At 41.0% G+C, this 144,179-nt stretch overlaps 1 protein-coding gene and 1 long non-coding RNA gene across 2 annotated transcripts; one reads left to right on the top strand and one right to left on the bottom strand.

Moving 5' to 3' along the window:
• Window positions 1-14,685: 14,685 nt before the first annotated feature.
• LOC123480238 (uncharacterized) lies at window positions 14,686-21,447 on the top strand. Its single transcript, XR_006656156.2, has 3 exons — window positions 14,686-14,774; window positions 17,252-17,350; window positions 19,899-21,447. It is a non-coding gene; the product is annotated as an uncharacterized lncRNA (long non-coding RNA).
• A 15,632-nt stretch (window positions 21,448-37,079) lies between these two features.
• On the bottom strand, window positions 37,080-128,985 carry HS3ST3A1 (heparan sulfate-glucosamine 3-sulfotransferase 3A1). Its single transcript, XM_024565151.4, has 3 exons — window positions 128,877-128,985; window positions 127,179-128,633; window positions 37,080-39,762 (listed from the first exon to the last, which is right to left on the bottom strand). Exons 2-3 carry the CDS (start codon window positions 127,796-127,798, stop codon window positions 39,141-39,143), a joined length of 1,242 nt encoding a protein of 413 aa, XP_024420919.2. The 5' UTR covers window positions 127,799-128,633; window positions 128,877-128,985; the 3' UTR covers window positions 37,080-39,140.
• Window positions 128,986-144,179: the final 15,194 nt, after the last annotated feature.

Genomic DNA, 144,179 nt, shown 5'->3' with positions numbered 1-144,179 from the left:
AGGCCTGTGCAGCAGATTATAATTAGGTAAAATAAGTTGGCATGTGATTTCTGTGTTTCAAATTCTCTACAGTTGAACAATGAATGTGTGTCCCTGTTAGCTATTGCTGCCTAACAAGGCAAAACATGGCGGCCTAAAGTAAGAGCAATCATTTTATTACCTCTGGCAGTTTCTGTGGGCTGGGGATCTAGAGAGGCTTCAGCTCGGCAGTCCTGGCTCAAGGTCTCTCATTCCATTCAAACTGGGGCTGGTGGGCATATCCCCCTCTTCATTTGGTCTCAATTCTCTGTGCTTTTCCCACATGGGCTACCTTGAGCTTGCTCACAGCACAGTGTCCACAAGGTGGTGAGACTTTGTGTACAGACAGCCTAGGACTCCTGCCTGAGTGCTCCAGGGTACCTGGATGAAGCTGGACCTCCGATGACCAGCTTCCAAAGTCACACAGTATTACCTCCTCTATAACCTGTGGGTTGACCAATCACTAAGGATGGTCTGATTTGACAGAGGGGACAAAGATTCCACCTCTTCAGGACAGAAGAGTAAAAAATTCTCAGGCATGTTTTCAAACTGCCATGGTTCACTTGACTGATTATTTTAATGATATTTTATTTAATAGATTGGAGACTTTAATCCCTTGATACTGACACATAAGCTTTGTCTTGGCCCACAGAGCTCACAGCAAGGCAAGCCTGTTCATTCAGTGGCAAACCAAATGCCCAAGAGGGAATGATTAAATTCTCAAGTCCAGCACTTGCAACCTAAGTATAAAGTGAGGATTTTGCAAAATATCACTACTTCCAATACAGATATATAAAACCCATCTTCCAGGAAACAGTGTTCCATTTTTCTTTATGTGAAGTTTAAGAAAATATCGTGAAACCAAGGCCCCCACAGGACGTGTGGCTGACATTTATTTGCTATCTTCATTGCCCCAGTTTCACAGAGCACAGAACCAACAGCTGGTTAGCCCTTAAATGAACATGAGGTACAGGAACGATGTTCTGTGTGTGTGTGCTAGGGGAGGTCTTTCTGGATAAACAATGGGTTGCTCATTTATTTATGATGCAAAAATCCATTGTGCATTCAGCAGGGGGAATCATCAATTATTTACTCCAAACCCCCTGTGTCTAAGTTCAGCTTTTTGTGTGTATGAGGCATGTCCATTTTTATTACTTTAAAATGTGTAATTTTCTTTTTGAATGTGGTGAATGTTCCATCTCAAAGCATGTAGCATTGTGGTAACCTATACATTTGGTAAAGGATTTTAGTTTATTATTTCATTCTCATATGAACCCTCCATTGCCCTGTAGTCAAATGCCCAAGAATTATGACAGATGGATATCAGGGGATCATTCGCTGCACACTCACTCCTTTTCACACCCCCATCTCCAACTGGAAATTCTGTATCACTGAATCATTAATTATATTCTAGGTTCAAACATCTACTCAGGCATCACTGACTTGCCATGACCCTAGTGAAGGCATGATTAGGGTAAAACCATTTCTCTAGTGTACGTTATAGCTCTTAAACTCTGGTTTCAGCTATATTAACTCTGGATCCATCATGTCACGTGGCCAGACCAGACAATATGGTTTCTATGGTCTCTGTTTAGAGATGCCCATGGCCTACTGTGTAGGTTCTCCAGGGGGTTCATTTACCCCCACTATATGTGCAGCAGACTCTCTGTGGCAGCACTCAGTGAGGTGGTGACTAAAGGAAGACACAGGATATGCTCCAGGAATGACTGTCCTTCCAGCCATTTAAGGGTTGGCCAGCTGGCTGGCCAAGACCCTGATTCAACGCTGTGTCTTTGAGGTAATTGAGCAGTGCCAGTAGGAAAGGGCAAGCTCTTAGATCACTTACCCAGCATTCCAGCAGTCTACTCCGGCCCCTGTCCTGATTCGAGGTACTGCAGGTGTGTTATCCATCAGGTGCCTGGCTCAGATTACCTTGGGTGAGCCCACTGAGGGGGGAAGGGCTAACTCACAGCCTTCAGCTGCCACATCTTTGGACCCAATGTGGCATGCATGCTGAAGCCACACTCTTCCCAGGTTGTTTCCAGCCGATGACTGAGTATAGGGGAGGGGGAAGGGGGTGGCTAGAGCCAGGTCTTCTCTTCCCAATGTGGAATTCTCTAGTGGGCAGTTGCTGCTCGCGGTCTTCCCATCAGAGAGGCTTTCTCTGGACTGCATTGCAATTTGAGGTTCTTTCTACCCAATCTTCCTTCCATTTCTGTTTCTTTTCACGGATGTCAGACCTACATCATAACCTGAAGGATCTTCTCTCCTACTGTTGCTCCATCTCCCCTTCATTAAAACATAAACAGGCACTCCCCACAGCAAATCTCTCCTACTGCTAATTTCATTTCAGATGCTGCTTTCCAGAGAACCTGAACTACATACTTGTTTTCTGGGTTCATCTTTCTTCTTTTCCCAATTCCTCCATTCTCCTTTAGTTCCTGCCTACACATTTTGTACCTGTCCACCAAATAGGTCTGTTTTTATTCTTTTCTTTAATGGTGGGAGAGCAGAAAGAGATGAATATACTACTCTATCTAAGCCTAACCTAAATCCTGCACACCCACAAACACAAACACATGTGTGCACACGTATGCACACATGCACACGGGCACATGCACACAAACTGGCCTACTTTCTCCGTCTCCACTCTGCAGCGTAGGTCTGGACATTCCTCCTTCCACCCCCTCATAGAATAGATGAAGCCTTTTAATTAAGCAAAGAAGTTGAACTTCACAAAAAAACTATAGGTGAAACATTCATATGTGTTATATTTGAATTTTACTTGATCATGTTTTAGTCATCTTCATGTTACCAGTGCCAATTCCCTAGAGCAGTACTAACATAGTTGTAATAATTGTTGAATAAAGACCCCACATAATTTGTCTCTGCACTTTCTAAACCCTTTATATAACCCTCTGGCACTTCCTCAAATCCAGAGGCTTCAAGCTTCCTTCTGGCATTTCTTAAAGACCTTACCTATTATGACCAAATCAGAAATCTCACCACCCAAATTTGTTCTTGGTCCTCATCTAAAATCCATATTAAAATCCTTATTTCACTAATTACCATTATTCCAGCTGCCAGAAATCTGATTAAATTCATAAAGTGAGAAAAAAATTTGCTTTTAACTGATGTACACTTTGATTAAGTAATTCCATTTCCTTTGGCTTTAGTTTTTTCACCCATGCTACCTAATTTACAATGTCTATTATAGATTGAAAGTATTTTCTAAGAAATTAATTCATACAACAATATGAATGGTTGAATTTTACTTTCCATTTTCTGGGAGGTTTATATCTCTATTTCTAATATACTTATGAAATAAACCAATTGTATGCAGCCTTTGTGTTGATGGAAGTGAAGAATTAGTGTCGAGGACATACTAGAAGGATTGGAAAGGTTGATTTTCCTGGTATCAACATGTAATCACCCCTGCCTCACTACCCACACTCACACATATCTACTGCCCCAGCCAGCCACCCACTCACACATCTCCAGCTGTGTACACATGTGGGCAAGTTGGTAACTCCTGGGTCAGACAATAAGTCTTCTGGTTGCCCATGAAGGCACATAATTGGTGTTCTGATGATGAAAGACAGAGCACTTACAGATGACAGGCAAGGGGTTCTGAATATAGGACAAAACCTTGGTTATTTATGTGTAACTAATCCAAAGATCTGAGAGAAAGGAAAGGTGGTATAAACCCCACACTTCCTTTCCCACCCCTGGGAAGAGACCCTGAAATCCACACACCTTGGAAAAATGTAAGCTATCTCTTGAATCTAACTCCTGCCCCATCAGCTTTAAATATTACAATGAACTAAGGTGACAGCCCAGGGACACTGCAAAGAATCCTCAGCAAAACGGGCTATGGTGAGACCCTTGATTGAAGGAGAATTGAAGAGCCTGTTTCTTTACTCTTCAAGCTTTTAGGCAGTACTTTGGTTTTTCAGATTCTCTCAGAATATAGCCAGGATATGTCAGAACCCTCCCCCTAAATGTTCTTCAGGGACCCTTGGAGTCCAAGGAGTGTAAGCCTCGGGCCAGATGGGAGACTGAGGGGAACTTGCTTCAGCTATCTGATCAAAAGCAGCAGATAAAGTAGGATAATATTTTGAAGTATTAGTCAAAGATTTTCCCTCCCACTTCTTTAATTTGTGACACTTCCCCTAACCCAGAGAGATGGAACATTTCACTTTCATGTCTCAGGACAGAGATATTTCAGCAGCTACGCCAAGAGGAAGAAAAATGGACTCAGCTGTGGATCAAAATAGATTTTTGAAACTGCTGGTAGAAACAATGGTCCACAGAAAGATTTTTAAGTCACAAGGGCTTCAAAATTATGAGTTTCAAGAGCACACATGGCACAGCAAATGTTTTGGTTTGGTTTTAAACACTGAAATGAGAAGGCAGATGAAGAGCTGAGCATTGCAGCCTCTACACTAGATTTCATAGTCTGGGAGGAGAGAGAATTAGAGAGAGGGAAAGAAGTTCTCCCATGCGGCCCCACTACAGAGCCGCCTGGTCCTCTGGCAGGTCGGTGTGACAACAATCCCAGGTGGGTTGGGAGAAGTGAAGAAATGACGTGTCTCACTTCCTTGTGGAGCTTGGACAGACAAAAACACTGTTTCTGGTGCCAGCAGAGAAATGGCACTGAGGTGTAGAAATGGCTGTGATAGTGTTTCAAAGACTAGGAGTCATTGAGGGTAAGAATGGCACCAAGAATGACTGACTGTTTGCCCTGCATCCTCCAGAGAAACAAACACACGTGAAAAGAAGACCAGACTGGAAGAGGCCTTGTGCTTGGGACAAGAAAGACGAAGCAGCAGGTTAAATGGTCAAATAACTGGAGAAATGATGGGAGCAAAGGTGGCTCAATAAATACTAACACTGATGGACAACCTAAGGCCAGATGCCCTTCCCCTAATACACATTACACACACGCACACATCCAATCCCCAAAACACACATTCACACACACTCACAGATGTGCACACATGCCTGCCTTGTCACTTGGCAAGAAACTGAGGTTCAATGCTACAGAGATTTTGAGAATCCTAACATTCACACATTAAAAAACTGGCTTCTTGAGTTCTATATATTGTTCTAGGTTTCTGGCATACAGAGGTGTACAAAAAATTTAGTTTCTACCACCCAGCGATATACATCTTAAAAAGGAAAATAGAATTAGCTATTGAAAATGAAGTCACATTTCTTGCAAAGGTGTGTTTGTGGCCTGAATTAACTTCTGTTCACTGGGGATCTTAGAGATGTGTGAGGAGTCAGGAGGCTCAAAGAGAAAGACATTAATGTTTTGCTCTGTTTCCCCAACTTGACGACCTTAGTTTGCCAGTGTGATGTACAATATGTTTCACCTCTCATGGTTAGGCATCCATAGCCAACTTCTGGTAGTTTAATCTCAGAATAAGAAAGAAAGAGAACTGCCTTGATAGGTGACTCAGAATTGAGGCAGAAACTATGGGACTAAATTAGATATCTCTTAGTTCTAGATGCTTGACACTTTACCCTAAGCTCATGCTAGAGTAGTCCAAATATTAGCTCTTCCAGAAGGATTTGTATCCTGGCGTAGATGCTATTTTCCAAGTAACAAGCCTCTAGCTACTAAGCTTCGAGCTATCCTAGTTACTAAGTCCCTAGCTCCCTGAGGTTGATAAAATACCACCAACCTTGTTTTGATGGAAACCATATGTTTGTAACTTCATGTCAGTGTCAGATGGCAAGACCTGGAGTAGGAGCAATGGCTTCATATTCCACGGAGTGTTTGCTGTCCTTGGGTTCATAGATATGGGTCCTACAGGCTGCTGAGATAACCAGCATTTCGAAACTCCAGACAAGAAACCCTTTTTTGCTGGACTTACATTTGCCCTTGGTACTTCCAGGTAAGAAGTCAGAGTCATCTTCTCAAAGCCGAAGAAGTTCATGCATCATGCTGCCCACCCCGACACTGCTCCCCACAGGGAAATGGCTCACCTCGAAGGTAGTGAGGGTCAGTCTAGGCTCTGTTCATTTATGGTGATGGAAAATACTTGTCACAGAACTCCAAAGTCACCCCGAGTGCCTGTGGTTGATTGTAAACAAAGAGGAGGGCCTGAGATGGGCAGGGACTGGGGCCAGGACCACCATTTCAGGGCTGAGCATAGGAGGGGCATAAAGACGCCTATTGTTTATCTCGGGCCTCTCTGATGCCCAGTCAGGAAGCCCCCTTCACAAACAGAGTTGCCTCTGCCAGCCCTTGGGGACCTGGGGAATACATTTGCCTGGCCTTTGGTCTGTGTGTTTAGACTCACGCCACACCAAATTTCATCTGGGAAGAAAACTGTTTCAGATGACCATGAATAGCAGCTTTCATCAGCTGTCGCTTCCCATTAAGGCCAGCATAACATGGAAATGTACTAGAGGCTGCTAGAGGCCTGGAACGGCAGTAGTTCTTTCTATTCTAAACATTTATTAACTTCATTTATCCTTTTAAAAAGGTTAATCTGTCCACTTGGCTCCCCCCAGTACTGCTGCCCTTTGCTTAGGTTCACTGGACTCTTTGGGATGAAAAATTTGGTACCTTAGTCCAGCTCTGGGTGGAATTTAGATGACAATCTTTCTAGCTTATTTCTGGAGCTCCATTCTGTGTATTTCCTTTGGAACAATCAGTCAGCTGTGTGCCTCAGCTTCCTCATATGGACTGGGTCTCAAAAAAACAGGATGCATTCTCTGTACTAGGAGAAATGGGATAGTGCTACTGTGGACAAGTATTCTGTCTTATACTTGTTGTTAGAAGTAGCGATGGGCTTATTTCAGTGGCATTTGCTAAACCAGCTCTCTAAAAAAAAGAAGAGTAAAAGAAATTTTAAAAAAGATCATTTTGTAGTACTTGCCAATTTCTACAGTGTAAATACTCCCACCATGGTTGATTTCAAGCCACTGGCATGGCATCACTAAATGTGGAGTCCATGGAGTTGGGAATTGGCTCTGGTAAGCCAGCAGAACTCAGCTCCAACACACAGCGGGCTCATGGGCCTATTGGTTGGTTTTACAAAGCTGTGTGGTAAGTACAGGCATACACATTTACTGACCTATATTCTTCAAGCCAGCACACATAATAAAAGAGCTCTTGATCCAAGTGATGGAGGAAGCAGGAATAGGGAGGGCATTATTGGCTGTAGCCCAAGCTAGGTGATGTAATGTGCTTTAAGCTCCAGCCCAAGACCAAACAAGTAAGAAAAACCATTCACTGGCCATGGAAGATATAGAAACAGGCAATGGAGACCGGCCAAGCCCACCTGCTTGACCCCCAAAATCCTGCTTAAGTTTGGCTGTACTATGGATAAACACAGAATTGGGAACCAAGCCTTATTTATCCAGGCTTAATAGAAATCACCAGATTTTATTGTGCTGGGTAGGCAGGCAGGAGAAGGAATCTAAATACCTCTGAAGAAAAATGACCCTCACTAGTAATTTTCTATATAAACCGCTATGACTAAAGTAAAGTTACATGAAGTCAATTGGACTACCCTTGATAACCACTGATTAGTTTAAGGATTAGTGCTTGATTTACAGCAACTGTGCCTAGGGTGTGGTCAGTGGAGGTCAGTGGCCTCAGGGTTGATCTGGGACAAACACCGTCTAGTAGGGGGACTTGTACAGCATGGTGGCAAAATGGCCCAATCAGGTCCTCTTGGGGAAAACATATAAATGCAATGTAAACACAGAAGAGTTGTGTAATTTGTCCTCAGTCATTTCTCTGTGAAGTGTGAGAAACTGCTTTTCTGGTTTTCTGTGAAGTGTGAAGCATATCCAATCCTGTAACTGTGGAGTCCCTACTATTCTTCCCTGTGACTTTCATCACAGTACCCATGTCTGCCTCTGTTTCTAGCCCAGAGTTAAAGAAGTCCTGTGCTTAAGGAAACTGACATCTAGGGATGTAAGGCTTGTATATAAATAACCATATTTGTAGGGTGTCACTAAGGGGCTCCAATGAAGGGTTTTGAGGAGAGGAGAGATGGCTTAAGTTGCGGAGTTGTTGGAGAAGGGATTATGACACAGCCTTGCAACTGGGCGTGGAAGGACTCACATTTATGAAGACATGTGGAGAAGTTAGGAGGTAGGGAGAACAGGAGAACATTCCAGAAACCATGGGCCTCTGTATGAATCAGGCAGGCATGGACTGTGAAGGGAAGAAAAATATACCACACCAAAATATGCCTTTTTGATCTATTGATTTTTGGTTTTATTGCTTTTAAGAAAGAACAGACAGGAGAAGCTTTAAAAACTGAATGAAAGTTACCCATTTGTAAGAGACATTTACACTGACAAAGGAAATCTTCATTTGTGAGGGTACCTTCCACTTGAAGAGGGCTTGACTAAAATTTCATTACACTCTTATCAATGGAGAAGGCATGGATTTAAATATGCAGAACAACCTTGCCCTTTTTTATCATGCTTTGCCTGGCTTCTCACATAACTGGTCCCCCTCCCCTAACATCTTCTTCTGTCTTAGCTGGAGATGTTATTAGAGTGGTGACTTGGGCGATTCTTAAGGAGTTAGTCTTCTGGGTCTCTCCCATGTTCACAGGAGATATACATGTTATTAAACTTCTGTTTTTCTCCAGTCAATCTGTTTTTTTATTACAGGTCTCAGCCAAGAACCTAGAAGGGTAGAGAAAAAATTATTTTCCTTCCCTGCAACTGTAAGGTGGGGACAGGAAAGGAAGGAAGAAACCATAGGAAATAATATCAGAAAGAAATAATTCAGGCCATATTCTGAACAGATTTTAATGGTAGACTGAGAGACTGTACTTCAAATATAAATAATGAGCTAAGAAAAATTTTTGACCGGGAAGGAGACTCTCTAAGAATTTCTGGAAAATTACTGTGGTGATAGTGTGAAGCCAAGAACACAAAAGAAATACGATCTTATTTCATTGATCCATCCAAAAACAATCCAACATTGAAACTTTTTCTGATTGGGATGCCATTTGTATCAAAAGATGGCAACTGATATGATATCTGGCATCAGTGAAAAGAATATGAGACATGAATGCTAGTTCTGGAGGTAAATTAACTCTGTCTGGACAACCTGCAGGGCTTGGGCAAGTGCCAAGGGGGAAAGGTGGTTCTCACTTAGTCTAGTAGCATACAACAGTATGTTTGAGGTGTGAATAATCAGAGGAAGTGAAGCTAATAGGATTCACTCATTATATTTTTTCTTTTGATTTTTCTCTATAAAAATGCACTCTCTAGAGAAACAGATACCACTTCTATTACCAACTTACTCTCCCAAGAACATGGTTAGAAAGAAATGAATAGATTCATCACAGAATTGTTGCAAAGAATGATGTAAAACCACCTAGCACTGTGTGCCTATAAGAACTGCTTAGAAATGCTTTCCAAATATGACTCATTTGCCTTTGAAACTCTCAAGTACAAAGTCCTCTGAGATGATGTACCTGTCATACACACCAGAGGTGGTAGAGCAGTGAGTTGAAAGTGAAGGCTCTGGAGCCAGAATGTCTAGTTTGTAATCAGCCTCTGTAATTTGCCTCCTTTGGAAACATAAACAAGCACTTAGCTGCCCCATGACTCAGTTTCCTCTTCCATAAACTGGTGCTGAAGTTGCTGGGAACACTGAGTGAATTCACACGGAAATTTAGAATAGTACCTAACACATAATTAGCACTCAGTAAATATTAGTCAGGAATATCTACCAACTTCTCTTAACATCTACCTTTGTTTCGATCAGAGAAAAGTTTGTTAACATTCTCTTTCACACAGAACAGGGCTAGCACATTCTCATCTCTCTGGAATCTACCTTGGGCACTGTATTTCATGCTGCTTAGAGAAATTGTCTTAATTGAGCTCATTTCAGTTTGCAGACAATAAGGGGTTTTAATTACTCTCTGTCAAAGTCACCCTTGGGTGGCTTTCTGGAGGCTTTCCATTTCCATAGGGTCCTCTGGTTTGTTCTGGACTCCCAGCATGCTCTTTCCTCTCCTACCCCATGCCAGGCAAGACCCTGCCCTGTAGGATGGGAAGATGGAGCAGGACAACATTTTGCATTGCATTATGCAAGGGGAGCAGAAAGGATGTCCAAGCCCAGACCCTGATGTGGCTCAGTTGGTTAGGCATCATGCTGCAAATCAAAAGGTCGTGGGATCAATTCCCCGTCAGGGCACATGTCTGGGTTGTGCGTTTGGTCTCCAGTTGGGGCACATGCCAGAAGCAACTGATCGATGTTTCTCACATCAGTGTCTCTTTCCCCCTCTCTCTCTCCAGAACGAATAAGAGAAAACAAATTAAAAAAAAAAGAGAGAGAGAGAAAGAATGCCCGAGTCATCCCTTTTTCCTCCTAAACACATTTTATTCATTGTTTCACTGGGCCTTTTAAAGCATTCGGTTATCTTTTAAAACTACTTTTTAGATTACCACCAACATCTACAACATGTTTTAAACAAAACTTTAAAGAAGGCTTTATTTCATGCTGGTGTGTGTTACTGAGAGTGAGAACCGTGAGAAGATCTACTGAGCTCTCTGTATGCCCCGACACCACTGCTACTACTGGCCCTGCAACCCGACTTTTCTCGTTCCCAGTTCACAGCATTTTCTGTTCTGGAGCTGATTTTATTCCAAGATAATATATTTGTCTTCTTCCTCTTCTTTATTTTATTTTTTAACCTAATATACATCTGTGTCTCCTGAGACCTATTGTGAGTAAAATTGTGAGAAAAAAAATTATAATTTGCTATCCCTAACTTATTCTATAGACCTATTATGACAGTCCTGATTTCTTTAAAAATGTCATTCTCCTAATTTTAAGGTAAATAAATCTTGGGGGTGTAATATACAACATGATAACTATAGTTAACAATGTTGTATTGTATATTTGAAAGTTGTGCCCTGGCTGGTATAGCTCAGTGGAGTGAGCACAGGCCTGTGAACCAAAGGGTCACTGGTTTGATTCCCAGTCAGGTCACATGTCTGGGTTGTCGGCGAGGTCACCAATAGGGGGCACTTGAGAGGCAACCACATATTGATGTTTCTCTCTTGCTTTCTTCTTCCCTTCCCCTCTGTCTAAAAATAAATAAAATCTTAAAAAAAAAAAACCCACCTTTATTGTATATTTGAAAGTTGCTAAGTGAATAGATCTTAAAAGTTCTCATTACAAGAAAAAAAAGTTTGTAGCTGTGAGGTGATGAACATTGACTAAACTTATTGTGGTAATCATTTTGCAATATATACACATATCAAATGACTATGTTACACACCTTGAACAAATTGTATGTCAATTATTATCTCAATGAAACTGGAAAATAATTTTAAATGCCGTTCTCTAGGGAGAATAAGCATGAGAATATTTTCTCCTTGGAACTCACATTAGTTAGTTCAAAGTTAGTATTTTGAAGGAAACAATAATTAACCCCCTTTTCGCATGCAATCTTTTAAATGTATTTTAAAAGACCAAATCAATAAGTGTGCCACTGTTAGTAACAAGAAGGTGGGAGGCAGGCTTGTGTGTGTGGAATATAAAATAGGAAGGAAGAAAAACAAGGAGTTTTAGGGGTTTTTTATGCCCCTCCCCCTGCAGATAAGACTTCAGAAGAATTTGGGGCTACTTCCTCTGGTACCCTCTCTGACTTCATTTGCAATTCCTCCCAGCAGTTCATAGTGAGGTGGGCTCTTCCACATGGCAAGGGCTCAGCAGATTCAGGAAAACGCACCAGTCACTGCCCTCTGCGTGCTCCTGGAGGTGGAATGTCCCCTGATGTTTTGGGTGCATGGGTTGTAAGCCAAATAGCTTGATTGGGAGGTGGGGGGTTGGGGGGAGGAGAATAAAGAAAGATTTTTCCCAAATTAGATTGAGGTTTTCCTGGATTGAGAGAAAGATAGAAAGAAAGAAAAAAAAAAGAGTTACTAGACAAGGTTCCCAAGACCCCAAAGGGATAATTAAGAAGGAAGAGGCCTCCCTGCTCTGGCAGTTCATAGGACTCGACCCTGCAAAGGCCGGCCGGGGTGTTTCCCTCCAGCAACAGAGGTTGAGGGCGTTGGCTCCGAGTGGGGGATTCTCCCATCTTCACTGGTGAGTGAAGCCCCCTGGCACTGACTACAGGGTGGTTGCATTTTATACAAATTTAAACGGTGCTATGGAAACATTATTCATACAATATCACATTAAATGAAAAAAATTGATGTGAAAGGCCAATTTCCAAAAAATAGCAGGAAAAATTAAGTGAAGGACCACATCATTCCTGATGCACTGTCACCTCTGCCAGGAAGCAGCCCCGTTTCCTTTGTGTAAAGACCTGGGCACCTTCGGCCCATGTCCTTTGTGCTTATTGCTGTTTCTAGGTGTGGAAACTTCTGAAGCAGCTGTTTCAGTGTTGATTGTAATTATTATTTTTAAATCATTTTTAACTCAGAACAATTTCATCCAAATACTCATGAAATGGTAGTACTAATGTACCAAAATTGTACATAGAAGTCAGGAAGTTTAGTGTGGAAATAGAATGATATATATTGCTACCATAAAGGCCAAGGAGTTATGTTCTATCATGTGGTTATTTTGAAAGGCAATGTTGCAAAATATTAAAGATAATACTCAGAAAGAAAAATAGCACTAAAACAAAACTGTTCTCAGTGATGGTAGGTTTGTGGAGTCCAGAAATGTATCCCTCCTGCCTTACATCTATGTGCTCCAAGAATGCCTTCCAGAATGTTCTCCCATGATGCCTCCTTTGCTTCAAATGTGGCTTCCTGGAGTTGATGCTGAGACGTTTTATTTTCCCAACTGCTCAGCAAGAGGGGCGTTCAGTCTCTAAGCCCTTGCCTAGTCCCTGTCTCATTGTGTTTTTGCAATGTCCCAGAGCAAGCCCCAGCCCAGGCCAGAGGGCAAGACCAGGACACTGGAGAGGAGGGAGGCTCCGGTGGTGGGGAAGCCTCTCACACATGTCCTGTGGTGGGCAAGAGCACAGAAGTGAACCAACGCAGAATGCTCCAAGCTAGGTGATCATTAATAACACCCTTCACTTTACTGATGATATAAAGGAATTGGCTCAGTTTTTTTCCTTCAGAGACACTATGATTGGATAAATTGAAGTAAGAATTTATAGTTGAAAATTGAGAAAATCTTTAAGCTAAGAGAATAAATAGAATGTAGACAGATCATTATCACACTGGAGAAATATAAGTTTTGGGAAAGCAAATGCAGGGGATTAGATATTGGGTCATTTCCCCAAAGACTTGCTGGTGGTTGTTATTCAGCTTTTTGCTAAATGATAGCTTGGCATTAATGGTTTACAGAAGGCAATGTAGAAGGGATATGCAAGGAACATTTCCTGGGACTGGAGCAGAGCCTCCTGGGACCCTGTCTGAGTGATACCCCTCAGGGTAGGCATCCTCTAGGGTGGCATGGGCACAGGGTATATACTGGAGTCAGAAATAAACCACTGAAAACTCACAGAAGAAACCAGCACACATCTACCAGGGTCAAGACTTAAGAGTGTTAATGGTAACTACAGAGTTTCACAAAATGTTAAATAGCTGCTGTCTCCCATCTACCAAGGTTTATTACCACTATTTTCACTGTTTGTGTAGATAGATTGAAAAAAATTCATTTCATAATTTGCTGAGTTGGGCAGGATGTGCTCAGTCCTGCCCATGGACGGCATTATGCAGAGAGACCTTAAGCATTCTATCCACCAGGAACTTCTGTGATTGCTAAGGTGTTGTTGTCTGCTACAGAAGATCACCTTTGTGGCAGCCTCTATCAACAGGAGTTGAGGAGTAGAGTCTTACTGATTAAATCAGCTCCCATCTCACAACTTTGACCCTCTCATTCTTTCCAGGTCCCTTTGGGCAAATACTTTTTTCATAGTCTTATCTCCATTTGTTCTTTACTTTCTCTCACCTGATTCTCTCACCTGCCATCCTACCATCAGAATGAGTTTGGCATGTAGTAAATTCCTTCAATCTTTAATCCCTTTAACTGCTCTAACTAGGGCTTTCTTTGTACTAGACTCTAGCTCTATAAACTGGATCAAATCCCTCCCTATCTATATCACATGTGGTTTGCATTAATATCAGGAAGAATGTTCCATGCCAACCTTTAAGCTGAGCCCAGTATGCTACACAATGCAAAGGTACTCATTTCTTTTCCTCAGCTCTGAAGTTCCTGTTCTTACATGTGAATGTCCTGATTCTTTCTATACCGGTTTCTAAGGTAAGTCAGAATAAACCTAGAGCTGAGCAGACAGCTTGAGCAGCTTGTGGCTAGGAACACAGTGTGTCAGGAAATGAAGCAAGGAGGCAAAGGTGTGGTTAGTCACAAAGTCAGACCAAATGACATTACTTAGGCAGATTATAGGGTCCATGGAGACAAGTCTGGATTGACAACATCCAGAAGTCAAAGACAAGGGTGACTGAAGTATGGGATTGTCAGTGACATCTGGCAATTTCCTAGTGGATATACTGGGTTCTCCCCTCTCCACTCTTTTTAATCTCAATTTTTTTTGCCCATGTCTTACTGGATGGAGTTTGAACTTGTGGGAGCAGAATTAAAAGCTCCTATTTTTTCATCGTGGGTCCAGCTGGGATCGCTACTTCTAAATAGTAAATAGAATAAGAGCAGCTGAGGGATCTTCTCCTCTGTTCTCTTACAAGGTCAAAGAAATAAGGATGTGACCAATGGAGAAAAGAACTAAGGTGACCACTTGGGGCTTTGTCTAGGTCTTAAGAAGTTGGAACAGGTACTCCCAAAATTTTCTTTGAATTCCAAGATTAAATTAAATTGAAAATGAATTAAGATTTTCTGCACTGCATTTGACATTTCTTTGACAATCCTATACATTTGTTTATGCCCCTGGTGAATCATATTAAATTCTTGGATTTGTGTTCAGGGGGTGAAAAAAGAATCAAATTGCTTTACTATGTTTAAAATTCTATGTGTTAGAAAACTTTAAAAATTAATATCTTCTATTTTTCATAAAAAAGTATTATAGGTTGTGGAAATTACTGGTTGAAACAATATTGTTGAGTGGTAATAATTGGAGTCACTGGTTTCATTGCAGTATATATGTATATATATGCACACACACACACATATATATATATATTTATATTTATATATATATATTTTTTATTTCCTAATATTTTTTATTTGGACTACCAGCAAAAAGAAAAAAATACCTTGCTATTTGCTAAATTCTTTTATATCTCATCCCACCTTTTCTATTACAGCCCTTCAGAGCACTGCCACGTGTGGCCCAAAGCATAAGGCAATGAGTGATGTATCTGCCAGGTCTTCAGTGGAAGTTGAAATCTCAGGACACTCTGGGAAGGCTCCCTTATGCCTACTGGCAACCCCTTGGCCTCCGATCCCTGGGTCTGGTTCAACAGCACCTTTCCCCTCAGCATCTCAGTTATAAAGCATGACCTACTGTGGAACAAGGGGGTCTCTGAGCGTGAGCTAACTCCACTTTCATTTCTCTGTTGAAAGAAGGTCAATGTGTTATCCATTCTTTTTTTACTTTTTAGTGATCTTACTATCTTTCTTAGATGGTAAGATAGAAGCACAGATAGGCAAAAATGTTGTAACAACGAACACCATTAATTTCAACCTGAAAATGTGATAGAAGCCTATGACCCTCTTTTGCTTCTATGCTACTGCTTAACCCACTAAAACTGCATTTATTGCCAAGAGTGTAATGACAAAATCACTTCTCTTAATTGCTTTTGAATGTAATGAAGCAGAAGAGAGAAGGTAGGTCTTTGGATCGCTAGCCTCATCAGTAGCTAATGAATCTAGCATTCCATCCCTGGATACCAGTGGTTTTAACTAGCAGTAAGTACAGGATTTATTGGGGCTGATGGCTATGACATAGGAGGCTGGTGTGCAAAAGCTCCCTCGAAGTCGGAGCGCTGCATGCCCACTGGGGCAGCCCAGTACTGCAGAACAGATGCATTTCCTGCCCTGGTTATTTCACTTGGGTTCTGTAACCAAAGAGGTCCCCAATGACAAATTCCTCTAACACTTATAAAACCACATTTCCCAGGAAGGTCTTTCTGAGGTGAAGTAAAAGTTAACAGGAAGCACAGTGAGGGGCCGGAGTCGTGTTGTACTTGGGAGGTTTGTTATGATTCACACAATGCTGTGGACCCTGCAGACACATCCACTCTACCATGATGTGGTAAATGCAGAGGGAGGTGAGTTTGCCAGTTCCTGTGTATGGCTTCTTTTTGGAGCAGAGGCAAAATGCCACCCAGAAAGGCTGTGTTGGTGGTAAAAGGTATCTTGCAAGCCTCACCAGGAGGGTAACTGTTTGCAAGTCATAACTAACATTAATATCAATAATATTAGTTAATATCAATCATTTAATATCATAACTAATAATAATCAAGTACCTAACACATACCACTCACTACTCTAAGAATCCAACACACAGAACTTTATTGAACCTTCACAACAATTCTACAGATTTGATGCAATCATTACCCCTATTTTATGAATAAAAATAAAGCAAATCAAAATAGCTATAATCTGGTTCCATGATCTTAGTGAACCCAGGTATCTTCTGGGTACTGCATTTCCGTTTTAGGACTGAGAAACTAAAATGTGATGAAGTTAAATGTACTGTTAAAAAAGTAAGTTGTCATTTGAGATCCCAGTGACCCTCTCCAGTTTCCTCTCCAAGCCTCTTTTCCCACTTATTCCTTTATATTCCATAGGACATAGGAAATAGGTTTTGTCACCTGTACCACCTTCAATCAATTGGTAGTAGCTTCCCAAAACATGTGGTTGGGGAGGAGTCTCAGGAGAAACTGGGGTTCAATATGTCAGAGTACTACGATCAATTAATGATGTCTTCCGTGGGTACAGGAGGAAGCCTATAGGTAGGTGAGCCAAGTAATATCCACTCCATAGTGGTGTCATTGTACCTCTGTCGATACTTCAGTAGGGACCTGAAACCATAAATTAACTCATTAACATATATTCTGAGAAGCTCTTTTGTGGTAGCACTGTGCTGTCTCCTGCCCTTACCCCATCGATAATAATCCCATCCATTCTATGAAGCTATGGTCAAACACTACTGCACTGAGGAATGTGTTCACTGTTTTGAGGCTGGAGATTCTAAGAAGAGTTTCAATAGTTATTGGCTCCCAGTCAGAATTACTTTACTTAAATCTCAATGTAGAACTGATCTAACTCTATATCATTATATCCTAGGTTTGAGAACGTCTTTCTCTTACCACTGAGGCAAGAGGTGGGACTGAGGAGATGGCTGAGGGTACCAGCTGCCCAGGCTCTGTCAATTTGGCCCAGGAGGTAAAGAACTAGGAGAAGCGGAAGGAGGCTGTGTGGAAAGGCTGTACATGTGTATGATAGTGACCAGAGGGGCAGCTCAACAGGGGTTTGGGGTGTGTAAGTTCTGAGCTCTTCTCTCCCAGAGGGCATCCATTTAACCAGAGGTGATACAGTGAACAGCAGGGTGGGCCTATAGCTAGAGGCGTCAGTCCTGGAACAGGGTGAAAAAGGGGTGCACCAACAGGGTATGAGAAAAGGCGAAGAAAAGGCAACAGACTCTACAGTGTCTGGCCTGTGTGTTTTATTTTGCTGTTGGTTTTACTGGAATGTTCTAGTTGTAGCAAGGCTGGGATTGGTTATAGCCTGAGCTGGTTGGAGGGTTGGAGAAGAGGGAAGAAAAGAGGAAAAGGAGAGAAGGTGGTAGAGGAAGCCAAGAAAATCATGTGGAATGCGAGAGGAGAAGGTCTTCTAAGAAGAGAACATGAAGAGGGGATCTCATAAAAGGTGCACAGGAAAAAAAAACATGTGATGGGGACTTCCCTTAGCAATTAGTAAGTTACATCCAAAGCCCGTAGTTCTGTAATTCACCATTTTGGAAGCAGATTTGATGATAACTTCAGTTCAACAAAGAAAGTATTCTTCAAGAGACTATAAAGAAAACGTATCGAGGGAAAACAGGTCAAGAGTGTAGTAAATTCAAGTTATTCTACTCAGTCAGAGGAGAGTGAAGGCCTTGCCTTATTTAGGAATTAAAAGTCACCACATATTGATTAAAAAAGCCCTTCTATAAACGGCTACTGATCTCAGCAAAGGTAGTTGCTAGGTCTGTGAGGAAAGCACAGGTAAAGTTCTGAGTGGTTCTGTGCTTGCATGTCAGCAGTGAGACATGATGGCTGGGGGAGGTGCCAATGATACAAACTTGGAGGGGAGGCTGTCCCTAGACTTAGACGCTAGAGCTGAAGGGAACCTTAGTGCACACCTGCTGCAGTCTCCTCATTCATCAGGCTGGGAAAAAAGTGGTAGATGTTAAGGTGCCCCTGGTGACCCCCACCTCTACATGCCTCTGTGTAACCCGCCCCCCTTAAGTGTGGGCAGGACTTGCTTCTAGCCAACAGAATATGGCAGGGGTTATGAGGGTCACTCCTGTAATTTTATGTTACATCATAGAAGATTCCATCTTATTGGCAGGTTTGCCCTAGAGACTCTCCTTACCAGCTTGATGAAGTAACATCATCTCCATGTGGAGTTTTTGGGGAACTCCATATGGTAAGGGACTGTGCTGGCCTCCAGGAGCAGTGGGCAGCCTCTAGGTGCTGAATGTAGCCTCTGCGAGCTGAAAGTGGCCCCCTGCAGGAACAGAGTGCTCAGTCTTATAACCTCAAAAAAAAAAAAAAAAACAAACTTCAACCACCTGAGTGAGTTTGGAAGCAGATTCTTTGTCAGACAAGTGTCCAGATGAGAATGCAGCCTGGCGCTGCAACTTTCTGAGACTCAGATCAGAAGGCCCAGCCAAGTTCACTTGGACTTCGGATCTACAGAAACTGTGACGTGGGTTCATGGCAATTCATTCTGCAGCAACATGTAGCACACACACGAAACCCAGGAGGGAGAAATTATCTGTCCATGGTAAATTCAGTGTAGACCAGAAAATATTTGTTTTATGCCCCATGCATTTATGGGATTGCTTGGGATTGAACTGTGTCCCCCCAGAAAGATATGCTGAAGTCCCGACCCCAAGTACCTGGTAATGTGACCCATTTTAGTCTTTGAGGTTATATTATTTTAAAACACTAAAATTAAAAATAGAACTACCATATGATCCAGTAATTCCACTTCTGGGTATTTGTCCAAAGCAAACAAAAGTACTAACTAAAAAAGGTATATGCACCCCATGTTTATTGCAATGTTATGTACAATAGCCGAGGCATGGAAACAACCTAAGTGTCCATCAGTAGATGAATAAAGAAACTGTTCATATATATGAATATTATATAATATATATTATTCAGTCATAAAAAAGAAGGAAATCTTGCCATTTGTTACAATGTGGTTGGACCTTGAGGGCATTATCCTAAGTGAAATAAGATACACAGAGACAGACAAATACCCTATGATCTCACTTACTTGTAAATCTAAAAACAAACAAAAAAGTTTGTAGCTACAGAGAATGGACTGGTGGTTGTCAGATGTGGGATATTGTGAAGGGGATTCAAAATAGGTAAAGGGCGCCCAAAGGCACCAACTTCCACTTATAAAGTGAATAAGACATAAAGGTGTAAGGTACAGCATGGTGACTATAGTAAATAATACTGTATTGGTAATTTGAAAGTTGCTGAGAGAGTAAATCATAAAAGTTCTCATCTCAAGGGAAAAAATCTTGTAACTGTGTAGGGTGATGGACGTTAACTAGACTTATTGTGGTGATCATTTCAGAATGTATAAATATTATACATCTGAAACTAACATAATGTTACATGTCCATTATACTTCAATAATAATTTTTTCACAAAGGTAAGGCTAGACTAGATTAGTGTGAGCCTCAAATCTAATACTTTGTGTTTTTATAAAGACAGGAAAATTTAGAGTCAAAGGGGCACAGGCACATAGAGGGAAGATGACTATATGAAGACAGACACAGAAATTCCAGCTAAAAGCCAAGGAATGAGAAGACTTCTGAAAACCACTGGAAACAAGGAGAAAAGCAAGGAAAGGAGTCTCTTTCAAAGCATATAGAAGGAAATGATCCTGCCAACACCTTGATTTGAGACTTCTGGACACCTGAACTAGGAGAAAATACGTTTCTGTTGTTTTAAGCTGCTCTGTGGTAATTTGTTAGGGCAGCAGCAGGAAACTAAAATAGGTACCTTGGAAGGTAAGCTTAGAGGTCCCAGTTCTCAGAGTCCTATATCTGAGTTCCTTAAAGTGATAAGATATCAGGCCAGAGTTAGAGATGTACGGGATGAAATGAGACCTGTGGTGAGGAAAGGTGTGTGTGAATGTGTGTACACATGCTCATTTAAACCACAATAATAAGTAGGTGATGGGTACGGCAATGCTAGATAATACATGGTAGAGACATAGTCATTGATTTTATTTTGGAACTATTTGGGCCAAACATTTTGTCAATCCCACTTATGGGGACATATCTCACATAAGAACAAAATTTATTCTATGTTATAAACCTAGTTCTGTAAGCGAACAAAGAGATAAAATTGAATTGTGAAGAAGTCAATTAATCCAAAGGAAGGCAGAAATAGATAAAGAAATGAACAAAACCAGATCGGCCAAATAGAAAACAAATGATAGATTTAAACCTAACTATATCAATAATCACATTAAGTGTAAATGGTCTAAATACCTCAACTGAAAGGGAGATTGTCATAATGGATAAAAAAATACCAAGATCCAGCTACATGTTTCCTATAGGAAAAATATTTCAAATATAAAGACACAAATTGATTGTAAGTAAAAGAGCAGAGAAAAGCTTACCATACAAATACTAATCAAAATAAAGCCTAAATGACTATATTAATATTACAGTACATTTCCAAGAAAATAATGTTACCAGGAATAAAGAAGACTATTTCATAATGATAAAGATGCCAATTCATCAAGGAGACATAATAATCTTAAATATGTTTGTACCTAATAACAGAACCTCAAAATATATAAAGCTAAACTTTATAGAACTCTAAGAAGAAATAAGGAATTTTTGGGAGTATTCAATATATTTCTTATTTTGAATATGGTAGTAGTAGGTTCATTGGTTTTTACATATCTCAAAACTTATCAAATATATGATTTAAATATTTACAGTTATTATGTTTAACTGTGTGCCAATAGAACTGTTTAAAAAGTATATTGGGCCCTGGTTGGTGTGGCTCAGTGGAATGAGCACAGGCCTGAGAACCAAATGGTCACTGGTTTGATTCCCAGTCAGGGCACATGCCTGGGTTGTGGGCCAGGTCCCTGGTAGGGGGCACTTGAGAGGCAACTACACATTGATGTTTCGCTCCCTCTCTTTCTCCCTCCCTTTCCCTCTGTCTATAAATAAATAAAATCTTTTTTAAAATCTTTAAAAAAATAATAAGTGTATTGGAAATCCAAAAGAAGAAAATAAACTACTTAAATAATTAATAAACTAACATTAATTTTTTGCTTTATCAGAAAACCAACTCCCTCTTAATGTCTTGTTTTGGCACCAAAAAGAACTTTTAGACATAGCTGATTTTAAGGAAGAAAAATAATAAAGTTTAAAGTTTTAACAATTTTTATTTTAATTTAATGTTGAAATATTGTTTACCACATCGGTATTATTAAGGTCCTAAAGTAATATGCTTTATAAATAAGCATCAGTGATTGGCAACAACTGAGGCTGTATTGTATGAAATGGATGCCTTTAATTAAGTAATATAATACACAAAGAAAATTTATTTTTTTAAAGAGAACTAACACTGAAGGGAAAATGTCCAACAAGATATAACATGAAGACAGATGTTGCAAAGTCTTTAAACCTTGCTCTTAGAAAACATGTACATATTTTATGTTACATAGAAAGAGAAAAGAAAACCGGTAGTGATTCAATTTAATAAATACATTTGAGAGGGAACCAAGATGGCGGCGTAGGTAGACACACTGCGCCTCCTCGCACAACCAGAACTGACAGAGAATCGAACAACAAGGGGGACCAACACCAAGAAAATAGAAAATAACCATTCATCCAGACTGGTAGGAGGGGCGGAGATGGGCACCGGGGTGGAGAGGACTCGCGTGGCTGTGGTGGGACTGAGACTGGCGGAGTGTGGGACAAATGGCACAGGCAGTCCGAGCACTAGCAGACCCTGCGGCCCCACATCTGCGCAGATAAACCGAGAGGGCCGGACTCAGAGTGGCGGAGAGTGGGGCAGGCAGAGCAGCGGGTAGCACCCCGCGCAGCACCAAATTCGCCCACAGATAAACCTGACGAACGGCGGGCAACAAAGCAGACTGTGCAACCCAGGGCTCCAGCTCCGGGAAATAAAGCCTCAAACCTCTGATTGAAAGCGCCCCTGGGGGTTGGGGCGGCAGCAGGAGAGACTCCCAGCCTCACAGAAGAGGTTGTTGGAGAGACCCACAAGGGCCTAGAGTGTGCACAGGCCCACTTACTCGGGAATCAGCACCAGAGGGGCCCAGATTGATTGTGGGTATCGGAGTGAAGGATTGAAGTCCAGAGGACAGTGAGGCGGGCGCCATTGCTCCCACTCGGCCCCTCCCCCACGTACAGCGTCACAGCGCAGCGACCAGCATTACCCCGCCCTGGTGAACACCTAAGGCTCCGCCCCTTAAAGTAACAGACGCGCCAAGACAAAAAAAAAAAAAAATGGCCCAAATGACAGAACACTTCAAAGCTCCAGAAAAAATACAACTAAGCGACGAAGAGATAGCCAACCTATCGGATGCACAGTTCAAAGCACTGGTTATCAATATGCTCACAGACTTGGTTGAATCTATTCGAAAAACAGATGAAAAAATGAAGCCTATGCTAAGAGAAACGAAGGAAAATGTACAGGGAACCAATAGTGATGAGAAGGAAACTGGGACTCAAATCAATGGTGTGGACCAGAAGGAAGAAACAAACATCCAACCAGAAAAGAATGAAGAAACAAGAACTTGGAAAAATGAGGAGACGCTTAGGAACCTCCCGGACGCCTTGAAACGTTCCCACATCCAAATTATAGGGGTGCCAGAAGGAGAAGAGGAAGAACAAAAAATTGAAAACTTATTTGAACAAATAATGAAGGAGAACTTCCCTAATCTGGCAAAGGAAATAGACTTCCGGGAAGTCCAGGAAGCTCAGAGAGTCCCAAAGAAGCTGGACCCAAGGAGGAACACACCAAGGCACATCATAATTACATTACCCAAGATTAAACGCAAGGACCTACATCCAAGATTACTGTATCCAGCAAAGCTATCACTTAGAATGGAAGGGAAGATAAAGTGCTTCTCAGATAAGGTCAAGTTAAAGAAGTTCATCATCACCAAGCCCTTATTATATGAAATGTTAAAGGGAGTTACCTAAGAAAAAGAAGATCAAAAATTGGAACAGTAAAAATGACAGCAAACTCACAGTTATTAATGGCCACACATAAAACAAAAATGAGAGCAAACTAGGCAAACAACTAGAACATGAGGGTTGTCATTAAGGGAGTGGGAGGGGGAGAGAGGGGGAAAGGTACAGAGAATAAGTAGCATAGATGATAGGTGGAAAATAGACAGGGGGAGGGTAAAAATAGTGTAGGAAATGTAGAAGCCAAAGAACTTACAAGTATGACCTATGGACATGAACTATAGGGGGGGAATGTGGGAGGGACGGGGGTGGGCAGGATGGAGTGGAGTGGGGGGGGAAATGGGACAACTGTAATAGCATAATCAATAAATATATTAAAAAAAAAGACAAAAAAAAAAAAGAAAAAAAAATACATTTGAAATGAGATTTTTCAATTTGAGGTTTAATTTCAAATTTGTTATCACTGTTTATAATTTTCCTGATAGTTTTGTCACAGTCAATTTATGTTTAACATATTAAATGGTTCCCAGTTTCAACTACTAGAGTGGAAAAGTTACAGAATTTAGAAAATTCCCGAAGAAGCATTTTGGATAAAAGACCTTAGTGGCTTTTGTAAGAAATAATCAAGAATGATGGACACAAAACAGAGAAGAAGCTGTGTTTCCTCAGAGAAAAAAATTGATGGGTTACCTCAGAGGAGGAAAATTTGCAATACTAAAAATAAATTCAAAGATTTGAAGTACGTAAAACCTACCATTTTTTTGACTTAAGTCATAGAAGAATATTTTAAAGAAGCTTTGAATAGCTTTTTAAAAAAGTTAATGCTTATCAGACATGGCCAAAAAAACTTGGAACTTTAAAGACTACCTTCTTAATATAATATATATAAATATAAGTTCTACTTCAACAAACATGGAAAAACAAATTGCATGAAGTCAACAGTCACCACCACAAATGATCTCTTTTCAGTTCCCTTCCCCGAACAAGGTGAAGAAAATAAACAAAAATGTACAATTGGCTGAACTGAGCCTAGCCAGCAAGGCAAACTGTTCGTTTTCTTGTTATTTATGAATCTTAATATTTATTTGCAAAAATGCCCAGGAAGCCCAGATTTACCCTTGAAAAATTACAACTTTTAATTTTAAAAAAAGACAGGGAAGCTAAAACTGTTTAAACAGTTTGATAGATATACAAAATGCTAATAGTCCTAGTCCATAAAGCCAGGAGCCTTGTAAAGTTTTATTTCATAGCATAGAAGTCCTATTTCATGGTAAATATCTTCATGTCATGGGACTGCTGCTAGTGATCACTTTCACCATGTTGAGGTTTTGTAACTGCAAGCATGAATTAATGCCATGACCTCCAAGCATTCTGATAAACCGAGCATCCCAGTTCGATTAACCTAGTTTTCATAGCTGCTGAGTTTAGCAACACCCTTGCTGGTATATGAATCATCTCTCATTAAGCATTTCCCCCCTAAACCTTGTTTGAACAAACCAATGTATTTTAGCTTCCACATCATCATCTTTCCCCTCCTCCAATGAAAATATAAAATGTGAATTTAAGTTGTTTGTAGACCAGGTGATTGCAGGAGTGGGATACGGCATAGCCTACTGAATCTACCGGATCCCTGTGCCCGCAGTAATGACTTTTTAAATACAGAAGCATCTATCATGTTGTTACAAAGGTATTACTCAGAAAGTGTCATTGAACTTAGGTGCTATTAGGGGTGTTCACTGAAGAACATGGAAATATCCCACCTTTAGGGACATGAACTGTGAAAGAAAATAAATTCAGTCTGTGCCATCACGACTTCTGCAAAACCTGAGGTGGCTACCACCGAAATGTGTCACCACTATGTCTCACCAAGCAAACAGTTTGATGAAACTTGCATTTATATTTGCTTAGAGTTGGCAAGAATCTTTGAAAACGTTTAACCTACTCCCTGATGAGCACACTGAGACTCTTAAAGCCCCTAAGCATCTATGTAAAGTCACAAGATAGTGTCAGAGCAAAACTCTAGGTCCTGAGACTTTAAGGAGCTGCTCCTCACAGATTCTCACAGCCCTGCAATGGAGAGAACCATGGGTCACTCCACCAAGTAACCCATGTGTTTGCTTTCTGTTGGGTGACTTATAACGAGGAAGCCTGAGTGATATCCCTCCAACTAGAATGACACACGGTCTCCATCAGCGGGTTTAAATTACTCTCCTCTCCTTCCAATTTCTACTTAGCTGTTAGAGAGCTTTAGGATTTGAAAACATTCAGTGTGTATTTGAGGACTCTTCTAATTTCAAGATAAAATAATCTTAAAATGTATTACAATTATCCCAAATTACATGGTCTCTGTGCAAAGAGGCCTGGAAGTGCATAGGAAAATAGGGATGTGCGTGTATGTAAACATATTCACGCAAACTATAGTCATTTTCTAGAACCAAGAGAGTGAGTCTACATAGTTATTAAACAATAGCTAATGTAAGAGCTGAAACTTATTATATCCTATTTACTATGTGCCAGGCACTGATATGAGCACTTCTCATAAAAATTTAACCCTCACAATAACCCTATGCTCTGAGTGCTATTATTATCATCTCATCTTCACAGGTTAGAAAACTGGGGCATGGAGAGATTGTGTTTCCCAGAGTTACACAGCTAGAAATCGGCAAATCTAGAATTCAAATTGAATGCCCTTGCTCTTAATTGATAATCTACTCTGACTCTCAGTAGTGAAGATTTATGTTAAAAAATAAGCTTGAAAGGGCTTAAGAAGGGTGCCAGGTGATTTGTGAGTTGTAGTAACATAAGTAGTAACTAGATAGTGCCCGTGGTCACCAATGGTTTTGGCCTCTGCTGATTAGTTTCACCTGGCCTTACCAGTTAAAATTAAAGCACATCATTACTAGTCCTCTCTCAAATGGAGGTGAGAGAAGGGTCTTCCATTGCACTGGTTTGTCATGGCTATTTACATGGATCCTCAAGACTCTTTGTAAGTCAGCTATCAGCCAGGTGCAAGATAAGAATGAGGAAGCAGGCCTGGGCCAATGTGGCTCAGCTGGTTGGAGCATAGTCCCCAAAACAGAAAGGTTGCAGTTTCGACTCCTGGTTAGGGCACAAGCCTGGGTAGTGGGATCCATCCCCATTAGGCACACAAGCAGTAGGTAACCAATCAGTGTTTCTCTCTTGCATTGATGTTTCTTCTCTCTCTCTCTTTCCCTCCATCCCTCCTTCTTCCTCTCTTTCTCCCTCTATTTCTAAAAGCAATGGAAACAAAGAATGAGGAAGTAGAACTGGAAAATACAACTGAGGAGTAGGGAGGATGGAATTTGTAATGTACTAAATTGAGAAGGGGAAGAAATTGCATCCTGCCGATATGGCAAATTTGTTATCCCCAAGAGTCACTCAGGCAGAAGTGAATACAGGTATCATGAGGCCTGAGCTCAGACAACCTCAGGGGCTTCTTTAAGAAAAGAATACAAACTTGCAAACCTGAAACTGGGTAAAGGACCCTGGAAGGGACTGATGCCAGTGAAGGATCTGAAGCTTGGTTTCATTCCCTCTATAGTAACTACACCTGCTCAAGGTGAAGACAGGAGATGACAGCAAGAACTCTGCTGCTGTGTGCCCAGGTGGGCTGGAGACTTCTTCAGAAAAGCTACTCAGGAGAACCCCAGCCCCCTGGGGAATAGCAATGACATCGGGAGGAACCAAAGCTGCAAATCTGTAGTTCAAATTCCTACAAGGAATACATTCAAATTGAGAGAGAACCAACTTGTTTTAGAAAATGTATGAAGACATAATGAGCCACAACCTCATGTCCTTTGGAATTAGGCTTTCCCTGGCTGTCTCGTGGGTCAGCAAAGACACACGCAGGTGGTGACACAGACAGAGCCCCACAGGCACAGGTCAGGTGTATTGAGGGAGGTATGGCAGCAGGCATTGGGAATGGCATCACAGAGATGGGTTTGGACACACCCCCTGCTCCTGGAACAGTGCAGGGAAGAAAGCCTAGAACACAGCCCCAGAGGGAGCAGACAGCACGGTGACTGGGCAGAATTCAAGATTGGGAGTTTAGTGAAAGAAATGCGAGATGAGCCTCATTATCAGAATCGAGCCTAGTGTCCTGGTAGGTGAGGCCTCAGTGGGCGTGGCTGTCTAGTTAAAGGTTAGGCATCTATAGCCCATCTGAGGATGAGATTAATCTCTGAGCCTAGGGTTGTTTTGAATTTGCTCCTGGTAGCATTTTTCTGATACCCATTTTTCAAGATGATAGCAACAAGAATTCATGCAAATCCTTTTATTCTTGATGACACTTTGAAGTGAAAATGATGAATAATGACTCAGCTTGTTTTTATTAATGGTAATCTTAGTAAGTAGTCGCAAGGTAAATTTTGCTTATCTCTTCAGGATAAGAAAGAAATTGAGACTCAGGAAAGAGACCCTGGGCTGTTTTGACAGGTCTGGTGAGGTTGACAAGCCAGCCTGAAGTTTACATGGATGAAGAGGTTATGTGAACAGGAATGTGGTATGAAGGGAATGGTGTCTGCTCTTTGCAACTTGCTCTTTGTGGTTATGGTTGATGGTCAAAGACGTAGGTCCTAGGCCATTCACTGAAGGTCCGGAGTAGGTTGGATGGGTCACTTGACTGTTATGTACCATCAAAAAGGTGTCTCCAATGTGCAAAACAAGAGTCTGGCAATCCCTCAGGTGGTGGTGAGATTCAATGCAGTCTCTGGGGAAGGCTGTGTGTGAGCGTGGGTGTGGGCTCGTGATTGCGGGTGCCCTGGCCCCCTGCTTCCTGGGATGGGAAGAAAACAGGTGCAGGTCAGTCACCCTAACGATAACCACATGGATAGGTCGGACTACCTGGGTGAATCAGGACCCATCCGGGGAAGCCACCTTATGCTTTCAGGGCAGATGGTCAGGAATGTTTCTAGGACATGGGAAGTTAAGCAGGCAGAGGAAGCTGTTGAAGAAGGTAGAAGAATAGTCAGTTCCTGTTGTGGAAAGAAAAGGGGAAAGCTGATATCATCTGAGGGATGGGGAGGGGGAGGAAGAGAAGAGAAGGCAAGGAAATGAGAAACATGTCTGTGTATTTTTTTCAAATAATAAATAAAATTAAAACATAAAAAGCCTCCTGGAGTTATAAGCAGAAGAAGGACAAGGGTAGCCAGCAATAAAGACTTGGAGGTAAAGAATAAGAACAGAAAAAAAACATCCTTTTACGTCACATCTATTGGGGTGGCTATTATGCAAAAAAAAAATAAAATTAAGAAAGAGACCAGAAAATTAACAGGTGTTAGAGAGGATGTGGAGACATTGGAACCTTCATGCTTTGCTGGTGGGAATATAAAATGCTGCAGCCATTGTGGAAAAGTTTGGCAGTTCCTCAAAAAGGTAAGCCCAGAACTACCACAGGATCCAGATATTCTACTCTGAGGTATGGATCTAAAACAACTGGAAGCAGAGACTGTAGCAGGCATTTGTGTTCCCAAGTTCATGGCAGCATCATTCACAATATCCAAAAAGTGGAAGCAACCTAAGTTTCCACTATCAGATGAATGGAAAAACAAAACACACACACACATACACACAGTGAAACATTATTCAGCCTTAAAAATGAAGGAAATTTGAACACATACAATGTAGATGACCTGAAAAGAAATTATAAGTGAAATAACCTAGACACAAAAGGACAGCTATTATATAATCACACTTATACAAGGTACCTAGAGGAACCAAATTCATAGAAACAGAAAGTGGAAAAGAGATTACCTGGGGCTGAAGGAGGTGTCAGGGAGTGACTGTTTAATGGGTTTAATGGGTTTCCATTTGGGGTGATGAAGAAGTTCTGGAAATGGGTAGTGGTGGTGATTGCACAACATTGAGAATGTACTTAATGCCACCGAATTGTCAGCTTAATGGTTAACATGGTAAATTTTATGATATGTGTATTTTACCAAATACACATAAAAGGGAGTTCAAAAAGAACCTTGAAAGCTAAGTATATTCTCACAAACCAAAGAGGAATGGACTTAATTGCAAACACCATCGAAGTCACGCACATGAATACATATGAGCTTTTTGGTCACTTGATGACAATCTTTGGCAAACCTGAGACTCGGACGGCATTTGTACAACTGATAAAGAGGCAATGAGCACTGTCCCTGTCTCCAAAGGGTTATAGATGGTACATTCTCTCACTACTAGGATTCAAAAAGTAAGGTTCTACCTCCTTTTTAAGGCAGGGGATGGTACATAAGGTGGGGAAAAACGGAGTATAAAAGTTCACAGAAAATAGCACATGTTCAAGGAAAAACATGGTCTGTCTAAACCAGATCAAAGCAATGATGAGAGTAATGGTTAAAACAAGAACGAGTGAGGTTTTTTATAGCTATATTTTACTGTTCAAGGTGGGGGGGGTAGTTTATAAATTAAAGAGCCCAAAATGGATGGATTAAGATAGCCCCAATTTAGAAACTGTTATTAAGGACTTTTTTTTTAACTGAATTTTTTCAGAATCCAGAAAAGATACAGCCTCAGAATCTAGGAGGCTTGATAATGCTGGGCCTGCAGGGAGAGAAGGGAGAAACCCATGATTCTGGGGTAGACACCTCTCCTCTAGCTTGATGGAGGTGACAGAGTTACCGAGGAGGGAAGCCTTGGTGGCCAGCTAGCATCCATTTTTATCAACAAAAGCAAATTTTCGTTATAGCTTTCAGTGCCCTATGGGAAACAGAAAAAGTAATTGAATGATAATTATTTTAAGAGACAGAAAAAAATAATTATTGTGGCAGCTCCAACCATAAAACATTTCCAGACATTTCAGTTGGAATGAGCCTAACAGCGTAGTTTACCCTCTGTTTTTTTTTTTTTTTTAAATGAATGAGTAAATGGAGATTCAGTGGTACTGAATGATTTATACAAGACTTCATTACTCCCGGTCAAATCAGGGCTATTCACAAAATTATCCATGACACATGGGTTTTCATCATTAAAGCACAGAAAGAGCTGATGAAATGAACAAATGTCATTAAAAAATGGTAGGTAGAATCAAGAAAGTGGATGGATTGAACAAGTCATGGTTTCCTTTTAAGATATACATAAGTGTGAAGTGGTAAGTCTAATGAATATGTGATCATATCATCTATCAGTGTAGTTCTATCTCTGGCCTCAAACAGTGAGTGGAGAAAAGTTTTAAATAATTCAGTAAATGAAGAAGTGCTTCTTATGAAGATGACAGGGTGTCAGAGAAGGGTGGACGTTAGACAACAGCACAGTGGCAATGATAGAAATAAGGAAATAAGGGAGACGATAGTAAACAAAGATGAAGATCAGGCTAGAGAAATTGGAGCTGGAGTCAATTACACAATGAAGGCATAGTAGGACTGAATGGGCACGAAAAGGCAGAGAACTGGTGAGAACCTAGGCACAAGCATTGAAGGATTGATGAGGGAAACAGAATCTGGGCATTGTTACCATGTGGAGATTTGCAGCATAAGTTAGAAGACAGGGTGAGGCTGGTAAAGACAGATCTGCTTCCAATTTTTCCCTGTATTCATTATATATGGCTCAGACTAGCAGAGTTTATCATTTTGTTGATAGAGAACTTTTTATTAATGGCCTCATCAAACAGCAGGGGCCAAAGAGTCTGAAAAAGAGCTCATTATTTACGGCTGGATGAAGAAGCGCCAGACATGTTCAATACGGAATCATTTTACAGTTGGAAGCCAATGCCACTGAGGACTTGCATTTTAGTGGGTTAAAGGGGATAAGAAAGCTACATCTTCAAGAGAGTTTCAAATGCCACATGCTGGTAGGCTAGTGAGAGGGAAGGGAATTTTCTCTACAGAAAATTTTTGCTAAAATGTAAGGGCACAATCTAAGAAAAGGTAAAGGAGGAAAAGGAAGGTAGATTAAAGGTTAAGTTTTAAAATGAAAAGTTAAGATATAATTCTGGGGCCAGATGGTTACAAAGAGGGGAAAAAGTAACAAGAATCACATTGAAAAGGAGAAATACAAAAAAATAAAGCTGCAAGATGACCTTTTGGCCTGAGGATTTTGATGCAGGCAAATACTGAAGGGTAAAAATTCATTCAGAAGGGAAATGATGTGGAAGTAAGAAGGGTGGAAGAAAGAGGCTGAAGAGATGCTTGTAAACAATTCAATTGAGAGGAAATGTGGATTGTTGGGAGGTAGAAAGTCTGTAACAGACTGTAAAAACTTCTTTTATCAAGAAAGAAAGGAAAAAGGGAGAAAAAGCTATTCAAATCTAAGTAAGGTAGAAAAATGCTTTGTGTCATTTTACATAAATGTAAGTTATTATTATAGAATAGTTAGTTGGACTTCTCATAGCAAAGAACAACTGATCTGGCATTGAAAGAGTAAGATCAAGTAGTCTGAAATAAGAACTAGATTTGGCTCTAAAGGCATCAGTTGATGGTAGCTGATCGAGAACTCTGTTCCCTCTGAAAAATTGCAGTAAAATGACTATAAAATTTTCTTGCTTCCTACTGTTCTCTGGTTGACCAGCTGTTGCAGGCTTGAAATAAAGAAATCTGAGCCCCAGCTGATACTGAGGAACCAAGATGGCAGCATAGGTAGACACACTGCTCCTCCTCGCACAACCAGAACTGACAGACAATCGAACGGCAAGGGGGTCCGACACCAAGGAAATAAAAAATAAACATTCATCCAGACCAGTAGGAGGGCAGTAGGAGGGGCGGAGACCAGCACCGGGGTGGAGAGGACTCGTGTGGCTGTGGCCGGACCAAGACTGGCGGAGTGTGGGACAAACGGCGCAGGCAGTCCAAGCACTAGCAGACCCTGCGGCCCCACATGCGCGCACAGATAAACTGGAAGAACGGCAGGGAGTGAAGCAGACCACGCAACCCAGGGCTCCAGCTCGGGGAAATAAAGCCTCAAACCTCTGATTGAAAACACCCGTGGGGGTTGGGGCAGCAGCAGGGGAGACTCCCAGCCTCACGGGAGAGGTCATTGGAGAGACCCACAGGGGCCTAGAGTGTGCACAGACCCACCCACTCGGGAACCAGCACCAGAGGGTCCCAGTTTGATTGTGGGTAGTGGAGTAAAAGACTGAAATCCCCAGGAGAGTGAAGCGGGCACCATTGCTCCCTCTCGGCCCCTCCCCCACGTACAGCATCACAGCACAGCGGCCAGCGTTACCCCGCCCTGGGGAACACCCAAGGCTCCGCTCCTTAAAGTAACAGACGCACCAAGACAAAAAAAAAAAAAAAAAAAAAAAAATGGCCCAAATGACAGAACACTTCAAAGCTCCAGCAAAAAATGCAACTAAGCGAGGAAGAGATAGCCAACCTATCGGACGCACAATTCAAAACACTGGTTATCAAGATGCTCACAAAATTGGTTGACTCTGTTAGAAAACCAGATGAAAAAATGAAGCCTATGCTAAGAGAAACAAAGGAAAATGTACAGGGAACTAATAGTGATGCGAAGGAAACTGGGACTCAAGTCAACAATGTGGACCAGAAGGAAGAAAGAAACATCCAACCAGAAAAGAATGAAGAAACAAGAATATAAAAAAATGAGAAGAGGCTTAGGAACCTCCAGGACATCTTTAATGTTCCAACATCCTAATCATAGGGGTACCAGAAGGAGAAGAAGAAGAGCAACAAATTGAAACTTATTTGAACAAATAATGAAGGAGAACTTCCCCAATTTGGCAAAGGAAATAGACTTCCAGGAAGTCCAGGAAGCTCAGAGAGCCCCAAAGAAGCTGGACCCAAGGAGGAACACACCAAGGCACATCATAATTACATTACCCAAGATTAAACAGGAGAGAATCTTAGAAGCAGCAAGAGAAAAGGATACAGTTACCTACAAAGGACTTCCCATAAGACTGTCAGCTGATTTCTCCAAAGAGAACTTGCAGGCAAGAAGGGGCTGGCAAGAAGTATTCCAAGTTGTGAAAGGCAAGGACCTACATCCAAGATCACTGTATCCAGCAAAGCTATCTTTTAGAATGGAAGGGCAGATAAAGTGCTTCTCAGATAAGGTGAAGTTAAAGGAGTTCATCATCACCAAGCCCTTATTATATGAAATGTTAAAGGGAGTTACCTAAGAAAAAGAAGATCAAAAATAGGAACAGTAAAAATGACAGCAAACTCACAGTTATTAACGACCACACCTAAAACAAAAACAAGAGCAAACTAGGCAAACAACTAGAACAGGAACAGAACCATAGAGATAGAGATCACATGGAGGGTTGTCAATAGGGGAGTGGGAGGGGGAGAGGGGGGGAAAGGTACAGAGAATAAGTAGCATAGATGATAGGTAGAAAATAGACAGGGGGAGGGTAAGAATAGTGTAGGAAATGTAGAAGCCAAATAACTTATAAGTATGACCCATGGACATGAACTATAGGGGGGGAATGTGGGAGGGAGGGGGTGGGCAGGATGGAGTGGAGTGTGGGGGGGAATGGGACTACTGTAATAGCATAATCAATAAATATATTTAAAAAAAAAAGAAATCTGAGCTTGGATAAGCCTCTATGGTAAAACAGGTGGAAGAAAATGCCCAGACCAGATGGGGACAACCTATCAGAAGCGAAACATCAAGTTGCTGACCCTGGTTCTTCAGGTCAGTGGAGAGGCGTGGGGCACTGGAACCTGGTAAGGGTCCTTCCAACACCACCTCCATCTTCTGTCACCAATAAGCTCCTGCTTTCATACTCTGTTTCACCCATCTTTTGGACCCTATTTTCCTAATGTAAGTACTGTTGTGGAAAGCGAGGCCCATCTGACCTTCATCTGATGCCTGGATACGCACATCAACTAATTGGACAGCTTTCCCTAGAGCTGAAGCTGAGTGCAGAGGCCCAAGGTGGACTGCAAGGTTTCCCCCAGGAGCTTGAAGTAGGAAGTGGACACCACTGAGCATGGTGCATTTGAAGAGAGGGCAGAACTTAGGCTTGAACAGGCTTGAATTCCAGGCATCATCAGACACAGCAAGATGCAGGGAGAGAAAGCACTAAGAAGCATGGGAATGGGAGGTGTGAGGGAAAAGCACACATCCTTCCTCTTTGCAATGAAAATAAGATTCCAGGGACAGTAAACCCTCTAGATTTCTTATAGTGACTTTGGAAGAGACCTGAACCACAGGGACGATAAGTTTGCCAATGTGTGGACCAGACAGAAACTTGAAAGCTCTCTTAGGAGTTATCAGCTAACACCCAGCTAGAAATCTAGCTTGACCATGTACCAGCCAGGCAGAGCTAACTGAGGATGCCATTTCTCATACCCGATCTTTGAGTGCACTTAAAGTTTCAGACCCAAGAATTTGGGGATAGAAAATATGCTTCCAATTTATTGTTACCTTTTATTTGGACTGTCAAACTAGAGGAGAGTAGGTTGTTGAGTGCATAGCTATTAAAAGAACACCACCACCAGTTAGAAATTGAACTAGAAAATAGGCTTATAGCCTGAAACATATCAACTAAATATCTTAATTATCCCACAATAGATGCATATGTTAGAAGCAATTTCTACTTTCAGTTTTATTTCCTCCTGGCATAATTAAAATTCGTTATTTTATTACTCTGTGTATGAAGTTGCACTGCCTTGTAATTTTTCCAAGTTCACCTTTTTTCAAGAGGGAAGACCTCCCAACCTGAAACTCCATGATGTGACAAACAGGTTGAAATTTGCCCTATCCATGTTTTTCACCCATATATTGGGACTCTGATTGTAAATCTGTTTTCCTGCTGATAATTTAAGGACCACACATTCCATAGTAATGCTGAGGTTTCCCTAACAGGGCACGACATTTGGGTTATTTAAGTCCAGTTCTTCCTCAGTAAATGCAGGATACAATAGGAGGACAGGTAGGGTCTTTTAGTTCTGCACCAAGACTTTCACTGAATCTCAGCCACACATTTCTATGTTTGGGAACCATAGCTCTTCTCTTCCCTGATTCTGTGGGAATTGTATACAACATTCTTGGGTTTCTAGAAAATGTGTCAGTAAGAATTCTCCTTTCTTTGCTATTACTCAGCAACCCAGGCCCTTTTGAATAGCACAGCACATCCATCTGAATTTAGCTGCCTAGCAGAAGTGGAGCCTTTTACTTCTGTCTCTTGTAAGCAACAGGTTGTGTCAGGTGACAAGAAATACTGTCGCAGCACTGTCATGGAAATTACAAAGACTTGAACTTGAAAACACCTTTACAAATGTCTCATTGGAATGCTATTTTTCAGCCTGAAACTGACAGATTCCACTTCACAGAAATGTGACTATCGTTTGTTCCAAGCTGCTTCTACATCTCAGTTGTAAGAATTCAGTTCATTGATGTTTCTCGTTGGTACTCCTCTTGGCAAAGTACACTGTTAAGCATCGATCTGTTTATTATAATGGAGTCTCTTACAGAGTTAAAGAGAGAAAGAAAGATTTTCAAAAGAAAAACCTCAAGTGGTGAGTGAAAGAATTACCAGTCAAGCACTAATTAGAATCTGGTATTTTGACCCGGTTCAGACACACACACACACACACACACACAGAGGACCTGTGACTGGTTTACTTCCTTTGCCTCTGGGAATCTCAGGCTCACTGACTTTTTGGGTGGGGTAATTCTTTGTTATGGAAGTCCTCTGCATTACAAGATGTTTAACAGCATCCCTGATGTTCACCCATGAGAAGTACCCTACACTCCACCACCCTTGGGACAACCCAAATATCTGCAGACATGGTCCTGGGATGGAAAATCATCCTTTGTTGGGAATCACTATCTTAACAATGAGTTTCCTCAACTGTAAAGGGAACTAATGGGAGTGGAGAGCTCCTGGTGGTTGAAGGTGAAATGTTGCATTCGAAAGGTATATGACTATAAGGAATTATTATTTTATAGATGCATTTATTTATTCACACATTGAATTTGGGTATTTTCATAGGTAATTGATTTGGCAAGTTTCGGCTGACAGAGCAGGATGGACATGTTTGGAGGGAATTTATCCTATTAGCAACTGCAAAATCAAGAGTTAAGAATTTATAGACACATCAATGTTTTCAGTGCCCAGTTAAAGAAAGAATTCGAATGCCAAATGGGGATGTGATCCAAATTACCATTGAGGTTTATTCTAACTTTAAAGACCTTGAAAATAGGAAACTTAGAGTGGGGTTAATGCTCCTAGAATAATTAACATCAATTTTCTAGAAGCTTATTAATCCCAGGTTATTAAAATAAAATTAATTTTCCTTAAATGTTGCTAAGTTGTGTGGAGAGTTTACACAGAGTAGACATCGCTTCAAACGTAAACTGTGAAGAATGAAGTTGTGGACTCCGGTTGTTCTCTGGAGACAACTCTTCAGTCTTAAGAAGAGTTAAGGAGGCCAGCAGGCATGGCTGCGGAGCACACAGAGACAGGGAAGGATGGCTAAGATGTTCAAATCAGTAACAACATTTCTTACTTAGTGTAGCTACATGAACAAAGAAATCTGAGGTCAAGTCCATGCATGGCAGGAGTAAATACCACATCGAGGCAGAAATGGAAAATCCTGTTCTGGAGGAAACACTATACTGACTCTAGATCTTGATACATTTTTTTTTCTGGGATCTATAACTTTTAACACCTCTATGAAATCTTAGAAGGTTTTCCTGGAGTGCTGTTCAATCATCCATTTCAAAAAAAATATGAACAAACAATCTACATCCAAGAAGAGATTCTTTGCACTCAATTCTGTTTTTTTTATTATTTCTTAACACAAAAAAGATGAAGATTGCCGAACACAATTGTTTCCTTGTGCAAACTACTTTTGCATAATGTCAAGCAAATGCTTATAAAAGAATCGAAAGCATAAACAAAACGAGTTAAGTAAAAAGATGAAAAGAATTCAAAGTGGATATCTTGTTGCTGGTAGTGACAATTCTAGAACAAAAACAAGCTGTAGCATTGGCAAATTGAGGGCATGAAAGGGAAGGAAATCAACTGGAAAAAAGAACCTGGATTTGGGGTTTACTTAACTCCTGAAAGTGGGAATTAACAATAGAGTCAAAGAATTGGAGCAATAATGGAATATCTAGAAATTTAAATATTTTTCCTTCATTTAAATCCTGTGTTAATCTTCTCAAGAAATATTTACTTCACCTGATGCAGCTTCTGTGGCAAATGCACAGTTGTACTGCATATTTAAAACAACTTTAGTTTTGTATGATTGACAATATTGGAGTAGAAAAAGAATATTATTTTAGAATACTAGAGTGGTCCTTTAAATTTTGGCAGATATAGAAAAGTTCCTTGAGATAAGAGACAGTTTCCTCTTGGGTTTAAACCTGTAATAAAATGTTGCTGACAGACTAATTATACATGTTTTATGTATTTTGTGCATATGTGCTCCTCTCTAAACCAATTTAATTCCCATTAATGCTAATCTCGTTAATGCCCACTCAGAGAGGAATCTTTTTAATAAACAATTGATTAATTTGAGCTATTTAAATGGGGGATGGGCAGAAACAGATGGGTGAAGAGGAAAAACCACCTTTTCACCCCCATCTGCATTTCTGAGAATATTTTCCAAATATTAATGAATACTAGGTTATAATAGGAATGAAAAGGAGATGGGGAAAAATAAAGTGTCAAAGGTGACAGGCCTCCACCCATGAAAAATAAGGGCAGTGTAAAAGATGTATATTGATATATTTTTAGTACTAAATCCAAGGTTAGAAATGAGACATCACAAGGGGAAGCAGATTTTCTTTGTTAAAAAGAGATAAATAAAAATGAGATTCATACTTGTAAGCTGTTATAGGGAATGGGTTTTTCTTAATTAAAAGAAATAGGCAAAACAACAAATAGGTAAGTTGTGCTCCTACCACACCTAGTCCTGTTGCCAGTGTGCCTGTCTCCCTTGTTCTCCATACAAGAATCCAGTCATTTCTCTCTACTACAATCAAGCCGAGATTGGCTCTCAGAAGATGTTGTGCCCAGGTCCAAGTGGTTTCCAGGAGCACACTCTGTAGTGCGCTGAGTGCCAGAGGGCTAGCCAATAGGAAACCCCCTCTGTCCCACGCAGAGCATTTTTTCCAACCTCCCTAACCAGTTTTAAAGGCACAGAGGTCTTATTTCCCATTCTCCTAGAAAAAGTGGCATGAAATAAGTAACATGTGGAAGGTGGGATTTTGTCCAAGATTCACAATCTGGCCCTACAATAAGCTATTTAACCTCCCTGAGACTCAATTTCCTTATCTGTAAAATGGGGACTATAATCTCCACATACCATGTTCTTATACCACATAGTAGTATAAGAATTTAAAAACATGTTTTAATTGAAAGCGCTGTGATAACTCAAGTGGTGTACAACCACACAGCATTATTAATTGGGAAACAGTTTAAGAAAAAAATGGCACAAGAAAAAATTAAAGGGAGAAATGCAGAAGGCTAGATATCAACTTTATCTGGGCCTCATACGACAGAGGAAGAGATCGATCTACCCTCAGAATCCCCTTAAAAGTTTTAATGGCAACTGATGCTCTTACTTTTTAATTATGCACATAAAACATAAAATAAAAATTAAAAATTGGAAGTATTTAGATGAGTAAAGTTTTCCTTTTTTGTTTATCCAAATGTTTGGTGTAAGTTAAACAGAAACATGGGGACCGAGGTGAGAACAATCTCTTAACATTCATTGAAAAAACTACTCAAAGAAATATTTTCAGCACAAATATTAACCTGTCTCTTCTCTACTGATTGGTAAAAAAATATATTATATTTGATTTTTTTCTTTTTAAATTATATTGTTATCCATCCCAGCCAAAGTCATGCCCGGTCATCTGGTAGAACTTGAGATTGAAAGGCCGGTAGAAGTCGCGCAGTCTCTGCACCACCTCGCGGTCGATCTCGGGGTGGGTCCTGCCCTTGGTCTTGCCCAGGCAGTGGGGTTTGCTGCTGCCCTCCGCCTTCTTCAGGCAGGGGAAGCCCTTGGTCTTGTTGAAATAGAAGTGCTTGTCGGTGATGATCCTCTTGAGGCCCAGGAAGTCCTGCACGCGGCCCAGCTCCCCGGCCGGGTCGCTGATGAGCCGCTCCCCGCTCACGAAGAGCATCTGGCCGATGGGGAAGTGGCGCAGCCAGTGCTCCAGGTGCTTGGCATAGATGCCGATCTGGATGGCGCTCCACGACGTGTCGATGAGGCCCGTGGTTCTGTTTTTGAACGTCAAGCTCTCGAAGGTGGGGATGTCGGGCCGCTTGGAGAGCGTCTGTGTGTAGTCCGAGATGGCTCTGGTCACCGGGTCCCGCACCACCACGATGAGCTTGGTGTCCTTGGACATGGCCGAGATGCGCGCAGGGGCCTCCCGGGTGACAAAGTAACTGGGCGTCTTCTCCATGGTGATCTGCCCATCCAGGGTTCGGGGCATCAGGTCCCTGAGGAAAGAAAAAAGGCAAGTTAGAGCCTGAAGACTGAGCGACAACTCCAGGGTTGCACAGACAGCTCATTCCCAGAAGAGGGAGTGGATATGTATTCTGGAGCCAGACTGGCGGAGTTGCAATGCCATCTCTCCCACTTACTAGATATGCAGCTGCGGACAAGTTGCATAAACACTCTGCACTTCTGATGCCTCGTGTGGTTAATGGGAAATAATAATAATATCGATCTCATACGATTGTTGTGATGATTCAGTGAGTTAATATACCTCAATAGCTTAGAAAAGTGCCTGGCACAGAATCGAATAAGTGCTATGTAATTTTTATTTCTTATTATGAACCCACAATGCTATAAAAAACTAACCTTGATAATATCCTTTAGGTGAATTAGAATATTGTAATAAACACAATTATACCGCTATGAGATTGCATTAAAATATCTTGAACACTTTTTCTAGTTTTCTTACAAACAAAGCAATTATATTTAACATAATACCATAGCATATTATACAAAATATTTGTCTTTTTAATTCCAGAATTTTCCTATAACAAACAAGGCTTATTAAATAATCCATCTTTTATCTAATAATTTGAAATGCCATTATTACAATATTCTGAATATCTTGGTTCCTCTCTACATTGGCCCAATTACAATATTATTATGTTACAGTATATTATTATGTACGCCAAAGTAAATACTCTCTATTGTTCAAAACATTCTTGATGGGTCTTGTCTGTTTATTCTTCTTGATGAATGATAGAATTACTTTGTGTTGCTAAAAAAAAAATCCCATTGGAATCTTGATAGAGTAGATATTGTTACCCAGTTCAAATATGCTTTCTTACTGAGAACAGATGGGTGTGGGCCAGCCAAATGCATGAGCCAGACAGATAAAATCTATTTACCCTTTTAACTGAAGTGCACTGCCATTAAATCCACAATTTATTTTTTAATATTTTTAATGGTAAGTCACTGTTTTTCCAATTTCAAGTTTTACAAGAAATAGATGTTGCTCAAATCAATATTAAAATAAATGTACTTTGGGAATTTACAATGACTAAATGTGTTTTGTCTTTCGATCCACTGATAAGAAAAATCAAACTTATAAATATCACTATATAGGATTCACTTCTATTCCGGAAATAAGCTCTCTTTGATCACAGCATATTATTGTTTTAACATAGCCTGGATTTGATTCATCTTTATTTTGTTTGGGTTTTTAAAAAATCTATATTCATTAATGAGATGCTTCTGTAGTTTTTCTTATGATTAATAGCTTAATTAATTGTTAAAATATGAATTATTCTACAAACAAAATGAGCCAAGAAATGTTTCATATTATTCTATATCTTCATAAAGTTGGAGTAGCAAAGTAATTTTCAAATTATTTTTTTGAAGGTTGATGGGTGCCACCTGCAAAGCCATCGAATACTGGCACTTTCTAGAGGTGAGGGGCGCAAAGCAACTAGGATCTTCACATCCCTTGTCAGTTGCTTTTACAGTTACTGGTTGTAGTTGTTGTTGTTGTTTCGATACTCTGCTCATCTTGTATAAATTTTGACAATGAATATTTTTCTAAAAATTGCCCAGTTGTGGAGTTGAAGTTATTTTCAATCATTATTTTGTGTTTCCTGCCTCTCCTTCTGCTTTCTCGGTTAGATTATCTTTTTTAATTTGCTGATTTCCCTTTTAGCTCTTTAATGTCCTCTTTATTCTTTTTCTACTTATGCTTTTTTATTCTTCCAATTTACTTAAATGAGTGCTTTGTTCATTTATTTTGAATCTCTCTTCTCAGGTAATAAAAGTATTTTGAGGCTACTAATTTCCCCTAAAGTACAGACTTAGTCGAATTCCACAAGTTTTTACATGGACTGTTGCCATTTTCATAACTTCATGAATATTTAGGAATCGCATTTTGCATGTGTTATATCCTTTTTGGCCCAGGCATTTTCTATGATTGATCCTTTATTTTATTTTTGATTCTAATGGTTGATTAGCTGGGTTTTATTTTTGGAATTTTGTTATTAATTTCTATTTTGCCTTTGTAATAAAAACTTGTACTTTGTGTTATGTGAGTTTACCTTTGTTGACTTCCTATAATTTTGTCCTACCTCCATTATTTCTTAGCTGTATATTATAAAAATTTCAAACACTACACCAAAATACAAAGACCTGTAACATAAATCTCATGTGCCTTACATCCAGGTTCAAAAAATAATGACTAGTGGCCAGTTATGTTTTATGAATAACTTTTCCATTTCTATTTCCCCAACATCCCAAATGTATTCCTTTGAAGTTTGTCTCAGAGATCACAGGAATTGGTCTTAACATCTGCATTGTATCTGGCACAAATTCTCCAACCTTTGTGGCAAATGGTACAAGTTTTCTCCCATTTTTGCTTTATTTGATATTGCAATAAAGTTATCTTTACATTTTTTGGAAGGGGGAAATGATAATTAGATCTCTGATAGCTGTGGCTCTTTTTAAAAAAAAAAATCTGCAAGTCCATTTCAAAAGAACTTTAAATATGCCCTATTCTCCGTTTCTCATATACTTGTACACTTTAAGGCGTGGGTGACATTAAATAGAGAGTTCAGTGGTGACACAAGGGAGATACAGATTGCCACTGCTCTCTGAACTGCACGGGTGCCACTGTGGGACCTGCATTCCCAGGGTTGTCACTGTGTCCTTGAGAAATTGGCTGGGCCAACCTACTTTGGAAACTTAGGTTACAATTTTAAAAGATGAGCCAGTGATCTATCCAGAAATTGTTGGAATATCTCAGAGAAGGAAATTTGATCAAATGTGGGAAAAAGGTTTGGACTGTCAAGGTAAACATCAAATATCACTAAATTGATAAGAAGGACTCCTGTTGATTGTTTTTTTAAGTCAGCATTCTTGCCCCTTTACTTAGAATCTCTGACTTTCAACTCCTCAACCTCATATTTTGGCCAGTAAAATAGAGATAACACACTTCACTCCGGAACTCCTGGCTGGTGATCTCAGCTTCGCTTGCCTCTGTCTCTAGGGGAAGGCAGATCCCCAGCAGCCTTTCAGCAGAGATTAAAGCTGCAGATTACATTGGGCCAGAGGAAATACTACTAATATCTGTGAAAAAAGAAACTACATTTTAAATGATCTCAAAAGAGTAGGGAAAAGAGCTATCCAAAAGAGGGGGAGTTAGAGGAGGAAACAACTAAAACAGAATTTCACAAGAAAAATACATTAATTACTGTCACCTCCAGGATGAGAAAAACTGACTGGGTTAACATAGGGAGGGGCAGGGCGGGGAGTCGGGGTTAGCTACCAACTGACTGCAAGCTACTTTTTTCAAAAAGCATGAAGTGATAGTATAAATAAATCCTTAATTAAGCTTATATTGCAGAGAATGGTTGATTTGTAAAAGGACTCACAACAGTTTTCTTTTTTCTTCAGATTTTATTATTTTTTATTGTTTAAAATATATTTTATTGATTATGCTATTACAGTTGTCCCATTTTACACCCTTCACTCCCCTCTGCCCTGCACACCCCTTCCCTCCCACATTCCCTCCCTTTAGTTCATGTCCATGGGTCATGCATATAAGTTCTTTGCTTTCTACATTTCCTACACTATTCTTACCCTCCCCCTGTCTATTTTCTACCTATCATTTATGCTATATTTATTCTCTGTACCTTTCCCCCCTCACTCCCCCTCCCACTCCCTTATTGATAACCCTCCATGTGATCTCCATTTCTGTGATTCTGTTCCTGTTCTAGTTGTTTGCTTAGTTTGCTTTTGTTTTTGTTTTATGTGTGGTTGTTAATAACTGTGAGTTCGCTCTTATCTTACTGTTCATAATTTTTTATCTTCTTTTTCTTGGATAAATCCCTTTAACATAGTTTTCTTAAAATAGCAATCTCCCTTTTAATTTATTTATTCATTTTCTACCTGCAATTTGAATTTCAACGTTTAGAAAAGAGCTCATCGAGTACATAAAATCAAATGCACATGTAATTTGGAATACTGTATTTCAAAGTGCTAGGAAGACCTTAGAAATTATCTTTCCGTACCTGAGCGAAGTATGTACTGTGACTCTACTCTGGGTGAGGGCTTGGGCCTGAGGTGTGCGATGAATGAACTGTCCCAGTGTTATAAGAGCTTTGTGGAAACAGGAGACAGGCTATGGGAGCAGAAAGGTCTGTGCAATGAGAAGGTGTAGGAGGTTTGCCTAAAGACAGAAAAACTTAGGGTGGGTGAGGAGTGAGAAATTCAATTGGATGACGGGAAGGATAGCTCTTAGGAGGCTTTAATTTCCTGGCTAACAGTGTAGGATATTCCAATTTCACCACTAAATAGAAAAAAGAATTGGAAGACATTTATAATAAGCAGGGGGCTGGGTAAATGGGTAGAAACCAAAATTACAAGGAAAAATTAGAGGCACATTCATTTTCTTCTGGAGAAGACAAGGATCAGAAGGGATTTCACAAGCAAATCAAGGATTATTTCAAGGTGGGTTGCACACATTTGCTCTTTGTCCCTAAAAAACATGACAAGAATTCACAATAACCAAAAGGGATAAGCCACCTAAGTGTCCATATGAGGATCGATAGATAAATAAAATGTTTATATCCACACAGTGGGATATTATTTGGCATATGCTACAACACGGATGAGCCTTACAGACATATGCTAAGTGAAAAAAGCCAGTCACAGAAGGACAGATAGTGTATGATTTCACAGATATGCGGTACCTACACAAGTCAAATTCATACATGCAGAAAGTAGGGTGGTTGTTGCCAGGGGCTGGGGTAGGGGCAGGGGAGAATAAGGAGTGTTTATTGAGTATAGTTTTAGTTTTTCAAGTTTCAAAGGGTTCTGAAGAGTGACTGTTTAACAATGTAAATGTACTTAACACTTCTGAACTGTACACTTAATAATGGCTAAGATGGTGAATTTTATGTTTTGTCAATTGTACCATAATTTATTTTAAAAAAAGAACTCCCCAAGGAGATAAGGACTCCAATTGCATCCACAGAATTAAATTAAACAAAGGAATCTTTTTAGCTTTGAAGATAATTAAACACTAGCACAAGGTACTAGTGGAGGCTGTGGTTTTGCTTTCCTCTTGCTAAATTGAAGGGGAATGTAATAATTTGTAAGATTTTTGTGGAACTATATGAAATTAGAAGATAACATTTATGGTCTGTATTGGCCCACTCCCAGTGACCATGAGCTAGTCATTTAACCTCTTAAATCTCAGTTTACTCACCTCACCAGAAAAATCAAGCCAAGTATTGGGAAATCTGGATGGCAAACGGATCGTTGGTAGGACCATTACTAGAGGGATTACACCAAGCCCTGTCTTCAAGAAAGCAATGCCCAGTGTTCAGATTCCCAACATCCAAGAAAAGCCCATTCTCCTGGATGTTGTGTGGAAACCCTAGTGTGGATAACTAGGGCCAGAGGAGATAGGCCCTCCATGTTCCTGGGACATCCACACACCTGTCCTTTTGAGGTCTTCTATGTATGACATGCTGACTATACCTAATTTGAGAGCCATGAGCGGGCAAAGCCAAGTTCTTGGGAAGGACAGAGACTGGCTTTTTATGGTGTGAGAGAGATGAACTCAGTTTTCAAGGGGAATACATTATTTTCCAAGAAAGTATAGTACAGTTGTGCCAAGACAGCCACTGTTTGGTTATTCTTCCATCTGATTCAAGACACTATCCTTTTGGATTTTATTTTGGATCTGATCAGTCACACTGGGGTAAGTCTCCATGGGCCCACAGTTATTTAAACAGCCATTTCCAGTGTGAGAAATGTTATGGCTAAGTAGGAACCATGGCAGACCTGGTAGGTATTTCGTTTTTTTCTACTTGAGCCACACTGCTGATGGGACGGATCTGTCTCCAGGGCTGCGCCCATCCCCAGTCTGAGGAGTAAGGCCACCTCTGAGAGAGAACAGCCTACCACCTCAGCACCACCCCTGTGGTCAGAGGCACCCCCTGGAGGCAATGTTCAATGGCATCCAACAGCACACCGATTGCACATGTACCAAATAGGAACCCGCCTCACGTGCTGCATCCCCTTTACCCACTCGGGCCCTTTCTCTTGATGCCACTGCCCTCATTCTGTCTTCTTGCTCCCCCACCTACCCATCCACTGCAACAGCTGCTGGCTCTCTCTGGAGGTGCTTCTTCCTAAAACATCCTACACCATTGTACTTTTAATGAGTGGTGTCTGCTCAACTGGTTATTCACACAGAAAAATAAATCTTAGTCTCGCATGCAGATATGAATAGAAGTGGTAAAATTTTAAAAAAGAACATTTGAAAGGAAACCTAGGAGAATATCTTAATCATTTTTAGTAGGGTTAAAGATTTCTAAAATTTCTTGAACATATACTGGATACAAGAGACCAAATGGTCACTACACATATGGAAAGGTGCTGAACTTCAATAGCCACCAGGGAGACTCAGATGAAGCACAGTGAATGCCATCCCAGGACACGACGCACCCTCCGAGGGGCCAGCATGGAACCACAGAGGCTGCTCGGTGTGGGCCAGGGCGGGGGCCACTGGCTCTCTGCTGGCATGAGTGCAAGCCAGCAGGGTGACTGTCGAGAACTGTTTAGCACTATCTACCAACGTGGAACATGTGCATGGACTATGGCCCAGCAATTTCACTGCCGGGGCTTCATTCACTAGAAATCATATGTATGTTCACGAATGTGCCTAGTTAATCCTGATAGCCCCACAAACAAGCTACCCAAATATGTATATCCTTCTATTTTTATGATATATACATATGTTTAATATAAATGTATAATTTCATATATATATGAAATACTGTACAGAATTGGTATGAATGACTAAAATCTGTGAATAAATCCATACACGCAATATTAACAAACAAATCCAGTCACAAAAATGTATATGCTGTCTACTTTCCCTTATAAAAAGTTCAACAACAGGCAAAACCTCATCTAGAGTGTTAGATGTCAGGACAGTGGGCACTCTTGGGGGAATCAGTTCCTGGAAGGGACATAGAGAGCCTCTGGGGGACGGAAACATCCCAGCCCACAATTGGGGTATAGTTACACCAGTGTACCCACCTTGCGAAGAGTCACTGAGCTGTATCCCAGGATTTGTATTCTTTTCTGACTTTGATTATACTTCAACAAACGTTTATAACACTTGTAAAAAACAAATGGACTGATTTTTTATATTCTCCAAGAAAAACATGCATTTCAGAAAAAGGCATTTGCCAAACCAACTACAGCTCCAGTTTGTGGAAACTCAGACTGTGAGGGAAGAGGAGCTGAGCTTCCACGCCTGGGATCAGTGGACTTCTCAGGGGCCACTTCCCCCTGCCCCAGGTGAGCTATGAGATCAGGAGCTGTCTCACCCCATCCCACACATGGGCCGTGAACTCTTGTGGCACTGTAGGCACAGTGGTGTCCTCAGTATCACAGGGGATGTGTCTCTAGGGTGTGGACACAAGCACAGAGGTATCTGAAAGATGCATTATAGTTGCACAGCAGTTTAGCAATTACGTTCCCATTTAATCTTTATAACCATGAGAGACATAAGGTAGAAATGCTCCCCAATTTTTCTGATGAGAAAGGTAAGATTCAAAGAGGCCATTGGCATGGATGGGCAAGTTCCCAGTCAGTATTGGGAAGGCAATGGGTGGCCCTCCCAAAACCTAGGGCCAGGTGATTTCTATTGCACTGGATAAGAGAAAGTCAGCAAAGAGGATAGGAATGAATATATAGAAGTTGGCTTAGAGCAAATTGGACAGATTGTGAACATGAGAATATGAGAAAGGTATCCAGAGTGTAGTTGTGAAGGTACTGAAAGACCCCAGATCTGAGCTGAATGTAGATGAAGGACTTCGCTTGAATTGGAAAATCGTAGAAAGTTGGAATGAAAAGATGATGTGATGAACGTCAGTGATAAGTTAAATCTGAAATAATGTACAAGTAAGAATGAAGCAAGAACAGATGGCAGGTAGTGAAATACTTTAGGAAGCTCTTCTAATATCAGCCGAGCCTGAGAAGCTGGTGACCTGAGTTAGAGGGTGGACAGTGGGCAAGAAAGGGGTGGTGAGAACAGGAGGACTATCGAAGGGAGAACTGATGTGGCTGGAGAGGTGATTTGTGAAGGCAACAAAGTGAAACAGCCCAACATGTTAAAGGTGGAAAATGATGGAAATTGTATGAAAAACAACTCCAAGGCAACAAAACAGTTGTTTTGAAGAACAAAGAAGGTTCCCCTCTCCCTAAAAAAGGAGAGAAATATCAGTTTCTCTTTCGGTAGGGTTGAGGCTAATTTATAAAAGTTAAGATTTCTGCCCAAGAATTATAATTAAGATAAATCATTATTGGTTTTGCAAATATTTTCCAGTCTTTATTTCCATGAGTACCACACCATAGTTACACTGTTTACCATAATATTCTGCAGAATTCCACATGCATTTAAGGAGCTGAAATGTAAAGAACATCATGGCTAGGTAGCTGCTATCCAGGGTCTTTCCCGTGCTTGTTGGGGTGGGGGCTACATGCCATTCTAGTCGAATTTCCTAGGAATGCCAAAATGTCTCTATGCATGAGTGAGAAATCGACTCACTGAATCAGAACCACTGTGTTGATAACAACAATTCTCAAACATGGCACAGATGAATAACACCATGAAGATAACACAGTAGGAAGCTCGAAACTGGGAACAGGAATGTGGATTCAGTCTTAATTTTGCTGTGAAGCTGTGTGATCTTGAAAAAAATCGCTTTAGTTTTCTGGGCCTTGTTTTCTTCATAAGGCAAGTAAGACTATTGTCCTCTATGTCGCTATGTCGTTAACTTTCCTCCTCTAAGATTCCATGTATGGTGCAGGACTCCAATTAATTATGACTTGGTCAAGTTTAAAGCTCTGCACAGACTCACACTGCTCTGTTCTGAAGTGAGAGTCCACCAATCCAATAAATAATTTTGTGTAAATCATTAGACAAAACAATTCTGTATCAACAGAATTGACTTCAGAATCAATGAGGTTTAAAAGGATGCAGCTCCAATAGTGGATACCAAGAGAAAGTCCTGAGCTTAGTTCAAACGGAGGATTCTTGGTTGATAATTCTGGCATTTCCCCAGCACTTGGAGGCAGCAGAAAAACCAGGGAGTTCACAGGTTGAGTGATCTCACTGCATTTGATATGACAGTGACCAAGGAAACCATCTGTGTCCCATGCTCCCTCTGTGCCTGAAACATCAAAATAAGATGTCACAGCTAGAAGATGAACTTCATGGATAGGACTAAGTTAACAAAAACAGATATGGGGCAGCCAAGAATTCAAGTTCAGGTGCCTTAAGAACATGATGAAGACAGAAGCAAATGGATACTTACTAAGTAAGCATTTACTATAGCCCAGAATCTGATGTATTGTTCCCTGCAGCTCACAACAGTGAAATCTAGAATTATTTCACAATTTCACAGATGAAAAAATAAGCTCCTAGAGGTAGTATGACTTGCCCAAGAAACACAGTAATGAGTGAAAGGGACAGAAGGAAAATCCAGGTCCTTTCAGCTCTAAAGCACATACCTCCTCAGCTTCCCCAGCACCCAGGAAACATCAGTGGTTCTTTTGGATGATGGGATTCACCATCTTTGGCCTTTTGTCAAAACATGTGAGTGTTAAAAGCACTCCTTCACTGTTTATCTCAGCGTGCAAACCATCCTGCCTGGAAGGTTGCAAGGAGGTAAAATGCATGACATGGTTTTTTGGCTGCTTTCTTCTGCAAAAGTAGGACACGCTGCCAGGGGTGTCCCTGAGTTGTAACAAAGAAGTAATTTACCTTGACAAATAAATAAATCTGGGCCATAGACATGTACATTTTTTAGCCTATACAATCGAACAAAACCATGTGTCTGCTTCTGAAAGCTTTTTGGGAAGCCTTTGGCAGCAGAAAATTCTAGGGAAAACATGCTCTTTTTATGGCAATAGCATGAAGGTAGTTCCCAAGGGTCCCAAATGGCAGGAGCCTGGAGTAGAGGAAGCTGCTGCAACCCTCCCCTGCACCGCCCCCGCCCCACTGTCAGCCTGCCTCCCTTGGGCCAAGCCCTAACCACATCCATATTTCTCTTCCTGCGTTGTAATGTAGGACCCCACTCAAACGTGACTTGTAAAGCTAGAAAGAAAACTCCCTTTAGTTGTTTGATTTGGCTTCTGTGGAAGAAGAAGACTTATGCTTTTAAACCAGCTCTCATACTGACTGCATCTAGAAGTGCAATTCTAACAATCAAACCATTGTCGAGATAAGTCACACAGTAAACTTAAAGGCTGGGATACCTCCCAGAGCCAGTGATGAGGGACGCCTTCTATATCTCTGAACTATCAAGTACAGAGAAAGAGATAGTTCTTACTCTCACCAGGCTTTATGACAGAGGAAGGAAGTTTATTTCAAGAAAACAACACAATGCCCCTTGTTACTCCAGGGGGTGAGAGAAAGTCAAGGATTCTTGGTTGATAATTTTGGGGAACCTCATAAAAGAGTAGAAAATACAGCTGTATCCAGGTCAGAGAGAAGAGTGGTTCTGCAAGGGAAGAGGCTAGAGTTATCTTGGGTCATAAATTCAAGCAACAATGCTTTATGTTTGTGTGGGACTCTACTGTTTCCCAAGCAATCCCACAAGTTACCTCATTCGTGGACTCCCAGGAAATGCAAAACTAGACCAGTATCTTACAAAGCTCGTTGCTTCACCCTCTGAGTTTCCCCTTCTAAGTTTACTTTTTGGGTGAACTCATGCATTAATAAGATTTAAACAATCATTTCTAACCCTGTATACATTATCCCAAACTCTGGTTTAAAATGGTGTCTGGCTCTCAGGAACCAATGTGCTTCTCCCAGGGTCTTATCAAAATATCAAATATCCAGAAAAAAGAAATTAACAACATTAAAAACTAAAATTCACAGACAAACCTAATAATGTCAGAATATGTAATCCAATCAGAGTCTAAGAAACCACCCGGAAAAAGATAGGAACATGCCATACCTCTCTCCACAGTGGGTCTGTCTCTGGGTTTAAGACATTCTTTCTCTATCAAGGTAAATAGTGGCAATTATGCTTTTATATCTGCATGCAGAAGTCAGTGTGGCAGGGCCCTGGGAGTCAGAGGCCCCTCAAATCTTGTGTTGTTGGTGCCTCACCCTCATTCCTTACTCTACTGTGGTAGAGATCCACACTTTGAAAAATATCAGCAAATATTTTAGAGTTTCTGAATACAGAAAGTATTTCATAGGCATTCATGCAGAAAAACAAACAAAATAACCCAATAACTAGGCTATTGACAAATGGAGGAGGGGGAATTTGGCCTTAGACTTTAGAAAAAAGTGCTCAATGGTGGTAAAAGATTCAAGGGAGAAAAGATCTTTGCACGCAGCTAGGTTTTACTTCATTTGAAGTCGTTTCAAAAAATTACATTTTCAGCCCTGGCTGGTGGGGCTCAGTGGACTGAGTCCCAGCCTGCCAACGGAAAGGTCACCAGTTTGATTCCTGGTCAGGGCACATGGCTGGGTTTTGGGCCAGGTCCTCAGTTGGGGGTGTGCGAGAGGCAACCACATATCTCTCACACATTGCTGTTTCTCTTCCTCTCTTTGAACCTTTCTTCCCCTCTCTCTAAAAGTAAATAAATTTAAAAAAGACATTTTCAGATATGCAATGATTAAAAAATCTTAGCATTTAGTGATGTTTAACATCTACCTTGAGAAAAACAAACACTGAAGTTTCCATTGAATGACAGAGCTAAATTAAAAGCTCATCAGTGTATTAAAAAAACTGAGAAGATATCTACAATTAGTTGGAATAGAAATAAATCAAAGAATGAGTCCAAATCTAGTTATAGAAATTGATAGTAAATGAATAGCTGACATAAAATATAATTAAATTAGTCAGGAGCTAAAGCCTGATATTTATAACCCCCTTAGAAGCGGGGTGTGTGTGTGTGTGTGTGTGTGTGTGTGTGTGTGTGTGAGAGAGAGAGAGAGAGAGAGAGAGAGAGTGTTTGATTATGGGGAGACAGAAGAAGAGACCAAGAAGGTGGGAGAAAAAGAAGAGTATGTGCTGAAGAAAGGAAAAGTGGGAGGACTCCTAAGCAGCAGCCTTTCTAAACATTAAAACTGGGAGGCATCCCAGAAACCTCCTAATCCGGCCCCTTCTTTTCACAGGTGTGGAAAGATCTGAAAAGTCAGGCAACCAACTTTCTCGAAATAAAATACGTTCCGGGCTTGGCCACCATGGTATTTCAAATCCCTGAAAAATAAAGTTTATCTGTGGAGGGAAAATGCCCTAGTGGTGCTTCTGAAAGAGGCAAGTTCCATTGAACATGAGCCCAGACAAAGGGAGGAAAGTACCAGACAGGCACGTTTAACCGCATGGTAAGACCCACGATGTGGAAGAGGGACTCGGAAGTCCGTCAGAGGGTGCAGAGCACGGGCCCAGGACAGGCCCCTCTCCCAGCCCTGTGGTGATGCCACAGCAAAGTCCCCTCTCATGGCTCGTCTGGGCTCTTGACAGGGCTTTTATAAATGATTGGTTTGAGAGCTGTGCTATCAGCTTTTGTGTTATCGAGGACAGCTGCTTTGGAGTGGGGGGCTGGGCCATCAGCGGGAATTATCAGGTCTCTGCATGTGTGCCGCTGGAGATAAGGGGAGAAGCTGAGAGAGAAACATGTCCAGGCCATAATGAGGAAAACCCGCAAATTTTAGCAAGGTTCTTTGTTAAATTTTGGCAAGAGTGGGTTTTTTGTTTATTTTCTGTTTCCTTGATCGTTTGTTTATTAGCTTCTGGACACAGAGTTAAGTGCAAAATCAATACCTCTTTTGAGTTTCAGACAGGAAAAACCACCCAAAACCATGATTTTACATGGTCTGGGGCCATGGGCTGCCTGGATTTTTTTCTGAAATTTGCTACCAGTACCCTGACATCAGCTTCCCCAATTTTGAACAGTAGAAAATGATACACAATTTGTCCCGCTAACAGCCAACAGAACTTCCCAAGTAATCTCACTTTTGATATAAAACAAATTTCCAAAATAATGACATCATCCAGACCTGAGGCCTGCAGACAAATCAGACCCCAGGAAGGAAATCATCCAGTGTCCATCAGGCACAGCCCATCGGCGCAGCCGCATCACAGGCCACTCTGAGGGGGAAAATCATCACTCCCCGTGGGAACCCAGGTCAAACAGGTCAGGGGTACCAGAGGCAAGAAGAGCCCCAGCTCGAAGTCCCACAGTTTAGAAAGTCCCACATGACACACATTTATTAAAGAAAATGTCACTCAAGCGCTGGCATAGTACAGCCCCTAATTCTAAGCAGCCACTCTGGAGGCTGACACTGTTCCAACCCCAGGAAATGCTTCTCCAAACCTCTTGCCCTGTGTCTTCAAGGTGGAGAATGTAAATGGGTGTGTGGTGCTGCCAACATTGCAGATGGGCAACTCTCTGGCTTGAGGAAGATTCGATGTGGGAGTGGAGGTGGGTAGCACAAAGAAAAGACAAATTAAGTAACTTACCAAATGCTTCATATCAAAGAGCATAAATGGCTTCTTGTTAAAAGTTTCGTTTGCTAGTTATTACTGCCTGCTGCTATTCAAATTCATGGTTCTGGGGGCACTCACACGTTAGCGGGATACTCACAGCATTTGCACATGGAGGTGGAGGGACACGGTATTATTAAGCTGGAAGATCATGCTACTTGGAAACTTTTAAGTGTGCAGGTCTAGATGAAAGATGTGAGACATGATACTGAATTCTTTCCACTGGCAACTCAATGGGCCTTGCAGGTGAGAAATGAAAATAGCTTTAATTGTATGAAAATCCTTAATAAGGTTTAATTATGTTTAAAAAAACAAATAAAAAGTCAACTCAACTTCTGATTTCAAATATTGATATGTATTAATTATAATTTATATTTTGCCTTTAGATGTCGATTGATAGTTTGGAATACTTCATAAGAAAATGACTTTTAAAAACATAGACATAATTTAACTTTTATATTTACTTACATTTACAGATTGGATGAGGATACATCTAAATTTGTACACTGCACTTTAAAAGTCCTTTACATCAAGAGTGGCCAAACTATGGCCCACAAGTTGAGTCCAACTGTTTTTACCAATAAAGTTTTATGGAAACATAGCCCTGCCCACCTGCTTACGTACTGTCTGTGGCTGCCTTTGAGCATCAACAGCAGAGCTGCAGTTGTGACAGAGACCATATGGCCTATGAAGTCTAAAATATTTATTATCATGATCCTCTCAGAAAGTTTGTCAACTCCTGCTTAAGATCATTATCATCAATAGAAGAAAATTCATATAAAATCTTGACTGTAACATAATTAGTACTTTGCTGAAATTAAGCATGAAAAACAAATTGTACTGCATAAGTATATGAGCTCATCATTTGTGTAAGTTTTCCTTTATTACTCATCGAAACATTGCTGGCTCATCAACAGAATACCCAGCTGAACAATCATAATTAAATCTAGTCATCTTTGGTATGCTGCCAAATTTTTCAGACATATAAAAACAGGAGATTTAAACATATTTTTCTGTGTTGTTGTTATAAAGGAATATTTGTCCAACTAGGGGAAAAGAATATATTTCATTTAAAAGTTTATTAGCTTGATTTATCACTTTTTAAATGTTTAGACATGTGAAATGTGGGGCCTCTGTCTCCCTCTCCCCGAGACCTGACAATGTTAAGGGTGGGCCTGAGGAGAATGTGCCAGGGCTCAGAGAAGTCATTACAAAGGAAAAGAAGGCAGATGGACGAGGCTCCGCTTCCCAACCCGCCTGAGGGCTCTGGGGAGCTGGACTTTCCAAAGGAAGCCGTTCCCTTGGACTGGGCAGTCCTTCCCTAGCAGAGGTGCCACAGATGGGCTCTCCTTACATTTCTGTCATTAAACAAGTTTTTCCTTCTTCAGCACAGGGACACAAAACATCACAGGAGAAAATAGCTGCTTTCCAAATGGACTGTTTTACAATGAAATGTTTCAAAAACTAAAAGTCCGCAAGTGAAAAAGGTTCATTGTAGAAAAATTAGAAAGTTCAAAGATGCACAAAATTCTAAAAAGTGAAATCACCCACCTAGTACTCAGATGTAGCATTTTAAAATATATGCATCCAGACTATTCTATGCAGATCTTTGTAAATTATTTATAAAACAAATCATTTTGTACATGTTATTTGAAATGCTTTTTGCACTTAGGGATAAATTGGAAACACCATTCCTGATGTTAACTACATGTCAACTTCATTTTAAATGACCGTGCAGTTTCCCACTATATGGACTGCCAAAAAGGGTTTAGTGAATCCCTTATTGTGGGGTACTTAGGTTGTTTCCAAAATTAAACAATTTCATCCACATGTTTAACTGTTTCCATGAAGTGAAAATGAAAGCATGCATATGTTAAAGGCTTTTGAATCACATTACAAACTTGCCTTCTCTGAAGGTACTTAAATTTTATCTTTGAACTTTAATACATTATTTTTAATATTTTATTTCTAGTTCAGTATATTACAGTATATGTTTCCTCATGTACCCTTTAATACTGTGCATTATGACCCTGCACAATTACTGCCGGCAAACATAGGAAAATAATTTTTCAACATTTTAATGCTTGTTTTAAACTAGTGAGCACTATAACATATATTATTATAAATTTTAAAGACATTTCCTAGTTATGTATTATTTTTTTACTATTATTTTGTATTGGATATCTTTTTTCTTAGATTTGAAGCATTTCCTTTATATTAATTATAGTATCCCTTTTATGTAACAAATATTTCAGTTTATCATTTCTCATTTCCTTTTTGTTTATGGTTTTTAATTTTTTTATGCTTTTAAATCTTTCAGTCTTTTTCTTTATGACTTTTGCATTTCCTTTATGAAGTTTTCTAAATAAAGTCTTTCTTCCTTTAACATAATATAAACAAATATTTGTCTTTATTTTAACTTTATTTATCTTGAAATTCATTTTAGGTAATTGCTGAAGTAAAATTCTAAATGCTTTTCTTTTTAAAAGCTGATAGATAACTGTTTTTTAACCCAATATTGATATCCACCTATTTCGTATAGTAAAGACCTATGTAACCTTCATTTTGTATGTCAAGATTTTATATCATGTTTGTATATTATGTGTTTATATTGTGTTCTAGGTTTAATTTGATATTAGCAGAGCACTCTTGATTATTAGAATGTCCTAATATGTCTTAAATCTAACATGAAATTGCCAATTTGGTCTATTCTTGAATATTTTTATTAAGTGTGTTCTCCTCCAAATGGACTGAAGAATTATAAAACATGTGTATCAAGTCCCCTTCCTTCTTCCTTTGGAATTGGAATTTCATAATATGTACAGATGAACTTAGGAAGAAATGGCATTTTTCTACATTGGGTCTGTCAATCTGATATGACTTTCATTTACACAAATTTTCTTTAATGCTCCTCACTAAAGCTTTTATTTTATTTTATGTTTAAGTTAATGTGAAGAAAAATTGACTTTTTTGGATACAGGTTGGTGTGACTCAATATGTATGTAGACTTGTGTAACCCACCCACAATCTGAATATAAAAGAGCTCCACCACTCCAATCACGTGCCGTCACTTTACAGTCTTACCCTCCTTTGCCCCTCATCCCTGGCAAAGATCGATCTGCTCTCTGTCATTACAATTTTGTCTTTCTGAGAATGTCCTATACATGAAATATATAACCTTTTGAGACTCGTTTCTTTCACTCAAGATATTGTCTTTGAAATCCATTCAAGCTGTTTCATACATCGACAGTTTCTTACTTTCTATTACTGACCAGTGTTCCATTGTATGAATGTGCCACAGCTTGTTTATCCATTCACATGTTGGTGGACAGTTTGGGTTGGTTCCAGTTTTCAACAATTCTAAGTAGAACTCGTATAAACATTTGCTACAGGTTTTTGTGTTTCTTTAGGGTAAGTAGCAAGGACTGGGATTGCTGGGTAATTTCCTAAGTATATGTTTAACTTTATAAGAAATAGCCAAATTATTTTAAGGAGTGGCTGTACCATTTTACATTTCCCAAAGCAGTGTATGAGGGTTCCAGTTGCTCCACAGCCTTGTCAGCATCTGATATCATTTTTGGTTTGTTTTTTAGCCTTCCTATTATTTATACAGTGTTATCTCACAGGGCTTTTTTAAGGATTTTATTTATTTTATTTTTAGAGAGAAGGGTAAGGAGGGGGAAAGAGAGGGAGAGAAACATCGATTGGTTGAATCTTGCACATGACCTGACCAGGGACCAAACCCACAGCCCAGGCAAGCGTCCTCACCGAGAATCGAACTGGCAACCTTTTGCTTTGCTGGACAACACCCAACCCAGCCACATGGATCAGGGCATCAGGGCAAGGTACCTCATAGTGGTTTTAGCTTACATTTCCTGATGGCTAATGACTTTCAACATCTTTTCATTTGCTTAATTGCCTCTTCGTTGAAATGTTTGTTAAAGCCTTTTTGTCCATTTCTAAAATTGGGTTATGTTCTTGCTGCTGAGTTTTAAAGTTCTTTATATATTTTTACTAGAAGTCCTTTGTTGTATACAGGATTTGGAAATATTTTCCAAGCCTGTAGTCTTATTCTTTTTTTTTTTTTCATGAATCATAGACTGCACTTTAATGATTAAATTTTGGACTTGTTCTTTTCAGGGTTCTTTTTTCTTGTGAAGACTTTTAAGTTCTACTTTCTTAGTAAGTTTCAATTATAAAATACAGTATTATCAACTACAATAATCGTGTTGTACATGCGATCCTCAGACTTATTCACTTTATAAATGAGAGTTCGAACCCTTTTATCAACCTCCCAAACTCTCCCACCACTCAGACCCTGATAACCACTTTTCTACTCTGTTTCTATAAGTTTAGCTTTTTATCCTCTAAGATTCCACATACAAATGACCCCATGAAATATCTGCCTTTAAAATATTGCTTAGTCTATAACTGCTCAGTCTACACTGAGCAATATTCTTAAAGTTTTTATGAAGTCCAATTTATCCAGTTTTATGGACTGTGCCCTTGGTATTATGTCTAAGAACTCTTTGCCTAGCCCCAGGCCATGAAGCTTTAGTAAAACTTTTTGCAGGCAAGATGTACACACTTCCTGTTGATATTATTCTTAACTAGTGTCTATTTTTCTTATTATTTGAATGTGACCCTGATGTTACATTTAATCTGAATACACCTTAAAATGTTTTTTAAAATGCTGAAATCATATCTTCTATCTGGTGATATTTTTTCTCCTAGTAAATCAAAGATCTATGTATTTATACAGAATTGTGGTTAAGTCATGTCACATAAGTCATGAGACATATGTGTGGGAGATGTTAACATTTGCATATATGGCATTATCAGTAGCCTAAAATAATATGTGAGTCTCTAAAACTATTTCAGGGGTAGGCAAGATATCTAAAATGTAGATTAAGACATAGATATGAAAAATATATTCTGGCAATTGCATAATTGTCATGAGTAAAGAATAAAGAATGGGTGAAGAGGGGAGGGGATAAAGAAGCACAAGTAGGTAGTTACAGAATAGCCATGGGGATGTAAAGTACAGTATAGGAAGTGGAGTAGCCAAAGAACTTAAATGCATGACCCATAGACAGGAACAATGGTGTGGAGATTTCATGAGGGTGCTGGGGGTGCTGGGTGGAGTGGGGTAAAGGGGGAAAAATTAGGACAACTAATAGCATAATCAATAAAATATAATTAAAACAAGAAAAAAAAGAATGAAGACCTATGATGGGTGGTCATAATGAATGGCCTAAGCTCAAGGTCCCCAAATCTGTCTTTGGTACAGCTCAGTCTGACATAGGGCCATGTTCTTATCAACTGAAGGTAGGGGTTCTTAATCTGAGCCCAAAGAATGAGTATCAGGAAGTAGTGAAGTCACTGTAAGTGTATATAAAAATCTGAAAATGAGCATATATGAATTTTTCTCAGAAAAAAGCCTGAAATTTCATGTGATGTTCTAAAAAAGCCATCCCCTTTTAAGAAGGCACATTCACATTGGCCCTACCCTCTCATTTCAAGCATATCCAATTCACTGTACATATCAATCAATACATATTGAATGAACAAATAAGTATTTATTGAATTATTATTATATGCCTACCTTTAGGTTTTAACCTCAAGTATAAAATTTTTATTTGGCAAACATTTACTGAGTGCCAACTCTGTCCAAGCACCTTATTAGAAAATGGAATGACAAGGACAAAAGGATGATATTCCTGCTCACGAAGGCCATCTAGCAGGCAGATAGATGATAGCAAATGTATTCCAATGGGAGAATTATTATAATGTGAGTGTGTGTCATGTCCAGAAAATGAATACCTGACCTACTAAAAAAATTTAGGGGTGGCTTTACAAATACAGCGGTGCTTGAGTGAAGCCGAGAGTGATGATGAGGGTAGAGCTCTGAGTGGTCCTTCAAACAGTTCAATTGCATGGACTAGAAATGCAAGATGTCAGAGAGAGTCTGACGTGGAGGCTGGGGACCAATCACCAGCTATATTATATGTGGACTCACTTTATTGAGGGTTTCATGATAGTTTGTGAGGGTCAAGGGAGAGAGGGAGAGGCAGTTTAGGAGAAACTCTGTGAAAATATGGAGGCACAGGAGATCATGCGCGTCTGGGAACTGCAGGGGGTTCAGTTTTGCTAGGATCCCACAATCCTACCTGTACAGGTTCGGCTGACAGAAAGACAAGTTCAATGGACAGAAATACAGATATTTCTGTAAATGAGAGTCCACTGTAGTACTTTTACAAAAGCCTCCAAAACAAGAAACAACTTAAATATCAATCATTGGGGGACTAGATAAAAAACTTTTGGCACAGTATCTTCCATATAAGGGAACATTTTAGAACAAGTTACATCTGTTTCAAATTTTAGACCATTTTCACGATAGTAAATGCCATACAATGACAGGATATTGTCTCACATTTGTAAACACAGGCAATAAAAACAATGCATGTGGGTTGACAGGTGTTTCAGTGATTGATATATGCTGAGTGTGTTGATGGCTACAATTTTCATCCTTCTCTATTGCCAATCCATCCTTATCTAAAGCCTTAACCATGGCTTTTGCAGATTATTCATCATGAGCAAAATCTAATTTCCCATTCATTGATATTGAGTTCAGCCATGTGACTTGCTTTGGTCAGTGGATACTAGCAGTTGTGATACAAGAAGAGGCTTGAAAAGCTTCTTAATCCCACTCACACTCTTGTGCCTGGCCACTACTCAGAGGACATGTCTGGACAAGCCTTCTGAGGATGAAAAACAAATGGTTGAGTCACCCAAGTCATCCCAGTTCTGGTCATCCCAAAGACCACCCTAGTTCTGCCTTTAGCCAGCTGGTTCCCCAGTCATATGAGCATAACCAGCCAAGATCAGGAGAGGTGTCTGGCTGACAGAGCTGATCAGAGGCAATGAGCAAGGCCAGCTGAGATCTCAAACTAGCCTGGATCAGCTGAACTTTGTGGACTTGTAAAGTCAATGACTGTTATTGTATGTCTTTGAGGTTTTGTTGTAAAGTTAGGGAGCATTATTTTAGCCATAGATAATTAATATGCTGTATTTGTATATAATATAGGCTTGCCAAAAATCTGGACAGATGCACACCAAACTAGGGAATGGAATTATTGGTCAACATTGTATCCAAACACAGAGTATTTCTCTTTCCTCTAGGAAATAGAATTGCTACTTTTCATTTGATCCATATTCCTTTAATTTATTATTAAAATGCCAAAAATAGATTAGGCAAGAAAATAGGTAGCTGCCTATTTTCAGTAATAGTAATAGCTGTAATAGCTGCCTATTACTGCCTAATCCCAGTAGCTGCCTAGGGTTTTAAGATTAAGTCTAAATGGCTACAGTACTGACTTTGTCAAAACTTTTAGAATGATAAGTTTTTGTTCCTGTCTACAACACTAATAGTCTGAAATCAGTCAATAAGCCACTTAACCACTATTTTAGCCCATTTTTCTTTTACAAAAATGCAAGTGGCTCGTGCTGGGGGTGGAGTCATCAGGGCAATAATTGTTTCTACCATGAATAGGAAAGCCATGATAAGAAACTGTTAAAACTACCTGAAATGCTGTACAGATGAGCAAAGAAGCTGAAAGTACTTGGTGTGGCGATGATGATGATGATGATGATAAGTTTATTTTTATGCACAGTGACAGCCAACTGCCATATGATCTCTTAGACATCATGTAGTTGATCTAGTTTGGACTTTCAGATGACTAAAATACATGAGCTATTTTATTCTTTCATGCCAACTGTCTGGAAGAAGATATGATTATTATGTAACCTGTATCAAGTCTTGAAAAAAGAAAATAATTACAAACTATTATTGATTTGGTTGGATTATTCCCCCTACATCAAGCTTCAACAAATACTGTAAAATGCCTGTGAGGCATTTAAAATAGCTGTAGAAATCCAAAATATCAGAGGCTCATCGGCTGGTGTGAAGCACAGAACTTAGAGGGAATAGAATGAAAAACCAGTATAAAAATTAGTAAGGCTTAGGGACTGGAAGTTTCTTCCACTTCCTAATAATTATGTGACCCCTAAGTGTCTTAATTTTTCTGTTTCCCCATCCATTCAATGGAAATAACAAGGTACCTTTGTTATTAAAATCAAATTCAGTCATTTGCCACCATCTCCCTATTTCTACCTTCAGATTAGTAAGAAGCCTGGCAAAGAATCAATGAAGAACTGATAAGCTAATGCTATTGACACTCCCTGTATTCCTTATAATGAAAACATTTTGACTCATTAACTTCCTTTTCTCCAATATGCTTTAATTTTCTAACATCTGCTTGATTGGTGACGTAAAACAGGATCTTCTGTACTTCACTTAGGACAGTTCCATTATTAACCCATCCTCTTAAATTCATAGTATGTTCAAGGGGAAACAACAGCACATTTAAACATTATAAGAGACTGGCCAGGAGACAAAGTACTTTGCCGAACATTACACTAATTAAGAATTAAGCAGGAACAATAATCCAGGATCCTACATCCAGGTCCCAGTGACCTCTAAAATATTTTCCAACCAGTGTATGTCTATAGAATCAATCCATAGGGATTATAGCTAAGAATATTGAAGAATATGCAAAATATTTCTATTTAGATAAAAAAATGCATTGCTTATTTATAAGAAAACTGGAATATCATCCTTAATGTCAAGTTTGATGAGAGCTTGCTGTGACAACCTCAAACCTTCTAACCAAAAGCAACCTATGTGCTCCCTTCCAAGTTCTCTGTTATTCACATGGATTGTGCTGAGTGCTGCGAGTCCCACTAACTGCCCTTCCTTCCTGCACAGCGGCAGCTGCCTGTGGTGGCAAACCTCCCAAAGCCATGCTTCTCAGTTCCAGTCACAACCGGCTCTCGGCTGGGTTGGCCCAGAGACTACATTAGAAGTCCTTCCACTTTGTGTCCTGCTTTTAGATTCTTTGCTAATCGCCTATTTCTTTTGAGGGGCACAAAAACTGCCTTAACTCCCTGCCCCAGTAGGCAGGATGTTCTCTGCTTTCAGATGTCTCAGCCCTTCCAAAATATAGTCTTGATCTTGGGAAAGTAAGTAATTAGCCTGATGGAGAATAAATGGCCATTTCAGCAGTTTTCCCACTACTGGGTTTCAAAGTAATAGAAGTCCAAGCAGGTCAGAAAGAAGGTGAGTGCTGTTGGGTCCCAATGCCCCACTGAGCTCAAATACCAACTACTGGCACCCGAAGCTCATTAGTTCTACCCCAACACTGCTAATCGCCTTGAGTGCTGACTCAGCTTTCATGGACACCAAAGAGGCATTCATTAACGTTTTCACCTCGGACTGCCCTGGATGGCCTCAAGACCGAAGTCTCACAAGTTGACATTAACTTGAAGGAGAGTACACCAAGCACTTTAGTAAGGGAAAATGGTCCTCTTTGTAGAGTCACCATAAAGACAAATGTTCTTATCATTCCCTTTACAAGAATTTTGGCATATTATTGTAGATAATATTCTTTCCTTTTTGATAACTGTAGAATGGCAGTGTTTTGAGATCTGTGGGCAACAACCCTTTAGATCAGGGTCTCTCGACCTCAACACTATGGACATTTTGGAATGAATAATTCTTTGTCATGAGAACTGTCTGTGCATTGGAGAATCTGAGCAGCATCCCCGCCCACTACCCACTAAGACCCAGTAGCATCCTCCCTGGACCCCGAAGGGCATGAAAACAACCAAAAATGTCTCCAGACATTGTCAAAAGTCCCCAGGGAGGAAAACAACCCTGTTGAGAATTGCTGCTTTAGAAGATTGCGATCTGCATTAAAAATACAGAATAGAATAAAATAGGATAGGGCAGAAAATATCAAACAATGTCACATAAGGTATGAGAAAGTATTCTCTTGTGAACACATATTTCATACTTACTTGTTTGTATGCATATGCATATAAATAATGTGGATCGTGGTAAAAAAAAGTTTGAAAAATACTGAGAGGGTACCTTGACTCTTAAAAACCAATTATTTATCTGAGCTATTGCTGGGAGATGGGTATTATCTCCTACTTAGAAATCTCTATTTTTCCTCAATAATTTATTACATGCTTTTCTTTGGTTGTTTTTAATTTAATATGGTTTCATTTCCACAACCACTACCTTATTAAGGCAATTATGATTTATCTCTACCTCAGATAACACAAAATTATCAAAATAGAACAAAACGGGTTATTCAGCCAATTAGTGAGTCTTTACTATTTGCCATAGGAAATGTGTGAATTTGAGTCTTGTCATCTTGGTTCTTGTCATCGATTTCAGGAGATAGTCTATTAAACAACATCTATATAGGTCTCACTTTATAGACAAATCACACAGACCTAGCTGAATATCAAGTCATATGAAAAATGGTATCTTCTCAGCTAGGAATGTATAATGTGAACACATAAAGACTGGTAAAATAATGTTTAACAATACCAAAGCTTCAGTTTCAAGTCCAGCTTCATAGAACACATGCACACACAAACGAATACAGAAGATATGCTCTTAGTTTCCGCCATATTACCATGAAAAATGGAAGTGAAGTTTTGTATGCAGTGGTAGAGCAAGTTCTCAAGTTGAAAAAAAAAAAAAACCTTTGGAGTGAGGTAGAAATGCTGAGTGTTTGGAAATAAAACAGATATGGTCAAAATACGAACCAGAGGCAGGAGGCCTAGTCAAAAGTGAGAAGTCGTACAAGCAAGGAGGTTCACAAAGGTGAGAGGACGAACTAGATCTCAAGGGTCCAACATCTAAGATTACAATTGAGCCAAAGATCAAGTGAAATTTTGTCCATTTTTTCTCTCATGTATTTCCTTTCAAAAGTGATTTGAAGACCTGGCCATGTAGTTATGCATAAAGTGGGTGAAATGAGGAAAAAACAAAGAATGTGTCCTAATTAATTTTTTGAATAAGAAACAGGATCAGTTAATTAAGACAAAGGACAATGCAATTTGTAGGACAAAGCCTGGGCCTTTGGGGGAACACATGGGGTAAAATGAGGGAGAAAAGGCAGTGAAGGAGGGTGGTGTCAATGGAAAATGATACCAAGAGATACAGGACAATGTTTTAAAAAGTGGTCCTAATCAGCAGTGCTGAATGCCAAATGCTGCAAGGATATGAGTAAAGACAGTGGGGGCGGAGGGGCTGGGCAACCCAGTGCATTGCCCTTGCCCTCAGCCAGAGCAGTTTCCCAGAATGTGTGCTCTTCCTGGTGAGGCGGGCTTTCTAGGGCTTCAGGTAACAGATGAGGGCTCCTTTGACAAGGAGAAATCTCTAACGCTTTCTCTCAGTGAGTTTTTGTCTGCTTTTGTTTGATTGTTGTAAATTTAATTTGGATTGTCTTTCAACAACTGATGTCCCCTTTGTTTCCTACAGACACTTTTGGTCATTGGTGTCAGTGAGTAGATTATAAATTACTTTAAAAATACTTTAAATTCACTCTTCCAGAGTTATGTTTTCTAATTTATTTGATATTTTTGGCCATATTGGTTCTCATTGTTTTTTATTTCTTGTTCTTTTTCTGGTTTTCAGATTTCAGTGTCCACATTACTAATTTTCATTCTTTCTAGCTTGATATTAAAATACACAAGGACATGAATTCATTCTACTTATACTACTGACTTTACAGTTATCACAGGTATGCAGTGTTATCATTCAATTCTTATCTAACTGTAGATTTAATTGTCCTCTTAATTCAAGGGTTTTAAAGAAAATAGCTTTTAACCCTGTAGTAGTTTTATAAATTTTGTGTTCCCTTTATGAAATTTTCACTTGTAGTCAAAGTGTGAGTTTAATATTAATTAAGCTTTCAGGAAACTTAATATATATATTTTTTGTGGCCATATATACATCTTTATAAATGTTCCACAGATTTTTGAAGACTTCGTATTTTCTGTTTGTAGAATAGGTAGTGTTCTGGTACCAATTTCTTGAATTAAAATTAAGCATCTTTTTGAGAGTTCCATATTTTTATTTCTTCCAATTGCTATGGCAAGGATTCAAATGGGTATGTTAGAATGTTCTACCAGGTTTGTGATACTAAAAAAAAATCTCTGCTTGCTATGGGGATTACATCAATCAATGTCAGTCTCCTGGTTTTGACATTATACCATAGTTATTTATACAAGATGTTAAAACTGAGGAAAGCTGGGTCAGATCTTTTGCTTCATTTAAAGTTTCTCATGTTGAATTTTACATTGTCTGATGTAAATTTTGTCACTCTAGCCTGCTTAATTTTATTTCCTGTCTTTTGTCAGTTTGAGAGTGTGTCTGTGAGTGCCCATGTACCTGTCAGCTTTGACCATGCTTATATTTGTAAACATTTTATATGCTTCTTGTAAACACCAATTCCCATCACAGATTATTAATTCTATTTTGTACTATGTAATTTCAGTTCACTCAATTTTTGTGATATCTTAACTTTCTTTACCTTAGCCATTTGAGATTATTTGGATGGTTAAAAATACTTGTCACAAAATTTTTCCTCTTAAAACTCTGTAATAAGAGGCTAAAGTTTTCTGAAACATAGTATTTTGAGGAAGACATCTAATGCCAATTTCATTTTTCTTCTTTTGAGGAAACCTGTTTTTGTCATTTAGATGATCATAGAATGTTTCGTTTCTCCCTTTCCCCTTTTCATCCTTTGATCAAACTTGTTTCTTTGGAGTTGGGATACATTGAGGCCATTTTCATTATTTTTGCCTAGTAGTCAGTTAATCTGAAGGCTGAAATCTTGTTGAGAAAACAAATGAGAGAGTTTTCTGGTTTCCTCCTATTTCATGCTGAAACTGCATCAGGGAGAGACAGGAAGAGAAGGTGTTCTTCCTGACTCCTCTGATTGGGCATGTTCTTCTGAACCACCCACACTTAGGTTTGATCATGTTTCTGCCTGCTGACCTTACAGGACACGGGAGGTGAATCTGTATTTGTCCATAGTTAGGACTGAAATGACTTTTATTTCGCCAAGTCCCCACTGAAAGCTGTCAGGGCCAGAAGGGAGAAGAGAAATGTTAGGTATTTTCTGGGATTTCCTTTGTCAAATTAAAAGTGAAATAAATAGCCTATAAAGGGGCAGGAAGTAGGGAGTGAACACAGGAGCTGCTATGCCCAGGCTGGGACCTGAAATTAGCTGTGCTGAGCGCCCACCTGTCCCTGACACACAACACACTAGGGGTCCCTGGAGGGTGGGGAACCTCCAGGCCCCAACCTGCCATGTGCTGGTGTGAGTGTGGCTTGTTCAATCCTGGCACTTGCTGCTTCCCAGGGTTGACTCAAGATCTACACTCAGTCACTTCCCTCCAGCACACCCGGCCTCAGGGGTTCCCCATGGGCCTCTGCTTCCTTCCCAAGCCAAGCTTTTCTTCTCTGGCTCCTGGCCTGAGGACCCGCTCCTCAATCTGGATCTCCCTGCATTACCTCTTAGAGAAGTTTTTTGTTTGTATGTGGATGGAGACTTGCTCTTGTTCCATTACTCACACTACTTTCTTCTTACTGCTACTATTTCTTTGGCCATTTCACTGGGGATTTGGGAAAAGGGGAAGCTTACATGCAAAGGTTCATATTACCATATTGAACTAGAATACATCTTTAATTTTCATAATATCTGGTTAGCCTGTGATTGATTTTCATTCCCTCAAAGTAGAAAAAAAGGTGGATCCTCTTCTTCTGAGGACATGAGGTGTATCAGAGTGAAGTAAAAAGTCACTAGTGGCAATCGTTTCCTGGGGTGCTCTTTGGGGCCAGCACACACTGTGCTTCCGACCACATGGTTGACCATGCTGGGGTCAGAGGACCCGATTTCCAGAGACTTCCTATACAACTGCAGGTGGCAGCCTGAGACAGCCTATCCTGTTCCCCAGCCTCCAGCCCCAGGAGTGGAAAAGGACTGGGCAGCTAGGGTCTGCTCTTACCTTCCACTCTTCACCTTCTTTCCTTTCAAATGCTTTCCCCCTTTCCTGCCTGAGTTTTAAAAACACAGAACAGAGGCTTCCTATTGAATGTCCTATTACTATTCTATATCTACAAAATGACACTTCAGGGGAAGGAGAGAGAGGAAATAGACCATGAAAAAGAAACAGAGATGGAGTGCTCATGGGACATAGAGTTGATTCTGTCTAATTGTACGTTTTATATTCCCCTAATTGCTCTGTTTAATTATTGATGTGGAAAGTGTTTCCTTTTAGGGAGTTGAGTAATCAAGAGCCCTCAGGACCCAGAAGACAGACTTTGCTGATTTTGGATTTGGTAATTAAGGCATTATCAGTCACAGCTGGAGTGGAGCAGGCCCCTCTGGGCAGTGGAGCGCCACCACCCACCAGCACAATGCACCAAGAGCTGATGAGAGCAGAATCTTGGGAAGTGCGAGCACCTAAGACAGCCTTGGAGTCAAGCAGCTTCTGTGAACAGGGGTTGACAAACAGAAAAGAAGCCCAACAACCTGCCGCAGTTCCCCTTCTGCTCACTGATTGATTCTCTTCCTTCTACAAAGATATGTTCATAGACTCCCAACTATTGCTGCAGCTAATCTGGCTTTGTGGGTTTCAGCCCCCCTTCATTATATCTAATTCTTTGGAGACTTCAAGTCACAAAAGCCTAATATTCGAAGTGTCAATCCTGTTTTTGTTTAATGTGTAATTGAACTACTATGGCTTCAGCAGATAGCACTAATAATTTTCTCCTTTTTTTCTTAACCAACATCCTCCAACATTCATTTCCCTTAGCTCCAGGAAAAGGCAGTGCCTCCTGGGTGGCCAGAGAAACGGATACTTGAATGTCATTGGAATGAGGGAGTAGAAATGGGAATGGATGGACTAATGTGGTAGATTTTGACTGGGGATTCAATTCAGTATGGATCATACCATGAGGGAAATCATAATCCAGTGTAGCTGACGAACATTTCTGTTTCCTTGTCTATAAAATGAGGAGGCTCCACTGCATGATCTCCAAAGTCCCTTCTAATTCTATCACTCTGGGCATATGGATGAAGGAATGAAAACTCAGACAAGTGGCACAAAGCTGGAGGAAGACACACAGGTGAGTTACTCTGATCTCCCTTCACCAAAGGACTTGCGGCCCAGCTATGTGAAGTGTGGTCAGCTCATAGTTTCCAGCTGTTAGAATCCGAGGGTCATCTCAGCTACTGAGCAGACTTTGCTCCAGGTGGCTCTTAGTCAATAACAGAATGGTGGTGACAGAGGCACTTAGCCCAGTCTGCCCTTGTTGGGGATTCTCTGAGGAGCAGTTTTTGCTCCAGATCTCCCAGTGGTGCTGGCACTGACTATTGGGTCTGCCCAATCAGCTTCCTTTCCTTTCTCTTTACAGATGGCCTCCTCCAAAACACCTTTACTCTTCTCTGGATCTGCTTCCTGAAACACCCAAGGAATGACAGACAATACGCAGTACAACCAAGTGGCATACAACAGCGGTAAGTTCAACCACTGAAGGAGCCACTGGGAAAAGCAAAGTCATGAAGGAACTGGAATTTATCTTTGAAAGATGAGTGAGGTTTTAATGGGTAGAAAAGAAGGAAATCGGCATTTTGAGCAGAGGGGTGGACACATGCACAAAGGCAAAATGATACAAAGGTGAAGTATGTGGGACCAAGGGTACCAGTGGGAATAGCATGTGGGTGGATGCAGTGGGGGCAGGAGGGTGCATTGGGAAGATAAAGCTGGAAAATATGGGATCCAAGATATACAGCTGTCATACATGCCCGATGTATGTAGTCATATTGGTTTGTAGACTCTGATTAGGAGAATGGAAACACAGGGAGAATAATGAGATACCTAATGGAATAAAATGTGGAAAATTCCATAGCCTAGTACTTTTGACAGCCCTGAAAAAAGGTGTTTTATTCTATGTCGTAGGTGGTTTCCTTGAACAACCAGCACCTGCTATTTGTTAGGAAGAAAATGAATTGCTTGTCCCATGCTATGACAAAATCAATCATATTGTAACACCAATCTATCACGTAAAATTCAGTCTCTCAGACCATGTTTCCAGGAAACAAGTTGGCAGTTAATATTCCTAGTTCCATCTTCTTATTCAGGAGAAAATGACCTGCTCATGGGATCCTAAAATAATTTCCTTAAGGTCATTATCATATTTTAACAACGAAATTCATCCATTCTAACAAAGTTTTCATTTTATAAATCACAACTTGCTTTAATAAAGGAAAACAGCATTTTACAAACTGTATTCCAAGGAACACACAGTACTATGGGTTTTCATTACAAATACTTTCCATTGTGGAGAACATTGCACGTGACAAAACCCATTCGACTTACCACAGTGAATTTAGAAACACAACTGTTGAAGGTCCACTGTAAACAAAAATCCACTTATGTCTGTTGAATTCATTTCCCATTCATACTGACCACAAACTCCTCCTACTTTCATAACACCATGAAGTAACCTTACAATGAATGCATTTTGTAGGCCGACTTTAAGGAATTCATAAATATTATATAACAAAATGTGATAGTAGTAAACAAAAGAATTGTCATCTCATTTCATAAATGTTATCTGTTATTCATGAACTTGCTGCCCTTGAACTCAGAATAAAGTTAAAGGCTGGGATTTGTTTCCAGCCAGGTATGTGGTGGTCCTTCTAACTGGTCATGCTGTGGAGAGTCCCGTGTGTGCCCAGTGGGACTGGGGAATATTCAATGTATGTTTCTGTGGTGGAAGGATAACAGCTTACAGCTGGAAACAGTTTAAAAGTATAAATGACAAGTTCAGGGCCTATGGTTTGCTGGATTGCCTATTCTGCCAAATTCGGGAACATTTGTGTAAGGCCCTCTTAGCGTTGTGACCACAGTGCAATCGTCCTGTGTTCGCCCTAAGTTTCAGTGACATGATAAAAGTTGTGCATCACTAAAACACTGATGTAAACGTGCCCAACACAGCTAGACAAATTGCAAGCCGTTGAGCTATGCACTCAAACTAGCTTGAAGACAACCCTAGAGACTGCTTGAAAATGTTTTCAGGTGGCCCTATAAAGTGAGAGGGGGGGCTAAGCAGGTGCACTCTAGACACCCTCCCTCCCTCATTCAGTCAGCACAGATTCTCTAACGTGGTAAGAGTGGGCAACATGTTTTTTTTTAAAGAATGAGTCCCAGTGGTACAAACATTTGAAACCACAACTGCCAACTGTAATCTGTCTATCTACACACACACACACACTGGAAGGTAGGTCTGTCAGTAGGAAAAGTAGGATGACCGGGGGCTTGATCACTTGATCACAGGGAAAGAAAGCCCTTCTTTTAACTGCTCTGAATAGATGCAACACAGAGTTTCCAAGGGATTCTGCTCATACGTAAACACATCCAAAATATAGTTCTTGTTTTTACCTTTGAATGTGAAGAGAAAATAACAGAATCCAATGTTTCCAATCAGTTTGAGTGTAAAGGATATCCACTGTTGATGGATCCCCAAACAATGGCCTCATGAGGTCATGGGTCAAATGATCAAAATCACAACAACAGTAACAAGAGAGTTCACATGTACCATCTCACTCCAACAAAAGCCAAACAAGGCATAACTTATGGTATCTCCACCTTTCCAGATGGCAAGACCAAAGTGTGGATCAGTTAAGCAATTTGTCCAAAGTTACCCAGGGGATAAGGGGGCATGCTGGCACTTGAACCCAAGACAGGCAGATTTCAAAGGCAGTGAGTCACAGAAACTAACTTCAAAAAGCCCTATATACATTGTCTGCTCAGATATGGGACAAAATAGATTGTTTTCAAAGATTCCCAGGGTTTGTTTGCTTTGAGGAACTTGGGGGAATCTGCTATCACCCAAAATTTAAGTGATACAAGCTTCAAAAGCTTATATTACGGCCTTTTCTTTGTTTAGTCCTCCCAGTGGCCCCCGTTGATAAGATGCATAGTCACTGCAAGTGGAAACTCCTCAATCTCTCAGTTTGTAAATGTGACTTTTCATTTTGTTAGTGTGATAACCAAGTACAAGGTAGGCATTTTCTCTCTTCTGCCCAGTGGTTTTATAGCATTGACTCAAGTCTCTCCTCTCTGCCCTGAGACCTCTCCAAGGAGGGCCGGTGAGGGTCCTGTTCACCCGATCTGCCCAGGGAACAAACCACGGGCTCTCACATTGTGATAAACAGACCCAGGATGCTCATGTTTCCACGCGATCCGGTCAAGCAACCATTCCTGAGGCCACTTTAGTGTCATCTGGAATTCAGGAGGATCCATCTACTTCATGAGCCTGAATTTCTGGGTTAATTCAATCAAACATTTAGTGGATAAAGTATAAAAAGAAGGCTATGATTTCTAAACAAATTCAAAGTGGAGCATGGATTGACGTTGTTGAAGAACAGTCAACTCCTTAGATATGCTTGCTCATAAATAGTTCACTCTTCAAACCCCAGAACCCAGGGTTGTATTTTCAATGATTTTTGTTACAGGTGCAATTCCAGACTGACTATTTGCCCTCACCTGTGACATTTCCTTTCACCAGAAGAGCTATGTGTGTAGAGGTGCAGCGGGGGTGCCCATCCTAACCACATGCCACTGAGAGAGGAGAACTAAATAGGTTTTGTCCCCTTTAAAAGTGGTTCAGACCGGAAAGACCTCCTTTAATGTTATAAACTTGAATAGGAAAAAATGTCTATTCTCCCTCCCAACCCCCACTCTGTTCCCAGCATCTTTGTTTGAATTGAGTCTCAAAAAACATGTAAATCTTGGCCCAGACTAAGCAAATCACCTTAAAAAGGAAGGTTAGAGAACTGTTTATTATTTGAAATGTCTCTCCCTAGACCTTATTTTTGATAAATTGGCTTCAGCTTCATTACTTCATGATATATCTCCCTTGACATTTAATTATACTTACTCCAAACACATTAAGTGAATCAGTCTGAACAGCTTCTTATTAATATGTAAATTTCTCCTTTGAAAACCCATGAATCTGTGAAAAATCTCTTTAGGCTTCCATTAAACCCACTCAGGAAGTTGTATACCTCACACAGACACTTGCCTCATTCACTGACTCAATGATTCAGCATTTACTAATTGTCTCAGTTAACTATGCTGGCCACATCAAGGGGAGGTGGTAGGAGAGAGAGGGGGCCAGGGGTCCAAATGGGATTCAGAAGCTGAACACTTAAAAGATGAATGATCAGAAGGCCAGGCCTGAATTAGTGGCTGTAATTAAGAGTTGAAAATCCAGCCTCTTTGTAAGCACAGTCAGCCACATGAGTGGAAACAGCCCATTTGGAGGCTGAGGAGCCTCAGATACAGTGCACCAGTGACTTCTCTGGCAGTTGCTGTTAAGGCTGGAGTTGAGACTGCCGGACCAGGACTTAGGCAGTCCCCTGCACATGAAGAGCTCTCTTCTGCACTCACAAAGGCTCACTGCACACATGCTCATTGACAATGGCATTTGCAAAAGACCCAGTCATCATGTAATGTGGAGCTCCATAGACAGACTCTCCTGTTTAGCAGAGGAACAGGAGATGTCCAGGAGCAAACCACTGGCCAGTTCAAACTGCAAACTGGCAATGAATGGTTGGCCCTAAGGCCGTCAAGAGAAAGACATGCAGCCAACTTTCCAAAATTCTGGAAATAATGCTCAGCACTTGAGGAGCAAGTTGAAGAAGACTTAGCAATGAGGAGGGAAGCATATGGTGATGGAATGAGTTTTCCAAGAAAGTCCAAAGCCTGAGGAATCAAAACTAAGGGGAACAAAGTAGAGATAGCACAGGAAAGGGATCAGGATATTTGGAGTTTAAGGGGGAATTAAGAATATCTTTGGTATCTGCTGACAAGATACCCAAGATGGGCAAAGACAACCATTCTGCAGATGGCCTGAGACAAAGTGTGAAATAGAGATGTCTGGCCTTATAAATGGCCTTGACCGCTGACCAGAAATTACACGGCTTAATAAGGGGAATAGAAAATAAACTCATATTTAATGAGCCCCACTATATCCCAGGTACCACCTAAGGTGGTTTTATAAGTTATTTCACTGTGTCCTTACAGCAGCCTTGAAGAAACAGGAAAAAACATGTCATCGTCCTAAGTCCTGATTGGACAGGAATACAGACTCAGCTTTAAAAGTGTCCCTGGACCTTTAGAGGGAAGACAAGACAACAAAATAACATAGGAACTCTGATAATCTAAATAATTATTAAACCCACTTTTAAGGTAGGATTAAACAACTCCATACGTATCTGTCATTTGAGGGTGATTGCATCCATTGCAAAGGGTTTAAGTTAAAATAATACATATTGGAGGAATCGGATTGTATGGGGATTAAAAGATATTACTTTCATGGCAACAACTTCCTAAAACTTTGGATAGAGTCTATAAGTTGATCAAAGAGGACAATAATAACAAAATTTAAATAGTATTTATTGTAGTAAAAGATTACAGTCTCATGCATACAGTTCTTTTGTTGCTTAAAATTTCTGTTATATTTAATGCAACAAATCAGAAGAAAAAGGACTTATATGAAGAACTGTACATTTTACTAGAGTTTCTCTGAGAATATTTTTATACATATCTCAAAGCAAGCTAGAGGGAGAAATTAAGATGGGCTTGGTGTTTTGGAGAAAACGAGCCAGAAACATCTATATCGGTACCTTCCTTTTCTCATCCCAGTAGTGGCAGCATGTGTGTTCTCATCTCCTCGACTAGACGGACGGAAGAGCACGAGAGCAGGAATGTATGACTGGGGAGTCCACAAATCAGGACCAGTTCCTGGCTCTGCCACTTCACAGCTGTGCCAACTTAAGTCTTTGTTCCTCTGAATGGTTTAATGCCTGATTCACAATATTGTTAAGAGAATTAAAGAACCTACTGTGTAAGGTGCTTGGAATAAGTAGTAGTCAATGATGTCCCTACTGTCATTAAATGCACTCCTTGAAGATGGGATACACTCTTCTATTGAACTTTGCAGCTTCAGGACAGTTGAACAGAGTGGGTTCTCAACAGATACAACTGATTCTCATTATTCAATGTAGATATGTTTTATAAAGTCCCCATGAATACTGAATTGGCAAATACTGAACTGTTGTTCCTAGGGGAAACACAGGGTTAGGTTCCCAAGAGCCTCTGCTCATTAGACTTTGTCAAGCAATCAATATGTAACCTTGTTTTAACTGTGTTTCTGTTTAAAGAGACCTTATTTAATATACATTGTCGATTCAGATTCACTAACTTTGAACTCACAGTCAACTGCACTATAATTTATGCCTGAACAAAGTTTATCTAACACACATATTTTTCTCTGTAGGCCACACCACAACTTTTCTGAGCTTCGGGACATAGACAGCACTTGGGGGGCCACTTAAACAGTGAAATCACACAAAAAAAAGCAGCACAAAAATGAAAAAAAAAATCAGGCACTAAATAGCCAGTAAATAGGACAGTTGTTTGCAGTATGAGAGCTAAAACAAGAAGGCAGAGTGTCTCCTTGTTCAACCTCAGCAGGGAACACATGAGCCAGGTTACTCAAATTTTTTGTTGCTCTGTACATGCCCACAAATGACAGTGAAAGCATTGCAAGTATGAATTTGGGGGTTACAAATAAATTTTGGCAAGTAGATAAATTCACAGATACAAATCTCTGAATAACAATGGTCCACTGTATTTGTTAAACGGATGAATTTAAAAACCTGTAAAAGTAAGCCAAATGTATTGCAAGAATTCTGTTCTTCCAAATCAGGTTTTCCTCTTTTACCACAAAAAAAACCCAAACAAACAAACAAAAAAACATTAATAGGTCAGAGACACACCCATTCATACAAAATGGCAAGTTGATGTCATATTGCTTTCCTTACGCTAATGAATAGCTCTACTGTCCCACTGTCCACTCTATGGGTCACAAAAAGGGGAGAAAGAGCAGATTTGCAGAATTATATTAGTTTCTTTCATCAAGACCAGAAACTGAAATATCAGCGTGTTTTTCTGGCAACTCCAGAACCTCTCCTAAATGACCTGGAGAACCGCATGACTTGTTATGCAGCTGCCAGACAGAGTGATGTTTCTCAGAACTCACAACCCTAATCTCCATACTCAGGTTTAGTGATCCTTTCCTGGTTACAGCAAGAAAAACTATACCTCATCCCCTTCTCATCTGTCACCTCCCAGAAGTTCAACTTCAGAGCAGAAGCCTTACAGAAGTCACTTGGATCCAAGGTCTCTTTCCAAATGATAAACCTGCCAATGTTGCCTGAAGAGACAGTTCCAAAATAAATGAGCATATGCTATTTTTTAAATTTCTGTTTGGGACCAAAAAATAGGTTTAAGTTGTTTTAAAAGGCAAAGACTAATTTTTAATGCAACTGAATGGACTTGATTTTATTTTGTAGATATGAGAAAATATGCTCTTATTTTTTTTAAGTTCTCTTTTGCTTTGTGAGACAATGGCCACAAGCTTTCTACTACCCACCTCCTGGCTCCCCAAAAGAATCCACAAGACCTCTCTGCACAGGCACATGGTTGGAAGAACAGGATGAGGAGCGGTTTTGGGGAATTAAGCCTTGAATTCCATTAATAATGTTGCTAATGGACTCCACCAATGTTTCACCCCTATCCCCAAGTTTGAAGTTGCTAATCATGTCTAATCAGTTCATTTTAACACATGGAAATTGGCAACTCCCAATGAGAAATTTCTTGTTACAGAGTCATGGAGCCAGGAGGAGCTTGATGGGCAAGAAGCCTGTGCAGTCTCACAGGGTCCAGGCTTAGAAAGGCTCCTCCCTCTGTTCAATATTCTGATGCCACAGCCCCCAAATTCTCAGTACTTTGTTTTTAACACAGAGCCCTACATTTTTATTTTGCACTGTTCCCCACAAATTGTGAACCTGGTCTCACATGGAGCTAATCACTGAGGGAGGGGTCTGCAGATTCCTGGTCCAGTGGTTCTCCCATCTGCTCTAAGTGATCCGACAGGTCTGCAAGATAGGTCACACACACTTGTGTGTGGCACCGACTTTGTGCCTCCAGAACCCATCCGTCTGCTGAGGGTGGGCTGTGAGCCATTCTCTCCAGCACTACCGGACTCAAACACATTGGAATCATAGCCGAGGCTCAGCCCAGTTTATCTGTATTAAAAGAATGAGCTAACAGACAAGTGGGTTAGGAACACACTGTTTCCTGGATAAACAGTGTGGCCTTCAGTCACTTGGGCAGCATCAAGTGGCATACTTTATGAATATGTATTTTTGTAAAGTAGCTAGAGAAATACAGCAATCTTATATCATCTAAGAACAACAATCTTCCCATTTGGCAGGCTGCCCCCATCCTTCCCTCCACAGATCCTCCGTCTCTCCTTCAGGGTCCTGAAGCAGTCTCCCTCCCGTCCCTGTTACTTTGCACAAAGGTGAATAAATCAATGTGAAACTCTTATTATCTTATTTTCTCTCTCCTCCCTCTCATTCTGTCCTACCAATCTTGAATGGTTTGAGAAAAATTAATGCCAGTGTCTCTGGAAAATGTATTGCCCCCATAATTCAGTTTTAAAACAAGCATACCAGCAGTGGCCAAACCTTGTGTAGAAGGTTCATTTTTCACAAGAGTAATTGAATCTTTCCTCTCAATTTTCTTTCAAGTATTAAAGACAACTGATGCCTCATTGAAAACTCTTATAAAATTTCCACCAGACACTTGTCAACTGAGGGGAGCACTATCTCTTGTACAGGACAGGGGCTGGGGCAAGTGGGGAGATGGCAGTGGGAAAGCATTTCCCTGTAAGTTCACAGCCAGAAGGTTATTCCAAAGTAGTAGAAGTAATAAGAAGCCTTTATTTCATCAGCCTCTGCTTTATGCCATCAGTATTTCTGTGAGGTTAAAATCTGGCTTTCAGTGATTTCTTAAATGGCAACATTGCTGAATTTAACTGAGTTTTAAAGAATACAATATACATTCTTTAGCAGATGTCTTTGCCCTGCCAAGGTTTTAAAAGGTGTTTTCTATCGAGAAATATGTATTTGGTCTGTAAATGCTACATTCGTGTGTTTTAAGCCACAGGTCAATTTTATAATGTTTTCGTTCTAACAGAAGTGACATGTCTTCCTATTTACCGGTCAGACATCCAGCATCAGTGTTTCATGGAATGAAGCTCATGATGGTACTGCACATGTAGGTCACCTTCATTTTTACAGACGGGATTCCACTTTTTTCCCAAATTTCTTTTACGGTTAACTTAAATGGCTCAGTAAATTGAGTGACTTTTAGCCATTCAGATCTGCCACACAGCAGAATCCACCAGAGGAGGTGGATTCCTCATTTTGCAAGTCACTGAAGTTGTTTCTGGATATTTTCATGATAGCACTTTCTTTTCCTAGAATTCATTCACTGCCCTTACCCTACAATTGTGTAATTTGTCACTTTTGATCCTTATCACTGCCTCCTTCTCCCTAGGTTTTGAATCCTCTTGCAAGTAATTCTGTGCCAACTGTCACTATCTTCCTTTGCAATGAAAACTGAAAATCAAGTAGAGTAAAATATGGGAAAAAATAATATGAAATGTGTAAAATAAGGTGGAATGTGGAATTTATAAAACATGCATTAGTGACCACTCCCACAAAGCTGAGAGCCCCATCAAGACACTGGGGCCAGATCCTCCAGCCCAATCATCTATTTGCTGAAGATCGTGCAGAGTTCACCACTGAGGAGGTCCCTAGTGTTCCTCTTGTTTCACTTTCCTTCATCAAGTGTATGGACAGCTTTGGAGCACACAAAAGTATGAAGACTCTACTTGGAGGAAGGAAAAGTATCAGGGCAGTGTTATCTACTGTTTCCTACTGTTAATCCAGTATTGTCTAACAAAGCAACACAATTTAATGCGGACAGCAATACAAAGCATTTATTTGCTCATGACAATGTATTTTAGAAAGGGTTTAGCTAAGCAGTTTTTCTGTTCCATATGATGTCAGTTGGACTCATGAAGCTTTATTCATCTAGGAGCTCAGCTGGGCTACAACGACCAAGACAGCTTTACTTGCATGTCTGGGTCCTCAGCAGTGGTGGCTGAAGAGCTGGGGGCTGGCTGACCTCTCCCTCCAGCAGGGTGGATGGCCCAAGGGAGCAAAAATAGAAGCTGTCAGGCCTCTACATGGCTAAGCCTGGAATAATCACAGCATTACCTCATTCAACTGGCCACTGCAAGTTACAAGGCCAGCTCAGATCCAAAGCAAAGGAAATAATTAGATTCCACCTCTTGATGGAAGAAGTGGAATGCACAAATATGAATGGGAAGAATCACTGGTGGTCACTGTTGGGGACAATACCATACCAACTCCCAATGTTCTTCTAAAACCAGATTCTAGCTCAGAGGAGGGCACCATAGGTCAGTTGAGGGAGTTTACAGTCACCCTCCATAATGTCTCTTCACAGGTCAAAAACATTGCCAAAGAACACCTTTTCCCTTAAGCATCACTACACATTATTATATCCACATTTCAAATTTATTTGAGTTACACGTCAGTCCTATCACACCAGGCCGATAGGAAACTATTGTGGGTGAAGTAGGAAACTTGTATAGTGGAATCAGATCACGTGCAATTATTCAACATAGTCAACCAATCAAGCTCAAAAAGACCGAAAATAGACCATAGTTATGCTGCCATGCTCAGTTAAAAAATGACCTTGGCTTCCAACATCACAGGAAAAGTAATAACTCATACAAATCTCCAGAGGAAAATAGAGAATTGGTCTTTGAGCTTCTAAGAGCCCAAAGGATTCTCAAAGGTAATTTTGATTTTGTAGGGTCTTTATCTTTTACACTGATTTTGGAAGCTCACTACCAACCATGTAAGATGAGAGTCCATTCTGTATGTCCCAAACTTAGCAATGCAGAGCTATAAAGAGAGAGTGCCCTGTGCTCCTCAGTTTGGGCCTAGGTAAATAAGCCTAAATTCCTTCCATGAACATGTTTTAGACTTGTGGTCCAGGCTAATGGACTTATCCTTCATGTTCTTACAAAAAGTTGGGATCTACCTCAAGTATAGATGAAATAAATTTCTGCACAAGAGAAAGCAAATGGTTGATTTTGAATTTCTCATTGACCTCTGATTACTAGGCTTTCACAACTCATCAAAATGTCCTCATGCAACAATCTACAATGTTCTAGTGTTACCCACATCACGGACTGGCTGCTTGACACCGAGCACGCTATTCTTCCCTTTTCTGAGCTCCAGTTTAAAGGGTTGGCGGTTAAAGGACAAAGGGATATTACAGTTCCAGTTAAAGAAAGGGGGTAAACATAATCATCATTAATGCTTATCCTTGCAAAATGTTTTATAGCGACAAAGCACATTTATCTAATTATCTCATTGGATTTCAACTTCTTAGGGTGCCTTCCATTTTCACCAGTGTATGATTTGATGGATTAAGAAATGCATGCTCAATTGATAAAAATACACCAGTTTTCAGCAGTTAGCTTTAACTAGTCAAAGAATTGTAAATGTTACTGCTATGGGGAAAATCCACCTACCTTAATCTCTACTTTTATGTTGGAAGATCACCTATCATTTTTGAAATATTTTTCAAAACTAAAGGTGAAGTATGACTTACTACTTAATAATCAGCTTTTACTCACATATGTTCTATGGTTTACTGGAGAAATTCACATTAGAACAAGAATCTCCTAAAGAAAAAAAAACAATCTATCTTCTTGAAAGATCTTGGCATTCATTCCCACTCCAGTCCACTCAAAAGAGCAGAGTGGGGTGGAGGGAGGGGTGGTCCCTGAGACCACACATTCTTGTTTAAGCCGAACAACTCTTTTCTCAGTTTTGTTCCATTTTAGTTTAATGAAAAATTTCACTTGAACCAAGAATTCTAAGTTCACCAAGTGTTTGTAAACTACTGCTTAAGGGAGCACAGGTAGCTTTGTAAATCCTTGCTAACTCTACTTATATATTGTGGTATAATTCTCCCTACTGATACCGCAAAGTATTTTTCTTACTGAAAGCTATGATATAAATGATTCAGACTGACCCTGTATATCCCCCAAAGCCTCCTTTATAGCTCTACCCTGTGGTTTGAATGAGTTTTGAATGGATGCCAAACCTTTCCTATCTCACTAAAGAGACGAAGATGACGAAAGAAGTCGAGCCAGGGAAAAAAATAAAATCCCAGTCATAAAATTTTAAACAATTCTCAGATATTAATTCTGACCTAAGGGCCAGAGTGATTCACTAGTGCAGGATGCTGAGTAATCTTACTTTGGATTTCTTAATCCATGTCCTGTTAATGGATTTGAGCCATAGCTCCAAAGGTTAGGAATTAAAGACCCCATTTCCACCTCTTTTTATTAAATTATTCTAACCTCATCCTAGGTAATCCATCACTGTCTCATTCAGTCTTGGTATACACGTTGGGAATGAAAGGGCTAGTTTATATGATTACCCTCTCTACCTTCTCAAACATAGTATAAGAAAACAAAGCCTAAGCTGGTTTCTTTGAGATTTGAGAAGGTGGGTCTTCTCATTTTATACCTGTGCTGCCAAATATCCAGTCCCAAAGGACTTGTGCTCCTTGAGAATTCTCTTCCCTCAGTGAAATTGTATCTCTTCCTTAGGCTCGATCATTTCAATATTAGCTTAGGGTGAGTCTTTGAGTACCTGGCCAGATGACACAGCACATGCAGCAGACGTGCCTGCTGAAGGCTACTTGAAGAAAGAAGGTGAAGGTAAGGTCCTTCACATGCCTCCAGACACCTTCTTCACTTGTGAAAGGTACTGGCTTTCTTTGTTTCCTGTACCTGTAATAAGGCAAGCTAAAGAAATGGAGACCTTCCCTTAATTTTACCTGTTTTGAACTGAACTGTTCCCCTACCTCCTGTTATATTCACGTGGTGAAGGCTTAACCCCCCACTGTGACTGTATCTGGAGATCAGGCATTTAAAGAGGTAACTGAGGTTAAATGAGGTCATAAGGGTGAGCTTTAATCTAACAAGAGCAAAGTCACCAGGGATATGCAAGAAGGCCAAGGAAAGACGCCTCAGGAGGAGCCAACCCTGTTGACATTTTGATCTTGGATTTCCAGTCTCCAGAATTGTGAGAAAAAAAAATTTTCTATTGTTTAAACCTCCTAGTGTGTGGTATTTTGTTATGGAATCCCTAGAAGATGAAGGCAGAAGATGAACCACATGACCTTAACACTTGGCACTAACCTGAAGAAAAAAAGTTTCTAGAGGACATAGTGACTGTCTTTAACTATCTGAGAGGCTACTACATAGAGAATCAGATTTGTTCTCTGTACACCTAGGAGGAAATCTAGAATCAGCTGGAAATTATACAGATTTTGGGCTGATTAAAAAAAAGACTTTTTAAATTTTAAAGCTTTTAAAAAGAAGAATGAGCTAAATGCCAAAAGGGAGTGAGGTCCTCTCACACAAGTAGCCGAGTGTCAGGATTCTGAAGCATCACACAGAATGCTACACTGCTGTGACTCTAGGATGACTTAGAGGTGGTTAAACCAAGATTAAGGAGACTCCTCATAAAGGGTCACCACTAACCAGCTCGTGACCTTGGGAAAGCTGCATAAGGTCTAACCTCAGTTTCCAAAACCCTTTTTAAAAAAGCATTTTTTGGTGAAAATCAAAAAGGACTATATGTTAGTAAAGCATCATATGAATGGAAGCATCATCATCACCATCACCACCATCATCATCATCATCACCATCACCATGTTGTATGTAACATTTGGTGAAATGAAGCCATTCTAGGGCAAATATGTATATTTTCCCCTTTGGGATTGCTTAAAAACCAGTCATAAAAACCAAACTCTGAAATTTTGTATTATAGCAAAAGAAGGAAAGGAACAAAAAGTCTAGGTGAAATTAGACAACAAGTTCTCTTTTCCAAAATGGGTGAGATACAATCTAAACAAGCTGTGCATGTAGAGAAAAAAAATATATTAATCCTTCATAAAAGGGTCTGGGATGAATGACCCTTATAATCCAGCAAAACTGCCTTTCCCTTGAGTCACCCTTTGAAGGAAAGGGCTCTGCCAGCGAGCAGCTCTTCTCTGGCCCATTGCTTCCATTCATCACTGTTTGGGCCCTGCAACATCTGGCACGACCCCATCTCTTTATTTGTACGGTGTGGCTCATATTGCTCTGGAGACGTGATGTCAGGAGGCTCTGACTCAGGTGAGCAATAAGGAGCAGATGGTGCCTCCACAACCTGAGAGTCTCTTCTTGTGCCCTGATCCTTGGAACAACCATAATTGTTATAAATAGGCGGGTGATAGGATGAGCAAAGAAGCAGGTCATCCAAGGGGACCCGCAAAGCAGTGTCCTCTGAAAATAAATTCAGCCATTGCCACGGGCAACACAAAGGCACCCTGATTGGTTATTGTTCATGAAGGTGGTGCTCACTCGATGGGTGATTGTCCTAATCTGATTAATGAAATGAAGATGCAGACAGGGTGTTCAGCTCGCTGCATCTTGTAGCTGATCCACGTTGGGCAATTCCCCACAGAACATCAATTCTCAGTGCCCTTGTCAGATAATTGTTTATGAAAGATGAATGCGTGTGACAATCTCAGGTGAAGGAGGCTGATGTATGTCTTGCTAATGATTGAAATAATCAGTTTGGTAATAAGTGGCACGTGTGTGTGTCAAGTGAAAGCTGAGGGGCATTAGCATCCCTCAGGCACCTCTGTCTGACAACTCCCCAAGATCAGCAATGAATAAATACTGAGCCTTACCCAGACCTAATTAAATTGCCAATGCAACACACCTAAATAACACTGATATCTTAATGACACCAGACAGTGTTCGAGTAATGAACAACGTGTCGGGGGCGTGCACAGTGAAGGACAAGCCAGTGCTCTACTTGCCCCACAGGGAGCATGTCCACGCGTAACGCCTCCCAGGGTTTGTTCATCATCATAAAGGAGCTTTCATTTCTGGATTTTTCTCTCTGATAGTCTGCCTTCACCACCTGCGAAAGCTTTCCTTCCTTCTCCCAATCTAGACCTGGGAGTTAAGCCTCTCTCTGCCTGGGAAAGGTTTTACATTGTCTCACACTCCACTGCACCCCAGAACTTGTGGTCCTGTGGTTTCTGAAAGAACCCAACTGGGCTCAGGATGAGTTACAGTTAGTCTTGGACCAGAGGCTGCGCCCATCACCTCCTTGGTGAGTTTATGGAAGGGACATGCTCTTTCTCATGTCTGCATCACTCAGAACACCTAGCCCAAAACTCAGAAACATCAGATGAAACTTTATTGCCCAGCCTCTTGTCAGTCAGGGGGATTGCTTGAGCAGGGGACTATGTATGTGTATTTCCCTGCTTCATCCCCACCAGTCCTTCCCCTCCAATATCATAAAACTGACTGTAGGCGAGGTGGACCCTCTCCTCACCACAAAGATGTGTACACTTTCATCATGTCTTATCCCTTTATCTTCACATGTCACCCCCATAAAAAAATGTATCTGCCTCCCACACGTCATTCCAGCCATTCCTCCCGTACCACTCATCTCAATACCCCTGATCCTACAGGAGATTTTCCCCACTGACTTCCTAAAGGAAACTGCCCACCTCTTCAACCACTCTCTTTACCTCCTCTTTTTACTGAAACCTGACTATTCATAGGCTTAACTTCCTCACCTGACAGATACAGAGGTTGGACAAGCCCAGTATTTCTCAGCTGCATTCTCCAGAACACCAACCTTTCATAGCATGGTACCAAGCAGTGATGTTCAATGAGTATGTGTTGAATAAATAAAAATATATGTACCATGAAAAAATGGATTTCATAGACAAATAAGTTTGGAAAGAGTTGAGATAAGTGTTTTTAATCTTTAGGACTTTTCGAACCCTCTAATGTGTTAGTTAATAAGCACTATGAAACTCCAAGATCATATAGTTTGCAACATTTAGACAATATATTGAACTGGTGCATTCATGTTTGGTACAATCACCTAGGCAACCCTCACAGAACACACATTAGACTTAGTAATTACCAAATTTCCTATTCTATTAAATGTTCTATAACCTATTAAATTCTATGACCAAGTATCTTACATAGAGACCCATCTTTCACTCCCATGATCTCAGAGGAAGAAAATGAGTCTTCACCTCAGTCCCTCCCCTCCACATGTAGCACTATGTCTCCCCTCTGCAAGTCCCCATCATTTAATTACACTAACAAGTCCAGGTCTCATTTTCATACTCTAATGCTTCCCGGTGGCCGATTCCTTGGTCTTTAATGACTCAGTGGCTGTATTGCTTTTATATATTGTTTTAATCAGTTCAGGCTGCTAAACAAAATACCACAGACTGAGTTGCTTACACAATGAATAATTTCTTTTTTTTTTTCTCAGTTTTGGAGTCTGGAAGGTCTGAAATCAAGGTGTTGGCAGGTACAGTGCGTGGTGAGAGCTCTCTTCTTGGTTGGCAGACATCCACCTTCTTACTGTGTCCTCACAAGGCAGATGAGGACATTAATCCCATCATAGGGTTCCTCTATCAGGACTTCACCTAAATGTAATCACCTCCCAAAGACCCACCTCCAATTATCATCACACAGGAATTTGGGGGCAGCACAGATATTCCATCCATAGCATAAATCTACCATGTCTGGTAACATCCTAGGTAATATTAAGGTTAAGGATCCATCTATGACCTTGACCTTCCATCTGTCATGTCCCAAGACTTCACTGATAGCCTCACTCCACATGTGGCAGCCACGAACAAAGGCACACACTTAGCTGTTCCACAGAACCACTCAGTCTGCAAGCACTCAAACATGCCCTCCATTTTATGCAAACATTTTCTCTGGTTACGTCTCTTCTGCTCACCACTACTTAACAATTCTCTGACCTCAGGGAAATTTTTCTAACACTGAACCAAATCCATTTGTCTTCCTCTGACAGTAGTTGCACCTCACTGTGTTGACACCACAGTCGGACACATCAGCACTTCCTCATACATGTCCCTCCAACCGCCACAGGGACCTAGCGATTTGTTGTACCTATTGTCATACTTGGAATTCCTGAGCCATAGGCTTTTTCCCTTTTAGCCTTTAGGAAAAAGTCCCAAAAGTATCCTACCTTAGCTCACCCTAAATTCTTGCCAACTAATATAACTGAATTGTTAATGGTTAATGGACCTTTTATTCATGTCTTATCAGTTATCTCAAAACTTCCCTTTTTTCTGGACATGCCATTCTCCAAGATGATCATGGGAGATTGTTAGATATTCCATGAAAAGAAGATTCCATGGCCATATAACCAGGGTCTGGCACAAATAATGCTCCTTTTTTATTACAAAATCATAAGCATGTAATTCTGTAACATAACAATATCATACTCAAGCACACCATATGACATTTTAGGTGAAATGTTCAAATTAAAACTATAAATAGTACAACCATATTCTTACCCTACTGACCACACTCAAGCAGTTGTTACTTCTGCCGGACCATAAGGTTAAATTAAAGTTCATTTATTCTCAGAGCCTTGCAATTCTAACATTTATTATGAATCTGCTAGGAAGTGCAACAGCAAGCAACATTTACAAGTTTATTTGAAAACCGAGCTTTTTATCATTAGTTTAAATAAATGGACCAAACTTTCGAGCAGAAGTTTAAGTTTTCTTTTCAGGACTTGTGACAAAGGAGCCCTATTTCCTCTCCTTCCTGAGGACACAGCTACCTCTTACCTACCACCGCCCCCACCCCACACACTGTGGGGTGCTGGCATGTGCCTGTGCTCCAGACAACGGTGCGAGAGCAGAGAAGATGCGTGTGACTTTCCCTCCTGGCCTGTGAACTGTCCTCCGCAACCCTCGGAGTTCTCCCCTGTGCTGCTCACCTGGAGAGGGCCCTGGAGCCAGCTTGGCAGCACGTGTTATATGAGAAACCTTGGTCCCCAAACCACCATTTGCAGCAGTCACCTGACGGAAAACACCAGCATTCTTGGTTCTCTGAGTAACAAGTAAACTTTTGTTTATGTAGATACTCAAATTTGGGGATTTATTTAGGGCTAGGACTAGAGTGAGGTGAGTGAGGTATTTTCCTCAGGCACAACATTTAAAGGGGCACCAAAAATTCAGCCAACAGATAAACGAGATTTTAATGCAGTATTTTTAAAACATCAAAATTGATGTAAAATTCTCCACCACGAACTAATGATCAGCATTAGAAATAAAGACAGGATCACCATTTACACCATTTCCGTGCTGTGGCAGCCACGTGTCCCCACTGACAGAGGCTGCACTGCACACACAGCTGCAGACCACTGTCCTAACGGCCCACTCAGATCCCATCCTGGTCCGTTTAAAGGGTTCCCAGGTGACACCACACTGCTCAGCTAGAGCCCTTTACTTTCAGGCTCCAACATACCATCTCTGCTGACATGAATCTCATTTTATGAAAAAAATTTTTTTTAAATCTATCTTTTGAATAAGTTGTATTCACTTCTGTCTTCATGCTATGCATTGACCATTTCCCATTCTCAGATTTCCATCCTTTCCCTTCTGCATCACAGCACTCTTCACTGTTGAGGTTCAACTCTCTCCTTCATGCATGACTTTGTCTTAAGGATCTACTTGTCTCATGGCACTTCCTTTTCCCTTTTATGTTTTTCATATATTATTTAACTCAAGAATTGCGATTTAACATTTTAGGTCTGAATCTATTCAATCCAAATAAGCCGCATACTTTGTAAAGTTAGAAGCCCATGTTAATCCTTTTTCTGTTCCCACACACAGAGACATTCACTGACGGGCACTTACAGATTTGATTTAGACCCAAGTTTATGGCTGTCTGACTAGCAATTGCTATATTTGGTTCTTGAACACTTTAATTTTCCCTTGGCTGACCACGGTACTTATAACCTAAGTGCCAGGTATGTCAGGGGAAAATACGATTGCAGCATTGATCAATACAACTTACCCAAGAGAGCATTCTCAAGGGCAATGTTGAAAGTGGTTGTGCAGGTGGGGTGAGTGTGGGGCTCTTTTTGCCTCTTCTTAGGTAGCTGACTTTTGCTCTATCACCTTATTTGTAAGTTCATTTATTAAAAAAGACTTCCCATCTATGCTGAAATGTGTTTTCTCCAGAAACCTGCCTACAAGCTGAAGGGACAGTGCTCAAATCTACCTTCATGATTATTCAGCACTGGGGACTTTTTTCAAATGCAAATTAAGATGATAAAAGGTACAGCTAAAACTTCCTCCTCAGCAGCCCTGGACTTGAGAAGCAGAAAAGGAAGCAGCAGACTCAGGTGAGGGGTTTCCCAGGTGGCCTCTCTTCTCCCATCCCAAGCAAGTCATTTGACCCTTGACTAAAGCCAGATGAGTAGTTCTCCCTCCTTGGTTACTGACCAATACTGCTTCCCCTTTAGCTGGGAGGAGAATTGCATATGATGGCCTGGAGAAGTGGCCTTTGGCATCATTTGGACTTCTGGATCCCCAGGTTTAAGGCTTTCTGGTTTTTTCATGATCAATTAACTTAAATTCCTGTTGTTTCTTTTTCATGGTACAAAGTCTACACAAAGAGCAAGAATTGCTGTGGCCCAAAGCTGAGTATAAAATCCAGAATCCTATTAATAAGAGATTAGATTACATTTGAAGTATGTAGTTGGAGCCAGGTCCTCCCTTTAACTTCTTGTTGGCTCCAACAGTGTGGGCTGGGAAGAGGTAAGTGAGTACAGGGCACTGTACATTCACAGGACTGGAAACTGGGTGCTGCCTGGCCTGATAGGTACAACACAGAGGTGATCGAGGAGAACATCTCCACTGACCCTGTGTGGGAGAAGCTGCTAGAAGAAAGGAGGAGAGCGCTGTGGCTGCACTCACTAATGGGGAAGCCGGCATAAACCATACTTACAATGGCACTGATGAAGAGGTCTTTGATGATGACATTATGCTTTCTTTAGTTCTCCCTTCTAAGAAAACTAAGATCTTCTCTACCTGTGTTTCCTTCAGGGTTCCCAAGACTTGTATGTGTACCAAAATTCTAAAAAAACTTCAAATCTCCCTATGTCTCTGAGATTTTTACCTCATCAAGCAAGTCCCAATCCACAGCACTCCTTGTGTAACCGCGGGAAATTGTAATGGTGGGAAATCAGAACCCACCCCACCATTCTTCTGACATCGTTTCTGTAAGTGCTGATTCTGACTAATATGCAGCTTGTAGATGAACAGCATGTTTGTGTGAGAATCCTAGGAACTAACTGCTCATAAGATACAGACTGACCTTCAGGCATCCCAGCTCGGAGAGATTTCCATGGATCCAGGATGGCATGAAGCCAGGATGACAAAACTAGGACGATGCACACCAGACTGTCACTTGCCTTATTGGAATGGACTGTGCTGGTCTGCACATAAAGAACCTCAAACCCCCCACCCCCTTGATCTCTTTGTTCTGTTTCCCCTCCCTCCTTATAAAATTCACTGCCTCCACTGAGAGGTGGAGATGGGCTTTGAGATGTGAGTCCCCCATCTTCCATGTTGCCGGCACCTGAAAATAAAACTTTCATTTACGTCAGTACCTGCCTCTCAAGTACTGGCCTTCATAGTGGCAGGCAACCAGCCCTGCATTTGGTTACCTTTGCTTTCAAGGATTTTCTTCTGAGATGCTCCTGGCCAGCTAATATACATCTTTCTGAATGTCCCTGGAGTTCATCCTAGGCACATTAAAAAGTACTGATTTCTCAAAAAAAGTTTAGGTTCATCATCCCAGCACCTGCTACCGTTTCAAGTACTTCCCTCTAAAACTGTAAGTAGGCTCTTGGCCTAACTAACCATATGTTTATTGAGCACCTCTTAAAATGATATTCAGGAGAAATTTTATTCTTCTAATAACCCTTATAGAGGGTTATTATAGGGACTTTAGAACATAGATAATCTAATAATTTTCCTATGAATACTCTAGGAAGCAATCTGCAAAGAAAGTTAGTTACCAAAATAAGGGAACAGTTCCACAGATGTGACTGCCAGCAAATAGGAAGCTGGAGACCACAGCACCAATCAGACATTCAAGAGGAAAAAGAACATTCCTCATGAGTTAAACAGAGTTGGGAGCTTCTGCATAAGCAAGACATCTTAACCATTAGCTTTATTCTTTTTGGTTATCTTGTTTGTTTTGTTTCACTTTGATTCTAAGAGTTTCTGTTGGGTAGCTAGCCTGTGCTCCAGGCTCTGAGCCTCCCCATGCCCAGCCGCAGGGCCATGGGCAAAGTCTGGCTGTGGTTTGAGCAACTCTGAGCCCCCCACTGATTGAGGAAAGCAGCAAGGCATTTACAGCACTCAGAGGGGTAACTGTCAGTTATTGCTCCAATTTGCCAGGGGCAACCCGCCGCCACTGCACTCTGGGGAGCCTTCCCCAAACCCTTGCTCTTGTAAACCTACCCCATGGCTCATGCAGTACAAAACCAAGAAGTGCAAGGTGGAGAAGTGTAACCCACCCTTGTTTAAGGGGTGTTATGTTGAACACCCATTCCACTTACACAGATTCAGCTTGGTAACAGAAAGAACACATTTGAATTAGCACTGGGATTTGACCTGACATTCAGCTGGGATCACATGTCCTAGATTTAAGGAACAGGTAGTGCATCCCGCCGTGTCCCTCAGGGCCCTTCAGAGGGACCTCACCCCACAGCACTCTAGGCTTGATAAAGGCTTTTTTGGGGAAATGATTCTAGAAGATCTTGCCTCACATGTAGAGTTCAAAACTAACATCCAAATGAGACAAGATTCCCTTATGACAGAAATGTGGTACTTTTTGATTAAATAATGAACATAAGAAAGCTATTTATACTCAGTAGAAGGTGAGTTTAACTATTTGAGATAAGAAATAAAGTTCTGTCTGCATCTGAAACCACACACAAAATAAATCCCACTTACGTTAAGAGTCACGTGTGTATTTGAATATATAATAGGATGTGCAAGCACCTGGAAAGAGAGACAGATATGTAGTCATTCCTGGAGAAGTGTTTTCTAAGCATGAAAGCAAAGGAACAAATCATGAAGATAAAAGACACTCTGACTGCATTAAAATCCCCCTCTCACATCCACCAGCCCATCTTAGGCAAAATGACCAAAGGAAGAGAAAAGTGACAATCCTTCCTTTGATATGGAAAACTAGGAAGGGTGAGCTCTGCGTGCAGACACAGCCCAAGTCAAGATACGCTCCCCAGGGCCATAGTGCGTGGGTATCTCTCCTGAAACAGTACTGGACATGATGAGTAGTAGGTAGGGGCCACCTGAGAGGAACTCCCTGAATATCCTTGGATTTAGGGAGGGTTAGAAAGCAAGGAGAAATCATAAAACAAATGGGGACCCACTCAGAATCTCAGTGGTGATGGTGCCCCAGTGGAAATTTTCACAGGAAAAGTGGATAGCAGCACAGGAAGTAGGTCGGATACAGTTCTATTGTTTACTCAGAGAGAAGGCTCAACCACACCAAATGAAAACACACAAAAACAAAACACTCCTCATACATGAAAGCGCACATGGGAAGCAGCCACCTAGCCCAGCAGGTTTACTAACGCAATGCAAGGTTCGAGGATGGCCTGGAACATTTCCCAGTGGATGCTCTGAGGTGGGGCCTCTTTCCCTCCTCTTAATTGCTGAGTCACTTCCTTAGAATGGATTTGTCATTAACTGGACCTCCTGTTTGTCTGAGATGAATCATGCTCCGTATTTTTTGAGCAAATTAAGGATCTGAATAAAACCTTGAACAGTAAAGTATGAGTCAACAAAGAACAAGGAACATCAGTTCTAGAAAGAGAAGCCACAAAATTAAAAGAAAGGAACAAAGCCCTACATGAGAAGATATAATAAAAGTACATTTTGGAGAGAAAAGAAAAAGATGTATAACATACAAACAAAACCCAAAGTTGTAAGTGATACCCACCCATATGCTCACAAAACTTAAATATGGACTTTACAAAATCAGAAAAAATATGATATAATAAGTGCAAGGCAGGCTACAAAGGAGTAACTTGAGAGGGGAAGAGAAATGAAAAGGGGATAGGTGAAATAATCAAAAGAAACAAAACACACAAGTAAAACGTTAATTTTCATTGTGAAGGCCAAACTTGGAGTCACCTCCCCTTAAACTGCAGAGAAAAACTATCGAGAGATAAGAACAAGAAGGGAGAAGGGCAGACATCGGGGGACCGAAGAACAGAGCTTCAGGATGCAGCTGACTGGGTGGGTGTTCCAGAAAACATTCTCATCATCCTACCTCTGCAGACAGAAAGGGTGTATCAGTGACAAGGAACAAACACATGATGTGTCCTGGTCAACATTTTGAAATTTTAAGAATAAACACAGAGTGCAATGAGTTTCCTAAAGGCAAGACAAAATAAAGTAAAATTTAAGGCATAAAAATAAAGTAAAATTAAAGGCAAAGAAGTTGAACGAGAAAAAAATTAATGAATAAGTTAAGTAGAAGAATAACACCAAATAAGTCAGAGTTTAAGGACCAATGCACTAAATAACAGTGAGAGTCAAACCCCCTTTTTGGTGCCCATGGTATCTTGATGCAAACTTGAAACAACACCACCCTGGGGTGCTGCAGCCTGTGCCAGGTACTCCATGTGCTGTGAGCACCTATGCGTCAGCCCCTTGGCCCCTCCGCCAGGCACTGTCACTGGGGCAACTGAAGGAAGACCATTTCATGTCATGGACAGTACCTTCCCAAAACATCTAGAAACTCAACATTTACATGTTCAAATTCCTTAGTTCTAGACTACATTGACAACTAAAAGTGAAATCAAAATATATATAAGGTTATGAGATCTGTCCAGGAAAAGTGCAGCCATTGTTAATATAACAAGAAGAGTTTGTGCAACATCAGTGTAGCCTGGCAGCCAAGGAGAGTGGACTGGAATGCATATGTATGAACAATGACGACTTCACTGTACTAATCAGTGGAGGCAGTAGACCCCACTGAGTGAACATGTGTGCTGTGTGGTTGTCCCATTCAAAATGGCTGAGTGAGTAGAGCAACAAATCTGCATCAAATTTTCTGTTAAGTTTGAACATTCCCCCACAGGAACTATTCAGATGATTCAGAAGGCTGCAGCTATGGGCAACTGGTGATTGGCAGCTTCATCACAGCAACGCACCTACTCATGCATCACATCTCATGCAGTGTTTTTTTGGAAAACATCTAATCACCCAGGTGACTCAGCCTCCCTACAGCCCAGATTTGGTGTCCTGTGACTTCTGGCTTTTCTCAAAACTAAAATGGCCTTTGAAAGGGAAGAGATTTCAGACCATCGATGAGATTCAGGAAAATACAACAGGGCCACTGATGGCAATTGGGAGAACCAAGGTGCCTTCTTTGAAGGGGACTTAGGCGTCATTGTCCTATATACAATGTTTCTTGTATCTTTCTTCAATAAATGTCTCCTATTTTTCATATTACATGGCTGGATACCATCTGGACAGACCTTATATACAGTCAGCTCTCCATATCTGTGGGTTCCGAATACACGAATAGAAAAAATAGCTACATTGTTGCTGACATGTACTGAGTAGTCAGGCCTACAATGGTTGTGTCTGTACCAAACACATGCAGGCTTTTTTCCTGTTATGATCCCCTAAACAAGACAGTATAACAACTGTGCACACAGCAGTTCCATTGCATTAAGGATTATAAGTAATCTAGAGATGAATTAAAGTATAGTAAAGTATACTATATAATGTGCATAGGTTATATAAAATACCATCCCATTTTGTGTAAGGGACTTGAGCATCCACAGATTTGTGTATCCATGGAGGGTCCTGGAACCCATCCCCTGTGGATACCGAGGGCCAACTGTATTATATATGTTATGTATATTTATACACTATACATACAGGTTTTAAGCAATCTGTTATCTCTATCATATCCTTTCCCTTATAAAGTTTGAGAAATGAACACACTGTTAATAGATAGCTTCAGTGGGCAGCTGATAGCAGCTAGTATTTTCTTCACTATGTTCTGGGTACAGAACGTAGGCACACACTATCCCTAATATAATTAAGGAGACTGATAGGCAATACATAAATTTAGATTTTCATTTACTTATTTATTTTGCTCAGATTGTACAATTAACAACATTCATTTTTCAAAGAGTTAGTTTGCAATTGGGCCAGTAAGTTATTTTTTAATCAATTCCTTGATTTGAAAATTTTATTTTGAAAAAATTTAAAGCTACAGTAGAATCACAAAAATTGTGAGTGAATTGTCCATGTACTCTATATACCAATTGTTGATCGTTTTTTTTTGTTTTGTTTTTGCCACACTTGCCTCTGTGTGTGTACAACTAGATATACTCCTTTGCTGAATGATGTAGTGGCAGGCACTGTGGCACCTCACACCTAAGTACTTCTGGGCATGTCTTCTAAAGACAAAAATATTCTCCTAAGTAATCATAATATAATTATTATTGAAGCTACTTAACATTGAGATCTTTTTCTCTTTTCTTTTCCTTTTTTTTTTTTTTTGGTTGCAACATGTGTTTTGGTTGGGAGTACAGGGTTTCCATTCATCTAGATACCCTTGCTGATGATGCCCATGCTAAAGTGATGTGCAGTATAGCTTCATTACTCAATATCATGGGCAAATATCGCTAAATAATTAAATATTGTAACTCTGTTTTACTCAAAATACAACTGCAATACAGGTAGGTGCCTAATGTTGATGAAGAACTGGATGTTGAACTAAAGTACTTAGTACTACAGGAAAGCCTTTTCAAGTGTTTTCTTCTCTTTCTCTTTTTTATGCTTACTTGAGGATATGTTCATTGATTTAATTAATTTATTTTTTTAAATGATTTGATTTATTTATTAGAGAGAGGGGGAGACAGGAAGAGAAACATCAGTGTGTGAGAGATCATTGATTTTAGAGAGAGAAGAAGTGGGGGTGAGGAGGGAGAGAGAGAGAAGGAGCAAGAGAGAGGGAGAGAGAGAGATACATCAATTGTTTGTCTCCTGTATGCACCCCAACCTGGGTTTGAACCCACAATGTAAGTGTGTGCCCTGACTGAGAATTAAACCCTTAACTTTTTGGTATATGGGATGATGCTCCAACCAATGGAGCCACCCAGCCAGGGCAAGTGTTTTCTTCTTTTAAAAAGGTAAAGACACCAAAGTTTGGGAAGTTAAATTGGCATTTTTCAACTACATAGATTGAGGGAAGGTTGGTGAAATTCAGACTTAAATTCCAACAGTATCATCCAGCCAAGCACAAAACCTTAAAATGCTTAGCCTGTGGGGGATGTAGGTGTCAAAGAGCCATTAGGAGATCAGAAACAAGCAGCATTCATCACCCTCATTTCTGTTCATACCACATCTAAGCAGGGGTTCCCCTAGTGCACAGCAGAATCACCTGGGGACCTTTCAAACAATACACACGTGCCTTGGAGCCCACCTGGGACCAATCAAATAGGAGTCCCTGGGGCAGACCCAGGGCATCAGTGTGCACAAGCTCCCCAGGCGACTCACATACGCAGCCAGCATGAGGACCCAGTGCCTGGGAGGAATGGAAGCTCAGACTTTGGCTGCTGCTGTGTATTTCTGTCCACCTCCAGCAAGCAGAAGTCTCTTGCCTTAGAAGGCAGCATTTCTTTCTCCCTGGTGCCTATCTTCTCAACAGCATTCACCCAGAGATACTGCCAGGCCAGACCTCTTCCTGAATGCAGTGGCCACAGACCTCCCACTGGGCTGGTAACCCTGGGGAATTCTAGCAGGAGATGGATACAGCAGCCTACAGCAGCTCTTTGGCTCACAGAGCATCCAAAAGACAAAGGTGCATTCACCAGCACAAACATCCCAAACAGAGGTGAGGAGGGGAGGAACCAAGAGCCAAATGATGAGTGGAGTGCTGGTGTGGCAGAAGGTAGCTTCCTCAGAGAAGTTCTTGGCAATGATGGCATTCACACTGAGCCAGGGAGCTTGGCCACAGAGAAAGCCATGGCTGAGCCAGGACACTGCCAATGTCCCTTATGGGCAGCTGAATCCTCAAAGGCCAGTGCGGGTACTGTCTCAAAGTACCTAAAAATGGGAACAGAAATTGGGTAGCTGTTACCACCCTGCCTGGTTTGGAACAGGCAAGTAGTAGCTCAGGCTCCATCTCTAGGAAAGGGCAGCCCGAAGTCCACCCCTTCCAGGAGGTGAGTCAGATAGGCCTGGCCTGGCCGAGGTCAGGATAACTCACTCTGCACCTGGCAGCAGCAAACGCATCTGCTTGGACAGACAGATACCCCAGGCTGCTCTGTGAACACTTCACATCCTGTCACCAGTGTGGTGGCTGGAGACAGTAACCCTATCTGATTCCTGACACTGCAGCCCCTCTGATCTCCCTTACATCCTAGGATTGAATGGCCCTATAAAAATGTCCAGTGTGAAAGACAGATTCAGAAACTGAAGAAACATTATCCTGATGGAAGTCCTTCAACATCCTCTGCCCCCTGCCTTCAGGCCCTTCCCCCAGACCCCACTACCCTACGATGACCCCCTGCCCCCACCCCTGGCCAGGCAGAGAATTTATGGGCTGTATAAGTCCTGTTTTTCTACATTGATGGAAATCACTGGCAAATATTTCCACTGGGCCAAACTCGATCCACAGAGTCAAATATCAAGGCACCCAGCTGAGCTCCAGAGTCAGGGTTTATGAAGCCCATCGACATGCCGGCAGCCATAAACCATCTCATATTTACTATGACAGGAGAGTCTTCAAGTTCATAAAAAGATGATTTTTGTGTAACGTTCACTGCATGGAAGGCCCTAGCTTCTTTTACAAGGGGATTGTGTATTAGGAGCAGATACAGAACCTGAAAGGTTACATCAGCCAGCTGTTGTTTGTTCACTTTTTTGGGGAAAAGGAGTCAAGTCAGACCTACAGGGGCCCCAAACAACATCCTGTAGACCCTCAGGGGTGCACTGCAAATGAGAAAAATATACACCTGTGATGCTGTATGCTACAGATGAAGGCGGGGAAGGGAGCCCACTTCAGCCACCCTCCCTCTCCTACCTCCTGCTGTGGGGCACAGGTCCCAGGTGAGAGGAGGCAAGGCCACCATGGGCCTCTCCAACACAGCACTGGAAGCCCAGGGAAGGGAGCCCATGGGCCATTCTTGAAGGGTGGCAATGAACTGAAGAAACTAAGGCTGGAGTACAAGGAAGTGGAGGGATTACCTGAAGGGTCTGGGTGTGGCCCAGGACCCATGTAATGTTTCACTCAGATCATTATGCATGAGGGAGGACTTCATGTGAGCTGGGGCCATGGCAAGTGGAGTGGGGGGTTTGTAGGTCATCTACAAGTGGGGTGTAGGCAAACAGAAAGTGTCAGAGATATCAGCTATTCCACTAATGCAGGGTGGGGGTGATTTAGTTTCTTCATCTGCAAGGCATTTTGACAGGTTGGAGATTTGGAAGGTTCTCACCAGCTCTGACAAGCTCTGCTACTAGGAATGACTAGGTGGGTGGAGTCCAGAGGATCTTAGCCCAGAGAGGCATCACAAAGGCAGAGGTCCCTGGTGCTGGCCCCAGAAATCTGCCCCAGGTGAACACAGCCCAAGTCCCTTCCTTCCCTCAGTCTACATTTCTGAACTTTCTAAATGCTTATAAGTAACTGTGAGAGAGTAATTTAAAATCACACAATTGAAACTATTAGCACAGGTGCCAGACATACTGATTTTCTGAATTATCAGTGAATGAATGGCCCAATATCATTACACAATGAAACATTTGGACTCATCCCATTGAAGAGAAATATGCATTGCTGTTGCTCTGCAGGAAGCTGAAGAGTTTAGGATTGGTTGTAGGAAGGTTTTGATGTTAATCCAAGAAAAGCAATTCTTCCACCAGCAGCACCTCAGGACATGTGTTAATAATATGTTTCTATATACAGATCTTTATTCTGTCTGTGTATAGCAACATGTATTTTTATGCACTGATGAAGATACTAGATGTGAAGTGCATTGAGGAAGAGCAGTAATTTTTCTCCAGAAATCCAGGTTCTTTTTTTATGGAGACCTATTTTTCTGAGAAAATTATCCAATGAGAGAATCTTTGAGTTTGATTCATTTACATTTACTTTTCATTACTTACAAATTTGGCCTTGCTTTCTATCATCCTTTTGGATTGATCAAGTTTGGCTGTTTACCATCTCTCCAGTTTGATGTTATCTTTATCCTTTTAGTGGTTACATTGAAATGTTTTATATGATTAATGACTTAAAATCTGAAGTTGATCATCTCTAGGCTTCTCACCATCAACAGACTCTAAAATACTTCAGTATTGCCCCCACTTCACCTTTCTCTCATTCTCATTAGTCAGCCAGCCAACTTCTTACTTTTATTAATCTTGTAGTCATTGCTCATTTAGGTGTACTATCATGTTTACCAATTTCTTGGCTTACCATCGCTTTTGTTGCATCATGCATTCCTCCTGGATTCAGTCTTTCCTGCTAAAGAATGTTATTTAGGAGCTGTTTCGGTGGAAGTCTGCATGCAGTCAACTCTCTGTTTATCTGAGAGTTCTCCATGTTCTCTCATTAAACCTGTCTTGGACCCCGTTTATCAGTTCTCTGTGTCTATAAGCCACCTTTGTCTAGTCCTCTATCTCTTTATCTCTTTGGTAATTTTGTGAAATATTTGAGTTACTAATGCAGCTTAGCTGCTTTGCTTTGCTGTTTATCAAGCTGATCTTTTAGTCATTACTGTTTTTCAGCTATTTGATCCTTTCCACTGAGTTTTTAATTCCAACTCTGTTTTTCATTTCACATTCTAGTTGGTTCTTTTTCAAATCTTCTCTATGCTGTCATACTTTTTCATTATGATTTTACATTTTCTTTCCTTTCTTTAATAATTTCAAACAAGTTTGGAAGTATCTATCTTTCAGAGTATATGTTTTTGAGTAGGTCTATCTTGGAGATTGTTGGGTCTGCTGCCTCTTTTTCATGGGTGATTTCTTTCCTGAAGTGACTGAAATTGCTAATTGTGTACTTGTCCTCAATTATGGTTGTTCATTCTGAGGAAGTCTCCTGGGAACCAAATTATGAAAAATCATCCAGACCAGTTTCAGTTTCTCTTCTGCCAAAGACACCAGGGTACCAATGGTCCTGAGATCAGTCCTTTTGTTGACATCTAAGCTTATGGTTCTCCCACTTCACAGGAGGTATAAACTCAAATCACATGCAAATGTACAGTTCAGAACTGTGGTTTTCATTCCCTATGGGTGATTTGAAAAATATGTCCAAAATCCTGTATCTTCACCACTGGTTTCTGCTCCTGGGAGGTGAGGTCTTCTAATCCATGAGACCAAGAGCGTGGGGTTTGTCAAGGCGTTTGGCATCATGGAGGGGCAAGGTTTTATTTCTCCTGGTGAACGAACACAAGCTCACCTTCCAGGACACCAGCCTTCCACCTGCAGGTCCCCTGTCCAGCTTACCGTCTGTGGGCTCCTGCAGCCTCAGCCTCTGCCTACTGCTCTAGCAGAACTTTCTTTCTTTGAACTTTGGCTTGGTGTGCTTGTTTTTGTTGTGGTGGTGATGTTTTATGCAACATTCCAATGTGTTTATCGTTAGCAGGCAGAGGGAGGCAGGAATTAGATCACATATTTCCTCAGGTCAGTTCATCTTGCCGCTGGAAGATTTTCTGAGATAATTAAAGGTTTAAATTATGAGGCTATATCAGTACCACGTCTCATGAACAGAGGAGCTAACCATCCAATATCTAGTGCACTGCTGTGACATGCGCAGATGCACACAACATGAGCACACCAGAGGAGATGGCTCTGGAAGGCCATCTGGTACACAAACCTGCACGTTCTGAGATGATGCAAGTATGAATCAGATCACTTACTGCTCATGTGCCCAGGCTGTGACTGCAAGCTCCTTCCATCTTCATCTGTCTGTACAACCACTAGTGATTTTTAAGATGTTAAGTTTTCATAGCTATCAACGTCTGAAACTTCAATGCTGGAGACTAGGCTGGAAATAAAAATCTCATGTACATTCAATCTCTTGGGAAAGGTAGTGGGGGATAAAAAGTTAAAATAGAACTTTTGGAAGGCATACCTAAAGAAGCTCAGTGCCACCTCCCCCTTTTAACCGCCCTTGTTTTCACGTTCTCTGTTCTCAAAGTTTAAAAGGGCCTTCAGCCATTCCACACTCCTCCCACCTTCCTGTTCCTGCAGGCTGTGCCTGAGAGCAGCAGCCTGCAAATTCTATTCTGGGAGTTGCCACTAATCCCGCTATGAAAGTAGCACCATGCAAAAGATAGGAGTTAGCAGGCTAATCAGCAGTTCACCTGACCTCTAGTTCCAAAGTGATACAATCTCTGGAATTATTGACATGTGAATAGTCTTACCGCATTTGTGAGATTCCAGCTGTCACCCAGGCATGCAAAATAAAGGATAGATTTAGGATATAGAAGGTATAAATCAATGGTTAGTGCTACTATTAGGCAAAAAAAAGTTCATTTCTATGTTATTTCCATTTATTTCCCAAGTGACTGGTTGCTTCCTTTTTCTACTAGCTACCACAAAAATTGTTTCTTGCTTTTTGTCCTAAAATGATAACAACAACAGGTGCTGAGTCCTAATATACTTTTTCATGATAAAGGTAATAATACCTTATAAATACTTTTGGGAACAAGAAGAAGGCATAATCACTCATCCATAATTTTAGCACACAAGCATTTTACTACATTTCCTTTCAGTCTATTTTCTGCCTTATGACTTTTATTTAAACAATTAAATTCACAGGACCCCATGTTTTTTTCATGCCTTTAAGAAAGTTTTGGGTTCCTAAGCTTCTCATTCTTTCTTCATCAAAGAACCCTCTGACTAAAGCAAGGCAAAGTTTCTTGGCCATATTTTACAGAAAAGGAGACTAAGATGAAGGCATTTGAGGGAGAGCTGCTCAGCAGGACACAGAGACAGGAGAACCTTGCTGCTATCAACGCTTTTTGTAGATGTCTACAAACCTGGAGAGCTTGGAACTGTTATATCAGCCTGCACAGACTCATGGGTACTGAGAAAGAGAGCCACATCTGAAGAAAGATGGGGTGGAGAGTGGCTTTAAAAAGCAGTAATTATCTGCCTTGAGTTTATTTTTGTGTATAGTATAAGTTGGTGATCGAGTTTCATTTTTTTGTATGTAGCTGTCCAGATCTCCCAACACCATTTGTTGGTGAGGCTATTTTTACTCCATTTTATGCTTCTGCCCTTTTGTTGAATATTAATTGACCATAGAGACATGGGTTTATTTCTGGGCTCTCTATTATGTTCCACTGATCTATGAGTCTGTTTTTGTGCCAATACAAGACTGTTTTGATTACTGTGGACTTGTAATATTGTTTGATATCAGGTATTGTGATACCTCCTACTTCGTTCTTCTTTCTCAAAATTGCTGGGGTTTTTCGGGGTCATTTATGGTTCCATATACATTTTTGAAATGTTTGATCTATGGCTGTGAAATATGTCATTGGTATTTTAATAGGGATTGTGTTGAATCTATAAACTGCCTTGGGTAGCATGGACATTTAGATGATGTTAATTATTCCAATCCATGAACATGATATATATATATATATATATATATATATATATATATATATATATATATATATATATTTCAATTTATTTGTGTCTTCTTTAATTTTTTTCCTCAGTGTTGTATAGTTTTCTGAGTACAGGTCTTTTATCTCCTTGGTTAGGTTTATTCCTAGGTATTTTATTTTTCTTGTTGCTATAGCAAATGGGATTTTTTCCTGATTTCTGTTTCTGATATTTTGTTATTTGTGTACAAGGTGCATAAAAGACTTAAATATAAGTCATGACACCATAAAAGTCCTAGAGGAAAACATAGGCAGGAAAATTTCAGCTATTCCATGCAGCAATATTTTCACCAATGTGTACCCTAGAGCAAGGGACATAAAGAATAAACAAATGGGACTTTATCAAAATAAAAAGCTTCTGCATGACTAAAGAAAACATCAGCAAAATGAAAAGGGAACCAACCATATGGGAAAACATATTTGCCAATGACACCTCAGACAAGGGTTTGATCTCCAAAATACATAAAGAACTCACATGACTCCACTCCAGAAAGGACAAATGGGCAAAGGACCTGAACAGACACTTCCCCAAGGAGGACATACAGAGGGCCCAGAGTCATATGAAAAGATGCTCAGCACCACTAGCCATCAGAGAGATGCAAATTAAAACCACAATGAGATACCACTTCACACCAGTCAGAATGGCCAACATGAACAAATCATCAAACAATAAGTGCTGGCGAGGTTGTGGAGAAAAGTCAACCCTAGCACACTGTTCGTGGGAATACAGACTGGTGCAGCCACTCTGGAAAACAGTATGGAATTTCCTCAGAAAACTAAAAAATGAAACTGCCTTTTGACCCAGCAATTCCACTGCTGGGATTATACTCTAAGAACCCTGAAACACCAATTCAAAAGAACCTATGCACCCCAATGTTCACAGCCACACAATTTACAGTAGCCAAGTGCTGGAAGCAACTTAAGTACCCATCAGCAAATCAGTGTATCAAAAAACTATGGTACAGTTACTCAGTGGAATACAGGAGAGAGAAAGGAGGAGCTCCTACCCTTCGCAACAGCATGGATGGATCTGGAGAGCATTATGTTAAGTGAAATAAGCCAGGCAGTGAAAGACAATACAGTATGATCTCACCTATAAGTGGAACCTAATCAACAAAACAAACAAGCAGGCAAAATATATCCAGAGACATTAAAATTAAGAACAAACTGACAGTAACCAGAGGGGAGGGGAGAGAGGATAATGGGGGAAAAAAGGAAAAGGATCACCAAGGAACATACATAAAGGACACATGGACAAAGCCAAAGGGGGGTAGGATCAAGAGTGGGAGGGGTATGGGAGGGGTGGAGGGGAGTGGTGATGGGAAAATGGAAACAACTGTACTTGAACACCAATAAAAAAAAATCAATAAACCCAACAATAAAAGATAAAAAAGAAAGAACCAGAATCATGCATCTAATCAGTGTCTGCCTGCCAAGAAGCAATAAAACCAATTTTCTTTTAAGACATTTAGTTCTGAAGGGAATTCCAAAAGAAAAAATTCCCCAAAAGTACCTTGTGTTGTGGCAATACCAGAACAGAAATATAAACTCTGTGTTAGGCTGCTTTGCTGGACTTTGCTCATTTGGATCTACAGATCCTACATTAAAAAATCCCCTTAGTCTCCTTATTTTAATATTTTATATTGTACAGCATAAGTATTATTTTAGCTAATTTTCAACTCTGAAGATTGCAGGAAGAAAATCTCCCTCAGAGGGTGTCCAAGATGGGGTTGGTTACCAATTCACCAACTCCAGTGTCTCAATGGTTGCTTAGCAACCCTCCCTAATTTTCCCACAGCCATGGGACAGTCTGGGAGGAGTCACAGGTCCTGAGGAATCATGGAAGCAATGAAGAATCCACACTGGATAGAGAAAGAACAGATGGAAAGATGTGTGATAATACCAGCATAGTGCAGTGTCAAGAATAAACTCTAGGGAGGGAGTACTTGGGTGTTCACTGTAAAATTCTTTTAGTTTCACTATATAGTAAAATTTTTCATAATAAAATGCTGTTTCACAACAAAACAAAAGAGACTTCACAAGAAAATGGTTTCCTAGGTAACAACATGCTCCTGCATAGGTTATTTTCATCTCTCTTCACCTCACCCTCTCACCATGTCTTTTTCATCTCTATGAATTGCTTGAACACATTTCTCTAAAGATAACCAAATATCAGAAAACACTGAGTCAAACCCATTTTTGAGAGAACAAAACTGAGTCCCAAATCAAGTAATCACCTGGTGGGTTCCGGAGCAGACTGCAGGCCCCCTGTCCCTCAGATGACACCAAGTTCCCACATGCTCTCCTTCCTGGGAGAGGAAGAGTTGGGACTTTTTCTTGTGAAATTTACCTGGAAGGACTAGGAAACCAATGCCTTTGGGGATTTTAAGTAGAGGTTTAAAAGAAGTTAGGATGCTAAGGACAACCCATGAGCAAGGGGATAAAAGAGCTGTTCAAGAGATGTGCTTCTGTGGTTGACACAGTGATCCCAGCTGAATTGGCTGTTATTGAACCACTGGCTTCTGTTCACAGAGGCTGGCTCCCCAGAGGAGAGGTCCAGGCTGTGTTTTAATCTGAGAAGGTCACTTTGCCTGCCTGAACTGTAGACCCATTCTCTCATTTTAAAGGATTTAGAAGGTGGGGAATTCAACAGTCATTTTCTGAGTTTCTACCAGGTGCAAGGCACTGGGCCAGAAACCTCAGGAAATTTTTTAAAAATGAGCAAAACGCAGATTCAAGGAGCTAACCATTCTATTAGGGATATGGGAGACATAAAAAGACTAAGTATAAAAAGAAATTTTATATATTGAACTGCAGAGAAGTGATGACCCTTTTCTACCATAAGATCATGCTTATTTCAGCCCCTGATCCCAATGGGCAGAAGGGACTTCTATGCACAGTCCTGGAGTTTGGGAGGTCCTGGAGAAATAGTACAACATGCTTCATTAACATTTTTCCCCTTATCTGGATTGCAGTCAACATATTGAATGTCCATGTCAAATCCATTCAATCTTTGGAGAGCTGGGCTCTTCATAGTCTCCCTCCTGCCTGCATTTCAGATGACCACTATCCTGGCTTCAATGGCATTGCATGCATTTGCCTTGGGTCTCACCTGACTTCTCTTACTGCACTTCTCTTACTATTCTTCCATAGCTCCATGCCCACCCCCCTTCAAGGCTTCCTCCAAGCCTTCTGCCCTCCATCTCTTAAAAGTTCAATCCATCTAGGTTTGTTCTCTTACTTCCAAGATCATCCAAAGCCACATCTTCAATGTTATACCTCTGCCTTACCCCTGACCTCTCTATGAGTTCAGACCCACACCCGCTTAACCACCCTCACTCAGTCTCATGCATTTCCAAACTAATACCATACAAACTTGGGAAGAGTCATTGTTATTCCTTTTCATTCTCCCAAAGCAACCAGATGCAGCCCTGTGATGATTCTCCCTTGGCAGATTCACCTGTTCAGGTCTTCACCAGCTGTGGCCCGAATGACTGCAGCTGTTCCCTCAGTGGGGTTCCCACCTGCAGTGCACTCTGCCCCACAGTGCACTTCACCCCGATCAATTCCATCTACACCCTCTGCCATATCAACCCTCCTCAAGCACTTAAGGATGTCTGTCATTGCCTTGCTCAAATTTACCCCATTTCCACAGAAAAAAAAATCTACACTTTTAACTTTCAGGACCCCCACCATGAGGTTCTAATTTTTCATTCTCATCTTATCTCACAATACTCCTCACAGACAAAATATCCACCCTGGTTAAATTAATCCTCCTACCACCACCACACAATAGCACCCAAATGCACCTCTCTTCTCCACTTTGGGTGGACCCTCCCTGGAATTTCTTCTCAACTTCTTTCTGCTTAAGTCCTATTCATTTTTATGATCCCCTCCTTCCGGAGGTTTCCTTCATTGTCCCAGCACACAAAGGTCTCCGCTAGGCTATCTATCAGCTCTGAAATTTTCTGATGCTGATCATCTGCAGGCCTTCACTTGCCACTGTGTGTGCTCCCCTGTACTGTGATTCTTTCCTGATTCCTCACCAAACTGCAAGCTCCTGCACGAGGGGGGAAAAGTATCTTTTAGTGGCACAAAAAAGTTGGATAATAATACCTGAAGTCAGGAAGCAGTGGCCACCATGTTCATTTCATAATTTGCCAATTCCTAAGACATTATACATGAAACCGCACTGCTCAGTTCAAGGAAGATATGTGCTTCAAAGAAAGAACCACAGAGACATGAGCTTCAGTGGCATCCATGAAACTAGGGGGTCAGGGTTGCCCTCCCTCTCCTAACCATGGTGACTGTCAGGGAAAGCCATTAACCTTCAATTCCCACTATTTCAGCTTATAGCTTATCCTAAACATCATTCAGAGATGTTAGCTCCTTCAGCATTTTTCTAAGAGATTCCCAGACAGCATAAGACCATACCAAAGGCTATCAGGAACAAGCCAACAGAAGCTAAGAAAGGAGGGACATTGTATGGGGCAAGAATGAGCTGAAAACAAACTAACTGCTACAATGCTACCAACAGACCAGCAGATTCCAAGGCCTCAAAAGCTTTCACTGGGAGGAGTATTAAGCTCCATTCCCAGCTTCAGTGCTGGGCAGCATGGGATGCTGCAGGTGGATTGGTAAGGCTAAAAATTCTCCCAAGGTGGCGCCACAGGAAAGCTCTCCTCCGTTACGGACACGTGTTGGCAGCAAGGTGCTCCAGGCAGCAGACAGAATCCCCCTCATTTCGAGGAGGGTCCCCAAGCTAGCAGCTGAGCATCATTTGAGGACCTGTGAGGAATGTGAATTCCCAGGCCCCACACTGAGCCTACTGAACCTGATTCTTGGGAGCTGGGGCCCAGAGCTGGTGTTTAAATGAGCCCTGCAGGATAGTCTTACACCCACATAGATCTCAGCAGCACTGTCTCAACAAACAGTGCTGCCAGTGGGAGTAGCATAACAAATGACTCCAGGACTCAGTCACTTCGGTAACAGACACAGTTTCTAAGGGTCAGAAATCCTGGAGCAGCGTGTCTGGGTGGGTCTTGCTCAGGGAATCTCTTGAGATTACAGCCAGTGGTCAGGTGGGACTGTAGTCGCAGGAAGGCTGGACTAGGCTGGAAGACCCACTTTAAACTCATTGACACTGTATGGCTGTTGGCGGCAGACTTCTGTTCCTTGCATGTGGATCTCTCTAGAGGACTACTCGCAAAGCCTGGTGGCTGACTTCTCCGTGTCAAGTCATCCAAGACAAAGAATACACCCATGTTGAAAAGTAGTCTTTTTAGAACAGAACCCTGAAAGCAGCATTCTATCACTTTTGCCACATTCAATTTGTTGCAAGTGAGTCACTCAACCCAGCCCGTACTCAAGAGGAGGCGGCTCCAGCTCCACTGCCTGAAGGAGGTCGTATCAGGGAATCTGTGGATGTCTCTCCTGAGCCACCACAGCCGTGATGGAGATGTCCACACATCTTTAATAGCACATAATATCTGAAACATCCCATTCTAATTAAGATTTTCCAGTTATAAAATAAGTCATGAGAATGTAAGGTATTGCTTGGTGAATATAGTTTATAATATTGTATCTTTAAAAGTTGCCAAGAGAGTAGATCTTAAAAGTTCTCATCAGAAGAAAAACAACTAACTACGAATGGTGATGGATATTAGCTGGACTTATTGTGGTGATCATTTTGCAATTAAAAAAAAAAGGTCTCCCTGGTACATCATCCTAAGAATCAGCTGTTTATTCCTCGAGGAAGCAACTACTCTAATGTCCTGTTCGTTTTTCCTTCCCCAGCAAACTGACTAGTGCCATTAATCTCCAATTTTCATGTGTAGCACTGGGTGATGGAACAAGCTTTTGCTTGGTGGGATGGCTTATCCTGCATGCTATTCATTTGTGTAACTAAGGTCTCTTCACCCTAATTCTACCTGGCCTGGATTAGATGAGATCTGGCCAGTCCTGAGTCCTTAAGTTGTATGGACTCTCAGTTTACAGTGGGCCCATGGAGTTGCTTCCTAGCTACACACTACACAGGGGCTACCTTCTCTGCCGCCTTCTACCCTGAAGGGCCTGCAGGTCTGGCTGTGGAAGGGACCTGTAAAGCTGACTGTCCCATCCAGGGAGAGAGGAAGACTGAGAGCTCGACTCTTAACAGTGACAGCAAAGCCTAAAAGCTTCCCTCAGTCCATAGTGATACAGCACAGGACATACCACCTAGAGAACGGTACGGTTTTCTAATACAAATCACTTAGCTGATATTCTTATTTTGCAGGTGAAAAAAACTCAGTTGCAAGGAAGTCAAGTGCTTGATAAAGTTTACAAATTAATGACAGAGCCAGGACTAAATTGCAGGCTTGTTTATGGAAAGGGCTTCTACAACAGTCAATATGGTTGCCATTTGCATCAAGTTCAGGCACACATCAACTGTTTATACCCAATGACTATGTTAAGGATCCCAAGAAAAGGTGATAACAGCTTCTGTAATGCATATGGAAAAAGATTTCACAGGGTAGTTGTTAATCTAGAGCTCAGTAAAATGAACTCTCCTCACACCACCAGTGGGAGCATTTGAAACAATTTTTCCAAAGGACAATTTTGCAGTTTCTATCAACAGCATTAAAAAATGCATATGCCATTTTACCCAACCATTTTTCTTCTAAGAAGTCATCCAAGGACATGGTTATTGACTTTAGAGAGAGGGGAAGGGAGGCAGAAAAAGACGGAGAGAAACATCAGTGTGAGAGAGAAACATCTACCAGTTGTGTCTCGTACGCACCCTGTCCAGGGACCAAACCTAGGCGTGTGCCCTGACCGGAATCCGACCGGCAACCTTTTGGTCCATGGGATGAGACTTCAACCAACTGAGCAGACTGGTCAGAGCAACAACTAGATTCTTAATGTGACACCAGATCATCTTAATAACTAAGTCAAACTTGGGTAAGAGGAATTACAAGTACCATGTCAATAAAAATAATTATTTGCAAGTAGGATGATTATTTGAATTACTTCATGTATTAAAAGTAAAACTGATTTTCCATTATTAGGATTCCCAAATTTTCCACTTACATTAAATACACAAAACGTATGAATAACATGTAGCTGTCTGATGTCAAAATACATAGAAGAACATGTTAATATTTGAGAGGCTGGAGATTCTTTGACCATTCCACAGAACTATATGTATAAAATACCCAGGTGCCTAGCACTGCACATATTTTTTAAAATTAAAATATTTATGTAATTGGACACATTTTCCCATTCAAATGAAATTTTTCCTTTGTTGTTTCAGAGTCATGGAAACTTTATCACATTTCTACCTGTACAATACTGTTGGGTATATAAATTCATACAACCAGTGTGGAAATCAACTTAGCAATATGCATGAAATATTCATAGCCTTTGACATTAAGATTCTATTTCTGGGAATACATTCTAAACAACTTGATATACATCGAGGTACTACTTACAATAGCTCCAAATTAAAAAGTACTTAAAGGCTAAGTAAGTAAATGATGACATATATATAAAATGGGATTTAGAAGTCAATACAATATCTCCAAAAGGCTAACAATAGAGTTAGAAAATGTTTATGTTACAGTGCTAAATGATAAAATTAGTAGAAATTATATTATGCCCTGAGCCTAATTAGGTTAAAAAGGTTTTGAAAATATGTGATAGTAGAATGTCCAGGAGCAAGAGCATCAAATTGGTTTTAAGTGTGGGCCTTACTGTACTTACTACATTTTCTATAATGGGCCAATATATACAGTAGCTCGTGCTGCAAACTCCAACATGTGCATTCCTAAAATCATCGCATTGTATAAAATCACACACACAACCTGCAGGGCTTATGCAGAAAAGAGAGTTAGGATACAACTCTTGAAAACTTCATCAGTAGCACATTTTAATAAAGGTAGGAACCTAATAACAATAGTAGCACAGTTTTACACATCTTAAATGGTTATGGAACTCAAAAGTACTATAATAAATATGATACTTAACCTTGAAAAAGCCCTAAAGTTTTCTTGTGGAAGTGGGCATTGGAAGGTTTGCAGGTGTGAGTTACTATGAGGTGACAGGAGGGCGTTTCTACAAAATGTGACGTAAAGTGGCACCAGACCTATGTGTGGGAGTTGTAACTTTGGTGAACTGAGGAAGCTGGTGGATTTGGGAGGGGGTGGGTGTGTTTCCTTGCATGGCTGGGTTCAGCTGGGTACAGTTTTCTTTCATCTAGTCTTTCTTGTGGAGGAAAATGTACATAAATGCAAAATTCACTTATGCTCAAATTATTTCCAAATATACTAATAGTTTTACTTTTCTAAAGCAAGCATTATAGCAGAACTGACTATACTCTCTTCCTAGTAAATAAACTTTAATGAGCTAATAAAATCATATTTCTAAAGTTGTCTAGACTCTCTATACTGCCTCAAACAGCTGGTCATATTAATAAAGAAAAAAGAAATATAAATCTGCTTGGCAACCAGTAGGTAAAAGGAGCAACAGGCTGACTAAATATTTTACTCTTCAAATATGTTACAACAGTGTTGTGAAGACATATCTCAAAAGCCTTATTTGATGACTTGAATAGCTGTGAAACTGTTCTAATAAACTGCGGTCGATCAGATAAGTCCTGGGCTGAATGACCTGCAGGCCATTCCTAATGCTAATAATGAGGTTTTATGACAGTGTGCTTTTTCTTATTTATCAGGTACTTTATTTTAGGTAAGAATAAACAAGCTTATTTCCCAGTGGGTTGAGATTTAGTACAAACTCCAGGAATTTCAAACAGGAATTGATTATAATAAAAATAAATCCAGTCATACCATTCTGAACCTAAACATTTCCAATTTATAAAAATATATTCAGAATACATATTATATTTTGTAGTGGCATGTCTAAGAAAACTGCAAATATATGGAACATCTCATTTCTGTCATTTTTATATGAACATATGCTGTTAAATCATCCAAATTGCTTTTCTCTGATTATGGAAGATACTTATTTCTTTTAACTACTGTCATAGCATCTCTATGCCAATAGCATATATCCCAGAGACTCCAACTTTTTTATTTCCTAAATGTCACCTGAGAACAATATGACGTTTTCTTCTATTTTAAAATTACCTTGACTTAAACAAACACAAAAAAAGGCCTTTCCTGGGAAGCAGTTTGTCCAAATGAACACTTCCTTCTTTCTGATGGATGTTATAAAAGGGGAAACAACTCATTTGGCAAAATATAATACATCATTACTCAAATCTGAGTTCAATAGTTCAGGATTTTAGAGGCCATGGGGAGGAAGAAAAAGAACTTTCTGTTTTCAAGGAAACTGATTTTGCCCAAGCTTTCAAAAGTGAGCTAGTATATTCTACAAAATTCTGATCATAGCCACTCATAAATCAATACACTAAAAATTGCTTAAGTATCTATTTATTATCCAATTTTTAAGAACTTCCTGCTTTGAAGGACAATGGTTTCACCCAAACTTTTAAAACTGTGCTGGCATATTATAATAATAGGCATACACAAATCACATGTTCAAGCCAATATAGTAATAGATGAACTATTAGTATATTTTTGCAAATGCTTGCAAGAAGCCATTTGAAATATAATCTGTTCACTGATACAGTTTGCCAAACAATCAAGGGGGTGCATGGGGAATGAGACACTCAATGTCCAATGGACTTCTAAGCATTTCATAATAATCACCTTTTGCATTAGCATAGCACTGCCCATACACATTAGATCACTTAATTATTTTCATGCTTCCTCTTCCTGAGAAATCAATACTCTATTTTAAGAAACCATATTTGAAATACTGTCATATCTTTCCAAATGCCTTATTTTTCAACTAACATTGTCACACAGGGCAACCCCCGGCAGTCATGTTGATAATGTATTAGTCTGCACAGTTCATAAGATTCTGACATCTGTTAATTTTGTAGAGGCAGAGGACCTGAGTTCCTGTAAAGATGGTATAGCTATTCAGTCTCCACAAATGTGGGAAGTGTTTCTTATTTAAAAAAAATATCAAGTGAACAAAATCAGGGTAGAAACTGAAAAGGGTCTGAGGAAACGTACAGGAAACCCACAGCTATAGCAAGGATGTGACCAGGGAGACAAACGTGGAGGCTCAGGTAGGAACATTTCCACCTCTGGGGATTTCAGGACCCACAAAAGTCTCCGGAGGTACCCACTGAGAATACCAAGGCTGATGCTGAATGAGATCTGAAACTGCTTCCACATCCCCCTCAGCGGCTGCTGTACGTGGGTCTCTCTGCCCCTTACTGGTGGTCCTCTGACACATTTCTTTGTTCGGTGCTGTTTTCTCTTTCTCTTCCCTCCAGCTTTCTAAATCCTCCTCTGCTGAGATGATGGCGAGCTCTGGTCATGCAACGAAACCTTTCAAAGTTCTGTCACACATCTACCAAGGGTAACATGGCAGGGGCTACATTTTAGTCCAGGTATTACATGAGCCAAGTGAATATGCAGTTATTTGTATAAATGTAAGCGCACCAGCTTTTTCATTCTTCAGTTCTCTGGACTTCACACACTCTCTGTCTGCTGTCCTTACTCATCCTGTCCAAATGAACCCCCTAATTTGCCACCAGGCCCACCCTCAGGCCTCAGAGGGAACTGGAAAGCACAGTCATGGTGACATGGATTCACTGTTTGCAATATTCCAATACTGAATCTAGAAAGATGCTATGGAAATAATTCCTGAGCATTAGACACAGCAAGTCCCCTTATTTCAGCAATTTTCAGCTTGAAATGTTGTCCAAGTCCTTTTTCTATGAGCTTCTATGAATTGGAAAGAAATTGTTGCCATCAACTAAATGAGAACGACTACAATTTTTTTTTTCCACGAGCAATAAAGTTGTGAGTCAGACAGTAAAGAAATAAATTAGTTTGATATTCTCAGGTCTTTCATCCCCTCCCCTCTCCTTTCCTTTTCTTTCCGTCTCTCTTTCTCTCTTTCTTCCTTTCTCTCTCTTTCCTTCCCTCCCTCCCTCCCTCCCCCCACTTCCTTCCTTCCTTCCAATGTTTTCTCATCATCACCAAAATTTCCAGAGAAGAGATAGGAAAGTATCAGGAACATAAGAAAGAATGTTTCATACTTGACATTGATAGAGGAAAAATAAGAACATGTCACTGATGAATAAATATTCAATAGTTGAAACTTTTTTTTAAATTTCAATGTTGGTGAGAGAAAACACAAAGCATTTCAAGTTCTTCATTCTCTCATGGACCTTTCAAGTGAGGTTCAGAAAAACTGAGATTCTTAAAGCAAGTTTATGTTTCTCTCCACACTTGCAATGGAGTTCAGCCTGGTGAGGCACACCTTGCAAAAGAGCCACTGTGTTTTCCCCCAAATTTTCAAGAGCCTAATTATTGTGTCCAAAAATTAGTGCTGCAACCTTAGCATCCATCTAGAGCACAATCTGCAATTAAAAAAATAATCTAACCAGAACCTCCCGGTAAAAAGCTGTTCATCAAGTCACCTTGCATATGTAACCATATCAGTGCAGAAAACAGCACATACAAGTGCAGTAATTAGGACAGAAGTGCACTAAAGGCATTTTCAAACCTCCTTTCATAAAGGGAAGTTTTACTTACATGGACAACTAGCCAGGATGGCCATAGGGCAGGTATGAGGAGCTCATTGGTCATCTCAGGTCCAGAAGAGAAGAAGGACACAGCATAGATCTGACACCTGGGTGAAGCTCACTGCACTCCCCTCTTGTAAAGCATTTCCATTTACTCATCAGCAATTGCTGGCTGGCTTCTGTCACACCACAATAGCCCACCTGGCCCCAGGGACACCAATAACTTCCTAATGAAGACACCTCTATTCACCCCTCTGTAACACTTGATTTCATTGAACTTGAAGCCATCTCCTCCCTACCACTGCCAAGATTTCATTATGAAAATTTTAAACATGGAAAAAAATGGAAGAGACTTGTACAACAAGCACCATATGCCCACTGACTAAATTCTAAATATACACATATATTTTCTATATTTTTATTATCATATACTTATTTATCCATCAATTCATCTTATCATTTTTAATGCATTTCAAAGTAAATTACAGACATCAGTATAATTCCCTCTAAAAACTTCTGCCTTTGTGGCATAACCTATAGAAACTGTCTCCATATAGGGCAAGACTATAAGTGTGTTTTCCTGGTCTTGCTTGCCTTCTGCCTTCCCCTTGTGTTCTGCTACACACCTGCACACCTTGGCTATGGTCATGGCTGGTACAACCTCAACAATCATGCCTTATAATGGTTCCCACCCCAAGTTTGTTGGTGAGTGACAGCTTATCCCGATGCACTTTCCACTTCCTGTGTCTAAAATAAAGCTGTTTGTTCTCTCTGACACCTGTTATTTCCTTCTCTGTTCCCTATCCTAGTCACAGCTACTAATAAATACACCTGAGCTAGAAATATTCTCTGATGTCTCCCCCTGTCCTCACTGCTGGGACCCCACTACAAGTTTTACAACTCCCATTACTGAAATGTTTAGCAAACCTTTCCTCCTACACCCTACACTCTAATTCAAGCCTCCATCATCTCTCTTCTAGGTTCCTCAACAGCCACCCTGCTCAGTGTCCTCTACCCTTCCAATGTCACCTCAGATTGGGTTTCCACAGGGGAACCAGCGAAGATCTGAGGAATCAGTCCTCAACTGAAAGTCTTGCACGAGCACTCCCCAGTCCCTGCCTTTCCGTAGTGTCTGTCGTGCTGTTCAGTATGGGAGCCGTTGGCCCGTGGGGCTGTTAAACACTTGAAATGGGGCTGGTCAGAACTGAGACATGCTACACGTAGAAAATGCTACTAGATTCTTAATGTTTTGCATGAAAATGCAAAATGTCTCACTGATAATATTTTATCTTTTGGATTACATGTTGAAATTGTAATATTTCACACATAATGGCTTATGTAAAAATTATTAAATGAACTTCACCTCTTCATTCTTGCTGTTTTAAGGCAGCTACTAGAAAATTTTAAGTGACATGAGACTCTCCCATTGCATTTCTATTGGACAATGCTGATCTAGAATAAAATCCACGTTTCCTAAGCATGACATTTAATAATCCTCAGTGAGCTGACCAGTGTAGCTCAGTTGGCTGGGTGTCATCATACTAAAACAAAAGGCTGCCAATTCAATTCTTAGTTGGGGCACATGACTGGGTAATAGGTTTGGTCCCCCATCAGGGTGCCAATTGATGTTTCTCTCCCTCTCTTTGTCCCTCCCTTCCCCTCTCTCTAAAAATAAATAAATAAAATCTTTAAACAAATAATCCTCAAGGATCTTTCCTCATGCTTTGATCCCAACTTGATGCTTCACTCCTCACTTGCTAAGGCAGATTGTTGAGTTAAACCACACGGCGGGGTTGTTTCTCAGAACGAAGATCAGACAATGAGGTATTACCTCACTCACTGTGTCCTCTACCACTCCATCCAAATGCTTCATAGATGCCCAGGCATCCAAAAGGCAAAGGGAAATATGGAAAAGAAGGAGAAGATCTATAAATTAAACATGTACTAAAGTACAAAGTTAAGACAATACCAAGTATCAAGGAATTATTAAGCTTTTTAAAAAATGACCAAAGACTGCTTCGATTTGTGTTTATGTGATGTCTTTTCCAAAATAAAACGTTTGTCACGGAGCACATGATCACCTCCACACAAAATGCCGTCATCGCAAACAACTCTGCAGGGGTCAGAAAGTTCCCACATGCCACTGCCATGCGTCCCCAGGATGGATTGTCCCAAGGAGCTCTGTCATTTCTGAGTTGTACCTCCAAGTGGGAAGCTGATCATCTGCCTCATGCATTCACAGCACATGCCATGAATGTTGGTGGTGGATACGCACCTGAGAGTAACAGAATGAGTAAGGGAAAATGGTCTATAGCCAACCCTAGAAGTCTGTACACCATGACCAGCGCTGCAGGTCTGTGTTCGGAAGTAGTTTTACAGGAACATAGCAATGCCCATCCACTTACACGTTGTCTAAGGCTGTTTTCCTGCTATAAAAGCAGAGCTGAATACCTGTGATGGGGACCATATGGCCCACGAAGTCTCAAATATTTACTCTCTGGCCCTTCCCAGAAAAAATGCTGGCCTCTGCCCTAAAGGTCATTTGAAATTTTTTTTTATTAAACAAATAGTGAAGCTATTATGTGACAGGTACAGTTCCAGGCCCTGCAGATACAAGGCTGAAAGAGACTGAGCTTTTAGAATCCATTTAGTATAGAATGCTCGCACTGAGCTCCTCAAGGGACCCTGAAGCATGTTCATTTAATCTTTTCAAACAGGACTTCTGTTCACACTAGCCAGTGTTTTTCAAACTTTTCCTCTGTTGAGAGCCTCTATAACAAATACATTTTATATCCAACCCTTTCTGCACAAATAACAAAAAAGATGATTTGATTATGCATTAGTGCCTTGTGATCCACAGTGTGAAAAGCGTTGGTACACCAGCTTTTTGCTGTCTAGCTCTGGTCTTCCCTACAAGCCAGAGGTTATACACTAACAGCTGTTTCCCCCCAGATAAGAATGATTTGCTTCATCCATTTAGAATTTTGTTTTGTTTCACTTTAGATTTGGTTTAGTTTTTAATATATGAATTATTTCCTAATATATATTTTAATTAGTGTTCCAGGATTATTTCAAAGAAATCAGAGGGATGGCAATAATGAGTCTACTCCCTCACTTGGTAACCACCAGCTGGAGCTCAGAAGTACTCAATCCAATGTTTGCTTCCAACTTGCCATCCTTTGCCACAGGAAAAATGCACCTGAAAATCCCAAGAATTTTTATCACGTGCATTAACTCCCCATGACTTCCCTCCCATATAAATATAAAACAGATCCAATTTGTTTTCTTTCCATCATTAAATTCTAGCAGGGCATTCTAAGAGACCCTCTGGCTCTGGGGAAAGCCTTTTTAACAGATACTGTGGTAATCCCAAGTCTTCCTGCACCATGAAGAAGGAGTAAGTTCTCATTAGAAAGAAAAACAAGTGGCCTTTATTTCTTTACATATATATAAAAAGACACATACCCACAACGTTTGATGAAAGAAACTACAGAAATAATCAGAGTCCAGCAGGAAATTTTAAAAAATGCCATCTTTGTTTACTTAAAAGCTTTGTTTGTGAAATGAAATTAGTTCATAGCTGCAGCATTTTCTTTTGGCCAGTAGTTTTCTGAACACCGAGTGTGAGCAAACATAGCTTCGGGTAAGAAAGGTGGTGAGGGGAGCAGTTTGTTCTGGAAATGGAACTTTAGTTGCAACTAAATCCAGTTCCTTTTTAAAGTATCTGAACTTAATGAGAATCTGCAAAGATTTATGACCGTAACAAACATATCATTTTTGACTCTGTCATTCAAACAAGCCTGGTGACTTTGATATTTTCTATTGAAAGGAGAGTGCTAATCTAAGTAAGAACTCTGAAAAAGGGAAAAGGAATTTTATTCCCATAATTTGATTGATTACTTCCTACCCTGAACACTCAAGAGAGAAAAAGCAAACTTTTTCCTGTCTGTACTCAGATTTCTCCCACTAATCTTTTACAAGCAGGCAACAACCATAAAACACAAATTACTCGCAAGGATCCACAGACCAATCATGTTAGCAGGATTCTAAAACTTATAAGCATCAACATATTCAGAAAAACATTTAGATAAAAACCAGAAATGTAAAGATGAATTGAGCACTGGCTCAGTTCCATTCAATGCTTTAATTCACCAGTTCTGGGAGGAGAAAAAATAATGCTAATAACTTTTTCCATTCTCTGGAATTTTTTTTGTCATTGGTGCAAATCCTCCAAAATTAAATTTATGTAATTCAGAGCATGCAATTGTTTCCCAATTGTATTCTCCAGGTACTGTAGACTAAGCCATGTTGTACCCTGGCAATTATAAGTCAAGTGGGTCTTTGGGATTAATCTTGGGCAAGGCACCTCAGTTTATTCATATGCAGAAGATTCTCTCTAAGGTATCTTTTAATGCCAATATCCTTTAGAATGTATGATTCCATCTGACTAGAACCAAAGGAAGTTCAAATCAAGGGCTGTGTCTGATGTGGCAATGACCTGACCACTATAGTAAAGGGCCTGGCACTAATAATGACCAGCTGGCAAGAAATCAATTAGATGAAAGTTATTAATAATAATAATGAAGATAGGCAGAATAGTGTTTGGAGATGACAATGGGCTCTACCCTCATTGGGAGTATTAATATATTTAAAGAATTTAAAAAAGTGTCAATCAAAAAGTGCAAACAGAGAAAGAGTGAGAAAGATGGACTCTGGCAATGACTCAGCCATGTTCAGGGGGATTGTGGGGGATTCCTGCAGCCAACATGGAGCACATGTTGTTGATGGTAGCAGTGAAGGGGTACAGCCACCAACTCACCTTGCCGCAATTCCAAGAGCAGCAAGCAACTGTCTGACTATATTTCCGATAATATTTTGGCTTCCCCATGCAGCTGTTTAGAAGGAAGAAGCTTGCTCATTTGGACCAATTACTAGTTGAATCTTTTTCATGGTTATTATTGTATTTTAATGGATGAAGAAAAAATCAATTGAATAGCCTAGGGTTTGTGATATGCTCAGTAAGATGAGTTCTGTGATTAGTTTACTCTTAAAAAAGAAAAAGAATTACACAAAAAACAGGTGGCTTTAATTATTCTGTATAGGCCAATGAGCTCACAAAGATATTAGGTACTTTTAAAAATTTACTTTTTAACCATATGTTGGTACGTTGCCCTGTTTTTAACTGAAGGTTCAAGACCCAGAGTCAAACATACTCGTCACTCTATCATATGGGACAGACTTTCAGTCCCTACCATTGCTGAGCCACCGATGGCTTGCTGTTTTGGCAGGAACCCACATGGGCAATTCTGTGTGAAACATCAGAGAATATCACAGTGGTAAAACATTGGCATGCTGCGGGTGGGCGAACCTAGGCCCAGTACCACTTGTTATTTGGTTATATGACCTGGGGCAAGTTACTTCATCTTTTTGAGCTTACCTAATAATATTAATCATATTAATAAAATATCCAGACTATGTACAGATCATGCAGCTTCATCCAGCATGCAGTAAGAGCTCAACAAATGTAGCTATTGTTACATATCTACAGTAATAGGCCATCCAGAGATAATCAATAAGGAAACAGGCTTAAACTATACTTTAGATCAGATGGGTCTAACAGATGCACACAGAACATTGTAGCCAACTGCAGCGTAATGCACATTCCTCTCGAGAGCACACAGAATGCTCTCCAGGGCAGGCCATATGCTGGGCCACAAAACAAGTCTCAAAGCATTTAAGGAGACTGAAATCATATCAAGTATCGTCTCTGACCACAGTGGTATGAAACTAAAAATCAGTAATAAGAAGAAAACTGATAAATTTACACATATGGAGACTGAACAATCCACTCCTGAGCAAGTCAAAGAAGAAATCAAAAGAAAAACAAAAAAAATATGTAGAGACAACTGAATAGGGAATTACAACACACCAAAACTCATGGCGTGCTGCAAAAGCAGTTTGCAGAGGGAAGTTTATAGTGATAAATGTCTATATTAGGAGAAAAGAAGGGTCTCAAGTAATCTAGCTTTACCCTTTAAGAAGCCAGAAAAAGAAGAAAAAATAAGAAAAAGAGAGTAGAAATGAATGAAACAGACAAAAAGGATAGATACTTATCAAATGTACACTGCAGGGTTCAAATATTTTGCTATTAAAAAAATGGTTCAAAATGCATGTTTTTTTTTTTTTAAAGTATATGCCAACTAAGGTAGAAAAATACCAAACAACAAGTTGGGAGTAGTACTAAGTCACAGAAATTAACTTTACCTATATAAGCATAAGTAGCCTGTCCTTTGCATGAAAGAGGTTCATAAAACAGATCTAATAAAGATGAGTGACTCAACGATTAATAGGAAATACCATTAAATTATTTGAGTCTTAAGATGTAGCTTGTGTGCTGTTCTGTTTTGCTTATGTAAAAATGTGATGTGGATAAAACTATTTTTACAATTGTTAAAAATATCAAAGGAAATGCTTCAAGTCAGATTTTCATTACTCCATTAAATCAGGCTCTCAGCCACACAACTGTGTGCTTAAAAACAAGCAGAACACACCATCATGCCACCTGGACAGGAACTTTGAGCCCAATAACACTGGCATCCTGGGCTTAGCAGTTCCAGCAGGAAGAACCACCCAGGATGTCCAGGTTCCTGTCATCCAGTGTCTGGGGTTAGATTTTCTGTCTTCCTCCCTCCCTCGTCCTTCAACCTTGTGCTTGCTGCAGACTTGTTTTGCACCTATGACTCTTCTCATAAACCACAGCATCTCAACCGAAGGTGAAAGCAAAAGGCCAAGCAGATAGAACATGTAAGCCGGCCCAGAAAATCTGGGCTGCGTTATCTTAGCCACAAGGAACATCCACAGCCAAGAAACCATCTCTTCACCCCATTACGAGCTTCTTGACCCTAGACAACGGCTCCTCCAATGTTTGTAGCAAAAGAGCCAGATGCCCAAGCCTGGTATTCCTCTGACCCCCACCTCAGTTCTTTGTGTTCTCAGAAACCTGTCACTTACATCAGTTTTTGCTGTCCAGCACAAGTGGGATTCAGTCAGGATTGGGCAACATTTTACACCTTCTTCACTTTACAATTGCCAGAGGAAGAATGAGAAACAAAACGATCTCTGTGCCTGTTTCAGGGACTAGCGAGTAGGAGGGGAGCCATGAGCCAATTTTATTATGAAATCAGCTGAGGGAAAGCTCAGCGTGTCTGGAGGCAACAGGTGCTGGCAGTGGAGGCGAAGCTGGCAGGCCTGTGCTGGGGCCTTCCGAGGAGAGGGAAAAGAAACTCGGAGTACAGAGAGCTGGTGCGGCAGAGTATTTCAGTCCGAGCCCATACCCCTTGGAGCCAGTGGGCAGCTTCTGCCATCTTTGCTGATGTAGCTGCTTTTCCTTTTATTTTAGAATACATTTAGATATTAAACTCGTAAGAAAATAGTAGAGAGAATGCTCATTCTCTCTACTGAGCATGTGCCACTGTGCCGTAACTCTCATAAGGTTATTGTCTTACATAACCCTAGTGCAATGAGCAAGGCCAAGAAATTAACCTTGGTATGATACTATCAACTAGACCGCACACATTATTCGCATTTCTCCAGTTTTTCCATGAATGGCCTTTTTCTGTTCCAAGATCCAGGTGAGAGTAGCTCACTTTATTTACTCACCAGTGATTAATCTCATTGGTCTTCTGCCATCTGTGACAGTTCATCAGTCTTACTTTGTTTTTCATGGTCTTGACGTGTTTCAAAAATACCGGTCAGGAACTTTGTAGATGTCCCTCCATTTGGGTTGGTCTCTTTCCTCATGATTAGAGTGGGGTTATGGACTTGGGGGAAGATCCCCCACAGGTGAAGTGCCCTCCTCACTGCACTGCACCAGGGGGTGCATCTCAACAGGAGAATAAGGCAACGTTAACCTTACCCTGTGGTTAAGGTGATGTCTGCCAAGTTTCTCCACTGGAACATCCCTATTATTCCCTTTCCTCCTCTGTTACTTCTGCCCTGGCCACCATCCCTCCCCTCCCTCCCCCATTCCCTGCCCTCCCCTCCCCCCACTCTGGACTGCAGTACCAGGAAGATGTCTCCTTTGGGAACACTGAAAGCACCTTTCTATAGAACTGCACCATGTGAGCAGGGTCTTCAACAGTGTAGCTCAGGTAGTTAAGGGTTAATCAGACTTCTGTGTGCTGCCTGTTAAGAATCGTGGGACCCTCCTCCAGAGCCTGTACAAGACAGGGGAAGGAGTAAGGCTGCTTGTTGAAATAAAATCATCTGGAAGTATTTTCATTTGAAGCTGGCTTCAGAAACAGAGGCAAAACACACTAACAAAACTAATCTGGGGCATATGGCATTCCTTTCAGTCATGTGCATTTCTAATATAAATCTCCTAATCATTTATATCTTGCTTTTCAGATTTATTGTGAAGGCAAGTCTCTTTTATTCCTCTCCAAAGAATAAACTCCCTACCTAAAAAAAGTGAGCTCAGGCAGAAAGTCAAAGTGCAGCTCAGCCACACTAAGCAGATCTTACTTGCTGTAAGTGCTACCTAACACAACCCCTCCTTATTCTTTTTTTTATAATTATTTTTTTTGAGACTAAACATACACTGTGATAATGATGAGGTTTTCAGTTTATTTAGCCATTCCGGTTCCTTGCTGACTCTTCCTTCCACTAGGTGGCGCTACAGGTCATACTCAAAGTTGGCTGCTGTCAAGAATTAGTGGATAGGTTTTTAGAAATCTTTTCAAGAATATCACAAGCTTAATGTCAAGCACTAAACTTCATTCTTAATAAACACTTCCCGTTTTCATTTTACATTTACAGTCATCTGACAACTTCTGAAACAAGCCAAATTTGAACTTCTGAAATACTTCCCTCAAGTGTTCACAGGATAAAGGTAAATGTTAGAGGCACGACAGTCGAGACCACATGAATAATGCAGAACCCAGAAGGTGTGATCATTGGAGGAAAAAAACTGGGAAGAGGCTTCAATTCACTGAACTTAGCATTTTCTCCCTTTCTAAGTTCTGATTTCACATAAGTTTATTTATTAACTGTATCAACACTCCCTGCAGATATTTTTAAATTGTACCAAATTTAAAGTGCTAGAAGGTATTTTTAAGACATTCTTATAAATGCAAAGCTTAGGGAGTCAAAATACTACTTAGGTGAATTTTTCTCTTATTACATATTAAAGACATTTAATAAGAAACCTCAATTTCACAATTGTAGCTCATCATTTAATTTCTGAAAGCTTGGAGTCTATCTAATATCATTGGGAAACAAACTGAGAAGTGACAGTTTTTAGCAGCTGAGTTACTATTACTTGGTGGAAGAAGGTGCCTCCCTAAGGAAAGGTGCTGGGTATAGAAAATTCCCAACTCAGCCCAGCAATTTGATTGGCGGTCATCGCAATGTGCAATGTTCAAGTGCGCCCCTTAGAGATATCAGGCCTGTGTCGTTTACATCACAGAGTTTGTTTGCTTGGTGACTCTCGTCCCCTCCTGAGGTGCGCAGCTGGTCTCTGTAAGGCTGGTCCCTGTTGTCATTAACCGCACAGGCTGATCTCATGATCCCATGACCCAAAACATGGATTTGGCACATATTCTTTCTTAACCAACCAACAGACTTATTTATATGAGACATATATTTTGTCCAGAGTGTTCTTTTTTTTTAAGGGGAGGGCAGAAGATTACAATATTGTTGAGAATTCTCACTGATAGATGGCTCTGCGTCTGACCTAAAGCATGTCAGCACATGATACACCTCATTGTTATGAAGGAATACTCATTTACTTGAAGCATCCCAAGGCCAGACTCTATGTGGTTTTTGTTGTTGTTGGGCTACTGATTGATCTTTTAGAGAGAGAGACAGAGACATTGATTTCACTGTTCCACTCATTCGTGGCTTCTGGTAAGTGCTCTGTAAGGACAGAGATGGAACCTGTGACCCTGGCATATCAGGACGATGTTCTAACCAGCTGAGCTACCAGCCAGGGTGTTGTTATTGTTCTTAATGCCTGGACTCAGTAGTCCCAAAGACTGTTGCATACCCTAGGCGTCAGACATTGTTCAGAAGTTCCCTAACCACTTAACAACTTCCCCATTATCAATTCCCTCATTTCCATCTCCTATTAGGTGTCTGGTCTAGCACGCGAGTGCATGCAGGTATGCCATTGGCAGACACACAGGACCCAGGCTACTTGACTTGTTTGCTGGGCAGTCTCCTGGGATGATGAGCCTGGAGCTCAGATATTCAGCAAACAAAATGATAGCACGGCAGCTTCTTGAAGGGTCTGTTTGCAGCCTCTCAGTGGGCGGAGAGTGTCCCATCACCGAGAGCTCCCGGGAACTATGTGTATAAGAGACATTATATCCTCTCCTCTTGTAGACATAGGCCCTAACTCAGGGTCCAAAGCAACTTCTTCCTGCTTTCCTCCTACCCATCTTCCCTTCTCCGTGTACTTAACTAGGCCCCAAGGACAGAGAGACCTCTTTGGACTTCAGTCCATATAACCTAGCATGGGTAGCCAGACTTTGCAGCTCCCTTGGCTCAAATTTCATTTCCAACCCTTCATGCAGATGGGCCTCGTGGCTCAGGAGGGTGGGAAACTGCACATGGAGATGCTTTGCAGCTGCTCCCAGCTGCTACGAAATGCCGGTTCCTCCTGATAGGAACCAAAAGTTCCTCTGTTCAGCCTGCCTCTCTGACGGACTTGAAAAACAAGGCAATGATCACTAGAAGCCAGAAAACTTCAAATTTTGGTGAAGTAAGGGGAGAACTAATTCCTAAATACCAAACTAAGTAATCTCTGATCTTCCCGAATGCTATAGAGTAAAACAATTAAAGTGATACTGATCTCAGCTGAAATTGCCCAGTCTTGCTAAAGAAAACAACTCAAAACATAAGAAATAAATGTCTAGTATAAAAGAATGGATAATAAATACTATCTTGTCCCAAAATAGGAGATTAAAGAGTTACAGAAACCAAACATTTATATGCATATACCTATGTAAACATGTGTATATGTATGTATGTACACACACACCCATATATATTATATGAATGCACACACATCTTTAAATACTTCATAATTAGGTATGTGTTGTCTTAGGAGGAAAAAAAAAAAAGCTCATCTTCTCGCTGGTGCAGATACACACAGGGAGAGAGGGAAACGGTACTAAATTCTAAGCTCACCTGCTCTTGAACTACACAGTCGAGGCATCTGGCCTTGACTTTCCAGAAAAGATCCAAATGTTGAGCAGCTAATCCAACAGTTCCCTGTTTTGTTCATGAACCACCACACACACAGTGGAAATGGAGACTGTTCACTGCAAAGGATTGCTTTTCCCGTGGCATGTAAGCCACAGACATTTGTTGGACTAATATCATGTCTGCTAAATTAAGTAATGTGGAATGTTTTTTAAAGCCCATCAGGGTGGAGTTGCATATCCAGAAAGCTACACTGAAGCATCCTAAATTTTCGTTAACAAATTTCCTGGCATATTACAATTTGCCTTTGTTTCATTTATTTTAGTGTTAAGACATTTTAAATTAATTAGAAAATTTTCCTTTGTGAGATTTTAAATAAATTAATTTTCTTTGCCTTTACTACAAATTTGTTCAAAGAAACAGTTGATTACACTATTCTTGGGATGCACTTTATAAAGTACTTTGTTTTTCCCAGCATGATAAGTTTACTGAAACTTTCTAACAACACATTTCTAACTCAACTCTCAAACTCATTCTCCCAGGGATTTTCTGAAACTTCCTAACAGCAACAGATGTGTCCCTTTGTCAAGGCAGTAGGGGGCACTGCCACAACAAACTATTAATGTAGACTAGGAGATTTCACTGGGTAAAAAGAAACGGAGGCTAGATATTTACGTGTGATTGTCTCATGTCAATGAGCATCTGAAAGATATTAGCTCTGGCTGGGTAGCTAAGGTAGTTGGAGATTCATCCCAACATCAAGGCTGCGAGTTCAATCCCTGGTCAGGACACATACAAGCATAAACCAATGTTGAGACAGTGTTTCTCTCTGTCTCCCTTCACCTCTCTCTCTCTCTCTCTAAAATTCAATAAATTGAAAAAATTATTCATATGAAAGATATCATACACATTTTTCTCTTCCTCAATTCACTTTGGAGGGCAAACACTGGGGTTTTCTTTCCTCTCGTGTGTGTGTGTGCGTGCATGAGGTCACGTGTGGCCATAAATGTGGGATAGAAGCCCTGTATTACAAATTTTGGGCTAATTCAAGAAAACCTAACTGAATCCTTCATGCTAAAATAGTGGCTAAATGCAAGCAGCTAAAATGCACTTAATAGTTAAGTGGCATTCTGTGTGGGAGTTGGTTCCCCCCCACCCCCCCGAGGTTAAGGTCTTCAGTCTTTCTCACAAACATCAAACTCCAAATTCAGGGCCAAGTGAAAGAGAACTGAGGCAAAATTTCATTAAATAATCACATAATCCAGGCTCCATAGCTTGGATTTTTTTTTAAAATAAGAGTTTTCTACGTAATTGAGTTAAACTTAAATTTATGCATCCAATAAAAAACCACTGCAAATGGTAAAACAAAGACATTGCTCCAACACTTAGAAAATTAAATTCACCAAACCATGAAGTCTACTGTGCAGTTATTTTTGTAACCACCATAAATTGCTTTATAGAACTCCTCTGCTGGAGTAAACAATCCGAAGACAGATTTACTTTACAGCATGCATCCAGTTTCTAACTGAGAGAATGCACTAAATGTCTGTGACTTTTCTTCTCCCTCTCTCTCTTTTTTGTCTTGTTTTGTTTTGTTTTTTTTCAGTACTTGTGTTTCTAGTTACCTTGAAGCTTTCCTTCTCTTACATAAGCTCAGAAAGGTCCATAGAAAATAAGATCCAGATCTCCAGATATACGGTGCCCTTAAATACTCATTTCTGGAGTAAAAAGAAACAATCCCACTTTGTGGAAATAAAGTCTAAATGGTAAAGTTTTAAGTAAAGGGTTTTAGTACTAAATATTTCACCACATATAATAGCACCTCAGAGCTCAACATTGTCTTAGATATTCCGGGCAGTCGGCTTGAAATGTGTTCCCTTATACACTGTACGAGGCCGAATTCAATGCAAACTGCTATAGATAAGAGTTTTAGGGGTCTTTAATCACTTCTTTCTTGTGTCCTTGATGGAAAAAACAGAGCTCCCTTTGTGCTAAAAAGAAGGACCTGTTGTTTTCAGATTCAACAGGTCATTTTTATAAGAACTTCCCAGAGGATACAACATAAATGACAGAAACACAAGGGGATTTTTTAAGAGGCTGATGATTTTAAATGATATATATTCTGTATTAAGGAAAGGTTGTTTGTTTTTCTTTCCAATAAATGGAAAGTTACTGTTTTAAAGTAGTTTAATGTTTGAATTTGACTTTTAGGACCAAATGTTTTCTCATGAGTTGGGTTACTGTAAATTCAGCTCCTGAAATCTATCTGAGAGTGCGTTTGACCCCTCATGTAAATAAACTTGTCAAATCATGTCCATTGCTGTTTTGGGGCTGCATGGTTGATTTAGTGGTCCTTTGAAATATATTTAAATTGTATTGTAACTTTTGTAATATTGTTTCAGTTAAAATGACAAGGAGACTGCCATTTAAAGAACGAGATAAAACTATAAAATGGAAAATTCTGGCCACATGATTTTTCCTTGTTCTTAGAGAACAAAAAAGCCAATATTTTATGGGGAATGAAATCCAGGTGACACTAGGATTTATTAGAGTTTAGGTAATTCTATTATTAAAAGTGGGCTGAATTTGAGAAGACTGGTCAATTTAAGATTAAAATCTAAATCAGACTTGTTTCCTTAACTGTAACCAGTGTCCCTATATTTCCTCCTCTTCTCCGCCCCCCCCCCCTTTTTTACTAGCCACCTCATTTTTAAAAAGAATTGTGTGAAGAGCTTTGGGGAAGTTTCTGCCAGTCCAGGGACAAAAGGCACTCCTCTTTATAATTACAGATAGTACTTTATAAAACTCATTCCTCTCCCCCAACAGAAGTTATTACCAAGGAAGACTTCTTTGAAACACAGTGACCCGTGGCTGGCACTTGCTCCAACATATATTTCCCGACTACCTAGACTCTGGTTCTTGACACTTTTACGAAGTTTCTATATTACTTACCACCTACAATAATTATCTGGCAAAGGGTCAAGGTAAATAAATACCTGAGGGCAAAGTCTGCATTAACCACAGGGAATTGCCCAGAAGGCAAAGAAGAAATGAAAACAGGCTTCCTTGGGAAAGAGGAAAGATCTAGTAATAATTGATGAGCAGGTTCTGACTTAGGAGAGTTTTTGTTTTTTTTTTTTTTTTTTTCTTTAGCTAACAAGGATTCTGTCGCAGAGCAGAAGAAAAAGATGAGATTGGCTATTTGGAGGAAAGGGAATCCCGAAGACTGAATAAAAAAGCATGAAGGCCCAAACTGCCCACCCACCCACGTGGAAAGTGGATAGCACCCACTGTCCTGAAAAAAAAAAGGAGGTGCGATGGGGAGAGAGACCCCTCAAGTTAAGGACAACTACTGCCGCCCCTTTGCCTTCTGCCCGAAATGGAGAGGGAGGTGAACTGGCAGTCTACACCAGCTTTCTCAAGCCCTTCTCCCCACCACCCCAGACACCCCCGCGCCAGCTCACCGGTACCAGGCGAGGCCCTTGTCGTAGCTGCGGTCGAAGAAGTGGGGCTCGGCGCCCACGGCGCGCACGTCGGGGTGCACGCGCAGGAACTCCAGCAGCGCCCGCGTGCCGCCCTTCTTCACGCCGATGATGATGGCTTGCGGCAGCTGCTTGCTGCCTTCATCCAGCAGCAGCGCCAGGGTCCCTGGCGGGGCCTCGGCCACGCTGCTCCCAGCCCCAGAGCCACCAGGACCCCCGGCCAGGCTGGGGGTCTCCTCTTCCCAGGCCGCCTTCTCGACGCCGTGGCGCCCCGCGGGCCGCCGGCGCCTCCGCCACTGCCGCAGTTGCAAGAAGCGCTTTCTCTGCGCCGCTAAGCGCTTTCTCTGCGCCGCTACGGGCCACACCGCCAACTCCCTCCGGCCTCCGGCCAGGTCGCCGCGACCTGGGGCCCCCGCCTCCCGGCCAGCGCCCGACAGCCCCACGACGGGGCCTGACAGGGTCTGGCAGCGCTCGGCCAGGCAGTAGAAAACGTAAAGGGACGTGAGCAGGGAGCAGAGCATCCACAAGAACTTCCGGAAGATGCTACGGGACAGCGGCTCGGCCGTGGCGGGGTGCGCACCGGCCGGGCCCGGAGGGGCCATCCTAGCCGGAGGCGACGTCGAGAAGCCTGCGGGCCATGCTAGGCCGGGACTCTTTCAGGTGCCATGGCATCCTCCAGGAGGGCCTGCGCACTGGACGGAGGCCGCATCGCCCGTGCGTCCCCGCGGCCGTGTGAGCTGCCCCGGGAGGCAGCAGTCGGGACTCCTCCGGGAGGCGCAGCCCCGGGAAACAGGCGCGGGATCCCTGCCTCCGGTCTAGGGGGCGGGAAGGGGGACCTGGTGCTGTGCTTAAGAAACCATCGTCTCAGACCCGGCAAATCCTGAGTGTTGTGGCGGGTTTCGGCGCGCCACTTCTCTCAGAGTCGCGGAAATGGGGATCTTGGCGGCGGTGGCGAAGGCGTGAGTCTCAGCCCCGGCCCCCGATTGACCACTCGGCACCGATCTCCGCTCAGTGACTGTGCATCCTTTGCTCCATCCTGGTGAGGGGACGACCTGCTCCGATGCTGCTGAGCTCGGTGCGCTCCAGAGAGCGGCAAGAGACTGTGCCTCCCTGTCCCGGCTTCCTTGTCCTCTCCTCCGCCTGGGCGCTCCCTCTCCGCCCGGTGCGAGGTTCCCCGGAGTCCCGCTGCCGTAGTGGGAGCCAGAAGGCCAGCGCCCAGCAGTCCACCCCTCTTGGTGTGCGCCTGGCCACTCTAAACTGTTCTCGCGCCCTACCTGGGTGCGACGAGGTGGAGTCCTGCTCCTCCAGACCTGTCAGCGGCGGCTGCCACTCCCTCCCAGCCTCCCGGACCGTCGCTGCCGCCACACGTGGGGCGCCTAGGGGCTGCAAACTTGGTGGTGACGTCAACGGCCTGGGCCAGACCAGCCCCTGGCCGAGCTGGGTGGGATGGAGAAAAGGTGGCGCGGACCCTGCCGCAGCGGCCCAATGACATGGGAGAGGGCGGGGGCGGCCGAGGTGACGCCCCTTCCCCCACTCCGCCTCCCCCCAACCCCCACCCGGGCCGGCAGCCTCGCCCCTTTCCAGCCGAGCTGGGGGCTGCAGAGGCCGGGGGTTGTCTGACTGACAGCTAGAGCCAGCCGGATCCCCGGGGGCTTGCTTTCCACCCAGCGGACGACTCACTGGATTAGGGGTTCTGAACCTCTCCGACTAGCTCAGCCCTTTGCAGCCCTGTCCCCCTCCAAGTCCCCTGCGCTCAGCTTTCCTCCACCTCCGTGGCTACATCCTTCCCGCGCCCAGCCTCGGCCAACTCCCCGAACCTTTGGAAGTTTTGTTGGCTGCAGTTCCGAGTACCCTGCTGCACGCCACGCCCCCGTTTGTCTCCCGTGAACTGAATTCCTCCAGAACCGCCTCGACTCTCACCTACTCCACTGCCCAGGGGGCCCGTGAGCGGAGCCTTTTCTCACCTCAGCAGTGTTTTGTTGTGGTGGTTGTTTTTCCTTTTGATTGTTTTCCTTTCTGTTAATTTAGAATGATCAAGTGTTCCCCAGGACCTAGAAAGGAACAACCTCTTAGGAAATAAGCCAATAAATCAAGGGGAGAAAGTAAGATTTTAAAAAGATACCAGCTCCGATTCCAAATCCATATGACCAGTTTTTGATGAAGGAATTTTTTTTAAATGCTGTTTGTGCGTGTGTGCGCGCGCGTGTGTGAAGGAGTTAAGTGTCCTTCCTAAACGGCGATTTCCTCTCTCTTGCCTCCCCTGACCCCACATCCTCCTCTTGCGCTCCTGGGAGAGCAGGTCAGGACGGGGTACAAATCGCCTTGCTGTTTAGTGGAGGGAGGTGGCCCGTGGAAGCTGCTTGAGGTGGTTTCTTATTCCAATCCGATTTGTTTTTGATTTCTTGGCTTCCGCGTCTCGGCAGGATGCCCCGCAATGTGGGCGGTAGCCTGGCCTCCGCACACCAAACCCTGGAAGTTGTGGGGGCAGCTGTCTGCGCCCACTTTGGGCGCCGGCCGGGCCCGCCGCAGGCACAGCGTCAGAGCTGCAGGACACTCAGGGAATTCCTGCTGCCCAGCGTTGGGACTTGCAGCCTCCCTCTCTCCTGCGCTCTATTTGACAATGAAAGTGGAAGTCAGGGAGGTCCTTTTGAACCTTCCAAAGGGGCCTGAGTGGTTCTAACTCTGCTTGGGCGAAACTGGGATATGTGTGCCCCTTGCATAGGTACTCAGTGCCTGGCATGGTTTTATGTCTATGAAGTACCAGTCCCAACCTATTCTACAAGGCAGCGAAGAGCTCATTAGATTCTGATGCCATAAAGCAATGGGCTTTTACAAGGATGAGCAAAGAAGCCCTGCCAAGCCTCAATGCCTGTTTGTGCGCTAAAATTGGATATCAACAAACCAGTTGCGATTTAATACTAACTTGAGGTTTAGTATATTTTAATTTTTTCTCTAGATATTTCAGTTTGAGTTCCAGTAGGAAGACAAAAAAGAAAGGAAGACAGAAAGAAAACCACCATTTTAAAGTTATTCTGAAGGCGTGTGCAATCCCATAAATGCTTACAAACATGCCTCAGTTTTCTCATCCTGAAAGTGGTGGTCCCCAAGCTCCCATGGAGCCTCCATGTGGTAGGATACTGCGTGTTTCTGCTGTCACATTGGAGCATAGGTGACTCCATTATGTGGGCATTAAAAATACACATCCTGTAAGGGACATGGCTCTCGGGACCACCCACTCATTATTTAGGGTCTCTCTGTACGTTAGAAAGAAAATAGGAGCCACAGATACAAGCCTTACCAGTAATTTAAAATTTCTAGTAGCCACCTTTAAAAGGGTAAAAAAAAGAAACAGGTGAAATTAATTTTATTAATATATCTAATCTACCTAAAAGTGTGATTTCTGCATGTGGTCAGTATAAAAATTATTGAGGTCATTTTTGTTCTTTCTTTGCCTACCAAGTCTTTGAAATCTGTGTGTGTTTTACATTTCCAGCACTTCTTTACTGGGACATGCCACATTTCAAGTGCTCAGTACCCACTTGGGTCTAGTGAGCACCCCACTGGACAGTACAGACAAGATGATTTTGGTGAGAGGGGCATAGCTCTCAGAGCCCCAACAGGAAACAGGCAGCACATTCAAATTAGGATAGTTTTTGAAAGGTTTATTTACAAAATATTTGTTTACAGAGCAGTGGGAAAGGCAAAGACCAGGGTACAGCGCAATAACCCTGGGCTAGTAGCATTGGAGTTCTTCCTACCCTTAAGTCTGAAGGAATGAGGGAAGGCAGAAGGTTGTCAAAACCTAGAAGGAAAAAGTCATTGAGAGGAGGCCCTGGAGAAAAGCACAGAGCTTTATTGGTGGGACATGGACCACCCAAGGCACCTTCCCAGGAAAGGGTCATAGAAAAAGATTTTTGACCAAAAAACAAAACAAAACAAAATGCACATACACAAAACCAACCCAAACCAAACAAAACAAAAATTGGTAGGGGATAGGCAGGTGGCATTGTGTCTAACCATGAAAAAAATTAAGATTGAGTGAAGTGAAAGACCATGATAACACTAGGTAGTCATACCACAACACTTTAGGAAAGGCTTCTTTTCATCCGTTCAGGGTCATTAATTAGAATGGAAACCAGTCATAGCTAGTCATTATTAGAATTTTAAAGGGAGAGAAGTTCCTACCCAAATACCAACAAGCACTGTGAACTTTGTTTCAATTTCTTCTTGATTCTCCCTTTCTCTTTGTCATTTCACATTAAAGTACATAGCCACTCCTTACGGGTTATGGGTGATATAAGCTTCTGCCAGGAAAAGCTCTTGCTATCATAGAAGCTGGTCTTGTACTTGGCATGGAGAGAGGTGAGGGTGATGTTCAATCCCTTCCAGCTTCCTTCTCTGAAGCCCTGTGGGTGCTCACTTCCGCTCCTCCATCCTCCAAGCCATCCTACCCGGATACCCTTCTCAGCCTTGATCTTATAAACACATCTGCTCCACTGTTCAAAAGATCACTTATCATCCTTCATCCCCACTCACAGAGTGCTTATATTTTAAAGTTAGAAATATATTTTAAATGACTTTCTCCTAGAGTCAGTAATTCATGGTTATTTAAAACACTTGACATATGAGTTCCAGCCAAGATGGAGGTGTAGGTAGACACACTGTGCCTCCTCGCACAACCAAAAGAAGGACAATAACAATTTAAAAACAAAAAACAACCAGAACTGACAAAAAAACACATGGAAGTCCGACAACCAAGGAGATAAAGAAGAAACATTCATCCAGACTAGTAGGAGGAGTGGAGATGGGCAGCCAGGGCGGACAGGGCTTGAGGCAATGTGGCGGGACCCAGAGATGTGGCGGATTGTGGGACGAATGGGGCAGGCAGTGTGACCATTAGCAGACCCCGCAGCCCCACATTCACTCATAGATAAACCAGGAGGAACGGCAGGGGAGCGAAGCAGACCACACAACCCAGGGCTCCAGTGCCGGGAAATAAAGCATCAAACCTCTGATTGAAAACACCTCAAACAAGGGCCTGATCTCCAAAATATATAAAGAACTCACACAACTCCACTCCAGGAAGACAAACAACCCAATTAAAAAATGGGCAAAGACTTGAACAGACACTTCTCCAAGGAAGACATACAGAGGGCCCAGAGACATATGAAAAGATGCTCAGCATCACTAGCCATCAGAGAGATACAAATTAAAACCACAATGAGGTACCATCTCACACCAGTCAGAGTGGCTAACATAAACAAATCAACAAACAAATGTTGGAGAGGATGCAGAGAAAAGGGAACCCTAGTGCACTGTTGGTGGGAATGCAGACTGGTGAGGCCACTGTGGAAAACAGAATGGAATTTCCTCAGAAAACTAAAAATGGAACTGCCCTTTGACCCAGCAATTATGCTGCTGGGATTATACCCTAAGAATCCTGAAACAGCAATCCAAAAGAACCTGTGCACCCCAATGTTCATAGCAGCACAATTTACAATAGCCAAGTACTGGAAGCAACCTAAGTGCCCATCAGCAAACAAGTGGATCCAAAACAATGGTATATCTACACAATGGAATTCTATGCAGCAGAGAGAAAGAAGGAGCTTATACCTTTTGCAACAGCATGGATGGAACTGGAGAGCATTATGCTAAGTGAAATAAGCCAGACAGTGAGGGACAAATACCATATGATCTCACCTTTAACTGGAACATAATAAATAGAAGAAAAAAGGAAACAAAATATAACCAGAGACATTGAAGTTAAGAACAATCTAACAATAGTCAGGGGGGAGTGGGGAGGGGACAGTGAGGAGAGGGGATTACAGGAACTACTATAAAGGACACATGGACAAAATCAAGGGGGAGGGTGGAGGTTGGAGAGGGAGGTGGGTTCAGCTGGGGTGGGGTGGAGGGATGGGGAGAAAAGGCACACAACTGTAATTGAATAACGATAAAAAATTAAAATTATTAAAAAAAAAACCTGTGGAGGTTGAGACGGCAGAAGGAGAAACTCCCAGCCTCACAGGAGAGTTTGTTGGAGAGCCTCACAGGGGCCTAGAGCGTGCACAAGCCCACCCATTCAGGAATCAGCACTAGAGGGGCCCCTTTTGATTGTGGGTAGTGGAGGGAGTGACTAAAATCCGGCAGAGAGTGGAGCAAGCACCATTGCTCCCTCTCAGCCCCTTCCCCACGTACAGCCTCACAGTGCAGCGTCCAGCATTACCCAGCCCCAGTGAACGCCTAAGGCTCCACCCCTTTACATAACAGGTGTGCCAAGACCAAAAAAAAAAAAAAATGGCTCAAATGAAAGAACAGATCAAAGCTCCAGAAATAATACAGCTAAGCAACGGAGAGATTGCCAACCTAACAGATGCACAGTTCAAAACACTGGTAATTAGGATACTCACAGAATTGGTTGAATTTGGTCGCAAATTAGATGAAAAAATGAAGGCTATGCTAAGAGAAACAAAGGAAAATGTACAGGGAACCAATAGTGATGCGAAGGAAACTGGAACTCAAATCAACAGTGTGGACCAGAAGGAAGAAGAAACATCCAACCAGAAAAGAATGAAGCAACAAGAGTTCAGAAACATAAGGAGAGGCTTAGGAACCTCCAGGACATCTTGAAACGTTCCAACATCCGAATTATAGGGGTGCCAGAAGGAGAAGAGGAAGAACAAAAAATTGAAAACTTATTTGAACAAATAATGAAGGAGGACTTCCCTAATCTGGCAAAGGAAATAGACTTCCAGGAAGTCCAGGAAGCTCAGAGAGTCCCAAAGAAGCTGGACCCAAGGAGGAACACACCAAGGCACATCATAATTATATTACCTAAGATGAAACAGAAGGAGAGAATCTTAGAAGCAGCAAGAGAAAAGGACACAGTTACCTACAAAGGAGTTCCCATAAGACTGTCAGCTGACTTCTCAAAAGAGACCTTACAGGCAAGAAGTATTCCAAGTCATGAAAGGCAAGGACCTACATCCAAGATTGCTCTATCCAGCAAAGCTATCATTTAGAATGGAAGGGAAGATAAAGTGCTTCTCAGATAAGGTCAAGTTCAAGGAGTTCATCATCACCAAGCCCTTATTATATGAAATGTTAAAGGAATTTATCTAAGAAAAAGAAGATCAAAAATAGGAACAGTAAAAATGACAGCAAACTCACAGTTATTAACAACTGCACCTAAAACAAAAACAAAAGCAAACTAAGCAAACAACTAGAACAGGAACAGAACCACAGAAATGGAGATCACATGGAGGGTTGTCAATAGGGGAGTAGGAGGGGGAGAGAGGGGGGAAAGGTACGGAGAATAAGTAGCATAAATGGTAGGTAGAAAATAGACAGGGGGAGGGTAAGAATAGTATAGGAAACGTAGAAGCCAAAGAACTTATAAGTATGACCCATGGACATGAACTATAGTGGGGGAATGTGGGAGGGCGGGGGTGGGCTGGATGGAGTAGAATGAAGGGGGGGAAATGGGACAACTGTAATAGCATAATCAATAAACATATTTAAAAAATAAAATAAAACACTAGACATACAATTAAGTATAAAGCATAAAGTAAAACAAAGCACACTCAAAATTTCAAATTTCATTGCCTAGATAGAGATGACCATGATTAATATCTTGATTAGTTTCCTTTAAAGTTTTATATCTATCTATCTATACACACACACGCACACATACACATATATGCACACATACGTATGTATAACTTATATATACATATATGTATATCTCACACACACACACATCTCCTATATGCACTATATGTATATGTGTGTGCATGTATATATGTGTATATACATATGTGTGTATATATGTGTATGCATATATTTACGTATGTATACACTCACATATATATGCATACAGTTGACCTTTGAACAAAACAGGGGTTAGGGGCACCACAGATACCCAAATCTGCAGATGGTCAAGTGCCCTCTATAAAGTGGTCTAGAACAACGCATATATAGTAGGCCCTCCTCATCCACAGACTCCTAATCACCAACTGAAAAGAGCAGATTGAAAAATATCTTCATATGGGTGGATCTGTGTAGTTCAAAATTGTGTTGTTCAAGGGTCAATTGTATATAAAGATAGATATAGACATATAATACATTATAATATAATATATTTGATTATATATTTGGGTTGGACAAAAAGTTCATATTTTTCTCCCTAAAATAAAAGATACATTTTTCATTTTCACCAATAACTTTATTGATTTGGATATTTTGAGTATGTCAGCTATCTCCCACATGGTATAATGCTGATTTTTTTCAATTAATGTGTTGATTTGATCACTATCACCTTTAACTGGTCTACCTGACCGTGGAGCATTGTCCAGCGAGAAATCTCCAGCACAAAACTTTGCAAACTACTTTGGATGTTTGAACAGTCACAGCACCTTCTCCACATACTGCACAAATCTTTTTTTGCATTTTAGTCATGTTTTTACCTTTCTTGAATTAATAAAGCGTAATATGCCAAAAATGTTGTGTATTTTCTTCCATCTTCAATATTAAAACAGCTGCACAAAAATTCACCACTTTTGATAAGTTTTTTAATGCATGCTGACATGACAGCTGTCACAATACAATCTAACAAAATTGTTTCAAATGAAGTTAAAGACAACTAAGCACTACTAGAGCAATCATATGGAAAAAAAACAATGAACTTTTTGGCCAACCCAGTAATATATAATGCTAGAATAATTATATATTATATAACATCAAATATATTGTATATAATTTATTTTATATAAAATACCATAATATATTATCATTTGTATTATATAATGTGTAATATATTTCTTATATAATATAATTATTTCTTATATAATTATATATATGCATTTATTTATAATATATAATTTCATATAGAGCTACATATATGAAATTATATATACATATCCATCTATAGATAATGTAGAGATAGATACTTTTTAAAAAGACTAAGACATTCTTGCTGTGTGGAGAATAGGGAGAGCATTCCTTGGTGATCTGCAATAATGACAAGGATTGATGTATGAGGACTCATGAATGGTCTGCTCAAAGAATTTCAGGTTCTTCACTGGACTTTATCTTCCCATACCCCAGAAACCCAGCATTGCTAAGAAACAATCCCATGCCCCTCCACTGCCTTGTTCCTTCCTCTCTGTGAGTCACTCTCATCTCTGCCTCCATCTTCTGCCAGGGCAACCAACTGGTCGAACCAGCATAGGAGCCAGAGAACCTGCAGCCCCTTGATGTAATGTGTCCAAAGAAGCCCCCTAAACAAGGTTCAGGGGGTAAAATTGTTCTGGATGAGCAAACAAACTATGTTCTATGTATGGGGAAACACAGGTTTTAGGAGCTTATAATTTTAATGAGACAAAACATGTGCACGTGCCTTGGGATTCATAATTGCATTATTTTCGATTTGAACTACAAGATGCCATACTACACAATCACCAGCTTCACATTTAGCCTCAGTTGTGCCCAGTCCCTTCCTGTCCCGAAGCACATGGCGTTTCTATCTGGAGTGTGCATTCCCTTTGTCCTTCAGATATCAGCTCAAAACACATCTTCCAGGATGTCTTCCTTGTCCATGCCCTGCCCCTGGTTGGAATAAGTCTCCTGGGACAGATTCTCCAAGTTTCCAGTTTTCCTTACCAACTTTGGGAGGTTTGGCAGTGTTACAGTGTGCGGTGATGTCCATGCTTCCCTTTTAGACTATACAACACTCCAGGGAGCCCGAGACAAATAGTTCCCCTGGAACACCTAGCATATAACCTGCTGCAAGGAGACCGGTAAAGATATGTTGATGAACTAGGGCTCCCAGAGAAGAGTCTGGGGCTGGACACTAAGTCTGAGAGATTACGCAGAAAAGCCAAGGGACAAGACAGGGCATGGTGTGCTGTCACCCGCTCGTATTTTAGTGTGAATGATGTGTGGGTTGGCCTGGGGAAGGCCTCAGAAGGATCAGAATGGAGAAGAAACTGGAGCTAGATCCAGAGGGCCCTGTGTGATTTTCTTTGTAGTCTATGCTTTTGTCACCCATTTGTGGAGGCTGAATGACTATATTTGCTTTTCAGTGACAGTTTCTCCTGAGAAAGCTTTCTCCTGGCAGCACCAAGCCTGCAGGGCAGGATTCCAGTTCCTATTAGACAGAGAAAATGGAATAATCAATAATAAGCTAGAAATTGGGGAGGGAGATTTGGTGGAGGTGGCAGACTTGGAAATGAACCTCGAGGAACTGGTTGAGGGAGAACGACACTCTGGATCACAAAGGATAAGCAGGAGTGCAGCAGTCATGAGAGGCAGTGGGTAAATGCCAAACCCTTCACTGACACTGAGTGTCCGTTTACACATATTTTGGCCATAAGATAGTGTTTCAGTTATCTCTCTGATAACTTGGGAAAGTTTCCTAGAAGCAGAAGTGTGATTTCAGCAGCGTTTGGAAGCTGTCTTGGGCTTCTGCATCGCACTGTAGTGTCTGTGTGACTGCACATCGCGGTCCTTTCTCTAGGCCCCTGGGCATTCCTGAGAGCAAAGTTGCCAGACGGGAATCCCTGTTCCACCCACCATTTCTGCTTCCATCAGTTCTCTCCCTCAAAAGCCTCACATCAGTTTTTGTTGACAGAAACTCTCTTGGAGACCAAAAAGGTTAAACTGTGGTCAAGAAATGACCAAGGAACCTCCCCCAAATACCCCTGTTCATCTGAAGGGGGATGTGAGGACCAAAAACTATCAACCTTTGGGTCCTACTTTGGTTATTCCAGGTGTGCCCACCTTCATTAAGTCAAGGAGACATCATTCACATACATTACAAGCATTGCAGATACGTAGAAAATCGGGACAATTTTCTGTCTGATAGCAGGACAGCACTTCGAAAAAGAAGCATCTTTATCTATGTCAAGAGGACTCACATGGGTGCTGAAATGCCCTGGATGAAGTTTGCCTCTAATGTGGCTGAGGTCCTAGGAAGACGTGCTTTCTGACATAAACACTGAGGAGCCAGAATGGCAATAGGAAGCTACCATACATATTCTGGAGAAGAGCCATAATTTTTGCTTGCTCTTCTTCTAGTAGGAGCACCTGGGTTTCCCTCTGGGCAAACACTCCTTCTTATACATCTGCCATAAAACCTGGATACACTTAAGCTCACTCCTTGGCTTTAGCTGTCAAAGTAGTTCATCTTCCAGTCCATAGGGTCTAGTTTAGAAAATACAAGGAAATCAAACCAGGCCCAGAGGTTCAATGACAGGACTGTGCTGTACTTACTGCGAAAGCCTGTCCTTTACCCAAGGTTTGCCCAGCTGGCAGGACATAAGCCAGAGCTGCCGGAAGCCACACTTTTCTCTGGGAAGTGAAACCTACCTGAGGATGAAATCAGCGCAGGAATACAGAGGTGAGAGAGGAATGGAGATGGAGGTCAGGACACTTGGACTGATCTCAGATTCATCTCCACCCTGGAGTAAACTCTGTTGTAATTTTCGATGTTCATTGGGATTTTAGAGCAGCATGTCTCCCTCAATTTCATCAGATCCACTTTTCCACTCCACCATACAGGCTTTCTTGTCCCCTGGTCAGATAATGCCACTGGTGCTCCTATTATTGCCCTCAGCTTGTGTTGCCCATGCTCACCAGCTTAGCTCTACCAGGAAACCCCTTCTCTCACCTGCTGGCTTGTATCTATTCTCCTGCCCCCAGCACGTCAGCTAGACCTAAACTGTGGTCACCTAGCCTGACTCCAGGGAGACTAGCTCAAATGCAGTAAGCTAATTGTGACACTTTAAATTGTCTTTTTATTTACCATATGAGAGGTTAAGCACATTACTAAATTTTTGACTATGAACAAGGAATGTTTACTTTGAAATTCAATTGATGACTCATAAAACAGATACACCTATTGCTTTTGATTTTATGTGTATGCCATTCCAATACGGTTCTTAAAAGATTTATTATTCATGAGTGGAAGCCTTTTGCCTCTCTGAACTGAGTTCAGTATCAACAATATTAGGAGAATGGAAGGTTGAATTACCACTGCTTGGGATATAGAACTACCTAATACCATAATCTCCAATTTATTTATAATTAAAATAAACAAAAACAAACAGAAAAAATTGGGGTCCAGGAATCTTCAGATTTCAAATTCAAGAGCCTGATTTCTTGTTCTCAGCCCCAGGAATTATGAAAGTTTCATTTTGGAAAATTACTTTGAAAACTGAATGCTGTTCAGGTTAGAAAAGCTTGAAGTAGACAACCCAGTGGAGAGGCTGGAGTTAGTTGCTGGCCATGAAATTACAGAATGGCACATGCAATGTTGGCAGAGGGCACAAATAGAAAGAGAAATCTAAAATACCTTACAGAGAAAGAACCATAAAACTTTGTGACAATAGATAGAGCAGATGAAGGAAAAGGAAAAGTCAAAATCTACGCCAAGGGTTTCTATTGAATTGGTCCTTCCATAGTTGGCCTGGTGTTTGCTTGCTAGTTCTTTTTTGTTTATCTGTCTTTACAGTTGGGATGCTGGTGCTGGCTCTAAATTGACTTGGGGATGGGGACATGTCAGTAGGACAGGAGAGATGGGGTCCAGTGGGTAGCAGGCAAGTGGACAAGTGGGTTTGGAAGCTGGGTCAAGTCACTATCAGAAGTAACAATATGGCCTTGGTCACAAGTCAGAGCTCATTAGAAGTTAAGTCAGGTTTTAAAGGATATCACAGTGACTGTTTTGGTCTCAGTGACTTTCTGTCTAAGTCATATATGATTCTTACTCATCTCATGTTGGGGCAAAATTATTTTCTCAATCCCAAGTCACATGGTGATTAAAGTGTATTAATTACTAAGCTCTGAATTACCTAGAGTTCAAATAAAATAGAAATATCACTAAGAGTTCCCAAAATAAGTGGAATTTAAGGAGGACTTTTTGGAAGAAGGAGTAATATTTTTTCAGAGGAAGATGAGCAAAGTAGTTGTTTCAGGTTGAGAAACAAAAGAAAACAGAAGTTATTGCAAGGCAACATTACGAAGTGTTTTTACCAATAATAGTGAGTAAAACTCTTCGTAGTTTGAACAAAAGAGGGAGAGAGACAAACCAAGGAGCTAATATTCACTGAAGGCTGAGTGTTCTGGCCTTCGCAGGTCTCACTCTGAGTGGATGTTCAGGTCTTCTCTTGTCATTTTCTAATGTTGAAAGAGGCCAGAGCCTCTCTAAAGGTAACCCTAGTCCTGGGAAATATTCCATAAAAAGCATTCTGTGAAAGTAAAGTTGGGAAAGCATATTACCGCTTGAGCATTCCTGATAAACAGTAGCATATTATAGTCTCTAAGATGACTCTTTAGTAAAGAAACTAGTTAAATTTTGCTTAGTCTGATGTTTTCCCAGCTTTTTGGACCATGGACTCTGTTTATCCCTGCCCTATCCAGTCCCATTCACTGTTCTGAGGAACACGCATTAAGAAATAGAATCCTAAGCTTTCCAGGGCTTGCTATTGTCAGGAACCTCAGAGGGCAAATGTTTTCAGAACATACTGGGGGCTAGCTGCATGTAGTGAGGCCTAGGTTTACTTTGAAGCCAGGTGGGGGGCATTTCACCAACTATCTGCGATTTTCTTTTGTTCTATTATTTCTCCAGGGTTTGACATCCTTCAAGGGATAGGGTTTTAACTAATATCTTGACAAATGGCAATTTTTATGAGTTATTGATTTGGCCAAAAATAATGGGAAAGGTTGATAATTACATAGAAATTTGCTCATGCTTCTTGCTTCTCTCCTGAGTCAATTCTTTTAGAGTCTGTGACATATAAAAGAAGTGGATGCAGGTTTTGAAAAATACCTCTTCAAGAAATGAATTAGATGCAAAAGTGTCAAGAAACATTTTTCAGTAGACTGACTATCCAGCTTCTCAAAATCTCTAGGCTGCAATAAAAGTTAAGCAACAGAAGGAAAGGAACTAATAGTTAAAAAATGGAACTTAAATTTAAGTAACCTAGGGCTAAAAGTTGATTCAATGAAGGCTATGTAGTTATTCTCTTCTCAGTTTCTTTTTTTGAAAGTATAGGATGCCAAGTCCATAATTTCTTTTGTTTTTTTATAAATTGATACCTTGTTTTATTTTAAAGATATTGTATACTCTTCATAGATAAAAATAAGTTAGTCTTTCAGGTGAACTTTAGAAGGATGTGGGGCGTAAATAACAGACCTGAAAAATAAGGGGAGTCTGAGTGAGTTTCTTTGGTGCTGGACATCTAATGAGATTTAAAAACTCTTCCCTGTGTTGTAGAAGAGGTAAGTCAGAGGGCACTGGGGACTTCTTGTCACTCCCGCTCCAAAGATGTACATCCAATAGGAGTTGGAGGAGAGACATAGACCTTGCACAAAAGCCTGAGAGAACCTGAGAACAAAGGGGACTTGTGCCTCAGTTCTCAGGGAGGCCAGGGAAGGGCCAGCCTCAAAGAGATCCTCCACCTCAGAGAGTAGAAGAGCAGAAGAGGAGAAGGGAGGAAGGACTCGGTGTTCCCTAGCAGAAAGCACATGCCACAGCTCCCCAGTGGTCCCTCAAAGCTCCAGAGGTGTTGGACAGGGGCCCAGAAACAGTGGAGGTTGAGGGTCTGGAGGGCACATCAGGGTCAGGAGAGGCCTGGGGGCTAGGAACATGCCACAGCACCATTGTGACATGCTAGTGACTGAGGACAGGTCAGAAAAGTACAGTTCGTCAGATGCCCATGGGTGGGTAACTGTGGTTAAAGCCCAGGTGCCCTATGGTACCTTGGCCTTCTCTAAGACTGAATGGGAGATATGGAGAGAGATCAGAGGAAGTTGTCAAAGTGTGGGGGCAGGGAGCATCCAGGGGAAACCGTGAGATTTCCTGGAATGGACTGAGACTACATTTGTCACAATTAGAAAAACAGACACTGTAAATGGAAATTCAGCTCAGTTTTCAAAAGCATGACAGAGTTCGATTTTGCACACCTCATTTCCCAGCCTGAGATTCATGTTCCTGCACACTCATGGAAGCAGGTATGCGCCCCTTTGCTTACTCATAAAAACATATAAGGCATGGCTTAAGGCACCTATAAATACCACTTCTTTCAACAAATACTTTTTTCATTTTTCTTTTTAGTTGTGATATGATTTCTACACAATCATATAGCTTTCATTTTATTAAATTTATTGGTGTGACATTGGTTAATAGGGTCATATAGTTTTCAAGTGTACATTTCCATGATACTTACATGATCCGTATATTACATTGTGTGCCCACCACCCAAAGTCAAATCATCTTGCATCACCACGTTCGGTCCCCTTTACCCTCTACCACGCTCCTACACCTTCCTACACTCTCCCCTCTGGTAACCAGCATACTGCTGTCTGTCTGTCTTATATCCCATATGTGATTGAAATCATATGGTTCTTAGCTTTTTCTGACGGACTTATTTCACTTAGCGTAACATTCTCAAAGTCCATCCATGTTGTTGCCAATGGCAGTATTTAATCTTTTCTATGGTTGAGTAGTGTTCCATAGGACAAATGCACCACATCTTCTTTATCCAGTCCTTTCTTGAATGACACCTTGGTGGTCGCCATGTCTTGGCCACTGAGAATACTGCTGCAATGAACATTTGGTCATATAAACTTTGTGAATAAATGTTTTTAAGTTATTTGGGTAGATACCCAGAAGGGGGATTGCTGGGTCATATGGTAACTCTATTGTTAATGTAGCTTTTCAAGTCATATTATTAAGCAACCAAGAATGTAAGATTAATTATTGCTGATTTTTTTATGCACATTGACTTGGTCAAAGTTAAATCTTATAGTTTTAAAGTTTGGATGGTTTGATCCCTCACAGTCTAAACAGGTCTTATTTGTTCAAGTTAATAAATGTTCACAAGGCTTTTAAGGTTTTATACTTTACATTTAAAATGAGTGATCTCTTCTATGTTGTTTGCCCAAATAATCTCTTTTTTGTTTTTTTTCTGGAATACCAGGATAAGACATATGCCCTTCATACATAAATATGCAGACACATGAAAATAAATAGCTTCATATTTATAGCAAGAGATTTGATTTGATTGTTTTCTTAGGATCCATCTAATTTCCCCTACTCACAATTGATTTTTAAAAAATATGACCAATACAGCTAAACAGGAATAGTAAGTAGAATTAGAATAATCATTGCAGATGCTTCTCAGGTTATACAATGTTCCACTTATGCAAATTTGCCTTTAGCAAGTTAGTCCATAAAGCACATAAAATACATGGTGATGGTAGAAAATAAATAAAATTTCATAGATGATAGAAAATATTGCATTACCTACAAAATCACACACACACACAAAAAGCATGGTACATAGTGACTAAAAAGGAAGCAGAGAGTGGCTGCCAAGAGATGTTTTATTTTCTGTCCCCTGGGGTTTCTATTACAGGTCAGATAAGCATTCCATCTCTTACAGAATAATTTGCAAATACACCTTCCTTTACTGCTTTTCTCTTTCTTGTATCTTTACCATCCAAGGGGAAGATACAAATGATGCCAACCCAAAAAACTCATGTCCGTCTTTTTTCTCATCTACTAGTTTTTTGAAAGTTGTTCTGGAGCGTCTGAAATGAAATGATTGCATCTTCCTTTTTTTAATGAAAATACATGTAGTACACTAAAAAATAAATGCACATCTTTAGTTCTATTATTATTTTCTACACAATAATATAGATTTTTCAGCCACATTATGAAGCAGCTACACATCGTATTCTACTTTTAGGGCTGCCATAAGAAATTGCCGTAAACTGGGTGGCTTTAAATAACAGCTATTTCCTCATAGTTCTGGAAGCTAAAAGTCCAAAATCAAGGTGTCATTAGAGGCATGCTTCCTCCAAAGGCTCCAGGGAAGGATCCTCCCTTGCCTCTTTTAGGCTGCTGGTGGATGCTGCACTCTTCGGTTTTCCTTGGCTTGGGTATGTGTCACTCCAGTCTCTGCCTCTATCTCCACATGGCCA

This window comes from Desmodus rotundus, chromosome 9, assembly GCF_022682495.2.
Source record: "Desmodus rotundus isolate HL8 chromosome 9, HLdesRot8A.1, whole genome shotgun sequence".
NCBI classification, from domain to species: Eukaryota; Metazoa; Chordata; class Mammalia; order Chiroptera; family Phyllostomidae; genus Desmodus; species Desmodus rotundus.
Note: the sequence above shows the minus strand (reverse complement) of the source record. Positions and strands in the feature narration are given on the sequence as shown.

Bases quoted from the DNA above. Each gene is read 5' to 3' on its own strand.
- HS3ST3A1 (XM_024565151.4), bottom strand. From the start codon at position 127,798: ATGGCCCCTCCGGGCCCGGCCGGTGCGCACCCCGCCACGGCCGAGCCG. The intron at 39,763-127,178 runs GTGAGCTGGCGC...TTCTTTCCTCAG, and splicing joins AAGGGCCTCGCCTGGTACCG to GGACCTGATGCCCCGAACCC.